Source organism: Anomaloglossus baeobatrachus, chromosome 1, assembly GCF_048569485.1.
Source record: "Anomaloglossus baeobatrachus isolate aAnoBae1 chromosome 1, aAnoBae1.hap1, whole genome shotgun sequence".
Lineage (NCBI taxonomy): Eukaryota > Metazoa > Chordata > Amphibia > Anura > Aromobatidae > Anomaloglossus > Anomaloglossus baeobatrachus.
The window spans coordinates 318,992,375-319,136,553 of record NC_134353.1 but is presented as its reverse complement, the minus strand read 5'-3'; the positions used below and the strand labels follow the sequence as shown (position 1 = coordinate 319,136,553).

General features: G+C 47.6%; 1 protein-coding gene across 1 annotated transcript; it reads right to left on the bottom strand.

Moving 5' to 3' along the window:
* Window positions 1-43,483: 43,483 nt before the first annotated feature.
* On the bottom strand, window positions 43,484-45,680 carry LOC142292142 (uncharacterized). Its single transcript, XM_075337295.1, has one exon. It carries the CDS (start codon window positions 45,606-45,608, stop codon window positions 44,016-44,018), a length of 1,593 nt encoding a protein of 530 aa, XP_075193410.1. The 5' UTR covers window positions 45,609-45,680; the 3' UTR covers window positions 43,484-44,015.
* Between the last annotated feature and the right edge of the window lie 98,499 nt (window positions 45,681-144,179).

Here is a 144,179-nt window from a genome sequence, read left to right as displayed (position 1 = left end):
TGGATGGATGAGACTGGATTAGAGTAGTATGGACCAGACTGTATTAGGGCTGGATTAGGCCAGTATGGACCAGGCTGCATTAGGTCTGGATGCACAAGGCTGGATTAGAACAGTAAGGACCAGGTTGTATTAGGGCTGGATGCACGAGGCTGTATTAGGCCTTTAGGCCTCTATAGACCAGGCTGTATTAGGGATGAATGCACAAGGCTGTTTTTGGCTTCTATTGACCAGGCTGAATTAGGATGGATGCACGAAGGTGGATTAGATCAGTATGGACCAGACTGTATTAGCGCTGCATGCATGAGGCTGTATTAGGCGTTTATGGACCAGGCTGTGTTAGAGCTGGATGGATTAGGCCTGTATATGCCAGGCTGAATTAGGCCTGTATGCACCAGGCTAGATTAGGGATGAATGCACGAGAGCAGTATTGACCAGAGTATATTTAGGCTGGATGCACAAGGCTATATAAGGCCTGCATGGACTAGACTGATTAGGGATGGATGCTCGAGAGCACTATGGAGGCTGCATTAGACCTGAATGCATTAGGCTGTATTAGGGCTGAATACATGAGGCTGGATTACAGCAGTATGAACCAGGCTGTTTTAGGGCTGGATGTATATACCTTTATTAGGTCTGTGTGGACTAGGATATATTAGGGCTGGTTGCACAAGGCTGGATTAGAGCAGTATGGACTGGGTTGTATTAGGACTGTATGGACCAGACTCTGTTAGGGCTGGATGCCAAGGCTGAATTACAGCAGTAAAGACCAGGCTGTATTAGGGCTAGATGCTTGATTCTGGTTTAGTGCAGTATGGACCAGGCTTTATTAGGGCTTGCTACACAAGGTTGGATTAGGTCTGTATGGACCAGGCTGTATTGGAGCTGTATAAACAAGACTGGATTAGAGCAGTATGCACCAGGCTGTTTTAGTGCTGGATGCACCAGGCTTATGTACAAGTCTGGATTACGCCTGTGTGGACCAGGCTGCATACCTCCCAACTTTTGAAAAAAGGAAAGAGGGACAAAGTAAGCGGCGCGCTTAGCGCGCCGCGGCAAAATTTGACCATCCCCTAGCCACACCCATTCGTCAGTAAGGGTCATTCAGCAGATGCCCCAGACTGTTTGTTAATAGTCATAGGAGCCAGAATTTTCTTATATTTCTATGTGTCACTATATGACATTGCCTATTTGCACCAAACATGTATCAAATAAGAGACAATGCATAAAAAATACCACAGACACGCAATAATCAGAGGAGATTGTTATTGCGCTCATGGCCTGGACACCTGCAGAAAAAATGCAGCATTTCTGATACGTGTGAACATGGCCTCAGTGATACATTTTTTATGGGTTTTAATAAAGAAAAATAATAAATTGCGCCATTTTTTCCCCGCCATTTACCGATCCCCATAAATAACCTGATCGCTGTGTTGTTCAGGTGATTACGATTACAGGGACACCAAATATGTCCATGTTATTTGCTGATTTGTGATGTTTATTATTTTAGAAAAAAGTGCAAAAAAATTACATTATTCTATTTTTTTGTTACTTTTAGTAATTTTATTAAAAGAAAAAAAAAATCTCTTTTCCTCTCCTCTAGAATAAAGGAGATAGAGACACTGCTGTGTACAATGGAGCTGTGTCCTGTGTAATCTGCTGTGTAAGAGGCTGCATTGTAGGTTTATTTATATAAAATCCTCTGTCTGATGTCATCAGTTCCTAGTGGCTCAACAGCTTGAGTAGCTAGGAGAGCTGGGAGGCTGCTGGAGACATGTTTGAAAGTTGTTGGTTCAAATCCAAGTTGATAAAAATAAAAATTTTATTTTGTAATTTTGTATTTTTTCCACATTTCTTTATAGTAGTTTTATGGGTAGAAATGAATCTGACTCCTTCACCTACAATGAGATGCAGTATCTATCTATCTATCTATCTATCTATCTATCTATCTATCTATCTATCCATGTATCTATCCATCTATCTATCTATCTATCTGTCTGTCTGTCTATCCATGTATCTATCTGTCTGTCTGTCTATCCAAGTATCTATCTATCTATCTATTATATATCTATCCTGTATCTATCCATATGTCTATCTATTATGTATGTATCTATTATCTGTCATGTATACATATATATATATATATCCCTCTATCATCCATCCATCAATCTTTGCAGCTAAATAATCTGCTTCTGCTTTGTCTACTGCACTATAGAGGTTAAGATTATCAAATCTTCCCATGGTTTTCAATACGGGCAGTGGCTCAGAGGTAGAGCTGCTGCTTATGGAGCAATGAGCATCACAGGTTCGAGTCCTGGTCAGAGCTGAAAATAATTTAATTTAATTTATTCACTCCACTGAGGGGAGGAGTCGGGAAATCAGCTGTGAGCCACGGGAGTGCGGGACAGACCTGAAAAATTGTGGCAGTCCCGCAGAATCCGGGACGGTTGGGAGGTATGAGGCTGTAGTAGGACTGGATGCAAAAGGCTGGATTAGGCCTGTATGCTCCATGCTGCACTAGGCGTGGAAGTTCTCCGAATGATGGTGCAACACTTGATCCGACCTTTGGTTCAGTCCAGGTCACATAGTGCGCCGGCCAATCACAGCCATGACAGTACTCGGCATGGCTGTTCTGGAAGTGCTCAGAACTGAAGAGCTTGTTGACTTGCTGCGCTGTAGCCTTTCAACAGCTTTATTTGGCTGCCAAACTTAACCAGTAAAATGGAATTCGGCTTAGTTTTTCTTATTCAGCGTTCGTCACTGGACTCTGGGAGTCCGGAACGAACCCTGAACTCAAAAACACATCCATACTTACAAACTATCTGATTATATTTTACTTCTCCAACTATGTCACGGGATGTGCGTGAGGTCAGACAACGTTGTTAGGTGAAGGGGACTGGCTTGTAAACTCTCCTAGGTTATTCCAAAGATGGAGTTTGTGGTGAAAGCTCTGTGTGTCAGGATTTCCCACACCAAACTCATCCAACCATGTCTTTATAGACCTTACTTTGTGCACAGGGTCACAGTCATGCTGAAAAAAAATACCTTCCTAAACAAATTGTTCAAATTGCCTTGGAAAACTGAAATATTAAGATTTCTCTTTACTTGAACTAACAGGAAGCCAGATACATCTGAAAAAAAAAACCTTTAGGCTCTAGCATTACCCCAGCTACTCCAAACTTTACATTTGACCCAGTGCAGACAGGTAGGTAAAAGTTTACCAGAATTTGCCAAACCCAGACTCCTAAATCAAACTGCTAGCTAGAGAAGTGTGATACTTCTCTTCACAGAATAGGCTTCTACTGCTCTAGAGCATACCTCCCAACCGTCCCGGATACAGTGGGACTATCATGATTTGCAGCGTTTGTCCCATTCCCCCGGGCGGGAGGTCTGTATCCCGTGGCTCCGCCCACCCACTCTCTCCCCGCCTCGCTGCTTTTCCCTCCTACCATCCTAACACGTGACGCGCGCTACCCAAAACTAGTCTCTGTCTGTACTGCTGAGGTATGAAAAATGAATCTCCCCAGCGCTGATTCCCCTCCCCCCGGCCCGGAGCCTGTGCTCCTCTGGCTGTTTCTCTGACTCCCCTGTGTTTGTGTCCTGATCTATTGTGTGTTTGCTTCTCAATGCTGCAGGCACACCACGGTAGATCAGGACACATTGGGGAGAGGACATAGTGGACATACCACTTGTTTCCTCTCCTGCAGGTGCACAGCACTGTCCGATAATATGCAAAGATAGAAGCATTTGCAATGCTTCTATCAGCTACCGACCACATGATCTCCTGCCTGGCAGAGCTGCTGCATCTTAGGCTAAGTTCACACAACAGTTTTTTCCAATCAGGTACAATCTGGTTTGTGCCTGATGCAACGGATCCGTCTCATTTTGTGAAAAAACTAATGCGACGGATCCGTTTTTTTTTTTTATGCTGAGAGAGAGACCCCACCATCACCGCACACCCCTGCACTACCGCACGCATTGTCACCGCACATGCCGGCACTACCCCGCATGCATCATCCCCGCATACCCCTGCACTACCGCACGCATTATCACCGCACACGCCAGCACTACCCTGCACGCATCATCACCGCACACATCCCGGCATTACCTCAGTGACGTCACCGCTGACAGCGCGACTCCCTTCAGTTGCTGCGTGGAGCTGATAGAGGGAGGCGGTGTTCTACTGCCGTTCCTGTCAGCTTCATGTAGCAGAGCTGAGAGCGTCGCGGGACCTCTGTGGATTATGTCGGACCTGGAGGGATATTTGGGGATTTTAATAAAATGGTGAAAGAGGGTGTTTTTTGTCTTTTATTCCAAATAAAGGATTTTTTTGAGTGTATGTGTTTATTTACTTTCCCTTACAGGTTAATCATTGGGGGTGTCTCATAGACGCCTGCCATGATTAACCCCTTATTACCACGATTGCCAACGCACCAGGGCAATTCGGGATGAGCCGAGTAGAGTCCCGGGACTGTCGGATCTAATGGATGCGGCAATTCTGGGCGGCTGCTGGCTGATATTTTTAGGCTGGAGGGCTCCACATAACGTGGAGCTCCCCATCCTGAGAATACCAGCCTTCAGCCGTGTGGCTTTATCTTGGCTGGTATCAAAATTGGGGCGGCACCGCACGCCGTTTTTTTTTAATTATTTATTTATTTATTTTACTGCACAATATAGACCCGCCCACCGGCGGCTGTGATTGGTTGCAGTGAGACAGCTGTCACTCAGCGTCGGGGTGTGTCTGACTGCAACCAATCATGGGAGCGGAAAGCAATGAATACGAGATTGATTAATGGGCGGCCGGCATTTTCAAATCAGGAGAAGCCGCTGGAGAAGTGTAACAGCTGTGCAGCCCCGTGCCGGTGATCGGTGAGTGGGTGAGAGTGAGTGAATGAGTCAGTGAGTCAGTCAGTGAGTGAGAAAGTTTGAGAGAGAGTGAGTGAGTGATTGATTGATTTTATGACAAGCAATGAATTTATATCACTTCTGGGCATGCTCAGAAGTAAAAACCAGATACGGTACATGCTTCCAGCGTTTGAAGCATGCCACCGTATCCGGCTCACATAGACTTTCATTATGCACCATGCCACACAGTGCCGCACCCGGCGCTATGCATTTTTTTGCCGCTGGCAAAAAACGTTCCTCTCTGCGTCCTGTGCGGCCGCCAGAGTGACGATTTTTGCCGCATCCGGCAAAAAACGGATCAAACGCAAGTACATGTGGCACAATCCGGCGCTAATAAAAGTCTATGATGAGAAACCTCCACCAGGCGGCAAAAAAAACGGATGCGTTTTTCCCGCAAAGCGCCGGATTGTGCCGCACAGCAAAAACCTGATGTGTGAACATACCCTTAACTGCACACCATTTTCAGCTCTCCTCCTGGGTCCTAGCTGCCTGCACACCCTGTTCAGCCCTCATCCTGGGTCCTAGCTGCCTGCATACCCTGTTCAGCTCTCCTCCTGGGTCCTAGCTGCCTGCACACCCTGTTCAGCTCTCCTCCTGGGTCCTTGCTGCCTGTGTGGCGCCCTAGACAAGCCAGGTCGTCACAGGTACTGCAACAACACACCCCACACCCCAGTCAGGCACATCAGTCACACACACAAATCCTTGTTGCCTCCCTCCAGGGGCTGATGTCCACACCAGGTGGGGTGGAGCCAGACGGTTGGCCCCACTCACCGAGGAGTTCACAGTCCTGGAGGCGGGAAAAGGAGAAGAGAACAGTTTGGAGAGTTGAGGGAAGTGGTAGTGGAGCAGACGGACCGTGTCCGGGTACGTGGCTCGGGCACATACAGCAAGGTTGGCAGACGGTGGTGACCGTCTGCAGGAGAGGCCGATTGACGCACAACCGTAAGGACCGGGGACGGGCGGTGGCCCGCCGGTACCGGACCGGGGAGTGAAGAGAAGCCAGCACCCTTCGCCAGGGCCTACGGACCCCGACCAGGCTTGGAGTCGCCGTTAAACCAGTGAAATACGTCAGCGACGGGAACCTCCGGGGTTTCCCAGCAGCAAAGACCCGACTGAAGGCAACCGCTCAACCGTGAAGGGAATTACAGCTACCGCCACAGCTAGAGTTCCCAGGGCCAGAGCCTGCGGGCAAAAAGGGGCTCCTCTGGCAAATACACCGCTGGGGAGCGGGTTACCGGTGGGAAGCCATCGGAGCCGACAACACAACACAGGTGCAGGGAGAGACAGTCACCACCAACCTACCGGGAGTGACCATCGCAGCCGGCTGTGGGACCCGTCCATCCAGCCATTTGTTTTATTGGAGACTCCGTTTGCATCATTGGCTGAGTGAGTACCATCGTGCCATTTGGCACCGCGCTGCCCCCACGACCCTGCACCTCGCCAAACCCCGCTATCCACCTTACAGTCACCATCATCGGGCCCCGGGACCACCAAATCCCCCTACCCACGGAGGGGAGAAAGAAACATCTCGGCTGCTCGCTGTCATCGCTCCCGGGATCCCCGTCCAGAGCAGCGGTGGTGCCCCAACCTCACCACAACCGTGGGTGGTGTCACGGACAACATCCCCAAACCCAAACCATCCCCTTTTCACTCACGGGCGAGGAGCGCCGCTCGAGTCCCCGGATCCGGCCTACCGCTCAAGCCACTGAGCAGCAGCGCCGGACCCAAGCGTGGTGAGCGCAGCGTCCCCTCCTCCACCCACGACAACTTGGCGTCACGAACAGGATCTTACCGTTCTACCGCCTGGTAGAAGTGCGCCTTGTGTCCCGCCGGAGGTGTCCGGCCGAAAATTTTCAGAAGCCGCCATCTTGGGCGCGAAAAGTTCCCCGCTCGAGCGTCTTCCCGAGCAGTGGAGGCGCAAAAGCCGAAGCTCCGCCCCTGAAGAGGAGGTGCCGGAAAGAAACCAAGGGGGGCACGGATGGCGTCTGGCCGCATGTGAGCCACGGCTATAAAAGCAGGGACGCCAGGACTCTGCAGCCATCTTTGGTTCCTGGAAGAGGCCGCTGCAACGATGCACCGTCCAGTCAGCAACACCGTAGTCACCGCGCCCGCACCTGGTACTGCGGCGTGGGTGGAAGCCCGGACCGTCCAGCTAAGCAGCCGTCTGCAGGTCCGTGTGCAGCTCCTCCTGGTGGAGTGGGAGGCCGACATGGCGGACGTGGTGGCGGCTATGCGGAGATGCAAAGTGGAGGAAGAGATAGAGAGGCGGGTAAGCGACCCATGCCCCTGTAGTCCGAAGGGATCGTTCGTAGCGGCTGAGGGGCCCGGCCTGCACCCGCTTCCCCTGCTGCCTCCCCCGCTACCCGTATTGATTGCTACCACCCCGCCACTAGGCCCGCTACCTGCCCAACCGGTAGCAGTACCCTGCCCGTCCGCCCAAGCGGACCGACCTGCAGCCGAGGCCTATAACCGTCTTGACCCGCTCCCCTGGAAGCTGCCAAAGACTGCACATGCAGTGACCGTGCCTGATCCCGTACCGACTTCGGCAGCCCGTCCCGTGCAGGAGGAGGCGGAGGTCGAGCGGGAGAGGAACCCTGTACCCACCCCCCATGCCTCGGCTGAGGCTGCGCCAGGTTATTGCTGTTAGGCAGCACCCCAGGCCACGACACCGCGGGATCTTCCACAGAGGGCGCCAGTGGTAGGCAGCGTGGTGGAAGTCTCGCAAGGCCCAACTCGCGCGCAGGGGCAAGTAGTAGCCCCTTACTAGGACAGGGAACCGACCCCGCTGGGCCGAGAAATCGCGGAGATGGAGAGGCTGAGAGCTGAGATGATAGCCCGCACCCTCAGAGAGAAGGAGAGCCTCCGCAGAGCCACCTTTCGGGTACGGGGCCCGATCCATGAGGGGCAGTCAGGAGGCCCAAGCACCGGCCCAGCCCCCTCCTCCGGCCGCTGTGGTGAACCAGCAGTGATGTCAGCGGTCCCTTCGCCGCAAGTTGTCTCCGTTGGGACCACCAGTACCGTTATGTTTTGACTGTATGAATAAGAGTTTGAATGATAAGAAAAGTAATCAACCGAAGTTTATCTGATTTGCAACCGTGATTGAACCGGCCGTTGCCAGCAACTAGTCCCCGTTGGGATTTTCTGCACCATTTGCGTAAGGAACTACTTACGGACACGCCCGAGAACTTGCAGGGCAACCACAAACTTGTGGCATGTAAATAATTGTTGGCATATATATCCGTTACCGCCTCCGGAGAGGCAGATTGGAGGAAGGGCCCGCAGTGGAGTAGGCTGGGGCCCGGCCACCACCTGGACCGGTGGCCATCCTCCGGGGGGTCAGGGGTCCCCCATGGACGTGGGTCCCCTGAAAGGGACCGTACCCGCTCGGGCAGCCTGGTGATGGACTGGGGCAAGGGGTGCTGCCCACTTCCTTGGGGCAGCATCAGGGCCAGGTTGTTTGGGCGGGGGGAGAGCGGAAGCCGTGACCGTTAATAACAATTGACTACCGTTTAGTAACATTTAAGAACTGTGACTCCCGTTAAGGGAAGCTTATAAAAAGTATGCTTATGTTTAAATGTGTTTTTATATGTTTTTCTACTTTTCTACAGTTTAAAAAAAAAAAAAAGGAAAAATAAAACCGGTGATGGACGGGCAGCCCGCGGACGGTCTGTGTTTAACCAAGGGGGAATGTGGCGCCCTGGACAAGCCAGGTCATCACAGGTACTGCAACAACACACCCCACACCCCGGTCAGGCACATCAGTCACACACACAAATCCTTGTTGCCTCCCTCCAGGGGCTGATGTCCACTCCAGGTGGGGTGGAGCCAGGCGGTTGACCCCACCCACCGAGGAGTTCACAGTCCTGGAGGTGGGAAAAGGAGAAGAGAACAGTTTGGAGAGTTGAGGGAAGTGGTCGATTGACGCACAACCGTAAGGACCGGGGACGGGCGGTGGCACGCCGGTACCGGACCGGGGAGCGAAGAGAAGCCAGAACCCTTCGGCAGGGCCTACGGACCCAGACTAGGCTTGGAGTCGCCGTTAAACCGGTCAAATCCGTCAGCGACGGGAACCTCCGGGGTTTCCCAGCAGCAAAGACCCGACTGAAGGCAACCGCTCAACCGTGAAGGGAAATACAGCTACCGCCACAGCTAGAGTTCCCAGGGCCAGAGCCTGCGGGCAAAAAGGGGCTCCTCTGGCAAATACACCGCTGGGGAGCGGGTTACCTGTGGGAAGCCATCGGAGCCGACAACACAACACAGGTGCAGGGAGAGACAGTCACCGCCAACCTACCGGGAGTGACCATCGCAGCCGGCTGTGGGACCTGTCCATCCAGCCATTTGTTTTATTGGAGACTCCGTTTGCATCATTGGCTGAGTGAGTACCATCGTGCCATCTGGCACCGCGCTGCCCCCGCGACCCTGCACCTCGCCAAACCCCGCTATCCACCTTACAGTTACCATCATCGGGCCCCGGGACTACCAAATCCCCCTACCCACGGAGGGGAGAGAGAAACATCTCGGCTGCTCCCTGTCATCGCTCCCGGGATCCCCGTCCAGAGCAGCGGTGGTGCCCCAACCTCACCACAACCGTGGGTGGCATCACGGACAACATCCCCAAACCCAAACCATCCCCTTTTCACTCACGGGCGAGGAGCGCCGCTCGATCCGGCCCACCGCTCGAGCCACCGAGCAGCAGCAGCAGCGCCAGACCCGAGCGTGGTGAGCGCAGCGTTCCCTCCTCCGCCCGCGACACCTGTACATCCTGTTCAGCTCTCCTCCTGCATCCTAGCTGTCTGCACACCCTGTTCAGCTCTCCTCCTGGGTCCTAGCTGCCTGCACACCCTGTTCAGCCCTCCTCCTGGGTCCTAGCTGCCTGCACACCCTGTTCAGCCCTCCTCCTGGGTTCTAGCTGCCTGCACATCCTGTTCAGCCCTCCTCCTGGGTCCTAACTGCCTGCACACCCTGTTCAGCTCTCCTCCTGGGTCCTAGCTGCCTGCACACCCTGTTCAGCTCTCCTCCTGGGTCCTAGCTGCCTGCACACCCTGTTCAGCTCTCCTCCTGGGTCCTAGCCGCCTGCACACCCTGTTCAGCTCTCCTCCTGGGTCCTAGCTGCCTGCACACCCTGTTCAGCTCTCCTCCTGGGTCCTAGCCGCCTGCACACCTTGTAGTTAACTCCCTGACTATTCTGCACATTGCTGATCTGTGGCGGCTCAGAGCGATCAAGGTTAGCTTCTGCAGTTTCAGTTTGCTGGATGGGTGTGGATGGGGAGTGGATATGAGTGTGGCTGTTGGTAAAATGGGTGTGGTTAGGGGGCGTGGCCTAAGAATTTTTCCCTTCTTTAAAAGTTGGGAGGTATGCTAGAGTCCAGTGACAGACAGCTTTACACCCCTCCATCCAATGCTTTGTGCTTGGTAATGTAAGGTTTTCATGCAGCAGATCAGTCAAAAAATCCCATGTCATGAAGTCCTGGAGTACAGTTTTTGTGCTTATAATAAAGCCAGAGGAGGTTTGAAACTGTAGTTATTGAGTCAGCAGAGCATTACCATTATACACTAGGTGTCTCAGCTCTGGGTGACTCAGGACTGTAATTTGGTGTGGTCTGCTATTTCTTGGTTGATTTACTGGGTTTCTTAAACACTCTCACTTCCTAGTAATACCATTCACAATTGATCATGGAATGTTTAGGAGGGAAGAAATGTCATGAACTGACTTTCAATAGTGGCACCCTATTACAGTACCATACTCAAATTCAGTGAAATCTTTACAACCCATTATTTTACATATGTTTGTAAAGGCAGACTGCATGTTTATATAATGAGACTAATGAAAAATCTGAAATCAGTGATGAAAACGTAGATTCCAATACTTTTGTATATAGTGTATCTTTCATTGTTACCCTGCCTGTGTTGATAATGATATGACTACTAAAAGCACAACCAGAAGTGTCAGCCTATTGTAAGGTTCAATGCAAAAAACTGCAAGAGTTCAGGAGATTTTGTAGATTGTATCATGAAAAATGTAAAAAAATTATTCAAACTTCATTTAAACAGTAGGTCATTTTTAATGGCACATTGATTGTAAACATTTGAAAGAAAATCAAACACGATCTACATACATAAAATGGTTCATAGTTGAGAAAAAGAATTATGAACTCCTATGTGTATGAGATGTAAACCATAAAGCGCTCAGCAGCAGACCCGCAAACAATATTGGATGTTTTTATAGAAATAGATATATTTTATGAATAGAGTGTATGTCATGTAATTCGTATAATGAATAGAAACTCACAGAATGATGATCTATCATCTACCGACTGGTGTACTGTGCTTCAATGCAACTAGGGTTGAAGCTTTGTTTTCTGAAACTCTCCCACTCATTAGTAACATTAAAGATACGTTAAGTGAACAAGTCAAGTATGAATCTCATTTGCTTCAATGTCATCTGTAATTACAATGTTTTCAATGTACCAACTATGGTGTTGTGTGCTGTTATCTAAGTGTATGGTGGACTCTGTGGATTCACTAGAGGTGTTAGAATTGGATGAATTACTGGATTCATTGGAAGTAGAATCAATAACACCACTTGAATTAACAGATTCATTATGCTCATTGGTTTGACTAGAGTTATCTTGACTCCATGACTCACTTGAAAGCCTAGATTCACTAAGTTCATTGCTGGTATCAGAGGCTGGGGTAGTGAAAATAGAGTTCTGAACATTCAGTTCAGAAGATTCTTGGGAATTACTAATGGATTCCTCTGACCTGACATTAATGACATCACTGGTGGATTCCTCTGATGTGACATCAATGACATCAATGACATCACTGATGGATCCCTCCGAATTGTAACTAGACTCATTTGAACTATTCGAATCATTTGGCTTCAGAAGGTTGTTAGTTTCGGCAGAACCTATGAGGTTGCTTGAGTCACTTGAACTAATAGGATTTGATTCACTTGTGTCAGTGGAGTCACTATTTTCATTTATAATATCTAAGGTTAAATCTTCTGTATTTTTAGTTAAGATAGAAGACGCATTCAATTCTTGTGGTTTATCAATGATATTTTCTTGCAAGTCCCAATCATAGGAAATGTCTGGTGAATGGTATGGGTCATGGATGATGTCTTCAAAGTCGATACTTCTTTTCTGTAATATTTTCACGATAGTTCCTTTTTCTAGTTTGCCTTTTAACATGTCATTTGCTTTACTCTTTCTCGATGTATTGTAAAGATTGTGATTTTGAATGATTTTATTGTTTTTCACTGGCCTGTGTTTCTTCCCATCGCTTCTCCTTTTTGGATGTTTTTGTATCAGTTGACTCAGGTCTCTTCTATGCCGGTACTTTAATCTGGAAGTCCTGTCTATCTCACCGCTTGATGTCTGTTTTTTAACCTTTGCCTCATTTATTTTTTCTTCCATACCAGTAATACCAGTGTAATTTAATGATGATTGCATTTTGGGAATCATTTTCAGTATCTCTGAAGAATGTGACTGTACATCTGTGTAAGCAGTTTCTTCTTGAAGAGCTCCATTATTGTCAGTATTGTCGATCTTCTTGAGATCTTCTTTACATTTTGAAAAGGTTGTGATCTTAAAAATAAATTTGTATATATATAATTTATCACAAAGAACATAAATTGGTGTCAAACAGAATAGCTATAGAATATCAGAATTTTTAATGTTCTAATGGTTTTTTTTTAGACAAATATTGAGGCACTGAATTAAGTGCATCTAGGGGAGAATATTCTATAATACAGCATACAATGGATCACACAGAGGTATGGACTCATAGTAGGCTATATTTGCCATATTACATATTTAGAAAACACAAATCTCTTTCACCATTCTTTAAAATATATTTGCCACTTTATTTATGTTACAATTAATATTAGCTATTGATATAATCTCTTGTGGATATATGTGTCCATCATATACTTCCGGTATTATGATTGAAAAAATGCATTTATGCTGATTAAAATAATATCTGCCTTGACTCAAGCGTCTACATCTTGAGAACACATCTTATAGGAGTTTCAGTGATAATATAAACATCCCTCAAGCTGATTCCATGATCTTGCAGGGAGAGTAACAGGAAGTCATGTATTTTGGTTAAACAGCATGGGTTTCCTATATAAAGGGGCCTAAGCAATATGGTGGTCCATCAACATCATCTTATCATGACACAAAGATTATATCAGCCTCCTGATGAACCAAAAGGGAAACTCATTAAAGCTGGGTTTACACACTGCAACATCTCAAACGACATCGCTGTAACGTCACCGGTTTTGTGACGCAATAGCGATGTTGTTTGCGATGTTGCAGTGTGTGAAACACATCAGCGACCTGGCCCCTGCTGTGAAGTTGTAATCGTTACAAATCGTTCAGGACCATTCCTAGGTCCTTTGTTTCCCGCTGTGCAGCATGCATTGCTACAAAGTTTCAGTGTGTGAAAGACTTTGCAGCGACTTTGTAAGCAACTTCCCTTTCAAAAAGCTGCTTATCAACGTCCCCAACAACCAGCTAGGTCGCTCTGCAGGTCCGGATCGCTGTTGAGTTGTTGGCCAGGTTTGCCTGTTTGACAGCTCACCAGCGACTTAGCAGAGACTTAGGGAGGTCGCTGTTACGTCACAAAACCGGTGACGTTACAGCGATGTCCTTTGCGATGTTGCAGTGTGTAAACCCAGCTTAAGGCTTGGCTTCTGCGCATCTAAATGATAAGTAGCCCCCCTGATTTGAATTATTTGCCCTGTCCCTTGAGCACTATTTGCACTTTTAATTAGGCACAAGCACATTTTTCAACTGTGGTAGGGTGAGCCAGGGGAGGCTACGGAGAGTCAACGAAGATTGGGGGCACCATATCGACATTACAGGGTACCGACCTCCGCTGCTAGGTAGTGTACAGGAGGGAGGATTTATCTTAGGTTGATACTAGCTCTCCTCCCTTACCTGTGCACTAGTTAGTCTGACTCTTTGTTGAATCTTTTGGTATTTGATCCTAGTCAAAAAATTGTTTTGTTTTGAGGTGCTTTAAATAAAAATTAATAAACTAATATTTTTAGGAAGGATTTTTGTTAGTTGGATATTCAGTTACATCATATTTTTTACTATTATTAATGTTACTTTTCACTTCATTAAAGGGGATGTTCACTTTCAGAAAGTCTTGGTTCCCAGATGCAGTTTGTTTTTCAAAAAAATCCTTTACTCGTCATTCCTGCGTCTAAGGCTGGAGTCACACTTATGAGAGACTCCCGCGAGTCTCGCATTGCATAAGCCTGCACTGCCGCTCTCCAGACACTTAGAAATAAATGCAGCTGACCTGCTCCTGTCCGGAGAGTGTGCTGCTGTGCCAGGTGATGCGATGCAAGACTCCCGCGAGCCTCTCGCAAGTGTGACACCAGCCTAACACTGAGTCTCTGCTGGTGTCCATCAACTGTGCAACAGCTAATAAGTGGGATCTGCTGTTTGGAGCGGGATGGTCCATCTACTATGGCAGACCCAATTAGCTCAGTGATTAGCTGCCACACAAGCGACATGACACCAGGAGCACTAACAGAGACTCATGAATGATTCTAAAGGCTTAACTTGTGCATGCTGAAAGAGAAGGCTGATAGAGGAGATAAGCATGCATTCAGCTATAATATTGAGGTGCCAGTGAACGGATTATAAATAACCCTTGTAGCAATATGGAGAAAATCACCGCACACTCTTATATGCAAAGTCTTTAATTGTAGACATGGTTCACAAAGTGAAATGACAAAATGACTGTTGATAAATCTTCCTGAGTTTTCTGTCCCTGTCCTGCCTTCTATTTCTGCAAAGTCTTTCATTATAGACGTGGTTTTGACAAAGTATTTGAAGGTGACAGGGAACAACATTTCGACCTAATCGGCCTTAATCACAATGTCTCTTTGACAAACTTGAGGCATACCTCCCAACTTTTAAAGAAGGAAAAGAGGGACAAAGTTTGCGGCGCGCGTAGCGCGCCGCGGCAAATTTTTAGGCCACGCCCCCTAACCACACCCATTTCACAGTCACGCCCATATCCACTCAACATCCACACCCATTCAGCACAAACACGCAGGCAGCCGGCGGGCCTCCAGCACGGACACGCAGGCAGCCAGCGGGCCTCCAGCACGGACACGCAGGCAGCCGGCGGGCCTCCAGCACGGACACGCAGGCAGCCGGCGGGCCTCCAGCACGGACACGCAGGCAGCCTGCGGGCCTCCAGCACGGACACGCAGGCAGCCGGCGGGCCTCCAGCACGGACACGCAGGCAGCCGGCGGGCCTCCAGCACGGACACGCAGGCAGCCGGCGGGCCTCCAGCACGGACACGCAGGCAGCCGGCGGGCCTCCAGCACGGACACGCAGGCAGCCGGCGGGCCTCCAGCACGGACACGCAGGCAGCCGGCGGGCCTCCAGCACGGACACGCAGGCAGCCGGCGGGCCTCCAGCACGGACACGCAGGCAGCCGGCGGGCCTCCAGCACGGACACGCAGGCAGCCGGCGGGCCTCCAGCACGGACACGCAGGCAGCCGGCGGGCCTCCAGCACGGACACGCAGGCAGCCGGCGGGCCTCCAGCACGGACACGCAGGCAGCCGGCGGGCCTCCAGCACGGACACGCAGGCAGCCGGCGGGCCTCCAGCACGGACACGCAGGCAGCCGGCGGGCCTCCAGCACGGACACGCAGGCAGCCGGCGGGCCTCCAGCACGGACACGCAGGCAGCCGGCGGGCCTCCAGCACGGACACGCAGGCAGCCACAGTGAGGCGGCCGGTCGCCTTCACAGACAGGCGGCCGGCCGCCTTCACAGACAGGCGGCGGGCCGCCCGCACAGAGAGGCGGCCAGCCGCCCGCAGAGAGAGGCGGCCGGCCGCCCGCACAATGAGGCGGCGGGCCGCCCGCACAGACAGGCGGCGGGGGGCGCCCGCACAGACAGGCGGCAGGGGGGCGCCCGCACAGACAGGCGGCAGGCGGGCGCCCGCACAGACAGGCGGCAGGGGGGCGCCCGCACAGACAGGCGGCAGGGGGGCGCCCGCACAGACAGGCGGCAGGGGGCGCCCGCACAGACAGGCGGCAGGGGGGCGCCCGCACAGACAGGCGGCAGGGGGGCGCCCGCACAGACAGGCGGCAGGGGGGCGCCCGCACAGACAGGCGGCAGGGGGGCGCCCGCACAGACAGGCGGCAGGGGGGCGCCCGCACAGACAGGCGGCGGGGGGCGCCCGCACAGACAGGCGGCGGGGGGCGCCCGCACAGACAGGTGGCAGGCCGACCGCACAGACAGGCTCCGGCCGGGGGTGAGGGGGGAGGGAGGGAAATCAGCGCTGGGGAGATTAGTTTACTGTACCAGCAGCAGCACAGGCAGCGCTCCTCTCTATGCCACGTCTACTAGGATGGTAGGAGGGAAAAGCAGGGAGGCGGAGAGTGGGTGGGCGGAGCCCGGGAGCCGGCCGTCCCGCCCGTGGCAACGGGACAAACAACGTAAAGCGTGAAAGTCCCGCTGTATCCGGGACGGTTGGGAGGTATGCAGCATGTTAGAATGTGTACATAAGATCCCGCTGGTGGTGGCCGCAGCTTATAGGCCCCAAATCTGGTGACAGGTTCCCTTTAAAGTGAACCTGTCAGGTGCAATATGCACTCAGAGCCAGGAGCAGTTCTGGGTGTATATTGCTAATCCCTGCCTAACCGTCCCTGTATACACTAGCATAGATAAAGAGATCAGGAACAAATATTTTTAAAGATCTTATATCTTATGCTAATGAGCGCGGGGACTAGTCACAAGGGCGTTACTTCACTTGGCTAGTCGGCTCGCATAGCATGTTAGCATGTTATTACGCCCCTGTGTGAGTACTAACACGCTATATGAGCCGACTAGCCAAGTGAAGTAACGCCCTTGGGACTAGTCCCCGCGCTAATTAGCATAAGATATAAGCTCTTTAAAAATACTTTTTCTATAGATGCCTTTATCTATGCTAGTGTATACAGGGACAGTTAGGGAGGGATTAGCAATATACACCCAGAACTGCTCCTGGCTCTGAGTGCAGATTGCACCTGACAGGTTCCCTTTAAAGGGAACCTGTCACCAGAAATTTAGCAAAAAAAATAAAAGATTCCCCTCTGCAGCTCCTGGGATGAATTCTGGAAAGGTTCCTGTTGCTATTGTGCCCCCTTTGAGACCTAAAATAATACTTTATGAAGTCTTACCTTTTTGTATGCAAATCTGTTTTTATGGTCACGGGGGCGGGCTGCCTGGCGTCCGTTATTCCCCCTCCTGCCGCTGTACGCCGTCCCCCATTGCTCATTTCCATACATGAGGACGCCTTCCTCATGTAACTGTCCTCCTGAAGTTTTGTGCATGCCCAGTGCCACTCTCGCGGGAGTAAGCACTGTGCAAAGTGTGAACGCTTTTGAGGTGATTGCGCAGGCGCGAGATTATGGGCGGCGCTGTGATTGTCATCAGCAGCGTCATCCAAGTACCCACCCATAATCTCGTGCCCGCGCTTCTCACTCTGCCTCCACCGTTATGTGCAAGCACTGGCCATATGAACCACGTTACCTATTACCATGGGCGCGAGATTATGGGCGGCGCTGTGATTGTCATCAGCAGCGTCATCCAAGTACCTGCCCATAATCTCGTGCCCGCGCTTCTCACTCTGCCTCCACCGTTATGCGCAAGCACTGGCCATATGAACCACGTTACCTATTACCATGGGCGCGAGATTATGGGCGGCGCTGTGATTGTCATCAGCAAAGTCATCCAAGTACCCGCCCATAATCTCGTGCAAGCAGTAATAGGTAACATGGTTCATATGGCCAGCACTTGCGCATAACGGTGGAGTCAGAGGGAAAAGTGCGGGCACGAGATTATGGGCGGGTACTTGGTTAACGCTGCTGATGACAATCACAGCGCCGCCCATAATCTCGTGCCTGCGCAATCACCTGAAAAAGCGTTCACATGCGCAAAACTTCGGGAGGACAGTTACATGAGGAAGGCGTCCTTGTGTATGTAAATGAGCAATGGGGGACTGCGTAAAGCGGCAGGAGGGGGAATAACGGACGCCAGACAGCCCGCCCCCGTGACCATAAAAACACATTTGCATACAAAAAGGTAAGACTTCATAAAGTATTTTTGTAGGTCTCAAAGGGGGCACAATAACAACAGGAACCTTTCCAGAATGCAGCCCAGGAGCTGCAGAGGGGAATCTTTTATTTTTATTGTGAAATTTCTGCTGACATGTTCCCTTTAACTGGTAGGGGAGCCAGGATAAAGCAGAGCTGAAGCTGTTGGGAAGCTAGGACCCAGCAGCTCTGCTCCACAGGCAGGAGACCACTGATCGGTAATAGAAGCCTGCAGATGTCACTCTGCATAGGTTATTGTCACTGCTATCTGCAGGAGATAAGTGCTGATTGCACGGTCTCCTCAGCTTCCTGACTCCCCGCGTGTCTGCAGCAGTGAGAAGCCGCACAGGGGGAGTCAGAGAACAGCTGCAGACAAACGCAGGCTCCGGGACTGGGGGGGGTCGGCTCTGGTGCAGGGGGGGGGGGGGCTCTGCTGCAGGGGGGGGTCGCTCTGCTGCAGGGGGGTCGCTCTGCTGCAGGGGGTGATTCATACCTCAGCAGCAGTCACAGGAGTAGGTGCGCGCTCGGCTCTGTAATGAATAGTAGAAGGGAGAAACAGCGAGGCGGGGCTACAGTGGGTGGGTGGAGCCGGGACAATCAGCCTCACGGGCGGGATCCGGGATCAAAGGCTCAGAAGAGGGACTGTCCCGCTGTATCCGGGACGGTTGGGAGGTATGCTTGAGGTACTGCTGGCACCCCCATGCAGGAGCCTGGTGCAGGCACGTGAGTGTCAGAAGTTCTTCACGTTCCTCAAAGTGACATTGTGATTAAGAACAAATAGGTCGAAATTATGTTCCCTGTCACCTTCACCTACTTTGTCTGAACCACGTCTATAATAAAAAGACTTTGCAGAAATAGAAGGTTGGACAGGGACAGAAAACTCAGGAAGATTTATCAACAGTCATTTTGTTAAGGTACATTGATGACAACAGCAGTATAAGATACTGAAAGAAAATTTTAGTCACACATAGAAAAGGAGAAATTTGATAACAGACGCTCTTTAAATGCTGGATGATTATCTGGGTATAGATTTGATTGTGCAAAATGCATTAATGCTTTCTATTGCCAATTTGTAAAAATGTGATCTTATAAAAAACATCAGTTTATTTATTGACGTTATATGTTTTTACTTACTGGTGATGCAAGAGTGAATCCCAAGATATATCCATAAATGATAAAGATTCTCATTCTTCAAACCAGAATCTAAAAAAATATATAATTGACATAAATCACATTAAATAACATTAAAACATACATATGTTTTATGTCCTTGTTAGAATCCTTTCTTCTAAGATATCTTGCAATTCCAGAACTTAAAAGAATTAGGAATAATAATAAATGTTGATTACTAGGGATGATCGAATACCTCAAATATTCGGCTTCGCGAATATTTGCCGAATAGGTCGCTATTCGATTATTTGCAAATATCCGATACGCAATGTAAGTCTATGGGAAACCCGAATAACAACTATTCGGAACTATTCGGGCTTCCCATGCATTGTGCATCGAATATTCGCATAGCGGCGACCTTTTCGTTGGGTTTTCGTGAAGCCGAATATTTGAGGTATTCGATCATCCCTAATGATTACCTCCTCTTTCACGCTTGTATTTTTACTGTATACAATATAGCCGCTGGCCGCTACCATTAGAGTGTCTAAATTCAAATATCTTTATACAATTCCAATGACTATGGTTGTGTAAAAGAAAAAAAAAAAGAATTTGGAACAAATAATACTTTATGAAGCAACTTGTACAGAATGTTGCTCCTCTTTAACTCCGCAGGACCGGAATATTCTGGAACATTGTTGAATTAAAAGAGTCGTATATTTATTCTTTTTTTTTTTGCACAAAGCTCTATTTTTCAATGGTAACAATTTAGGATGCCTATAACTCATTAATAAAAAATGTGGTTCAGTAGATATGATGTCCCCAGTCCTGCTGACCTCGTCATACAGAAGTGAGAAGAGCTGACATTTTTTGGGGGGGAGGTAAAATGGAAAATAATTGCAGCCTAACATTCAGAGAGTCATAAGAATTTTAGTTCTCCATTGATGTATAGTTGTATGAGGACTTGATTTGCAGGAAGAGTTATAATTTCAAGGATTCCATTATAGGGAACTCATAAGTCAATCGTTGACTTTTAGAATTTATTGGGATATTAAACAATAGTTCCTCCTTTCTTTTGGTGCATTTTTTTTCACAGCATTCAACAAACTATAAAAAAAATCATTACATTTACCACAATATTTAATATGTATAGTTTTTTGTTTTAACATTTGTGCACTTTATGGGGAATATTAATAGATTGCCCTTTTTATTTTACATTAACCCCTTCATGACCTATGACGTATATTGCGTCCCTTCCTTTGATGTGGGCTCCAACGCCAAGCCCACATCTGTCCCTGCACATGTCGACTATTCTGATCAGAGATCCACCCATGCTTGTTAACCAGTAAAATCCTCCTGTCAATCTCTGACAACAGGATTTCACATGCGCTGACAGGAAGTACGCCATTCCCTGCTCCCATCTCGGCAGCCCCATGATGTATTCAAGGGGCTGCTATGGGTTGTCAAGACAGCCAGAGGTCAGCTGATGACCCCTATCGCTGTCATAATGAACTTCCTGTGAATACCGACTGTGTGCAAGCATTCCTAAGAGATCGTAACTTTTGCTGTACTGAGCAGTGCAGATGTACTTCTCTGTACAGCACAAGCTATCAGACGATCGCAGCTCCATGTACTCTACGGGGACTAGTAAATACAATAAAAAGTGAAAACAAAGTTTTAAAAAATATGAAAAAAAATAAAAAACTCATAAGTTCAAATCATCTCCATTTTACCCCATTGAAAAGAAGACAATTAAAAAATACACATATTTGGTATCACTGTGTTCAGAAATGTTCTATGCATCAAAATATAAAAGTGAGGTGAGGTCACTCAGAAGTGAAGTGAGCTCACTCAGTTCAATAAGGTCATCTGAGGTCAGTTTACCTGTGATCACAGATGAAGGACCGTGGAAACCTCCATCTCTGACCCCAAAAAAACAGAATGACATCACTGCTCATTGCTGCAGCTCATTCTCTGCCTGAAGCTCACAGTGGGCGGTTATATTCTATGCCCACGCGCTGTCAGTTCAGATGTAGCAGAGCTGGAATCATTGTGGGACCTCATGTGGATTATATCAAAATTGAAGGGGACCGTACACTGTTATTTAAAAATGATTTATTTAAATAGTTTTAAAAAAGGCACATACGGTTCTTCTAATTTTGATACACAGCCAAAATTAGCACATGGCTGGGGCTGCAGCCTGTAAGCCATGTGCTTTGTCTATGCTGAGCATTTTAATATGGGGACACCCTATGACAATTTATGCGATTGAAAGTAGTCAGACATGCTTTCAGACAGACTAGGGGTGCTGTCTGACTGCAACCAATCAGAGATGCAGGGACTACTGGTGGTTGAGGGAAGCAGTGCCAGTGCATATGCATGAAGATAATGAATGGCCCCATGAGTAGAGTGACAAGAATATAGATCCGGCACTTTTAAGGAACCAGCTTGGAATAGTCCCCACTGACCATCTAGTCCTACAAGGGGTAATTATGACTGTCCTGTATTTTTATTTACTACTTTTCTAAATAAAGTTGGAGATTTTATATGCACTATTTCAAGCTGGTTCCTTACAAACGCTGGATCTAAATTCTTGCTTGTCTTCATACGGTTGCCCAAACGGAGTCCAGGCTGCTATTAGGACACCAGAGAATCAGAGGAGATGAGCTGACAACTTTTTGTGTTTTGTATGAGTACAGTGAGAGGTCCTGAGAAGCAGCGTATAGCTGAGCAGAAACCAGTAAGTATGAAGTGCTTGCTTCAATTTCCCTATCCCTTCTACCACCACTTGTAAGCACCTCATTCGGGTCCCCATAGACTTATATGGGGACCCATATCTGGCCAGATATCTGGGATCAATACTGGACCCGAACCAGGTTTTGTTTTTTTGTTTGTTTTTTTTTTAAATCTGGTTGGACCCACCGATCCTGGGTATCTGTGGGTCCACTCATCACTAGTAGAGATTACTCTGCTAACAATTTTCTTAAAGGGAGTCTGTCAGCAGGATTTTGCTATGTAAGCTGACAGAATGATATAGAGGTTAAAAACAAAAAGCAACTGTGCTTCTCTTATCAGTGTGTATGCAATTGTTTACTTAAACTAATGGCTAATTACCCTGTGGTTAACATTGCAGGACTAGAAACTCATGTGCACAGCAGTCAAACACACCCACCTGCTGTGATTGACACCTCACTGTCAATGCACAGTATATATTGAGAGCCTGGTGTGGGTGGGGGCAGATCTCTCAGCTCAGTTACATGCTTAAAACTCAATTATTTGATTATGTGAGAACGGCTGCACCCAGTAATCTATGTGATAAACCGTTGAATTCAGACTCTCCTTGCCTACATTATGTTGCTGTCGGACGAGGTAGCAAAAACCTGCTGACAGATTCCCTTTAATGGGAATACTTTTCTAGCTATCATAGTACTATTTAGTTAGTAACTAATGTCATCCTTTAACAAAATTCAAATTCACCTAGATTAATAAGTAACCAACTTTTTTTTATTCTATCTTCATGGAATTAAAGAGGATTTTGATAACTACACCTCTTATATATAACTGGTCAAGATTTGAGCGATGTGTACATAGTGAAGTTGAACTTTTCTCACTTTAAGAACTGGTACAGAGAGGTCTATAATTACTAGGGCTATCCTTGGAAGTACAAAACAACAACTATGTGTGTGGTACTGTCAAAACTGCTACAGAGAGATGCCACAAATTGCATAACCACTTGGCATAATCATAAAGCCTTTGAAATACATGTTGTACATTCTTAATATATCTGATCTTATTTTTACATCAGAAAGAAAATCACAAGTAAAATCTAGTTCTCCGCATATGTTCAAATGTTAATAGGTAAATATATTAAAATCTATTAAGAACTGGATAATTCAGAGCTACTGGATATCTATCATACTTGGGATACTGCTGAATCTGAGCTCGGAATTTCTAACATAGGTGAAGTTGTCCAACTATGACAGGGTCACCTTCCTTGGCTACGTTTTAAGCAGGACATTCACATATTACATCAAACCTAAAAGTAGAAGTTTAGGTAAGTAAACTATGAAGTATCATGAATGGATATTGATTTCTAAAAAGTTCAATAAAATAATTGCATCATATGGATTACAAAAATTAGCACAAACTACTGCACTTCCACAAATGGGTAATCACATAAAGGATTTTCAAACATAGCTTTACACTCTGCAATGTATCTTACAATGTGTCGGCGGGGTCACGTCGTAAGTGACGCACATCCGGCATCGTAAGGTACATTGTAGTGTGTGACAAGTACGTGCGATTGCAATTAAACGAAAATCCGTTTATCGCACGCACGTCGTCCATTCCTCATGAATTGAACGTGAGGTTGTTCAATGTTCCCGAGGCAGCACACATCGCAGTGTGTGACACCCCGGGAACATTGAACAGATCTTACCTGCGTCCTGCGGCTCCCAGCCGGTAATGCGGAAGGAAAGGTTGTAGATAGGGTTGTAGATAGTGATGAGCGAGCACCACCATACTCAGGTGCTCCGTACTCGTAATGAGCAGTTGGACAATTGGACTGGCATGAACTCGTGTACTGAGTATAATGGAAGTCAATGGGGAACTAGAGTATTTTTCTGGAAGATTTCCAAGAAAAATGCTCAAGTTCCCCAATGACTTCAATTATACTCGGTACACGAGTTGAACCAGTCCAAGCGTCCAACTACTCATTACAAGTAGACAATAAAAATAACAAATTGAGCTATAACTACTTTCCCCTGCTCCAGATTTGTCTCTCTGTAGCTGCTGTAGTCTACGATTACAAGCTGACGCAGTGACATCACGATACAGCATTGAAGAGAGGTGCAGCCAATCACTGGGCTCAGTGGTTCTGTTGATGTAGACTTAACTTATTGTTGTAAGTATTATTAACTCCTTAACGACCGCCGATACGCCTTTTAACGGCGACAAATTAGGGTACTTCTTCCGATCCGCTGCTTTTTAAAGGAAAAAAGGGTCTAGAGCCCCCCAGAGTGAGAAAATTTCCGGGGTCTCAGCTGCCGGGGTTAGCTGAGATCCTGGAGATCATGATTCTGGCCGGTTTTTCCGGTCCCCGCTCACCTGATGACTGGTATACACCATATACCGATGATCAGGTTACAGTAAATGACCGCGCCGGTAAAAAATCATTTATCTCCCATCTGGCATAAACAAACATGTCAGATGGGAGATAAATCTCATCCCCCGGTCCTCTCCGGTCCCCCGGTGTTGCCAAAGTGTCCCCCCACCCCCTCTTCCTCCCGAAAATCTAACATGGCGCCGCTCATACCGGCGAGCACAGCAGCGCGCCGGCTGCATTTCCCACTTTCCTATGGTTTCTGTCGCATGTGCTATGACACATACGACAGAAAACTGCTCCCCAGGCCCTGCCAGGTCACCCCCTATTCCCACCCGGTGTTCCCCGGTGTCCCCCGTACCTGTCAGCTCTGATCCCCCGCGGCCCCCTCCTCCTTCACAGTGCACGCCGGTCACACGTGCAGAGCGCGGCTGTCAACTCAGCTTCCTGTGTCTGACTCAGAGACGCTGCTGCTGCTGCTCAGCACTGTGCAGCTGTGACCCGGGGAGGGTGGGTGCAAATTCTTTGCACCCACTCTCCTCAAATGGAGGGTCTGTACTCCTAGAAAATGGGGGATACGTTCCCTGAACGTGATCCCCATATTCTAGAAGGTCCAGAATCGCCGCGGGACTTTCACAATGGATTACAGCAGGGACCCGATTTATTTTTCTTTTCAATAAATTGGTCAAAGAGGGAATGTTTTTGGGGAGTGTTTTTTCAAATACATTTTTTTTTTGTTGTCAATATTTTTTTTTTTATTACTGTCAATTAGTTATGTCTGGTATCAAATAGATGCCGTGACATAACTAATTGCTGGGCTTGATGCCAGGTGACATTACACATCTGGTATCAACCCCATTTATTACCCCGTTTGCCACCGCACCAGGGCAACGGGATGAGTTGGGGCGAAGCACCAGGATTGGCGCATCTAATGGATGCGCCGCTTCTGGGGCGGTTGCAGCCTGCTATTTTTAGGCTGGGAAGAGTCCAATAACCATGGCTCTTCCCACCCTGAGAATACCAGACCCTAGCTGTCAGCTTCACCTTGGCTGGTGATTTAATTTGGGGGGGACCCTATGTTTTTTTTTTTAATTATTTATTTATAAATAATTAAAAAAAAAACAAAACAGCTTGGGGAGCCCTCCAAATTGATCACCAACCAAGGTGAAGCTGTCAGCTGTGGTTTGCAGGCTACAGTTGTCTGCTTTACCCTAGCTGGCTATCAAAAATAGGGGGGGACCCCACGTCATTTATTTTAATTCTTTTTTTTCTTTTTGGGCTAAATACAAGGCTAGGCACCCTTTAGTGCCACATGAAATGCACTAAAGGGCGCCAGCTTAGAATATGCAGGGGGTGGGACGTTATATTTGTTTAACATCTATCCATTCATCCATTGTAGCATTTTAGGCTATGTGCCCACAATCAGGGTTTGCAGCGTTTTGGGCGCAGAGTGTTTTCCCTGCGTCCATAACGGTGCGTTGTGCAATACAAGCACAGTGGAAGGATTTTTAGAAATCCCATGCCCACTGAGCTTCTTTCTCCGCAGCATAAACCAACCTGTGGCGCAGCTTCCCGAGCCTAAGCATGTCAATTTATGCTGCGGAGATGAGTGTTCTCTGCAGGTAGAATAGAACTAAAGTCCACAGCAGCCTGAACCCAAATCGTGGGCATGGGCAGCTGCGTTCTCCCGTGGACAACACTCACATCTCTGCAGGAAGGCTGACACTGTGTACTAGACGCCGTGTCGCTGGATCATGGCCACATAGCCTAACAGTGAGAAATTTGTTGCTACAGCAACATTTTTGTGAAGTACCTGTGGATTCAAAATGCTTACTATACTCCTGAATAAAATCCTTGAGGGGTCCAGTTTCCAAAATGGAGTCACTTGTGGGGGGTTTCTAATGTATAGGTACCCAAGAGGCCCTCATAATGTGACATGGTGCGCGCAATTTATTTCAACTTTTCCAAAATTCAAATGGTGCTCCTTCCATTCCAAGCCCTCCCATTTATCCAAACAGGGTTTTTTTTGCTACATATGGGGTATCCCTGCGCTCACAAGAAATTGGATAACAACCTGTGGGGTCCACGTTTTGTTGTTGCCTCTTGAAAAAGTAAGAAATGTGATGCTAAAGAAACATTTTTGTGAAAAAAATTAAAATTTTCAATATGGCAACCTAAGCTTATCAAATTCTGTGAAGTATTCGTGGATTCAAAATGCTCAATATACACCTAGATAAAAGCCTTGAGGTGTCTTGTTTCCAGAATGGGGTCATTGTGGGGGACCTCCACTGTTTAGGCACCTTAGGGGCTTTCCAAATGCGACATAGCGTCCACTAATTATTCCAGCCAAATGTTCAGTCAAATGGCACTTTTTCCCTTCCGAGCCCTGCTGTGCACCCAAACAGTTGATTTCCACCACACATAAGGTATCTGCATACTCAGGAGAAATTGTACAATAAATTTTATGCTGCTTTTTTTCCTTTTACTCTTGTTAAAAAAAAAGCTACCTGGTTGAAGTAACAATTTTGTGGTAAAAATGTATTTTTTTTATTTTCACAGCTTAACATTATAAACTTCTGTGAAGCACCTGGGGGTTCAGGGTACTCACCAAACATCTAGATAAATTCCTTGAGAGGCCTAGTTTCCAATATGGGGTCACTTGTGGTGGTTTTTTGCTGTTTACGTACCTTAGGGGTCCTCCAAATGCGACATGGTGCCCGCAATCTTTTTCAGCCAAATTTCCTTTCCAAAATTCAAATATTGCTCCTTTCGTTCCAAGCCCTCCCATTTGTCTATACAAAGGTTTCAGACCACATGTGAGGTATCACCGCGCTCATAAAAAAGTGGGTAACAAACATTTGGGTCAAATTTTTGGAATTACCTCTTGAAAAAGTGAGAGAATTGATGCTAAAGCAACATTTTTGAGAAAAAAATGTCAATTTTCAATATGACAACGTAACGTTACCAAAATCTGGGAAGTACCTGTGGGTCCAAAATGCTCAGTATACCCCTCGATAGAAGCCTTAAGGGGTCTAGTTTCCAAAATGGGGTTACTTGAGGGGGGTTCCTGCTGTTTAGGTACCTTAGGGGATCTGTAAATGCAACATGGTGCCCGCAATCTGTTTCAGCCAACTTTGCTTTCCAAAATTCAAATATTGCTCCTTTTGTTCCAAGCCCTCCCATTTACCCAAACAAAGGTTTCTGACCACATGTGGGGTATCAGCGCGCTCATAAGAAAGTGAATAACAAAGTGTGAGGTCCAATTTTTGGTGTTACCTCTTGAAAAAGTAAGAAAATTAGTGCTAAAGTAACATTTTTAGGTAAAATGTTAATTTTTATTTTTTTTCATTCCACATTACTTTAGTTCCTGTGAAGCACCTGAAGGGTTAATAAACTTCTTGAATGTGGTTTTGAGTATCTTGAGGGGTGCAGGTTTTAGAATGGTGTCACTTTTGGGTATTTTCTGTCACCCAGGCCTCTCAAAGTCACATCAAATGGGATGTGGTCCCTAAAAAAATGGTTTTGTAAATTTTGTTGAAAAAATGGGAAATTGCTGATGAACTTTCAACCCTTCTAACTTCCTAACCCCAAAAAATTTTGTTTCAAAAATTGCGCTGATCTAAAGTAGACAAGTGGGAAATGTTATTTATTAACTATTTTGTGTGACATAACTCTCTGGTTTATGGGCATAAAAATTAAAAGTTTGAAAATTGCAACATTTTTAATTTTTTTGTCAAATTTCAGATTTTTTCACAAATAAAATAAAAAAATATCATCCTAAATTTACCTCATGAAGCCCAATATGTCACGAAAAAACAATCTCAGAATCACCGGGATCCATTGAAGCGTTCCAGAGTTATAACCTTATAAAGTGACACTGGTCAAAATTGCAAAAAATGGCCTGGGCATTAAGTACAAAACTGGCTTCGTCCTTAAGGGGTTAAGTAATTTAATTATGGCTCCTGATTTTGCTATTGTTTTCTAACATATTAAGTGCCCTGGGTAATAGCCAGTTCTAAATTAGGGCTGTGGCCCTTTTATCCTCAGGATGGATCCAGTTACCAGAACCCCCACTAAGAAAGAAGTGATATATGTAATAGATATAAATGCCATCACTTACTTTGATGGAGAAACCCCTTATAACATGTAGGGACTTACTTATAGAATGTATGTCATAACCTCCAACAAACTGTCACTACTACAGGTAGTTCCTCTTGAAAACTAACACAGATAATGAAGACAAATTTGCAGTTAATACATTCTACAATGAGAAACATAGCATGGTGGCTCAGTGGTTAGCAGTATTGCCATCTTGGGTTCAGCTCCCACCAAGGACAGCATCTGCAACTTCCCTAATTTTTGCTTGGGACTTCTCCGGTTTCCTTCCACATTCCAAAGACATACTGATAGGAATTATAGATTGTGAGCAATGGGGACAGACATGTTAGTATCTGTAGAGCGCTATATGATGATGCTATATAAGCAATGCATAACAAATAAATAAAATACATACAAATAAATAAAATACATACATTCCAAACATATGCTACCTGATCATCCAATGTTACAGGCAGTTCTCGCTCTGCTCACAGTGCTGGATATCTGCAGGTTTATTGCAGGTAAGAGTGCAAATTTAAACTCTGTGTAATCCTTTGAATAACCAATCCCACTCAGTTGTTGTAAGTATTGTTATAATTCACATTGTACATACTAATCATTCTAATTGTTTGCTTCCTGGCATGACATGACTCACTAGGCTACTTTCCAAAAAATTCTACAGCTTAATTAGGTTTTTTTGGCATATTCATCAAATCAAGCACTCAGTCATCCTGGCCTACAAAGAACAGTCAGGAGAACACATCAGTAGGGTTTCGAAAATTTAGCAGTAACAACATTTCTTGTACAAACAGAGCAGAGATGGGTAAATTTGGAGAATATTCAATAGCATAGCTACAGGGGGGGCAAATGGGGATCCAGTCTTAAATGTATTGGAGTACACCATGCTGATACAGTTAAAATTTGCAGTATGATAGGCAGCCATAGTCTCCCATACCATACTCTGTCCTGTAGTCCATGGGTTGCTTTAGGAGGCTTGCACTATTCATATATGACTCTAGGTCAGGGAAAAGTCTAATATTAAGGAAGAATTATTTTTCCCATACAAAAATATTTATTGAATAAAACACATAGGTGATTGTCACACCAAATAGTAGAACTAATAAACAATACAAGTACCAATTTGTCTCAGGATGCCATAAGACGCCCTGTACACCTTGGCCCTAGATACCAGGGGCAAGGTGAAGATGATAATATTAACAAATTGATACAATTTAGATGAAGCACTGTAGCACAGATAGGGACAGAGCGACACAATATAAACAGCCGGACTTATCTTTTAGATCGGAACAAGTATCCATACAAATATAGATATCACGGAAGATGCATAACTGTGTAATTAGTGTTGGAAGAGTTGCAGTCCATTAAGATACTTGTGTCGTTAACATGCAGATGTCCAAGTCCCTTTATGTAGTGACAGAGTAGCCATCTACAATGGATGAGGTCTGCCTCTGCCTCGACGCGTTTCCCCAGGTGAGTGGTTCATCAGGAGACCAAAAACCTTGATATCAGACATGCAAATCCATGACGCTAATCCTCATACAGATCAGCAGCAGTGCAGAGAATCCTGGACAATACAAGCCACAGCCGTCATAAGGAACGTTGTATCAATTTGTTAATATTATCATCTTCACCTTGCCCCTGTTATCTAGGGCTAAGGTGTACAGACGTCTTATGGCATCCTGAGACAAATTGGTATTTGTATTGTTTATTAGTTCCACTATTTGGTGTGACAATCACCTATGTGTTTTATTCAATAAATATTTTTGTATGGGAAAAATAATTTTTCGTTGCTTTAGGCTTGCAGCCTACAGAACCTATGAAGTACGCAGATGATGTTAGAGTCCAGGTGCAATGACGTCTTTGCATCACTTTACTTGTACTGAGATGCTGACCATACCTGTGGACTTGTCAGAATCAAGGGTTAGCTGAGTATATAGTGTTTATTATTTTATTTTATGAGTCAATATGTATGGGGGTATTTAGTAGGGACTGTTGGTGTATTATACTTTGTGGTGCAGACTATTGCAGGCCATCATACCATGTGGGTGGCGGTGAGGGAACATACTGTGTTTGAGAATACTGTGGGGCCATCGTACCATATGAGTGTTTGCGGGTCCATCATACTGTTGGGGCATTATGCTGTGTGTGATATGGTGGGGACATCATACTGTGTGTGGGTCTGTTGGGAAAACATACTATGTGGTGTGTGATTTTGGGGACATCATACTTTTTGTGGTGGTTGTGGGAGCATAATACTGTGTGAGGACTGTGGGGGAATCATACTGGATGTGGGATTAATTGTGCTGGTATTATACTGCGTGAGAGGCTGTGGGGACATCATAGTGTGTGGTGTACATGTGGGTATCATACTGTGCGTGGAGCTGTGGTCACTACATACTATGTATGAGGGTTTTGTGTGAGCATAATACTTTGTGGAAGGTTGTAGGGGCCATCAAACTGTGTGGTGAGGATTGTGGGAACCATCAAACTTTGTAAGTGGGGTTGTTGGAGAAATCATACCGTGCAGGAGGTTGTAAAGGCCATCATACTGTGTGGAGGGGCTGGGGGGGGCATAGTATTGTTTTGTGGGCTGTGGGGGCACTATATTAATACTGTGTAGGGAGCTTTGGGGGCTTTGAAAAGTGTGTGTGGGGCTGTGGGGAAATCATTTTGAGTTTGGGAGCTGTGTGGCATCAGGGGATATTTTTACTTGGGCAATTAGGCTATTTTAAGTTATTAAAGGGGCACACATAAGGAATTATTTCTTCTAGGGGGAAAAACGTGATAAATATTACTTTGCAGGGCACCCATTATTATGTGGGGTACTAAGATCAGCACAGTTACTATGCAACACAACAAGTTCAGTAATTGGAACAAATATAGAAGCAAAACGATCAGCATTAAGGTGACAGTAATATGGGGAGTTTGGTCAGGCTGGAAATAGGTGTGGCTGAGCAGTGGATGAAGGCCCTGGCTCAGTCCTCAGGAGGCTCCTCATGTGTTAACCATTTAGAGCTTATTAAAAAAAATACATCTAAGGCCTCTGCCACACTCACGTGAAATTCACGCACGTGCCGAGAGACACGTATTTTCCCTGCGTGTTGCGTGCAGGTAAGTACGTGTCTCTGGTACGTGCGTGACACGTGTGTTCTACGTGTGCTATCCGCGATAGCACATGTAGAATCGGTAATTATTATACTCACCTGGTCCTTCCTGATGTCCGCGCTGCTGTCCGTGGTGCTGATCCTCGGTCTCCAGCCCTCCCGTCTCCCCGCTGCTGCTGCTGCTGCCAGGCAGTGAAGTGAATATTCAATGAGAATAATGAGCGGCGGTCGGCAGCAAGAGGCAGCAGCGGCAGAGACAGGAGGGCTGGAGAAGGTGAGTTAATGTTTTGTTTTTTTTTCACTGACATGTGTGTTTTCTCCGGCGCGTGTCACACGGGACCGCATCCACACTACACCCGTGTGGTACGGGTGCGGGCCGTGTGACACCCGTGCTGCCGGAGAAAACACTGACATGTCAGCGCTTTGAAAATCGCACACACGTACAAACGCACACGGACACACGTTCCGTGTGGTTTTACGTGTGTGTGCCTGCTACCATAGGGTAGCATTGCTGTACATGTCTCCGTGCCGCCGGTACGTGTAAAAAATGCCAAACACGTACCGGAGGCACGGATGTGTGGCGCTAGCCTAAGGTGGTTTCATTCCCCTAAGGCCCATTTCACACGTCAGTAAAAACACAGACGTTCTTTACTGATGTGTAAAAAACGCCTATGTCGCTCCGTGTGCCGTGATTCACGGAACACGGTGGTTGTCCATGTGCAATCTGTGATCCACGATCCGTGATCCTTGATTGCACATGGACGTATGTTCACCTGTCACGTTCCTGCTCTCCATGGTGCTGAACTGCTCGGCTATTCAGCATTCGCACATCGCTCTCTACAGCTACTTCCGGGTCGGCTCTGGCTGCATTCATGAATATGTATACCATAATGAGCTGGGGAGGAAGCTGCAGAGAGCACAGGCTGCACAGAGCGTCGCTGGAAAGGTGAGTATAAAATGCTTTTTATTTTAAATGTACGTTTTTTTCTGGCACATGTTTCACGGATCACACCACAGTGTGGTCCATGGGACATCAGTGATGCCAGAAAAAAATGGACATGTCTCCGTGCGACAATCACGGACATGTTTACGCCGCACGGAGATGTGCCGCCCCGTGCTCGGCGGCAGCCGAGCCGCTCGGGTCCGGACCTTCAGCGGGTTGCTCGAGGGTCTCCGGACCCGGGGGTCCACGGTCACTCCGATCTAAAAGGGGTTGGCGGTTTAGGGGGACGTAGGTGTACGGCAGGAGCTGTGTTTAAGTTCGTGACGCCACCCACGGGTTGTGGTGAAGGTGGACACCACCGCTGCGGTTACGGGGCACCCGGGGGAGATGTGGCGCAGCAAGTTGTTAACCCCTCCGTGGGTAGGGATGGTGGCCCTGGGTTCCCATTGGGGGGCTAGTTGGGTGTTGCAGGAAGATGGGCAGCCGGAGGGTACTGGTGTCCTCACGATTAGTAACACACACAAGTCTCTGGTAAACCAAGGTGATGGTGGTCGGTGCCCACAGCCGGCTGCAGTCTGGTCCCCCACCCGATTAGTGGTCTCTGCCTTTCTCCTGCACCTGTTTTGTGATGATGGACTACCTGCGCCTGCAACGTCAGGAGTCCGCTCCCCGGCTTGTGGATGTCGGAAGAGCCCTTTGCCCGCAGACACTGGCCCGTGGGATCTCTCTGCTGTGGCAGTGGATTACTATCCCCCTCATTGGGCTGTTGTCTGCAGTCGGGACTTTGGGTGGGACAGGACCTATAGTCCTGGCTGCAATCAGTTAATTAGCTAGCCCCCAGTAGCTTCTGGACCTAGCTACAGGGTCTTCGTACCCCCCTTTGTGCTCCAGTTTCCGAGTTGGTTCCCCGGGTCGGTACCGGTGGGCCACTACCCTGACCTCGGTTCCACCGAGCCGTCTTCCCGCCTCCTGCAGGCAGAGGACTCCATATGCCTCCTAGCCAAAGGTGCCTGGGCTCCTACCCTGGCACCTGTCAGTCTGCTACAGGCCTGTCACACAGGCCAGGCCTCCTCCACTCAACTCTCAAATTAGACTGTTTTCTTTTTCCTGCCTCAGGCGCTCTGAACTCCTCGGTGGGCGTGCCAACCGCCTGGCTCCGCCCCCTGGTGTGTCTATCAAGCACTGAGGGAGGTGACTAGGGTTTTAAGTGTTTGGCTGATGTCACCTTGTTAGGGGACTGGTGTTGTGTGGGGCCCTATCTGTGACTACCTGGCTGGCCAGGGCGTCACAGAGACACGGTCAGTGAAAAATCCCTGATGTGTGCGCAGACCCATTGATTGGGTCTGCGTCTGTCAGTGATTCTGGTACGTCTAACAACTAGCACATATGTACCAGAATCCCTGACGTCTGAAACAGGCCTTAGAGACTATCTCACATCTACCCTTCGTATTCCCCTCTCTGTTGGAAAAAAAAGTGAGGATACTGGAATGCTCCTCCACGTGTGGTGGTCTCATCCAAAGGATGCCTCTTTCTGGAACCAGGTTTTTTCTCTAATAGCCAAATGCACGCATGTTGAATACCCTCCTGACACGGCTATTGCTCTGGTAAAGGCCCTGTGCGCACACTGTGTTTTTTGTTGCGGTTTTGTCGGGGTTTTTGCTGCAGAAAAGGTGCGGTTTTTGTTCATAACCTTCCTGCAGTCCTTCTCCAGCAAAATCTATGGGAAATCCAAAATGCTGTGCGCACACTGCATTTTTTTCCTATAGGTTTTGCTGCAGAATTTCTGCAGCAAAAAAGAAGTAATGTAGAGCCCCATGAATATATCAGGGTGCTAAAGAACTGAATCCTGTCAACCACGGTGCCGGGCCTACCCCCCGTGGTTCCAGGTTCCCAATAACGGTGTCACCAACATCCGCACTACAAATCCCAACCACACCTCACACCATGACCTGTACAGACACTCCAGTGGGTTGGTGAAGTTGGAGCACGGCCGCCCACCAAGGGGTCAGGCATACTGGTGGGAGTGGAGACAAGGAGTTGAGAGTTCGACCTCAAAGAGTGACGAGCTGGGGAGTTGGAGCTCCCAGGGAGGTGACAGGTTGGGTCGCAGACAGTGGTCCGGGACCACAGTAGTCGGGGACCGGTATCAGGAACACTTGACAGGAGTGTAACGGACGCAGTCTAGGAGGACTGTCAGCACCAGAAATCCCAATTACCTTACCGGTACCGAGCACGGCGTGGTACAGGACCCTAGATCAGGGAAGATCTTCAGGTGCCTTGATAATTAACCTGTGGAGGATAGTCTCTTTATGAACTTTCCCCAAGAGCTCAGAGATTGAAGGCATCAGCACAATGCAGGGGATAGGGTTCTCCAAAGCACACAACCCACTAAAATCCCAAGTGCCAGCCATCAAGAGCAAAGCTGCCATACACACGGGTAGCGGGGCCCCAAAAGCTTCAAGCCGAGGGACCACAATAGCCAATCAATTTGTGCATGGAGGCAGGGCTCTGGACTTACCAAATAACACCGGTGCGAGCGAGACCTAGACGAGCTCCCCCACAGAGTTTGCGGTACCTAGAGACTTTGGTTACCATCTGTGTGAGTGTCTGCTTATTCCACGAAATCCAGCACCAAGACTACCGCAGTGAGTAACCTGACCCCTGCATCCTGCTTTACCAAGGCCGAGCCACCCGATCACAAAACCTCCTTTCCCCCACCATCCGGGGCCTTCCCTACCTGCGGAAGGACTGACACCTTGCTGCCCCCACACCATCTGACCCGGTACTCCCTTCAACAGCACGGTACTCCCCTTACTGCAACCCGCAGGTGGCGTCATGAACATATATCCCCTGTAAATACTTCCTTTACATTTGAGTGGCCGCAAGCCCCCGGGTCCGGAGACCCTCGAGCCACAGCAACCCCGGATCCGAGCAGTTCGACTGCTTCAGGGGCAGCACAGTAGCATGTCACTTCTTTTCCGCAGGTACCTGTGGTTTTTGCCATAGATAATGGTAAAAAAAACCACAGGGACCAACCCGCAGAAAAACCGTGGCAAACCGCGGGTGCGTTATTACCGAAGTTTTTGCAGCAGGTGCGGTATTCTGCCAGAGGGTGAGGATTTTTCTGAAGAAAAAGTTATTTCCCAGTGCACACAGGGCCAAATATTGGAATCTCAGATCTTCCAAGGGAATTTAAATGGACTTTCTCATTTATTTCTATTGCTGCTTGACAAAGCATTACTGTCTTGCTGAACCAAACGGCAATTCCGTTTCTCCAGGAGGTGATTAATTGAGTTAATACCTGTAGGCTATATGAACTCACCCTCTCCCAGGACCTTCAACGCCACATTGCTCTGGAGGACTGATGACTTGGAAGGCTTCTAATAACGCCGTCCTTTTTGAAAAGTTCTCCTGACCATTATTTACTTTAAACCTACTATGAATCTTAGGACTGGCTCTATGTGGCAACACCATCCCCCTGTCTCACCCCCCCTTCTCACCCCCCCTTTTCAGGTGTTTGTATCTTGCCTCTTTGTTGTGTAAGAAATGTGTTATGATTTACCGTATTTTTCGCTTTATAAGACGCACTTTTGTTCCCCCAAATTTTGGGAGAAAGTAGGGGGTGCGTCTTATTAACCGAATATATGGGGGGGTGTACATATATATACACATATATATATATATATATATATATACACTGCAGGGTCTGCTCTGGAGCGGTGCTGGGGGCAGGTGACAGCTGCGAGTGGCAGCGTTTGATCTCCTGCTCCAGCTCATATAATATGCACAGCCGCTGTCCAGAAGTGTGGTGCTGAAACTGCATCACGCTGAGGGGCTGGGGCAGTGGGGCATATTATATCTGCCTGCGCCCTCCTTTGATCGCACATGATCCCCCCTGCGTTAGATATGGCCCCCGTGCTGCTGCCCATAGTAAAATAAAAAAAGCTTTACTTACCTCCAGCGCTGATCTCCAGTCTCCTGCTGCTGCTGTCTGTGATAAGGCACACAGAGATGATATCACCCTGCCGTGCCGATCACATGACCGGCAGCAAGAACCAGGAAGTAAAGAAGCTGGAGCTCAACTGCGAGGAGGGACAGCGCTGAGAAGGTAAGGAAAGAGTGTTTTATGTTATTATGGGCAGCAGCATGGGGGCATATCTAACACAGGGGAGGTGTGCCATCTATAGGGGCCATGGGCAGCTGTATGGGGGCCATATCTAACAGGGGAGATGTGCCATCTATAGGGGCCATGGGCAGCTGTATGGGGGCCAAATCAAACACAGGGGAGATGTGCCATCTATAGGGGCCATGGGCAGCACACATGGGGGCCATATCTAACACAGTGGAGGTGTGCCATCTATGGGGGCCATATTTAAACACAGGGGAGGTGTACCATCTATAGGGGCCATGAGCAGCACAGGGGGATGTGTCCCAGCACAAGGGGGCTATATTCAATATAAGGGGGCCATATCCAGATTAAGGGGGGCTAATTTTAGGATGGGGGGCTATGAGGGACATATACCCTATATGATTTGTTAGACGGACACTGTCATTATAAGATGGACCCCATTTAACATCACCAAATTTGGGGGTGCGTCTTATAATCAGGTGCGTCTTATAAAGCGAAAAATACGGTATCTTTGAACTGTGGTAAAAAACCTCAATAAAAAGTTTATTGTTTAAAAAAAAGGAAATAGGTGTGAACGGTGCTGAAAATGTGAAAAGTCAAATGTGTCACTATAAAGACACATATAAGTCACTATAAAGACACATGTCAGATAAAGAGTCAGTATGGTGGGATAGGCAGTACAGCTGAGCTTAGCTGTGTCACATTACATGATGTGTCCAGTTCAATGTGATAAATTGAGTAAAAGCTCCTCTGATTGCAGGATGGTTCTCAGCCGCATAGAAACATCTATGGCACAACCATGCCTTTATCAATCAGACTGCAGCTCCACCATTAGTGAGCTCTCCAGCATTGTGAACAATAATGAGAAAAACAGTGATCATAACAGAATACACAGTACTTTATATCCTTTTATTTTAGTATGCAATATAACAAACTTTGATACAACTCAGTTTCAACTAATAAATACAATAGAAAACAAATATAAGAAATACAATATTAATTTTACCAAACATTTCATATTTCAGTCAGTTTATGTTATTATTATGTTTAAGTAATAAAAAAAACTGATAATTTATGTACAGTAGAAATTGAACAAGTAATGAGCAATGATTGTTGCATCATAAATATATGAATTCTATTGGCAGGAACAAAGATTTGTTTTGGGAATGTTATTTTTATATTATATTATTATCATGGTTTACATCATAGATCCATTTACATTAGCATTATGCTCCTTCTGTTAGAGGTTGCCTGTATTTTTGCCAGTAAGAATAGTGTACTTCTATATCATTTTCCATTAAAAAAAATTTCAGAACCTCAAAATGTATTTTATAAAATAATATATCTCAAAGAGATTGGTTCAGATTTTATTGGATTCCATGAAAAGAATGGATCCATCGTAGTTTAAATGGCTTAATAATGAACATACAGTAAACTATGTTCCTAGTGTAAATAGACCACTATTAGTAGACATTGCATAATGATATAATAATGCATCACTATATAATACAGACAGCTTTATCTAGTTTGTAGTGTAGGAAGCTATAATCAGAAAATTACCTAATGTTAAATCAGATTTTTGTGTTACATGTATTTTTAAAACATTTTTGCCAATTTTTTTCATCTTACAATGCTTATTGAAAAAAAATGAGTAATCTTGCAATTTTCTCATTAACCACTGGGTCATTTTTAGATTCATATACCCTGTCCTTTCAGGATGAGTTTACATCATGATTCCATATTATCAGAGGTAGGATTATACGGACAGGTTAGGCTACTTTCACACTTGCGTTGAACGGCATCCGTTGCATTGCATTGTGTGACGGATGCGTTGCATATAATGGCACAACGGATGCAGCGGATCGTACAAAACAACGGAAAGCTTTTTTTTTTTCTTCTTTTTTCTTCTTTACAGTTTTACTGGCAGCAGACTATTGTGAATGATCAGCTGATCACCCGGAGACCGGGCGCTCAGCTGAGAGCTCTCACATGCCAGCGGCCTGACGCTCCGCTGAGCGCTCTCACATGCCGGTGGCTGGTCGCTCAGCTGAGTGCTCTCACATGCCGGCGGCCGGGCGCTCAGCTGAGCGCTCTCACATGCCGGCGGCTGGTCGCTCAGCTGAGCGCTCTCACATGCCAGCGGCTAAGCGCTCAGTTGAGCGCTCTCACATGCCGGCGGCTGGGCGCTCAGCTGAACGTTTGGCCACTGAGAAACAAAATAAAGTTTCTCTGATTTAAAAAAAAAATAAAAAAAAAATGAGCATGCGCAGTGAAAAATAAAGGTTTCCGCCACTCAAAAAAAGTTACATGTTGCGTTCCCTCCGCCCGACGCAGAGTCAAAATAACGACGCTGCGTCGTCCAGCGGATGCAACGCTGACACTTGCGTTACAGTGCGTCGTCCATACAAGTCTATGGAAAATAGTGCAGTGCGTTAACGGACTGCGCTATTCTCCATAGTGACGGACTGCTCTGAACGCAAGAGTGAAAGTACCCTGACACCTCTGTATACAGCAGATAAGACACTTCAGTATAATAGATAGGGATCTGACTATTGTGGCTATGTACATGTGTTGTTTCCTGAAACAATAGGAAGTTACAGTTAAAAAAATCCCCAAGGGGCAGTGTGAAAATTGTAAAATATCTATCTTTTATATTTAATACAGATTGTGATAACTAAAAAAAATATTGTCAAAATTAAAAAACTTTTTTTTTTATAAAAAGGTCAATCTTTGATGATAGCTTTCCTAAGACAACTATTTTTTAAGTAAAATGTGTGAACAAAAAAATGTGGTTCCATTTCTTTTTCTTGGTTTTAGAAAAGAGTTCCTTGATATGATCATTTTCGAGACTACTATGAGTAATTTCTTAAAAATATTTATTCAATGAGAAAAGTAATATCTAAAAGTAAAATAATAAATTGCCTTTATGCTTTAAAAAAACAAACCAAACAAAAGGTCAATTTTTTCATAAATTAAAGCTATTAGAGTAGTGTGAATTTAGAAAAAGGGTTTACTTTTTATCTAGAAACAGAGCATGCCATGTATTTGGTCTGGGTCTCGTATTGCTTTCACCTTCATTTAAGTATGTACAAAGGTGATGCTATTTCTGAAATATCAGACCTTTGCTTCTATTCATATAGAATACATAACTTATAAATATTCAGTATATTTAGTATATAACTGTTAGTGAAACCTTTTTACAAAGTCTTCATGTCTACATGTGAAAAAATACTCCTCAAAATAAATAGCACCTGATGCCACATTATACAAAAGTGATGGCTGCGTTGGATCTTTTTATGTATGCTGTCTGACCTGTCTTCTCTTTCCAGTTTTTATTCTCTCAGTTGTGTTAAGGTAGCCACATACTTTCGATAGCTGTTGGCCAAACACTTGACTTTCTGGCAGTTTTCTTTCCAACTCTTGCATGTACATGCATGCTTGGTTAGACCACGTGTCAATATGGCTAAATGGGGGAAATATGTGTCAAACATAAGTTACTTAATTAGTGATGAATGAGCACTACCATGTTTGGGTTCTTAGTACTCATAATGAGCAGTCAGATGCTTGAAGGGGCTCAACTAGTGTGCTAAGTATAATGGAAGTCAATGGGTGACTCAAACATTTTTCCAGAAAATTTTCCAGCTGAAGGCAAGTGATTCTGAAACGCATTGTACAGTATTTTATGGAATATGGAATAGTTTTAAAGGTTTTTAGATTTCTACAATTAAAAAAGAAAGTTACCATTTTCATTGAATTGTTTGACCGACACCAACCAACCAGCCATGATAGGCGCGTACCGACCATTCTCTGCATTTTTCTGCCGTTCGAAGTCTACTGGAGGACTCCCTGTCATGATTTACTCTTTGCTCAGCTGCAGCTGAGCCTTTTTTTTAGTTTCACTTCTGATACAGGTCCCGTTAGGGGTTAATCCTTCCTGCCTCGTTCTGGAGGTCAGGCTACTTTATTAGGGCACTGTTTCTCTGGGACTACGCCAGTGATATTTCTGGCTCTGCTGTGTTCTGCTCGTGAGTGACCTGTTGTCTGCCCTGCCCGCCCTCCTGACCTCTGTGTTCACCTGACCTGTTATTAACCTCCTTTATTCTCTATTTCCGTCTTGTCAGTGTCTCTCCCGCTGTCTCCCTTCAGCTCCCTGCTCGTCTGTCTTCCTGTTTGTTCCTTATCTGTTTAGCTTGATTTTGTCTTGTCTTCCCATTCTCCCTCGCTTCTAGGCTCTGATTTCCCGGCTACTGACTATTTGCTTCCCTCTGACTACGTTTAGATTTTGCCCCTGTGTATTTACAAGACCTCATGTTGTGACACGGCTTTCTGAAGATTCCACTGCCATCTGGTGGGCTTGACTAGTATTACCTCTGCTAGGGAATTCTCTGCTCATACGTTTTCTCCACTCTAACGCCCCCTAGTGGTTTACCAGCTAACTACCTTCTCAGGTAGTTTCAGGAATCCTCTCTGTCCCACATTACTGCGCTCTACTGCTATTGTACATCTTAGAGTACAGCATGACACTCCCATTCAGCAGGCCGGTTCAGCAGCCTCTGGTTAGGTTGGTTTCTATAACCATTATATGCCTTTTATCAGCTCCACAAAGTAAGTGCATACAATCCAAGCACTCCAAATTGAATATGCATTAATACAACCAAAAAGCGTGATCTCTTCCCTTCCATTTAGAGGAATCAATCCAGTCTATGTGTTAATTTCTGGTCAGATCACAACATTAATTTATCAAGTTTTCATGTAGCCTTGCTATTAATATCTAAAGATTTCTAAACGGCAACAGTGTTGAAAATTATGGTAATATCAGACCAGTGCATATGAAAGAGTGGCTAATTCTGGACCTGATTCTGCAATCAGCCACCTAAGTTTTTATCCTTTTTTTTCCTGTATCCTTTTATGTAGTAGAAGGACATCAGGGCAAGGTTGCGACTGCTATGTGGGAACCCACTATAGCTATTCCCCTCAACACTACTAATAAAGAGAACTATCTTTAGCCTCTAAAGCCTTATTACTAACTCTACAAGAATTAGAGGCCTATGGACAGCTCATGTTTTTCACATATATGACCCTGTACATGTATTTAAGAATAAAATATTTGCTACAATAATGTTTAAATAAAAAAGGCATACCCTGTCTGGACAATTATTAGTCAAGTGAGTGTTTTGACCACATCGTCATTTGTATGCAGATTCACCAACTACAAGCTCTATAAACCTTAATGCTTATTGGATGAAGCAGATCAGGTGATGTGCGTTTGTGTAATGAGGGGTGGTGTGGCCTACGGAAACTATATCCTTTTTGTCAAGGTGTGCATAATTATTAGTCAGCTTGGTTTCCTCAGGCAAAATGGGCCATAAAAATAGGATTTAACTGACTCTGAAAAGTCAAAATGTGTTAAAAATCCTAAAGAGGTATGTAGCACTCTTGAAATTGCTAAGATATTGGGGCCTGGTTAGTTTTGATGCAAATAGTCTATGGTGTCACAAAAAGAATTGTTATTGTAAAAATGTTATACCTTGTGTTGTTTTATTATTTAAGCAATTTATATATTTAATAATTTAGATATTTTTGTATTAGCTTTACAAGTGTTATTCATAAAAGCAACAGCACTGTGTTGTCTCTGTTATAGATGTCTTTGTCTAAAGTTTTTTTGTTACTGAAGGTCCAGAAAACTGGATAGATCAGCAGGATTCATAATTTAGAATTTTATAACTCACAACTTTCATTCCATAGTTGGTCATGTACTAAGCTGTCCCCTTTTCTTTTGTGGTTTTAATAAACTGGTGTTTGGGCATCTGAGATTCAAAGCCCGGTACACGGACATTGGCTGTGTGTTCTTGCATTCTTGTCTCCGATGCATCGCTATTAATTAGACCAACATTGGCAGATCTGGAGATCTATTGCATCTCACCCTAAATTAGCTCTCCTAGGAAAAGGGTTTCCACTACAGCATGTTGAGATAAAATATGTATATGAACTGCAAAAGATTTGAGAAGAATCAAATATGAAGGGACCAGGAGCCCATTATCCTTCAGTGCTATCATATTCAAGAATAACAACCTCCCTGGAGAGCCCAGAAGTACAGGGTTTTCAGTGGTCAGGGATATGGTCAAGGGAAGGAGGGCTGAAATCTGCCCACCACTGAACAAGACACAGAAGCTGAAACATCAAGATTGGACCAAGAAATATCTGAAGACAGATTCTTCAAAGGTTCTATGAACTGATAAGATGGAGAATCACTCTTGACGAATCAGATGGATGGACCTGTGGCTGGTTCAGTAATGGGCACAGATCTCCACTTCACCTCAGACGCCAACTAGGTGGAGATGAGGTATTGCTATGGGCTGGTATTATTAAATATGAGGTAATTGATCTTTTTTGGGTCGGAGATTGATTGAAAATCAACTCCTATACCTACTGCCAATTTTTAGAAGACACTTTCGGCGATTAGTGATGCAGGAAAAAGTTGGCATTTTTCAACAAAACTATGACATTTAAGCAGAACAATTCTCCATCGCATGCATCAAAGTACTCCACTGCTTTGCTAGTGATTTCTTGGTCCAGTCTTCACGTATTAATATATGTGTCTTGTTCAGTGGTGATCAGTTTCACCCTTCTTTACCTTGATCATATTTCTGAGCACTGAACACCTTGTACTTCTGGGTTCTCCAAGGAGATTGCAGTTCTGGAATATGGCAGCACTGGAGGATAATGAGTTCCCGGTTGCTTCACATTTGATTCTTTTCAAATCTTTGTCACTTGATATGCTTGTTTTTTCTCAACATATTTTTTGTGACCCTATTTATAATTTGCTAAACTTTTGCTGGTTCTGTGATCCAGCCCCAATATCTTAGCAATTCAAAGAGTGCTGCATCTCTCTGTAGGACTTGTAACAATTTTCTACTTTTTAGAGTCAGTCAATCCTCTTTTTTAGCCATTTTACCTGGGGAAAACAAGCTGCCTAATAATTCTGCACAGCTTGACAAAGAGTGTTGATATCCTTTGGCCACACTTTGCTTCATTTACCAAATACACAAACCAAATAAGCATTCAAGTTTATACAGTTTGAAACTCTAAAATATGCATCAAAATGAGGATTTGGTCAAAATACTCACTTACCTCATAATACTTCACACAGTGTAAGGTACAGTAATTGACTATTCATGGTAAGAAAGATCTTCCAGTGCTTTGTGGGTTCTTTCTACTAGTAACTTGACTGTTTTGAGGTATCATTTTGGATACACCAATACATACCTAGCTTACGTGTCACCCTTTGAAGGGAAGATTTATAAATGTAATTAGACAGTATTATAATCAACACTATTTTGATGTACAGTAACATTACGTCTAGAAATTGAAAACAACTTATACATTCATGTCAGATGTCAGTGGGTGGCATGTGGTCTTCCAGCTCTAGGTTAAACACATCCTTTCCGGTTAAATGTTATATAAGCTAGGTTTAAACTGGTATAACCCTTGAGCTTAATATCCATCTTGGCAGTCATTATCATTTCCTATGGCTTTACGTTGATAAATACCAAACATGAATCTTCTTCTATCAAATTCGGAACTTTTAGACTCTTTACTGACATTTTCAGACTCACTGGACTCACTGTTCCGCCTCACCTCAATGGATTCAGCACTCTCTCTAGATTTGCTTTCATTATCCTCTGCTGATCTGCTTTCCTTGTCTTCACTGTCTGATGAGTCATGATCTTCTACAGTGTTCTCTTTCGAAACAGTATCGACCTCTGCTGATTTACTGGAAGATTTGCTGTCTTCCAAAGAACTATTTCCTAACACAATGGACATCAATTTAAAAGAATTACTGACTTCTGCTGAATCACTAATTTTGCTAGCCGAGCCATGTGATTTTTTGTCACTTTCTGACGAATCTGTGTCTTCAGAGTTTTCTTTAGAGGTTTCTTCACTTTCACTGTCTTCTATGGATTCACTTTTATCTTGCGTAGACTTGGACTCATCCTTATCTTCCACAGATGTACTTTTGCTAATTTTCCTCATAGCGTTTTCTTTTTCTTTCAATTGCAGTAATTGTTTGGACTCGTCATGACTAACATTTTCTCCAGACTTATTTTTATCTTCTTCTGATTGACTGATATCTTCTTGTGACTGAGTAACATCTTCTATAGACTCTTTAGACTTGGTAACGTCCTCATTTGGAGTGTTGTAATGTGTTCTGCTAGTTAATTGTGTATCTCCATGTGAATGAGTATTTTCCCTTGAGGGTTTGTCTTTTGATTGAGATCCTTCGGTTGAAGGTGCGTCTTCTGATGAGAGTTCATGTGAGTCAATGTCTTCTGGAGAATGAATGTCTTCCGGGGAGTTAACATCCTCTTTTGAGTGACTGTCTTCCTTTGAATGACTATCTTCTTTGGAGTGAGGTTCTTCTTTTGAACTTTCATCTGATCGACTATCAAATAGTTTTGATTCATCTTGTTTGCTATGTAATACATTTTCTGCACTATCCAATACTTCAGAATTGTGGTCTTCTGGATTTTTATAAGCGTTTAACATTTGATTTGGCTCCTCAGGCTGGCTGTTCTGCTTTTCAACGTGTCCTTTTCGTTGGTTGGTAGCAATCTTCTTTTCTTTCTTTTTTATAATCTTTTTGCTTTTTTCTGAAGATGTGCTTATAGTAACATCTCTGTTTGTACTGGAGTCACTGTTGTGATTTAATGATACGTTTGAATCATCATTTTGCATTTCTTCCACGTCCTTTTCAATGCTGTTCTGGTGACTTTTCTTAATCTTGCTGTTGATATCATCATTATTATTCTCTTTACTTTCGGTTCTACAATCCTCACTATCCTCCTTACTGTCTCCAGGTTTAACAGTTACATTGTCTTCATAGTCATCATTCTCATCTTCATCTTCATAATTATCATCAGTATCATTATCATCATCATCATCATCATCATCATTATCATCATTATCATCAGCAGTGTTTACATCCTCATCATTGTCATCATTTCCTACATTTCTATCTTCATGTGATAAATTCTCTTGAATCGCTTCTTCTTGGTCACTTTTGACATCCACTTTGCCTTTTTTCATTGCCTCATTTGATTGCGTCAAAGGACCTCCTTTCCGTTTCTCAATGGCAGTATGTGAATAATCTCCACTTTTTTGAATATCCTGTATGATATAATGGAATATGGTTATCCAATGTTATACACAGAATGCACATTTATTTGTTTATAAATCAAATAATTGCCATGTATCTCCTAAATTAATTAATTATACTTAATTTCCCCTGAGCATACTACTAAGACAGGTAAAATACCCCCTAGAGCTATTCTGTACATTCCCTAGTGTACATGTCGAGCTTAAGTTCTAGATCATTGTTAATTAAAGATTTTAATCCAAGAGCCTATTTTTCATGGTGGCTCAGTGGTTAGCACTGTAGCCTTGCAGCGCTGGGGTCCTGAGTTCAAATCCCATCTACAACATTGGACAACGTTATTTCAAGTTCATATGTTCTCCCATTGTTTGCATGGGTTTCCTCTGAGTACTCTGGTTTTCTCTCACACTAAAGAGACATACTGATAGGGAATATAGTTTGCGAGTGCCAATTAGGACAGTGATGAGCGCTTATAGATTGTTATACTGCTGGAGTTATCTTTGCAAACATATCCTTATCACAAGTGCCGAAGGGAAGTAACGCCATTGCAACTAGTCGCTGGCCTCATTAGCATACGATAAAAGATCTTTAGAAATACTTTTTCTAAAGATCTCTTTATGTATGCTACTAGTCAGGGATAGTTAGGCAGGGAATAGCAATGTGTACCCAGAACTGCTCGTGGTTCTGGATGCATATTGCACCTGATAGTTTACTTTAAAAGAAGAGTCCAGAGGCATTCAGATCATACGTATTGCACAGATGATGCCCAAACTAGTACACAGTGCATAACCTGTCTCTTGACTCTTCTTTAGAATCCTCATTGAAGGCATTGTAGTTCACCTCTACGAAAGAAGATACATAATTATGATTATAATCTGTATCTGTAACTACACTTTAGCAACAGTGCCAGCACCGTGTCTGTGGCAGTCTGAAACTTACCAGCTACACCATGATTGGTTCACTCTGCTTTCCCCTAAAGCTCTGCCCCTTCCGATTGGCTGTTATATATGAATACAAATCTATATGGGAAAACCAAGAAGTTTGGCTACAGAAAGGGAGGAAGAATCCTAAACTACAGACAACAAAGTCGTCAATGTGAAAAAGATTATAAAGTGCTTTAGTCTATCTAAGTCTTAATAAATGAGGATTCTGAAGAAGATTCATTTAAAATTCACTTACAAGAGACTTGTGAAACTTATTCTCTTGGCTTTTAGATTCATTTTCATCATCATCATCATCATCATCATCTTCTTCGCTACCCCTAGGATGTTTTGGCTCTTCCAGGACAACAGGTGCAGTGCTGTAACCTTCATGCGTATCTCTATTATCCACATCTGTGAGTTGCTCCTCAATATCTATGCTATCAATAGCAGCTGGGGTGAGATCTTGATTATCATTGTCCTCATGTTGTCCTCCACTGACCTCCTCATTCTCAGGGTGAGCAGCTTCTTCACTTGAATCATACTGGGAAATAAATCAAAACATATCAGAAATGCAAAAATAACCTAAACGGGTATTTAAACTTTAATTGAGACAGCACCATACAGCTCTTTGTAATGGAAATGGAAGGCTGGAAAAACAACTGGCCACGCTACCTGCTTGGAACTCCAATAGACTTTAATTGAAAAGAAGCAACATGCATGCGCAACTTAAAGTCCTATACAGATTAGACCAATCTAATGTATATGGGAGCACTGGAAACTGATGGTCGGTAAAGAATTCAGAAATCATACTGCTGATCCCATTGTTCTAAAACAAAATAGGAATACGACACTCCTGGGGTTGTGACCGATGCTCAGATTCCATTGTTCTAACAGAGATAAGCCACCGGTCAATGCATCAGCTGGCAGATTTCTCATAGACAAAACGTATAAGAGAGACTGTCAAGATGAATGTCAGATGAACAACCAGCATTCGCATCATTCGCCAACAGCCTTCTAATGTGTATAGGGGTCTTTATTCTTTCCTTTTTCTGTGCCATCCTTTGAATCTTATGAATTTATCAATGAGGCGTAAAGGAACAACAGTTCTCCTAGTACATAAGGTCCCAGAGGTGAGACATTCACTTATTGGAATTTATTGTTTGAAATATATATATATATATAAATATATATATATATATATATATATATATATATATATATATATATATATATATATATATATATATATATACAGTGCCTGCAAGTAGTATTCAACCCCCTGCAGATTTAGCAGGTTTACACATTCGGAATTAACTTGGCATTGTGACATTTGGACTGTAGATCAGCCTGGATGTGTGAAATGCACTGCAGCAAAAAAGAATGTTATTTCTTTTTTTATTTTTTTTTTTTAAATTGTGAAAAGTTTATTCAGAGGGTCATTTATTATTCAACCCCTCAAACCACCAGAATTCTGTTTGGTTCCCCTAAAGTATTAAGAAGTATTTCAGGCACAAAGAACAATGAGCTTCACATGTTTGGATTAATTATCTCTTTTTCCAGCCTTTTCTGACTAATTAAGACCCTCCCCAAACTTGTGAACAGCACTCATACTTGGTCAACATGGGAAAGACAAAGGAGCATTCCAAGGCCATCAGAGACAAGATCGTGGAGGGTCACAAGGCTGGCAAGGGGTACAAAACCCTTTCCAAGGAGTTGGACCTACCTGTCTCCACTGTTGGGAGCATCATCCGGAAGTGGAAGGCTTATGGAACTACTGTTAGCCTTCCACGGCCTGGACAGCCTTTGAAAGTTTCCACCCGTGCCGAGGCCAGGCTTGTCCGAAGAGTCAAGGCTAACCCAAGGACAACAAGGAAGGAGTTCCGGGAAGATCTCATGGCAGTGGGGACATTGGTTTCAGTCAATACCATAAGTAACGTACTCCACTGCAATGGTCTCCATTCCAGACGAGCCCGTAAGGTACCTTTACTTTCAAAGCGTCATGTCAAGGCTCGTCTACAGTTTGCTCATGATCACTTGGAGGACTCTGAGACAGACTGGTTCAAGGTTCTCTGGTCTGATGAGACCAAGATCGAGATCTTTGGTGCCAACCACACACGTGACGTTTGGAGACTGGATGGCACTGCATACGACCCCAAGAATACCATCCCTACAGTCAAGCATGGTGGTGGCAGCATCGTGCTGTGGGGCTGTTTCTCAGCCAAGGGGCCTGGCCATCTGGTCCGCATCCATGGGAAGATGGATAGCACGGCCTACCTGGAGATTTTGGCCAAGAACCTCCACTCCTCCATCAAGGATCTTAAGATGGGTCGTCATTTCATCTTCCAACAAGACAACGACCCAAAGCACACAGCCAAGAAAACCAAGGCCTGGTTCAAGAGGGAAAAAATCAAGGTGTTGCAGTGGCCTAGTCAGTCTCCTGACCTTAACCCAATTGAAAACTTGTGGAAGGAGCTCAAGATTAAAGTCCACATGAGACACCCAAAGAACCTAGATAACTTGGAGAAGATCTGCATGGAGGAGTGGGCCAAGATAACTCCAGAGACCTGTGCCGGCCTGATCAGGTCTTATAAAAGACGATTATTAGCTGTAATTGCAAACAAGGGTTATTCCACAAAATATTAAACCTAGGGGTTGAATAATAATTGACCCACACTTTTATGTTGAAAATGTATTAAAATTTAACAGAGCAACATAACTTGTTGGTTTGTAAGATTTATTCATCTGTTAATAAATCCTGCTCTTGTTTGAAGTTTGCAGGCTCTAACTTATTTGCATCTTATCAAACCTGCTAAATCTGCAGGGGGTTGAATACTACTTGTAGGCACTGTGTATATATATATATATATATATATATATATATACATATATATATATATATATATATATACTCAGCTGTGATGCATTTTTTAGTTTCTGACTATACACTCTAGTCCAGTCTGTATACTCCATGCTAAATTGCTGTTTGCTTACATTTTCTAACCTTTATTTCTTGTTCGACAGCACTTAATGGATTAGTTGTTATGCATGATGCCATGTTTTCTACCTGCTCAGTTATACATTATGCAGAAAACCCATCCCATTATCTGTATATAAGTTAGGATCCAGGGAATATAAGACACTGAGGCTAGGAATACAGGCTTGTAGTTCTGTAACATAAGAATTCAGTGTTGCACTACTACATCTCAACTAATGAATGTGAATGTGGTCGTGATGCGACCAGCAAGTTTCTGTGACCCCAAATCAACAGTCTTAACTTAAGCATCAGACATTTAATGCACAGCTTTGAGATATAAAATAAACGAGTGCCCTTGCAATATATCTTTTAAATGTCCGTTATTAATATTCAATCAATTGTATATGGCAAAAATGTTTTTAGAACATATTGGAGCTGAATTACTATTTATTTTTTTGTGGATTTTAAAATTAACCTGGTAAGTGTAAAAAAAGCTATTAACCTGCAAATAAGGGTTTAATCTGCAGGTTAGTAGCATTCTGAAGCCATGTTGCTGCCACCCTGAAAGCCAAGCTGCTGAGAGGAAATTAACCTAGTGACACCCTCGAGTTTTCAGTCATGGCTGGCATCAGTCATGGCTTAGTACTTTGAGAGTGATGGCTGCAACCAAACCCCTTCATTGACTGGTAGTCAGCTCTGTATTGATTTACTGCTGAACCGGCTGTTAGTGCGGTGGTGTAGTTGCAGCCGTCACTCACCATGCACTGAGCGGTGACTGAAACAGCTCTGGCTGCACTTTTATGACTGAAAGCCCGAGGCTGCCGGGAGGTATAAATTTCATTTCCTCCTTGTAGCTGGGCTTCTAGTGCTTCAAAACACAATTAACCTGTAGATTGACCCCACATCTGAAGTTAATAGCATTATTTCAGATGACAAGTTCCCTTTAAAAGTCTAATATTTAGCCTATATCAGCTACAGTCATATGAAAATGTTTGGGCACCCCTATTAATGTTAACCTTTTTTCTTTATAACAATTTGGGTTTTTGCAACAGCTATTTCAGTTTCATATATCTAATAACACTAATGGACTGAGTAATATTTCTGGATTGAAATGAGGTTTATTGTACTAACAGAAAATGTGCAATCCGCATTTAAACAAAATTTGACTGGAGCAAAAGTATGGGCACCCTTATCAATTTCTTGATTTGAACACTCCTAACTACTTTTTACTGACTTACTAAAGCACTAAATTGGTTTTGTAACCTCATTGAGCTTTGAACTTCATAGGCAGGTGTATCCAATCATGAGAAAAGGTATTTAAGGTGCCACTTGCAAGATGTTCTCCTATTTGAATCTCCTATGAAGAGTGGCATCATGGGCTCCTCAAAACAACTCTCAAATGATCTGAAAACAAAGATTATTCAACATCGTTGTTCAGGGGAAGGATACCAAAAGTTGTCTCAGAGATTTAAACTGTCAGTTTCCACTGTGAGGAACATAATAAGGAAATGGAAGAGCACAGGTACAGTTCTTGTTAAGCCCAGAAGTAGCAGGCCAAGAAAAATATCAGAAAGGTAGAGAAGAAGAATGGTGAGAACAGTCAAGGACAATCCACAGACCACCTCCAAAGACCTGCATCATCATCTTGCTGCAGATGGTGTCAATGTGCATCAGTCAACAATACAGCGCACGTTGCACAAGGAGAAGCGTTATGGGAGAGTGATGCAAAAGAAGCCGTTTCTGCAAGCACGCCACAAACAGAGTCGCCTGAGGTATGCAAAAGCACATTTGGACAAGCCAGTTACATTTTGGAAGAAGGTCCTGTGGACTGATGTAACAAAGATTGAGTTGTTTGGTCATACAAAAAGGCATTATGCATGGAGTCAAAAAAACACGGCATTCCAAGAAAAGCACTTGCTACCCACAGTAAAATTTGGTGGAGGTTCCATCATGCTTTGGGGCTGTGTGGCCAATGCCGGCACCGGGAATCTTGTTAAAGTTGAGGGTCGCATGGATTCAACTCAGTATCAGCAGATTCTTGACAATAATGTGCAAGAATCAGTGACGAAGATGACGTTACGCAGGGGATGGATATTTCAGCAAGACAATGATCCAAAACACCGCTCCAAATCTACTCAGTGTAATACTACTGTATGTTCTGAGGATTTCGATTGCGTTAGGGCAATGACAACAGAGACGAGTTCTTGGTACAAGATGTTATATAATATGTCACCACGGTAGATACACAACGGGAATAAACACAGTAAAACAACACACAAAACGGAGCGAAGGGGATTCCCGGGGCCACGCACCGGACTCCCCCAGGGAGACCACCAGAGCGAACCCCTGTACAGGGACTGTCCGGCAATCAACCCTGGAAGGCCTAAATGTGCGGCAGCCGGTACACAAGGGGCAAGTGGTATAGTCCAGGAGTGTCCGTACGGGATGATTGTCCAGAGTGGTTACGAACCGGGCAGAGTGCTGATCAAAGACGGCAGACGGAGTCCGGGCACAGCTTGAAGAAAACCGGGTATGGTCCAGAGTCGGTCGGTAGAGTTTCAGGAGAATCCAAGGCAATCAGGAAGTAGAAACAGCAAAGCAGGAGCACACAGCAAGCAGTATACTCAGGCACTGGACTGGGCTGAGAGGCGGCCTTTTAAGCAGCTGGACAGGAAGTAGGGCAACAGAACCTTAAACTCCATGTTAACTGAGGGCAAGCTCATTCAAAAGAGAACTGGAAAACCTGGAAACCTGACACTCAGTCATTCATGCAGAGGAACAATTACAATGTTCTGGAATGGCCATCCCAGTCCCCAGACCTGAATATCATTGAAAATCTGTGGGAGGATTTGAAGCGTGCTGTTCATGCTCGACGACCATCAAACTTAACTGAACTGGAATTGTTTTGTAAACAGGAATGGTCAAATATACCTTCATCCAGGATCCAAGAACTCATTAAAAGCTACAGGAAGCGACTAGAGGCTGTTATTTTTGCAAAAGGAGGATCTACAAAATAATAATGTCACTTTTATGTTGAGGTGCCCATACTTTTTCACCGGTCAAATTTTGTTTAAATGCGGATTGCACATTTTCTGTTAGTACAATAAACCTCATTTCAATCCAGAAATATTACTCAGTCCATCAGTTATTAAATATATGAAACTGAAATAGCTGTGGCAAAAACCCAAATTGTTATAAAGAAAAAAGGTTAACATTAATAGGGGTGCCCAAACTTTTTCATATGACTGTATGACCAGGCAGTCTGAAGATGTGTCAAATTAATTATGCACTCGTTGTCATTCACTGTATGAATTTAGTGCATCTTGCTAGACATGTGCTGGCTCAGACTTGCCCACAGCAGAATTGAGAAACTTGGTAGAACCCCCCCTAATTTGCCCCTATACAGGAGAGGGCCCCTCCCATGCAATATGAGCAGTAGGTGGCACAATCCAATGATTCACTATGGACACTCATGGGCAGTACAGACTGAATCATCTCACCATTCATTTCACACACTACGCAATGTATATAGAAGCAGCGGTAAATTTGTGAATGAAGGCCAAGTAATATTTTGCAAGTAGCTGAACAATGGGCCCCCAGAGTCAATGTTACTGATGGGTTTGCACTATACCAGTCCAATACTAGACATGTAGACACTTTTGTCTAACTTTATACCATCTATTATTTTGCAAGACTATTTTTGCACCAATAATTTCACAAATTTTGATGTAAGTACTAATATTCACTAGTTCCATGGGGTAATTTTATCATTATTTGACACTTCAGATAAGAGTCTATTAGTAAGGCTTTTTTCAGACCTCTGTTTTTATGAACACGTTCTACCCATGATTTTGACGGATAGAGCACATACCCATTATAGTTTATTGGCTCTGCTCACATGTCCACATTTATTTGTGGTGTCTGCAACAAATCACAACATTTTTTGCTCTCAATTACGGATCAAAACCATCCTTGCAAGTCTATGAGTCCGTAAAAGTCATTGACAGCACACGCATTGCATCCATGTGCTATCTCTGTGCTGTTCGATCTTAGCATTATAATAGGTAGAAGCTTTGCAATTTATTTTTTTTTTATACGAGAAAATCATTGATGAAACATTGATGGTAAAAACGAGCTGATTGACTAAATACTAATGAAAATCTAATCCAAAACAGGTTCATTTTTCTCACATTCGAGAAAAAAAATGTTGTCCAAATGAAGCTTCGGATTTGGTCACCGTCTATATATGTATCAGTTTATGGAGTGCTGATTTGGGGCAAACTGGGCCAGAATTCTGTCTCATATCGCTCAGTAAATCTCCCCAGTGTTTTATTTACTTTCATATGATTAAAATTTGTTTTTACATACCCGCTGTTCCGAGCTTTGCAAACTAGATTCTGATGACTTGCTCTTTACCTGAAATAAATGCATGAACATGATAAATTAAATTACTGCATTCCAGTTCAGTTATATTGGAGATTTAAAACAGGAGAAAAAAACAACTAAAATTAAATTCTGCAAAAAAATCAAATCATTACTGAAAATTTGTGCTTAAAGTTTAACCTTCGTTTTAATTTTTATTTCTTAAATGAATAGTACACATGAAAATTAGCAACCTTGCAATATATCTTATCAGATAAATTTGCTTTTCTTTGCCAGAATTGATCAGTTATTATTAGTAATGGGCAGACCCGGACTGTAAAAGTTTGGATCCGCGCGGGTACAAAAATACCCAAGCACAGACCCCAGGCCTGGAGTTCTCAGGGAACTCTGGGTAATGATACTGGACCTTCAACTAAAGTAATTAAAAAAAATATAAAGAATGAAAGAAAAAAAGAGGAAAGCAAGCGCATTATACTTGCTCAGTCCTGTCATGTGGCTGTACACTGCTTCCGGGTCCGCTCAGACTACTTCTGCTCATTCTAATCCACTCATACGTGTCCACTCATACTACTGCCTGAAGCCCACAGATGGCGGTCATGTTCTATTGGATGCGACAATCCTGGGTGGCTTCAGGCTGCTATTTTTAGGCTGGGGGGCCCAATAAGCATGGCATCAGAAACCAGCCCCCAGTTGTTGACTTTATCATGGCTGTGTATCAAAATTGGGGGTAGAGTGGAACACACACCATTTTTTAAATTATGTATTTAAATAATTTAAATAAGCTGAATGTTGTCCTTCTTATTTTGATACACAGCTAAGATAAGCACATGGCTGGGGGCTTCAGCCTGTAGCCATATGCTTATCAGTGCTGGGTATAATAATATGGGGAGACCCTATGCCATTTTTTTTTTAATTTAATTATTTTTACACCATAGGTAAACACACAGTGAATTTGATTGAATGCAGTCAGACACTCTGTCACCCAGGGTGGGGACGCATCTGACTGCAATTAATCAGAGACATGGGAACTGCTGGTAGGCAGGGGAAGCAGTGCATATGCATGAGTGTTAATGAGTGGCCTCAGAAGTAGAGTAACAGCTGTGCTGGAGAGTCAGTAAGGATAACGCACTTACTCCAATCCCCCTATCCCTTCTACAACCATTTTAAAGCACCGTATTCTAGTTCCCATAGACTTATATGGGTACTGGTTTTCGGCCAGATGCGGGATCAATTCCGGACCCAAACCGGGGAGGGGGGATTTTAAACCCGGTTGGACCCGACGATCCTGGGTATGTGCGAGTTTGCCCATCACTAGTTATTATCAAAATTCTCAATTCTGAGATAAAACCTGTATTTAGTAAAGACTTTCCTATTACTGAGATAGTAGATGGCAGCTGTTACTGATGATATTCTATGATAGGAGGGAGGAGCTAGAGGCAGAGCTCCGCCCCTCCTCACTCTTCTATCTACATAGCATATCATCAGTAACAGCTGCCATCTCCTATCTCAGTAATGGAAAATCTTTACTAAATACAGAATTCACCTGAGAATTGAGAATGTTGATAATGACTGATCAATTCTGGAGAAAGCAGTAAATTTGTCTGATAGGATCTATTACAAAGTTACTTATTTTCATGTGTAATATTGATATAAGAAATAAAAATTAAAACAAGTTACACTTTAAAAGAGCCCTCCAATAATATTTTTTCTACTAAATCTGTGTATATGTAAGTCTAGTGTACTGTCAGTGTATTAATATACTCAACTACCACTGTCTTCTCCGGTATTCAGAACCTTTCTGCTCCTATTCTCAGTGATGTCATTGCTCCCCAGACTCTCCGGGTCACACTGCTCTGTGTGTGTATTTTACTATGTGAGTCTATGGAGCGTCAGAATCACTCTCCATAGACTTACATTGTGAAAGAGACTTCTGTCTCACGCAGAGCGCAGGGTGACCCGGAGAGTCTGAACAATGGGGACATCACTGAGAAGATGAGCAGAACAGTGCTGGATACTGAAGACCATGGCATTAAGAGGGCATATTAACATGCACTTACATTACATACACAAATACCCGTCTTTAGTAAAAAAAAAAACTTTATAGCATGGCTTCTTTAATTGTAAGGGGTAGTACTGATTAGAAAAATGTAACCGGTAGGCTGCATTCGCACATCTTTTGTATACATTAATGTGGTGTCCGATTTTTCTCTGACTGCACATGGAAGCGTAGAGCTTTGGAAACGGATCCTTGTTTCCTGTTAAGGAGAACATGTTTGATCCATTTTGTGGATCTCAGTCCGCCATTAAAGTCCATAGGGATCTGTCAATATAGATGAAAAACAGGTCTTCCATTTTATTTCAGTATTCTATCCATGTTTCATCCACTATTATTCACTATTGTTAAGATACAATAGATAAAAACGTTCAGATAGTTTACGTGATTCAGTATGAACAAAAGGAATGATGAAAAAGGATGGAATACAGATGCAAAATGGAGGCAATACGGATGAGAGAAAAACAGCCTGCTTTACATGGATGTAAAAATAATCACAGATGTGTGAAGGTAGCCTTATTTCCAGAATCTACTACACCAGATTAATTGAGATTAATGGGATTTAGAAGCAATGCAACATGCAAACTATGTACAGGTGTGATGCTGAACCACAAGATGCCGGAATCAGATGCTAGACCATGTATCTTAGATGGGACCAACAGGTTCCAGGTTCGGAAATCTCCTTTCCCCCAGCTGCAGTTTGTTTTAAAGAAACCGTGCTGTACTCACTACTCTTGGGTCTATTATTGTCTGCAGTGCTGACGTAACATCGATAGCGCTGCAGACAATCACTGAGCTCAGCAGCACTGGGCAGCCCATGCCATGAACTGCTGTTTCTGGACAGCGAAAATCCTTTTTAAGTACTGATTATAATATTGTAACTTTTTCTAGATAGAGACTTACCTCCACATTTTCAGAGGTATTTGAATCTGAATCTGGAACCTGTTAGGAAAATAAGTATTCTAATGTTATATAATTTCTTTCTCTTTTTTATCACTATGTATACTGTATATATATGTTTCTACATACCGGAAATCCTATGGCGAGACTGACGAGACAAACACATACAAGGATATTCTTCATTGATGCTGATTATGATGTTTAAACCTGCAAAATGTTGTACTGTATTAATTTAATGTATAAAAAGATGAACAACTAGATAAATATATAAAGCAGATAATAACCACTGCGCCCTTACATTAGCAGAATGCTTTCCTTTGTTTATTACCTTCAGAACTATTAAAGTACTGCATCAGTAATGTCTTTTTTTTTACTTTACAATGTTATCATTAACTAATATATTGTACTGAGAAACTAAAAGTTGAGGGACTGATTTTCTAACATTACCCCAATGACAATTTAAAAATTAGAAAGTGTTGCATTTTTTGCATTTAGACTCTGACCCAATAGATACTGTTGAGAAAAAACACAGTATTATTAATATTTTATTGACTATAGAACAGTCATAGCAAAATATGTATGTATATTTATATTTAAGTACACAGTGTGTCCACCCATATCCTGTCCACCGCCATTAACTTGAGAACGGCGGCAGCTATAGGAATAGAAGTAGTGTCTAGATATAGTAAAGTAGACATGTGCTACGCAATTAAAACACCTATAGCGCCACCTGGTGGAAAACAACGGAGTTGGCATTTTTATCTCAAAAACGGAACGAGAGAGAGAAAAAAAGTAAATTACAAAATTGCAGGGCATCATCAATTCAATACGACTCCACACCTTGTATATAGGGCAGAGGTCTCCAATCTTTCTGACCTAGACAGTCACATCCAGCTTTGAGAGGTTCACGAGCCTCATTCAGCTCTCGCCCCCTCAAAGTGGTGACACCCAGAGCCCTCATTATCGGTATAGTGACAGCAAAAGCTTTTTCACAGAAATCACATTGGAACGGTATACCAAAATCCAGTATACCAAGATCTACCGTAACCCCCATTCAGATCTGCTCTTCTGTGTGGGGCTACTCACAAAAGTAACTATCTGGAGACCTGTTCTACATAGCTGATGCTTATCCACCAAGCCACGAGCCACACATCAAGGGCGCACAAGGCACATGTGGCATGAGCCACAGGTTGGGGACCCCTGATATAGGGCATGGATCTGCAACTAAATATACATACACTGCAACTCTTCCATAGCACGACTTATAAAAGCTCCAACCTTGGAGTCCCAAGTATTGGATTTCTCTTTAACATCAATTGATTGATGTGATGTTACTGTATAATTAACCTCGTACAGAATTCCCAAACCCCAACTGGAACATTTTTGTGAATTGTTATAACCTACAGTACAGTGATAATTTAATTAAGTGCAAAAGATCAATGTACAAAGAAAAGGAGAAAAATATTACAAAACTCTGCAAAGAAATCTCTTAAGATTTGTAATCTGAGGACAGCAAGAGATAGAGGTTAAAGGCCCAGTCACACACAACGACTTACCAGCGATCCCGAAAACGATGCGACCTGATAGGGATCACTGGTAAGTCGCTGGGAGGTCGCTGGTGAGATGTCACACAGTCAGACCTTACCAACAGGAACGATACAGGTCACAGTAGCGACCTGTATAACGATCTCAGCAGTCACTGTGACCCTGTCACACAGTGTCAAACACAGCGATGTGTCCTGCCCAGCAGGACATCGCCTTTGAAGAAAATGGCCTGGACCATTCTGCAATGACTAGCGATCTCACAGCAGGGGCCTGATCGCTGGTAGATGTCAAACATAACGAGATCGCTAACGGGATCGCTACTGCGTCACAGAAACCGCTAGCGATCTCGTTATGTGTGACAGTACCTTAAAACACAGAATTCAGTTTCGGCTCTTATCACACTGTGTGCTGTTGTTTACTATAATGAAGGTTTTATCAGAAGTTGATTATCACTGCTAGAACTACCAGACACACAAGTCTGTGTCCGACCACACCCCTTCCTGTGATAAGCAGCTCACTGTCAATAAGCAATGTACATAGAAAGATGTTGTGTGGGTGGGGCTAGCCTTCTGAGCTCTGCTATATCCTACAGCTAAAACCTTTGATTATGTCACAACTGCTGCACCCAGTAAACTAAGTGATACATTGTTGGAATCAGGGTTTCTTTTCTTCATTATGCTGCTCTCAGATGAGGTAGCAAATCCTGGTGACAGAGTCCCTTTAATAATTGTCACCGGTTCTAGAGATATTGACCTGCTCTGCTCTGGAGGAGCATGTCATTTGATTTTTCTCTGAGGATGCGCCCTTCTAGTATTTGGTGCTGTGACTTCTAAGCTGAGCAAATACTGTCCACCCCCAGCCCTGACCCCCAGAGCTTTTTGTGCTAGATGGTAGAAGATGAGAATTTTATCCATTTGTTATTTTCAAACAATCCATGACTAGAAAAAAAATATTTTACCGTGACACAAACCCTTTAGTTTAAAATTACTGAACTTTTCCACATTCCATTTCCCCCAAATATTATTATAAAAGGGCCTATTAAAAAGGAAAAATACCTCAACATGAAGGAAGGTATTGACTTTTGGAACAACCACCTAGTTCTCACCGAGCGAACTGTGACTCCCCCAATAAAAGCAGTGAATCATAAGACAATCCCTTTCAATACAGATAATTTTTGATTATTAATTTTCCATTGACACAGATAATAATTTGTGAACAATTTAAAGCAGATCTGTCATTGGATTTTACTGTATAGATTGCATACATTATTATATAGATTTCTTGAGGCCTGGTGAGGTGGGTGTACTTACTTTGAAAATCCATGTTAGTAAGGATAAATAATTATTTTAATTCTCCATTTAAAATGAGTATTTAAGACTACAGTTAATTCAATATTAGACATGAAACTTTCACAAAGGACTATTTAGTCTTTTTTACATGGATTTTAAAATTAACCATGACTCGCCCACCCCAGGGCTATGGGACACCCGGTGCCGGGCTGGACTAGTCCGGTGGTAGTAAGTGGTGGCTGGGCCCGGCTCCGTGGCCCTGGTGGGTGTCAGTAGAATAAGTGGCTTAAGTTAAAGTTTGTGTTCGTGACGCCACCTGTGGTATGCGGCTAATAAGCCGCCGCTGCTGTGTGAGGCCTCCGGGATGATATTATGGCAGCAATGGTAGTACTGCTCCCCACAGGTGGAGCAATGCCCGGGGCACAGTTGGTGCTTGTAAATGTCTATGCAGATGAAATAACTGAGGCAACTTCAGAGGTGCAGTTCAAGTTCTTTTACTCACAGTTCTTGTCAGGGCAGGCAGAACCCTTGGACTGCTGGGACCGCTGTCAGGGACCTCCGTCCTCTGGGTGATTCAGAGTGTGAAATCCGGTACCCTCTCTCTTAGTGTCTCTTTCTCTGCTGTCTTCACTAGCCTTGCCTTTGTTAAGATGGACTTGGCTTGGCCTCCATTACAGCCTCCAGGCTGGGGGGTCACCTGTCGGCTGATTACCCCTTTTCTGAAGGTCTGCTCTGGGTTCTGGCCCTGGGAGCTTGCAATTCCCTGGGCCTCGGTTTTTACTGTCTGGAGACTGTCTTTTCACTCCTCCAGTTTCTAGGGACCGTCCCCCTGTCGCAGCTAGTCGCTCCACCGATGTCACTGTGGAACGGGCCACCGCAGCCTGCAGCTACCCGTAGCGCCTCTGGGCCCTCGGCAGCGGTACCCAACAAGGACTGCTCGTGGCACCTTACAGGACTACCCGTGGCCCTGCGACTCCTTCTTCTCTTCTCGTCCTACATGCTCACTCCTCATTCTCCCACTCCCTGAGCGAACTGAAACTAACTTCACTTTCCTTTCTCTATCTGCTCTCAGTGGCTCCTCCCACCTCCCCAGTTGCTAAGCTACCACCCTATGGGAGCAGGGATAGGTCTTACAGCCCCTCTCAGCATGCAGCATGGGAGGGTTGCCTGCCACTTTCCCTGGTCCTGTGTGTCCCTAGCAATGGGTGTAGTGTGAATTTACCATGGGACCGGAGTTCACTCTCTTCCTCTCCCAGAATGGGGCATCACACCGCAGATGGGGTGCAATGACCTGTGGCGACGGAAGCCTCAGGGGCGCCACACTCCCCCACAGCAAATCCCAGCACGTCCTCGGGCTGAAAAACAACAAAAACATATGGAGAACTGCAAAACATTTTTGGTATGCAATAACATAAACTGTAAAACACTTCTTCCCTTTATGGGAGGCACATATCATGAACGTTGCAAACTTCTTATAAAGAAACTATGTGTGCACTTCCAGTCCATTGCACGGTTCAGGCACATCCCCCATAATTCTGGTAGGGGGCACAACGGGTGCAACTAATTACATTTTTGGCTACTACAAGTCCAGTAGCCCGTCAGTTCGTTTCAAACAAACAAAGTAACATCTTCGACCAGCCATTAAGTCCAATGGCCTGGTTGCATCAGACAGATCAACAACATACCAGCCATTAAGTCCAATGGCCTGGTAGGACATAAAACACATACACCACACACCAGCCACTAAGTCCAGTGGCCTGGTATGACATGACACCTAAACATTCACCGGGGCCCACATTCCAGTTCAGTGGCCCGGTAGCACATAACATGGGGGGTGACGTCTTCAAAAAGAATCAGGGGCAGTACAGCAGGAAAGGGTGTTATCTTCGAAAAGAATAAAAGGCATACAGGGGCTATATACAGTTCAGCATCTCTTCATCTTTACTCTTCATTGCGGGGGTCCTTCTTTGGCCGTGCACCTTGCATCAAACAAGCCATGGAGATCCGGGTCTGTGTCTCCTGCGTGGCTGTTGCAGGCCCGCGGCTCAGTTCTGCGGCTTGGGCCTGCGTTGGGGTAGTGCTGCGGCTGCTGCTGACAGGGGAGACGCTACACGCTGGCATAGTGCGGCGCCACTCCGGTTCCCCCGAGGCCGTCTCCTCCCGGGCCTCCCGCTCCTGCTGGTACTCCTGCACCAATCTCCGGCAGGTCAGCTCGTTTGGCAGTGCGGTTTCCTTGGGGCGCAGGGGCTTTTGCAGTCCTCTACTCTCTATGGGCGCTGCGTCCCAGTGCACTCCCGGGGATGTCGCTCCCAGGAGACTCACAGGGGGACTCGGTAGGGGGCCCACTAGCTGGTCGGGGTCCACCCCTCCCCAGGCTCCGTCTGCGGGGGTTTCGGGCAGGCCTCCGGTGCCCCACCGGGCATCAGCGGGGCTGGCGGAGAAGGCCTGCGGGACAGTAGAGGGACAGGGCGGTGGCGCTTGGTAGGTCAGTGGGTCCGGACGGGTCGGGGCTTCACATTGCTCACCCAGTCGCTGCTCCGCGGCCTCCATCCTGTGGCCCACACTCTCCGGCACCATCAGTGTTTCACTCCGCCGGTCCACCTCTGCTTGCAGGTTACGCAGTCTCCGAGCCAGGATTCGCATTTCCTCCCGGAGCAGGTCCAGCTCGGGATCCATCTTCCCGATCTCAGGTGTACACTCCTGCAGCCTCTCTGCCATGCTGCCGACCTGGGAAACGCTTGCTGGATCACTGCTCGGGTGCTCGACCACGCCACTCGGCTTCTCCCTTTTCCTTCTCGGCGGCGGGGCCGGAGGCTGCACTTGCATCTGGCGCCAGACTGGCGCCCAGCCCATCACGGCCGGCACCGCTCCACTTAGTATCAGGTACATTTTCTTTTTCTTTATCTGTTGGTCGGGCGTTTAAGCTTTTTCTGCCAGCCGGCCAGCTTATTTGGTCGCCGCTTCCTTTTCTTCCGCTTTCTATGGCGGGCACCGCTTCGCGCGCTTTTCTTGGACAAGGGGGCGGGGCTTCTCTTCGCGCCCTTTCTTCTTGCACGCCCCCCTTCTTCCCGCTTTCAGCAGCGCTAATGGCGGCGGTTTCTCAGTAAAGTACACAGTCTGTCACACGGTTCTTCAGGCGCACAGTACCCGGTTAGACCGAGCACGAAATCCTGTTCGTGACGCCAAAAGTTGACTCGCCCACCCCAGGGCTATGGGACACCCGGTGCCGGGCTGGACTAGTCCGGTGGTAGTAAGTGGTGGCTGGGCCCGGCTCCGTGGCCCTGGTGGGTGTCAGTAGAATAAGTGGCTTAAGTTAAAGTTTGTGTTCGTGACGCCACCTGTGGTATGCGGCTAATAAGCCGCCGCTGCTGTGTGAGGCCTCCGGGATGATATTATGGCAGCAATGGTAGTACTGCTCCCCACAGGTGGAGCAATGCCCGGGGCACAGTTGGTGCTTGTAAATGTCTATGCAGATGAAATAACTGAGGCAACTTCAGAGGTGCAGTTCAAGTTCTTTTACTCACAGTTCTTGTCAGGGCAGGCAGAACCCTTGGACTGCTGGGACCGCTGTCAGGGACCTCCGTCCTCTGGGTGATTCAGAGTGTGAAATCCGGTACCCTCTCTCTTAGTGTCTCTTTCTCTGCTGTCTTCACTAGCCTTGCCTTTGTTAAGATGGACTTGGCTTGGCCTCCATTACAGCCTCCAGGCTGGGGGGTCACCTGTCGGCTGATTACCCCTTTTCTGAAGGTCTGCTCTGGGTTCTGGCCCTGGGAGCTTGCAATTCCCTGGGCCTCGGTTTTTACTGTCTGGAGACTGTCTTTTCACTCCTCCAGTTTCTAGGGACCGTCCCCCTGTCGCAGCTAGTCGCTCCACCGATGTCACTGTGGAACGGGCCACCGCAGCCTGCAGCTACCCGTAGCGCCTCTGGGCCCTCGGCAGCGGTACCCAACAAGGACTGCTCGTGGCACCTTACAGGACTACCCGTGGCCCTGCGACTCCTTCTTCTCTTCTCGTCCTACATGCTCACTCCTCATTCTCCCACTCCCTGAGCGAACTGAAACTAACTTCACTTTCCTTTCTCTATCTGCTCTCAGTGGCTCCTCCCACCTCCCCAGTTGCTAAGCTACCACCCTATGGGAGCAGGGATAGGTCTTACAGCCCCTCTCAGCATGCAGCATGGGAGGGTTGCCTGCCACTTTCCCTGGTCCTGTGTGTCCCTAGCAATGGGTGTAGTGTGAATTTACCATGGGACCGGAGTTCACTCTCTTCCTCTCCCAGAATGGGGCATCACACCGCAGATGGGGTGCAATGACCTGTGGCGACGGAAGCCTCAGGGGCGCCACAACCACATCACTGTTATCAATTAGAAGGGATCGATTTAATTACGGTAAGTATGCTGTTGGCATTGTGAAAGCTGGGGATAGTTCTGGTGTAAGGTTGCTTGTAGAGCGTTTCTCATGTGTTATGATCAGTAAATAATTTACACTGTTCTTTTTTCATGTCTCCTACAAAATACAGTGCATACCAGGTTTGAGAGCCAGGAGACACAATTTAGGGCACCATTTAACAACTAACGTGCATTTAAAGTAAGAACCTAGTTGTTATGATTTTAGAGAAATTGTCTTTCATCGTCTCTTTGTGGCACCCACCTAATTACTCTAACGCTATGATTTGTGGTTTAAACTCAATCCTTTTTTTAGGACTTTTTCCGTATCCTTATTTATGCAAAACAAAAAGGCCTTTAAAGTCTATTATAGAAAATAATGTTTTTTTTTATATGAGAGTATAGCGTTAATATTAGATACAAACAGACAGTGCTTCCGATTTGTAAAAAAGCATAACACCCAATTTTATATAACCTGGAAGGGAATTTTGAGCTGTTGCACAACCCACTGATGTTAATTCATAGTTTTGATGCCTTCAATGTGAATCTACAATTTTCAGAGTCATGAAAATAAAGAATACTCTTTGAATGAGAAAGTGTATCCAAACTTTTGGTCTGTACTATATATATATATATATATATACAGTATACAGCTCTGGTAAAAATTAAGAGACCACTTCCAAATTTGCAGTTTTTCTGTTTTTTCTCTTTATAGGAATATTTTTGAGTAAAATGTAAATTATTTTATTCTATAAACTACTGACAACATGTCTCCGTATTTCCAAGCAAAATATTTTGTATTTATTTTCTGAAAATGAGAAATGGTCAAAATAACAAAGCAATGCATTGCTTTCAGACCTCAAATAATGCAAATAAAGCAACAATACTAATAATGTTTCACTCAGGAAGAGTTCAGAAATCAGTATTTTGTGGAATAACCATGATTTTGTATCACAGCTTTCATGCGTCTTGGCATGCTTTCCAACAGTATTTCACGCTGCTTTTAGGGGACTTTATGCCACTCCTGGCACAATAATGTAAGAAGTTCTTCTTTGTTTGATGGCTTGTGAGTATCCATCTTCCTATTGATTACATTCCAGAGGTTTTCAATGGGGTTCATGTCTGGAGATTGGGCTGGCCATGACAGGGTTTGATGTGGTGGTCCTTCATTCACACCTTGATTGGCCTAGCTGTGTGGCATGCCGCATTGTCCTGCTGGAAAAATCAGTCCTCAGAGTTGTGGACCATTGCCTGAGCAGAAGAAGACAACTGTTTTTCCAGGATAACCTTGTATGTGGCTTGATTCATACGTCCTAAGCAAAGATGTTTGTTTTATTTATTTACCTAATTTTCAGCTTTGCCCAACACCTTGTCGTCTAATGGTTAGACGGAGACCTGGAGATGCGTACAAGCCACAGTGTTTTGCAGCCACTGTGAAATTTGGTGGAGGATTGGTGATGATCTGGGGATGCTTCAGCAAGGCTGGAATTGGGAATTTTAATCTTTGCGTAGGATCTAAATTGATTTTGGAAATCCGGTCTTAGTTCTTATTAATTATACTATAAGGAACTCATCTGGGATCTGAATTAATTTGAAAGTTTTGGCAATGATCTGAACTTGTTGAGAGCTGAAAACCTTTAGGCATCTATTTTAGGGTTTAGGCCCCTTTCACACGTCAGTGATTTCGGTATGTATGTGCTTTTTTTTTATACGTACCAGAATCACTGACATACGCAGACCCATTATAATCAATGGGTCTGCTCACACATCAGTGATTTCTCACTGAACTTGTCTCCGTGCAGCGTACACCTGTGGCTGTGATTCTGCACGGAGACAAGTCAGTTTTTTTCTGGCATCACTGATGACCCACGGACTACACTATGGTGTGATCCGTGTGTGATCCGTGAAACACGTACCAGAAAATCACGGACATATTAAATATTAAATATTTTCAACCTACCTTGCCTGCGATTCGCTCTGCAGCCTCTGCTCTCTGCAGTTCCTGCCTGGCTCATGAATATTCATGAGAGCAGGAACAGCCGACCAGGAAGTAGGTGCTGAGAGCGGTGGGTGGACGCTGCAGAGCTGGAGACTTCAGCACCATGGACAGCAGGAGCGGGGGCAGGTGAGCAATGTCCATATGCAATCACGGATCACGGATTGCACATGGACAACCCACGTGTGCCGTGAATCACGGAACACGGAGGGACATGTGCGTGTTTTACACGTCAGTGAAGATCGTCAGTGTTTTTCACTGACGTGTGAAACGGGCCTTAAATTCATTTTAGTGACTGTTTTAGGGTTATTTTTATGTGTAAATTCTGGGATCCAATAAATTATAACATTTTAAGGGTTCTGAGGTATGCATTAATATTAATGATCTGACTTGGAGCTTGAATTACTTTAGGAATCTGAAATCTTTATTTTGTGGTGCTGCCTGGTTTTCCCACTAACTTACTGCAGATCAGGCTGTCATAGAAGCCCATCACCACCCAACAATCGCATCATAGGGTGGATGATGAGAACATTTGTCCTCAAACCAGCTGTGACATCATTTAAATGCCACTGTCAGCAGCATTTAAAATGGTTACTAGCCATGGACAGAACTCAGCTTCAGCTGTGGCTGTTAGAGACAAATGCCAGCTATTTAATATACAACATGCAAAACAAATGACCAGTACCTCAGAGCACAATAAAGCTAGTGTGAATAGGTACAAGCTGCCATGACTACACAATATAGCAACAGACAAATACAGCTGCACTCTGTAAGCGCTAAGATGTGAAAATAAATAAGTTATGAAATTTGCATTGCGTTACTGCATGATCGTTTTTCTATTTATATATTGTGTAGTCATGGCAGATTGCACTTATTCACACTTGCTTTATTCTGTTTGGATGAGCCGGTCAGTTGTATAGTTTTTTTGTACTATACTATTTTAGGTTTTGACTGCCTCCTTTTCAGACTGAGCACTCCTTCAACCAGCCAAATTCTGTTTTTAATTAGCTTTAGATCCTACCTGCCCTTTATAGAGAACCAACCAACAGGATTTTGCAATATGAAAGGCAGTGCCATTCTGGCACTAAGATGCTGAATACAGGTTTAACTATTGAAGAAAGAACAGATGCTTGGTTGCAGAAATATGTTTAATCAAAGTTGTAGAAATGCACTGCAGTTTGATTGACGTGTGCAACGGGGGCGGGCCGTTGTAGGTCTGGTCTTCGCTGTAAAGTCCTCCTCCAGTGTCCTGTATGATGTGCCACCTTTTCTTTATTTGAATTTTGCACTGCGCTGCCATTACTGTTGGTGGCGGCGTGTGCGCATTGACACAGTACTTCTGTCTTCATTAAAATGGAGTCGGAGTCCATGCATGCGCGAACTGTGATCTCCAGTGCCATTTTATTGAAGACAATGCATTGAATACTATGAGAATCATTGGCGCGCGTGCAGATTTTTTTTTACATCTGCGCATGCGCCCCTGCCTCTCATAGTCTTCAACGCCATGTCTTCAATCAAATGGCGCTGGAGATTGCAGTTTGTGCATGTGTGGACTCCGGCACCATTTTAATGAAGACAGATTTACTGGGTCATTGCACACGCGCCACCACCAACAGCAGCAATGGCAGTGCGATATTTAAATAAAGAAAATGGTGTACGTCATAGAGGACGCTGGAGGAGGAATAAACGCCGAGGATCCGACCTACAAAGACCCGCCTCCGTTGCACACGTCAATCAAAGTGCAGTGCATTTTTGCAATTTTGATTAAAAATATTTCTGCAACCAAGCTTCCGATCTTTCTACAAAAGGTATAGCTAAACTCAGCATCTTTGTGCCAGTATGGCACTGCCTTTAGTTCATATTGCAAAATCCTGGTGGTTGAGCCTCTTTAAATTGTAAGTTTTTAGCCTGGCAGAGACATCTATTAGGTTTTGGGTCCCATCAAAGAAACGTACGCCTTGACTTGACTAATGATCTCTCATATATTGGCCAAGTACCTTTATTTTTTAAATATATTCTATGTAGTAGTAATGCAAAGCAAATTTCATATATTAACCCCTTAATGACTGCAATCTGTAAAATTACATCATAGCCGTCATAGTGTTAATCTCCCCCGGCTGCTGCTGGCAGCTGGGGGAGATCGGCGCACATCTCAGCTGCTTTATACAACTGACATGTGTGCCTGCTAGGCAAGAGAGGAATCGCTATCCGACTGTGCGTTTCAACACCTTAATTGTCGCTTTCAATATGTGACAGCGCAATTATAATAGCAATTGCGCTATAACTTTACTCACAGGCCTCCACCGGAAGTCACGTGACATGATCACGTGGATCCAGTGGTTTTCATGGTAGCACAGGGTTACATGACTAAGGTCCTGTAAAAAACAGCTGAGTACTGGCTGTTACAAGAGATGATAATTTCTCCCAGTCTGAGCGGTGCTGCTCTGATTGGGAGAAATGAATGGGTGATCAGACAGCTGATCGTTATAGCCCCCTAGGGGGACTAGTAAAATAAAAAATAAAAAAGTTTTAAAAAAAGGTTTAAAAAATTAAAAAAAATAAAAGTTCAAATAACCCTCTATCCGCCCAATTGAAAACTAAAGGGTTAAAAAAATAAAACATATACACACATTTGGTATCGCCGCGTTCAGAAACGCCCGATGTATCAAAATATAAAATCAATGAATCTGATCGATAAACAGCATAGCGAAAAAAAAATTCCAAACATCAAAATTACGTTTTTTGGTTGGCACAAATTTTGCGCAAAATGCAATAACAGGCAATCAAAAAGTAGCATCTGCGCAATAATGGTAAGGTTAAAAACGTCAGCTCGAGATGCAAAAAAAATAAGCCATCACTGAACCCTAAATCCTGAAAAATTAGAACGGTACGGGTCATGGAAAATGGTGCAAAACGTACACCACTTTTTTTGGACAAACTTCTGATTTTTTTAACTTCTTAGATAAAAGTAAACCTATTCATGTTTGGTGTCTATGAACTCGCACCGACCTCAGGCATCACAATAATACATCAGTTTTACCATATAATGAACACTGTGCATAAAATACCTCAAAAACAATAGAGCAATCGCACTTTTGCAATTTTTCCGTATTTGGAATTTTTTTTCCATTTTCCAGTACACTATATGGTAAAAATCATGGTTCCATTTAAAAGTACAACTGATTCCGTAAAAAACGAGCCCTCATATTACCATATTGACTGAAAAGTAAAATAGTTACGTCTTTCGGAAGAAGAATGGTGAAAAACAAAGGTAAGAGCAAAATCAGCCGGTCGTGAAGGGGTTAAATGTTTGCACATATCTTACTGCTCACAGTGCAGACATACAGTTACACCCATATGAGTTAATCTTGTCTGTGACCATAAATTGGCTGAGAGGAGCTGAGAAAAGACAGGTAAAAGAATTGCAAACTCCTGTCAGACTATTACAGTGGGCTGACTGACAGATTCTCAGTTATCTCATTCTGCAGACACCAATGTACAGTTCAATACAAAAACTATAGAAGGCAAATGGTGCAAAATATTAATTGTAGATCAATAACAAATGTCATTTCTTTGTCCAAAATACATGCATTTTAGTAACAAAAATTGTCTTAAAATGTGGACAAACTATTTAAACATCAAAGCAATATGGCTGGCTACTTTTAATGGTTATAATACACTGAATACATTGAGTAAATGTTAAGTGGAATTGATGATACAATATAATCTGTGAAGCCACTTTAAACATGAAGACTGCCTAGCTTAAGTAAACTCTGATCCAATATAAAAGGCAATATTTAGGATTTAAAAAAATGGTCTACTATTTTTAAGAAATAATGCCATGGTTGTCCATGAACTGGGATTGATAGCATAGTGTCAGTCTTTGCTGATGACACCAAACTATGTAGGATATTAAAAACTGACCTTGATAGTACAATATTACAAAAAGATCTGGATAAGATGTCAGAATAGGCAGATGGAAAATGAGATTTAATGTTGATAAATGTAAAGTAATGCACCTAGGACGGAGTAATCCTATAGCTGCGTATACATTAAATGGAAGTAAACTCGGGACTACAGAACAGGAGAAGGACTTGGGTATTCTCATTACAAATAAGCTGAGCAGCAGCACTCAATGTCAAGCAGCAGCTGCTAAAGCAAACAAGATTTTAGGGTGTATAAAAAGAGAGATTAGATCCCGTGGTCCCAACGTATTGTTACCCCTCTATAAATCACTTGTAAGGCCACATCAGGAATATGGGATCCAGTTTTGGGCTCCACATTTTAAAAAGGACATACAGAAGTTAGAGTCAATTCAAAGGCGGCTAACTAGACTACTACAAGGAATGGAAGGCCTCCCATATGATGACAGGTTGAAAAAGTTAGATATGTTTAGCTTAGAAAAGAGACGTCTCAGAGGAGATATTATATATATGTATAAATACATGTGTGGTCCATATAAAGGACTGGCACATGACTTATTCCTTCCAAAGACAGTACTAAGGACCAGGGGGCATACACTGTGAAAGGAAGAAAAGCGATTCCAGCAGCTAAATAGGAAAGGGTTCTTTACAGTTAGAGCAGTCAGACTGTGGAATGCCCTACCACAAGAGGTAGTAATGTGAGATACTATAACAGCTTTTAAAAAAGGGCCGGATGATTTCCGCAGTACACAGATTGTTGGTTATAAGTGACTTAAGGCCACTTTACACGCTACGACATCGCTAAAGCGATCTCGTTAGGGTCACGGATTTTGTGACGCACATCCGGCCGCGTTAGCGATGTCGTTGCGTGTGACACCTTTTAGCGATTTTGAATCGTTGCAAAAACGTTCAAAATCTCTAATCGGTGACACCCCCCCTAATTTCAATTATCATTGCTGCTGCAGTAACAATGTAGTTCATCGTTCCTGCAGCAGCACACATCGCTATGTGTGACACTGCAGGAACGAGGAACCTCTCCTTACCTGCGTCCCGTCAGCAATGAGGAAGGAGGTGGGCAGGATGTTTGTCCCGCTCATTTCCGCCCCTCCGCTTTGATTGGGCGGCCGCTTAGTGACGATGCTGTGACGCCGAACGAACCACCCCCTTAGAAAGGAGGTGGTTCGCCGGTCACAGCGACGTCGCTAGGCAGGTAAGTAGTGTGATGGGTCCGCGCGATGTTGTGCGCGACGGGCAGCGATTTGCTCGTGTCGCACAACCGATGGGGGCAGGTACGCACGCTAGCGATATCGGTAACGATATCGCAGCGTGTAAAGTGGCCTTTTGGGACAAAATGTAGAATTGGTGGAGGAAGGTTGAACCAGATGGACCTAGGTCTTTTTTCAACCTATGTAACTGTGTCTCATACTGCAGCCGATAAGCAAAGAAGAGCATAGAGCTTAGCTGCAGCACCAGCCAAAGCACATAAAAAGGAGTAGTACATATCCTAATCCTTAACAACCCCTTTAAGGCCATTTTGTACACAGATTTAATTACTAAAATTAAAATCGTTCTGATTGTATATAAAGATTGTGATCAGATTTTGGTTATGCTAAAATTACATACTGAAAGCTACCTTTATTTGATGAAGGGCAAGAACCCCAAAACCAAGTGGACCATTGCCTGCTAAAAGAGCCAGTACGCCCAATTACCCACCTAACATGGGGCAAGAGCAGTGAAACAGCTGCCTACAGATGGGTATTACTCATTTGGCTTAAATGAGCTAATTTACATATTCTGAATTTACAAAAAGGAAGAAAATTAATCTGTCAGAAAGTCTGCTAGAGATAAAGTATAATAATAATTTACCTGATCTGTAGACAGCAGTGACAATAGCTGGTGCAGTGATCCCAGTTATGTATATTTCTTTGTTATTGAGATTTCAAACATTTCTGAGGGATTTAAACAGTGTTTGAAAAATTCCTTAACCAATCATGTGTTAGAAAACTGTGATCTCACAAGGTGTTTCCAACCTTCCACCTACACTTCCACCATTCTAAGAGTGAATTTCCGCTATGACACTTGTGGTTACAAAATAACTGTCCTAACTTCCTCCTAATTAGATGACCATGACCAGCTTTAGCCTTATTTTGAGAATCTCAATCCTCTGCCCATATTCTCTACGTGAGGAAAAACATCATAACCCCACACACAAACTTACTGGGACACAAAATACAGCAGCTACGTAATATATACTGTGGGGGAAGTCAAAGATTCACTTACAAGTCATACCATACACAAAATATAGGTCTAGAAAAATGACTGTTAATTTACTGCAAATCACCAAAGGCAAAATCGTACACTATATTTTAAAATGACAGTTATGTTTAATCCCTTCACTCCCCTCGCCCAGCCTGTTTTCACCTTCATGATGAGGCCAAATTCGTCAATTCTCACCAGTGTCACTTTATGAGGTAATAACTCTTGAATGCTTCAACAGATCCCAGTGATTATGAGAATGTATATTTCATCACATAGTGTACCTTAAGATAGAGGTAAATTTAGGATCATACTTTTGCGTTTGTAAAAATATCGGAAATTTGGCGAAAAGTTTGAAAACTTCACAATTTGAAAACTTTGAATTTTATGTCCCAAAACCAGAGTTATGTCACACAAAATAGTTAACAAATAACATTTCCCACATGTCTACTTTACATCAGCGCAATTTTGAAACATCATTTTTTGTTACAAAGTTTATCAGCAATTTCTCATTTTATCCCCCAAAAATGTAACATCATTTTTTTTAGGGACCACATGACATTTGAAGTGGCTTTGAGTGGCCTAGGTGACAAAAAATACCCAAAAGTGACACCATTTTATCTGCACCCCTCAAAGTGCTCAAAACCACATTCAATAAGTTTATTAACCCTTCAGGTGCTTCACAGGAATGCACAAAGCAATGTGGAAGGAAAAAGTAAAATTTGTACTTTTTCCAACAAAAATGGTAATTTAACCCCAAATTTTGCATTTTCAAAAGGGTAAGAAGAGAAAATGCACCATACAATTTCTTGTTCAATTTTTCCTGAGTATTCTGATACCTCACATGTGGTGGAAATCTACTGTTTAGGTGCACAGCAGGGCTTGGAAGAGAAGGAATGCCATTTGAATTTTAGGGTATGTGCGCATTAGGCGATTTTATGTGCGTTTTTGTCTCAAAAAACGCACCCGCGGCTAAAAAACGCGACAAAACGCATGCGTTTTTACCGCGATTTGGTGCGTTTTTTGCTGCGTTTTTGCTCACTGCGTTTTTAATAAGTGCACAATGCCATTAAAGATTGTTGATAAAAAAAAAAAAGGTCTGATGTCATTTCCTTCTTCAAAATGTTCATTGTATGCAGGAGAGCAGACAGCTGCAGAACTAGTGTATGCAGGAGAGCAGACAGCAGCTGCAGAACTACAAGGCTCAGCATCCTCCATCCAGGACTGTATGCAGGAGTTTTTTGCCCAAAAAGAAAAAAAAAATGACATGGGCTTCGCTATATTTTTGTATGCTAGCCAGGTACAGCAGGCAGGTACAGGCTGCCCCCAATCCCCACCTGCCTATTTGTACCCGGCTGGGAATCAAAAATATAGGGAAGCCCCTTTTTTTTTTTTATTCATGAATTTCAAGAAATAATTAAAAAAAAAATGACATAGGCTTCGCCCAATTTTTGAGTCCAGCCAGGTACAACTAGGCAGCTGGGGATTGGAATCCGCAGTGCAGAGTGCCCATGCTTTCTGGGCACCCCCACTGCAAATTGCAGTCCGCAGCCACCCCAGAAAATGGCGCTTTCATAGAAGTGCCATCTTCTGGCGCTGTATCCAACTCTACCAGCTGCCCTGATGTCGGGTGGCTTGCTGGGTAATAATGGAGTTAGGGCTAGCTGTATATTATCAGCTGGCCCTAAGCCCGAAATTCATGGTGTCACGCCAATATTAGACATGGCCACCATTAATTTCTAGTAATGATAAAAAAAAAAACACAACACAGAAAAGGTGACTGCATCAGGTGATCGACCGCCAGGTTCTGCAAGCTTCGTACTTGCCCCGGGGAGACTGCACACAGCCAGAGCGGCGGTACCGGGAGGAGATGGGAGCGGGCATGGCACCGGGACCCTGCAGACAGGTGAGTATATATGACATTTTTTTTTCTACTGTTCACTTTTGTTTTCGCCGCTGCCTCCACCTCCCGCCCAGGCATGGCGCCGCACGGAGCTGACATGGCACCGGGCGGGTTGTGGACACAGCGGTGACGGTACCGGGAGGATTCATACTTCTGTGTTTACCAACAGAAGGAATCCTCTTCCTGCACACGTCACTTTACTGCCCACCCCTTGCGTTTATAGCTGCGTTTTTAGTCATAGAAACGCAGCTATATGCGTTTTTCATTGCGCTGTTGAACATCTCATTGAACTCAATGGGTGAAAAACGCAGTGAAAAACGCAGAAATAATTGACATGCTGCATTTTTGTGGTCACCACAAAAACGCAGCTATAAAAAAACGCTGTGTGCGGACAGCACTTCTGAAAACCCATAGACATTGCTGGGGAAGCAATGTCACTGCGTTTTCAGCATTAGAGCACAAAATTGTCTGGAATAAATAGTGAACGTTATATGGGGTATATGAGTATGCCTATATTGAGTATGCATTTATGGTGTAAATCTACTGCTTTGGTGTACGGCAGGACTCGGAAGGGAAGGAGTGTCATTTGAATTTTTGAATGCAAAATTGGCTGTATTCGTTAGCTGATGCCATGTCGCATTTGGAGAGACCTTGATGTGTCTAATCACTGGAGCTCCCCCACAATTGACCCTATTTTATATCTGCTTCACAGAATTTTATAACATTGAGCCATAAAAATGAAAAAAAAAATAAAAAATTAACCACAAAAATGTAGTTTAACCCAAATGTTTTCATTTTCATTCGGGTAACAGGAGATAACGGACCAAAGAATTTGGTGTGCAATTTCTCCTCAGTACACCAAAACCCCATATGTGGTCAAAAACTACTTTTGAGGCACAGTACAAAATGAAGCGAAGGAGCGCCATATATGAGTTCAGATTTAGTTGGAATGATTTGTGGGTGCCATGTCAGTTTGGCAGAGCTCCTGAGGTGCCAGAATAGCAAGCAGGAAGCCCCCACAAGTGACCCTTTTTTACAAACTGCACCCCTCAATGAACTCATCTAGGAGTCCAGTGAGCATATTGACACCGCAAGTGTGTCACAAAATGTTATACTATTGGGCAGTGAAGAAGAAATAATTACATTTTACCACTAACATGTTGTTTTAACCCCAGATTTCCAAATTTCACAAGGGTAATAGGAAAAAAGGTCCCATAATATGTTATACAATTTCTCAAAGGGTTCGGGAGAGAAACAGAGCCATTTGATTTTTGGAGCACAGATATTCTTAGATTTGTTTGTGGACTCTATTTGCAAAGGCCCTAAGTGTCAAAATAAAAGGACCATGATGAAGTTTACTTAACAAAAAGCGTAGTCCCCTCCCCCTGTTGTCTCATATTTTTATGCTGGTTTTTCTATAACTTTTTTAATCTAATTAATAAAGACATTTTTTAATAATTTTTTTGGACACTTTTCCTCAGTGGAAAACCCTCCTCTCTCCTTGCTTGGGTTACATATGTGGTGGGCTGCTCCCCCATCTGCATGCGGGGAATATGTGATCCAAAACTGGGACTGCAACCTGGGCAACTTTCTGAACGGTAAGCTGGCACTTTTTCATTTTTCTTAAGTGCCAAAATACACCCCTCTGTGAGTTTATCTACTGGTGTAGTGATGATATAGTCTATGGATAAAGGTATCATCACACTTTAGCGACGCAGCAGCGATCCCACCAGCGATCTGACCTGGTCAGGATCACTGCTGCGTCGCTACATGGTCGCTGGTGAGCTGTCAAACAGGCAGATCTCACCAGCGACCAGTGACCAGCCCCCAGCCAGCAGCGACGTGCAAGTGACGCTGCGCTTGCACGGAGCCGGCGTCTGGAAGCTGCGGACACTGGTAACTAAGGTAAACATCGGGTATGGTTACCCGATATTTACCGTAGTTACCAGCGCACACCGCTTAGCTTAGCATGTACAGGGAGCAGGAGCCGGCACTGGCAGCGTGAGAGCTGCGTAGGCTGGTAACGAAGGTAAATATCGGGTAACCTCCTTGGTTACCCGATGTTTACCTTGGTTACAGCTTACCGCAGGCTGTCAGACGCCGCCTCCTGCTCCCTGCACATTCAGGATTGTTGCTCTTTCGCTGTCACACACAGCGATGTGTGCTTATCAGCGGGAGAGCAACAATAAAAAAACGAACCGGGGCTGTGTGTAACGAGCAGCGATCTCACAGCAGGGGCCAGATCGCTGCTCAGTGTCACACACAGCGAGATCGCTAAGGAGGTCACTGCTGCGTCACAAAAAACGTGACTCAGCAGCGATCTCAGTAGCGATCTCGCTGTGTGTGAAGTACCCCTAACACCCATGAGTCAAACACAATGAATTGCAAACAAGCCCTTCTCATGCCTAGTACATTGTAGTTCCCGTATATTGTGCCCAGCTTCTGCTTCTGGAACCTCATAAATTTAGCGGGCTCTCTTCACTACAATAATGCCAAGCATGTGGACATTATCTGTGGTTTAGACACATTGTGGGGCTCAGAAGGGTGGGAGGCATTTGGATTTGGGAGTGTAGATTTGCAGGTTTTATTTTTAGTGAGGGGAAGGCATAGAGCCTTTGTGCTATCAGTATATTTCCGTTAACAGATGACATATCTGAGTGGGGATTTGTGTTTTTGTAGGTTGAGATAAATGCTATTTGGTAGCAATTTGGGGTATAGAACATTTTGGATCAGTTCACATTTATACTGTGCTCTATGCTGAGCACTTACATTGGGGTTTCCATCTACATCTAAGAATTACGTGATTCAGGTGAAACCACCGACAGATCCATACACTATAATGAGACAGCAGAGTAACTCTGGACTCCATTATACCTCTGTTTCACGGTGTCCTTGTTTTCAAAGGTAAACAAAAATGTTGATGACCACACTTTTGTACATGCTTAACAAGACGTGTAAAAAGATGCACACCACCAGAACACAGGCCCCGAAGATTAAAGTTTCTCCCTCAGTCTTATTTCAATGAATTTTCATTTTAGAATTTTACCTGAACTGCAATTTTTAGAGATTTACATGTAGTCTCCAGTCTAAGTGTACCGCCCTGAGAGGGGCTTGGCCGCTCTCTGGCCGGGCCGAGCTGCTCGAGGTCCGGGCTCGGGTTGTTGGTGGCTCGAGCACCTCCGGACCAGGGGCCACGTTGCTCTGTTAAGGGGAGGCAGTGGGGTGGGGTGGTGGTGTGGGACGAGGTTCGCAGCCGGGGGCCGCGTTGTCGTTGTACGGGTCATGACGCCACCCAAGGGTCGTGGTGACGGGATGCACCACCGCTGCGGCTAGAGTGAAGGGGGCTCCCGGGATCGGTGTTGAAGGCGCAGCCTGGATGTTAACCCCTCCGTGGGTAGGGGCGGTGTGTCCCGGGGCCCGGCGGGATGGGCGATGATGTTGTCGGGGTGCAGGGCGCCGTGCTGTGGTGCGATGTTGTGCCCGGATGGCACTGGTGTACTCACTATTAATTCACACTCGGAGTCACTGGTAAACCAAAGTTCGGGTATGGTCGGGTCCCGCAGCCGGCTACTTGTGTCCCTTGTCAGGCTGATGGGGGCCCCTTTCCCTTGCACCTCTTGTTTTGACTTTTGGCTCACCTGCCTGCGCAGTGGTAGCCTGCTTCCCGGCGTTTAGCTGCCGGAAGAGCCTTCGGTTGCCTGCAGGCGCTGGCCCGTCGGATGTTTGGCCCTTGGCAGTGGCTCTCACCCGGTATCGGTGGGCTGCTGCCTTCTTTCGGGACTTTGGGTGAGGATGAACCTGTGAGGTCCAGACTGCAATCAGTGAATTTGCCTACACTCAGTGGCTTCTAAGCTAGGATGGGGTCTGAGTACCTGGTTTCTGGTGCTCTGGTAAACGATTGACTCCCCGGGTTCAGGGCCGGCGGGCTCCAACCCTGGCTCGGTCCCTACGGTTCCGCCGTTTGCTATACCAGTACTCCTGCAGGCGGCCACCACCGTCTGCCTGCCTGACGTTACGGGGATCCCAGGCTCCAACCCAGGTCCCTAACAGCTTTTCTTCTCTACACCTCCTGTCACTGTCACTCTACAACTCCCACTCCAAACTTCAACTGTTTGTATTTTCTGCCTCAGGACAGTAGTCTCCTCGGTGGGCATGCCTTTCCGCCTGACTCCACCCACCTGGTGTGCCCTACTTGCCCTGAGGGAGGCATCAGGTCTCCCTTTCGGGTTACTGTTGTGTCCTCACAAGGGATGGGGGTGTGTGTGTAATGTGGTAGGTGTTGTTACCTGTGACCCCTGGGGTCCAAGGCGTCACATTAGCACTCAGCATAGAGTGCAGGATAAATGTGAGCCGCGATGTTCTCTGACCTTTGGAAGGCAAATCAACAGCAGTTAAAGAATTAGCTTTTTTTTTTTATGCTGTACACCATGCTGTACAAGTGATTAGGTGGTTTTATTACTCTGGTTAGTATGATTACAGAGATGGCAAGTTTATATTAAACAATGCTTTTTTAAAAAGTAAAGGTCATCTGAGGGCTTGATATTTGCGAGATGAGTTGGAGTTTTTATTGGTACCATTTTGGGCCACATAATTTTTTTATAGCTTCATAGCTTTCTACTCCACTTTTTGTGAGGCAGAATCAAGAAGAAACCACAATTTAGAAATTGGTCGTTTTATTTTTTTTTTTTTTACGCCGTTCACCGTGTCATAAAAGTGATAATACAGCTTTATTCTTCAGGTTAGTATGGTTACAGCATTACCATATTTATATAGGGTTTTTTTTGTTTTGCCACTTTTACACCACATAAAAGTATTTATAGAAAGAATAGTTTTTACATTACTGGTTTTTGAGAGCTATAGCTTTTTATTTTTCGCTCATGGAGCTATATGGTTTTGTTCCACTTTTTTATCAGCTGTATGGTGAAAAGACATAGTTTCTGCTACGTTATTTTTTTTTTCGGTGTTCACTGAAGGGGTTAACTACAGTGACACTTTTATAGTTAATGTTTTTATGGAGTCAGAGATATCTATTATGTGTACTTTTTTTAGATAAATATACATATTCATTGAAGTATGTTATTTTTATTTTTTTTTGTTCTTTATTTTCTGATTTTTTAAAAATATTTTTACATTTTTTACTTTCTTATTTAGTCCCTATATGGGAAATTACTTTTTATTGTTCTGATCACTCATATATTGTATTGCAATGTTCCAGCATTGCAATACATTACTGTGTTAGTGCAGCACTTAAGGCCGCTTTACACGCTGCGATATCGTGACCGATATCGCTAGCGTGCGTACCCGCCCCCATCGGTTGTGCGACACGGGCAAATCGCTGCCCATGGCGCACAACATCGCGCGGACCCGTCACACTACTTACCTGTCTAGCGACGTCGCTGTGACCGGCGAACCGCCTCCTTTCTAAGGGGGCGGTTCGTTCAGCGTCACAGCGACGTGACAGCAGGGCCACTGAACCGCCGCCCAATAGAAGCTGAGGGGTGGAGATGAGCGGACGTAACATCCCGCCCACCTGCTTCCTTCCTCATTGCGGGTGGACGCAGGTAAGGTGAGGTTCCTCGTTCCTGCGGTGTCACACATAGCGATGTGTGCTGCCGCAGCAAAGAGGAGCTACATTGCTAGCTGCAGCAGCGATAATCGAGAATAGGGGGGCATATCACCAATGATTGATTTTGAATGTTTTTGCGACGATTCAAAATCGCTCATAGGTGTCACACGCAACGACATCGCTAAAGCAACCAGATGTGCGTCACAAATTTCGTGACCCCAACGAGATCGCTTTAGCGATGTCGCAGCGTGTAAAGCGGCCTATACATAAGAATCAAGAATCATGCTCTTGACATGATCCTAGATGCTTTCCGTAATTTGATGACAAGGAGGTCGTCATGATGACCTCGAGTCACTATGGGAATGATCAGGTCCCCATGATCACATTGCGGGGGCACTGATTGGAGGGGAGTGGGAACACAATCTAACAAAGCCCTAGATGCTGCAACTGACAATACAGCATTTAGGGGAATAAACAGCAAGGGATAGTGAAGGTAAGCTGAGTCCCTGAAGGTGATTGTGACCCCGCAATCGCCAGGACATACTGGGTACTTCACTAGGATCAACCCTCCTAAGCTGTCTATATGGGTATGTGTCACGCTCCCCGGGTCCCCTGCTCCGCTCCCCGGCTCACCTGCCACGCTCCCCGCTCTCCAGCCTCCATTGCCCGCGCTTCCCAGGCCTCCTGGTCCCCACTCCCGGCGCCCGTCGGCTTCCCAGCCCCAGCCCGGCTCTGCTGCTTCCTCCTCACAGCTTCCTGCTCTGGCTTCTGGCACCCGGGCCGCGCGCATGCGCATTAGGGCGCGCGCGCGGTCACTGACCCTTTCTTAAAGGGCCAGCGTCCACTGACAGGAAATGAAGCACACAGGTACAGGGTATAAAGGGGTTTAATGTCCAAGTGGGCGGGGCCTGTTCTTCGTGTTTCCCAAGCTAGGAGTCAGGTCTCCTTGTGTTCCTGTGAGATACTTACCTCTCTCTCTTCTAGAGCCGATCCTGCCTTGCCATCCGGTCCTGCCGAATCCCGAACCCCGAACGCTGCCTATCTGCCATCCTGACAGTCCGTACCATCTCTGTTCCCTGCGGTGACCCGTCATCTCGCTCCAACGGTTCCGGACCCCGCCTGACATCATCCCGGCTTCCAAACCTGAGCTCCGTCACCCGGACTACCATCAGTGACTCCGTGGTCCCAGGGACTTCTCCATTGTGCTCTTGTGCACGGACTGTCCTGCTACCTATAGTGCTCCGGCTACCGGACCCCTTGCCATCATCGGGGAGTTCGGCCCAGTGGATCCACCTCCTGGGTCTGCCCGTCCACCTGGCCCTAACAGTAAGAACAGGCCATGGATCCCGCCGAAGCACTAGCGGCCTTGCATGAGGAACTCCAACGCCAGCGTGAGACCCAGACCCGCATGCTGAACTTTATGACTTCCGTGGACGCCCGCTTGAACACGCTACAAGCATCGGTCACATCTTCAGCGTCTCGGGCCTCCACTAGACAATCCACTGTCCCAACTCCCGTGGCAGCCTCCTCGGATGCTTCCAGGCTTCGTTTGGCCTCACCACCCCGATACGCCGGAGATCCCAAGACCTGCAGGGGATTTATAAACCAATGCTCCCTCCATTTCACGCAGCTGCCGCATTTGTTTGCCTCCGACCAAGCCAAGCTCGCCTTCATAATGTCTCATCTAGAGGGCGAGGCACTGGCGTGGATGAACCCCTTGTGGGAGAAGGAGGACCCTATGACCAAGAACCTCCAGGAGTTCCTGCAGGCATTTCGTGGCACCTTTGACGAGCCCGGACGCGCCTCCGCGTCTGCCTCATCTCTTCTCCGGTTACGTCAGGGAACTCTGACGGTGGGTCAATACGCCATCCGTTTTCGCACCTTGGCTTCGGAACTCGGGTGGAACAACGAGGCCCTAACCGCCGCCTTCTGGGAAGGACTCTCGGGTCGAATCAAAGATGATCTGGCTGGTCGTGACGTACCGTCCACCCTGGATGCCCTGATTACCCTAGCGACTCGAGTGGACATTCGCTTTCAGGAGCGATCCAAAGAGGTGTCCCGTGAGAGACGTCCGGTACGGCATTCCTCTCCTCCGCAGAAGCCCGCCGTACTCCAGTCAACGGCATCTGGTGTCTCCGTCCATGAGTCCATGCAGATCGACCGTGTGCGGCAGTCCGAACAACGTCGAGCAGAGCGGCTCGCCAAGTTTCTCTGCTTCTACTGCGGAGAGGGCACACACCTGCTACGCTCCTGTCCAGAGAGGCCGGGAAACTCCAAAGCCTAGGGTTGGTAGGAGAGGCCACCCTAGGTGCTGGGACTCTCTCAGACCCGGTTACATGGACTGTGCAAGTGACAACGGGAGAGACGCGGTTCACGACTGAGGCGTACCTCGATTCTGGGGCAGCAGGCAATTTCATCCAGCAGGCCACGGTGGACAAGTACCAGGTGCCTGTTACTCCACTCGACAAACCCCTCGTGATAGCCTCTGTGGATGGGAGACCCCTCTCTGACACCATCTCCTGGATCACCAGGCCGGTCGAACTGCGTATCGGTGCTCTGCACACCGAGAACATCGCTCTCTACGTCCTCCCACACATGTCACATCAAATCCTGCTGGGACTTCCCTGGTTACGGACACACGAACCATCAGTCAGCTGGGGCACTGGTGAAATCACCCGATGGGGCTCTTCTTGCCATGAGAACTGTCTGAAGACCATACAACCCATCCGGCGACCTCCGGTTCCAGAGTCCCTACCGGGACTGCCCTCGGCCTATTGGTCCTTCGCGGACATCTTTGATAAAAAGGAGTCAGAGGTGCTTCCGCCACATCGTCCTTACGATTGTGCCATCGACCTGCTCCCGGGAACTACACCACCTCGAGGACGGATATATCCACTGTCTCCAGCCGAAACAAGGGCCATGTCTACTTACATCACAGAGAGCCTGGCAAGGGGATTCATTCGGAGATCCTCCTCTCCTGCTGAAGCAGGCTTCTTCTTCGTTAAGAAGAAAGAGGGCGACTTACGCCCATGCATAGACTACCGGGGATTGAACCAAATCACCGTGAAAAACAAGTACCCCCTGCCGCTCATCCCCGAATTGTTTGATCGGCTTAGAGGAGCTCGTGTGTTCACCAAGTTGGATCTTCGGGGTGCCTACAACCTGGTCCGTATCCGCTCGGGGGACGAATGGAAGACCGCGTTCAATACTCGCGATGGGCACTATGAATACTGCGTGATGCCCTTCGGCCTGTGTAACGCACCAGCAGTCTTCCAAGAATTAGTGAACAACGTTTTCCGGGACCTTCTCTACGTCTGTGTGGTGGTATATCTGGATGATATCCTTGTCTTCTCTCCGGACCTCCAGACCCACAGAGAGAACGTGCAACTGGTTCTACAAAGACTGAGAGAGAATCGTCTGTACGCCAAGTACGAGAAGTGTGTCTTTGAGCAGTCTTCTCTCCCCTTCCTGGGTTACCTCATCACCGATACCGGACTGCAGATGGATCCAAAGAAGGTCTCTTCCATTCTCAACTGGCCTGCTCCTTCTGGACTGAAGGCAATCCAACGCTTTCTGGGATTCGCCAACTATTACCGCCAGTTCATCTCTCACTTCTCTGCTCTGACTGCTCCTCTCTCCGCCTTGACCAAGAAAGGGGCTAATCCAAAGGACTGGTCACCTGCGGCCGACGCCGCGTTTGGCTCTCTGAAGCGGGCATTTGCCTCCTCTCCTGTACTCCACCGTCCGGAGTTAAACCGACAGTTCACCTTGGAGGTGGATGCCTCCTCCTCGGGAGCCGGAGCAGTGCTCATGCAGAAGTCCTCCTCCGGGAAGATGGTGACTTGCGGTTTCTTCTCCAAGAGCTTCTCAGCGCCTGAACGCAACTACACCATCGGTGACCGAGAGCTATTGGCAGTCAAACTGGCTCTGGAGGAATGGCGCTATCTTCTGGAAGGAGCAGTGTACCCCGTTATTATTTACACGGACCACAAGAACCTGGAATACCTGCGGTCTGCTCAGCGACTGAACCCACGGCAAGCCAGGTGGTCCTTGTTCTTTGCCAGATTCGATTTCCAGCTCCATTTCCGACCCGCGGATAAGAATGTACGCGCTGATGCCTTGTCCAGGTCTTTCATGCCCAAGGAGCAGGAGGAGGAGACATCCCAACCCATCATCTGTCCTAGTAAAATCATTCCGGTGGCTCCTGTCACCCTGGCCCAGATACCGCCCGGGAAGACCTATGTCTCTGAGACTGACAGGCAAAAAGTGTTACACTGGGGCCATGCCTCGAAAACAGCCGGTCATGCTGGTCAGAAGAGAACTTGGAGTGCGATTGTACGTCATTACTGGTGGCCATCCCTTCGCACGGACGTCGCCTCTTTTGTCTCTGCCTGCTCCTCTTGTGCCAGGAACAAGACGCCCAAACACCTGCCATATGGCCGTCTTCTGCCTCTGCCTATACCCTCAGTTCCGTGGCAACACATTGCGATGGACTTTATTACGGACTTGCCATTGTCCTCCGGACACACAGTCATATGGGTCGTGGTGGATCGGTTCTCCAAAATGGCTCATTTCGTCCCTATGGCTGGACTGCCCTCTGCCCAGGAACTCGCGGACGCCTATATACATCACATCTTCCGCTTGCATGGCTTTCCATCACACATTGTGTCCGACAGAGGAACTCAGTTCACCTCTCGCTTCTGGAGGGCTCTCTGCAAACATCTGGGAGTGACTCTGGACTTTTCTTCAGCCTACCATCCTCAGTCGAACAGCCAAGTGGAACGGGTCAATCAGATATTGACCTCCTTCTTACGTCACTACGTCAACGCCCATCATGACGATTGGTCCATGCTTCTTCCTTGGGCTGAATTCTCCCATAATCACCACGTCAGTGAGTCCTCCTCCAGCTCTCCCTTCCATGTCGTTTACGGACTTCAGCCTACCGTCCCATTGCCTGTATCCTCTTCCTCGGATATCCCTGCTGCTGATGCTGTAGCCCGTGACTTCACAACCATTTGGGACTCAGTTAAGGCGTCCCTTGCACGTGCCTCCCTGCGGATGAAGAGACACGCAGACAAGAGACGTCTGGACCCTCCGTGTTTCTCTCCAGGAGATCTCGTCTGGCTTGCTTCCAAGTACGTCCGATTGAAGCTACCATCCTACAAGCTGGGACCTCGCTACATCGGGCCGTTTAAAGTCCTCAGCAAGATCAATGAGGTCTCCTACAAACTGCAGCTCCTGGCCACGATGAGGATACCCAACTCCTTCCACGTCTCTCTGCTCAAGCCGGTTGTCCTTGGTCCCTTCTCCGCTGCTGCCAGTTCGGCTCCTCCTCCTATTGCCGATGACGACATCTATGCGGTAAGGGATATCGTGGCCATGAAGACCGTACGGGTTCGACAGTTCTTCCTGGTGGACTGGGCAGTGTATGGTCCTGAGGATAGGTCCTGGGAGCCCCGGGAGAATGTGGGCACTCCTCTGATCCGTGCCTTCCTGTCCCGGTTGCGGGGAGGAGGGCGTGGGGGGGGGTACTGTCACGCTCCCCGGGTCCCCTGCTCCGCTCCCCGGCTCACCTGCCACGCTCCCCGCTCTCCAGCCTCCATTGCCCGCGCTTCCCAGGCCTCCTGGTCCCCACTCCCGGCGCCCGTCGGCTTCCCAGCCCCAGCCCGGCTCTGCTGCTTCCTCCTCACAGCTTCCTGCTCTGGCTTCTGGCACCCGGGCCGCGCGCATGCGCATTAGGGCGCGCGCGCGGTCACTGACCCTTTCTTAAAGGGCCAGCGTCCACTGACAGGAAATGAAGCACACAGGTACAGGGTATAAAGGGGTTTAATGTCCAAGTGGGCGGGGCCTGTTCTTCGTGTTTCCCAAGCTAGGAGTCAGGTCTCCTTGTGTTCCTGTGAGATACTTACCTCTCTCTCTTCTAGAGCCGATCCTGCCTTGCCATCCGGTCCTGCCGAATCCCGAACCCCGAACGCTGCCTATCTGCCATCCTGACAGTCCGTACCATCTCTGTTCCCTGCGGTGACCTGTCATCTCGCTCCAACGGTTCCGGACCCCGCCTGACATCATCCTGGCTTCCGAACCTGAGCTCCGTCACCCGGACTACCATCAGTGACTCCGTGGTCCCAGGGACTTCTCCATTGTGCTCTTGTGCACGGACTGTCCTGCTACCTATAGTGCTCCGGCTACCGGACCCCTTGCCATCATCGGGGAGTTCGGCCCAGTGGATCCACCTCCTGGGTCTGCCCGTCCACCTGGCCCTAACAGTATGTAGGTCATAAGAAGCTAAAGAAAATGACTGATAACTTGCTATCTTTGATTCAATGTCTTATTGTCACAATGACTTAGGGGCACTTTGCACACTGCGACATCGCAGGTGCGATGTCGGTGGGGTCAAATTGAAAATGACGCACTTCCGGCATCGCATGCGACATCGCAGTGTGTAAAGCCAAGATGATACGATTAACGAGCGCAAAAGCGTCGTAATCGTATCATCGGTACAGCGTCGGCGTAATTCATAATTACGCTGACGCAATGGTCCGATGTTGTTCCTCGCTCCTGCGGCAGCACACATCGCTGTGTGTGAAGCCGCAGGAGCGAGGAACATCTCCTACCGGCCTCACTGCGGCTTCCGTAGGATATGCGGAAGGAAGGAGGTGGGCAGGATGTTTACATCCTGCTCATCTCCGCCCCTCCGCTCCGATTGGCCGCCTGCCGTGTGACGTCACAATGACGCCGCACGACCCGCCCCCTTAACAAGGAGGCGGGTCACCGGCCACAGGGACGTCGCACGGCAGGTGAGTGTGTGTGTGAAGCTGGCGTAGCGATAATTTTCGCTACGCCAGCTATCACCACATATCGCTGCTGCGACGGGGGCGGGGACTATCGCACTCGGCATCGCAGCATCGGCCTGCGATGTCGTAGTGTGCAAACCCCGCCTAAGGGGTGCTTCACACATAGCGACAGCGACAACGACGTCGCTGTTACGTCACCATTTTCTGTGACATAACAGCGACCTGGTAAGTCGCTGTTATGATCGCTGCTTAGCTGTCAACCACAGCGACGCAGCAGCGATCATAACATCGCTACATGTGCAGAGAGCAGGGAGCCGCGCACACTGCTTAGCGCTGGCTCCTTGCTCTCCTAGCTACAGTACACATCGGGTTAATTAACCCGATGTGTACTGCAGCTACATGTGCAGAGAGCAGGGAGCCGCGCACACTGCTTAGCGCTGGCTCCTTGCTCTCCTAGCTACAGTACACATCGGGTTAATTAACCCGATGTGTACTGCAGCTACATGTGCAGAGAGCCGGAGCCGGCAGCACAGGCAGCGTGAGAGCTGCGGAGGCTGGTAACTAAGGTAAATATTGGGTAACCACCTTGGTTACCCGATGTTTACCCTGGTTACAGCTTACCGCAGCTGCCAGACGCCGGCTCTTGCTCTCTGCTCGCTTCATTTCGTCGCTCTCTCGCTGTCACACACAGCGATCTGTTTGTCACAGTGGGAGAGCGCCTTTGAAGAAAACGAACCAGGGCTGTGTGTGACGAGCAGCGATCTCGCAGCAGGGGCCAGATTGCTGCTCAGTGTCACACACAGCGAGATCGCTAATGAGGTCACTGTTGCGTCACCAAAACCGTGCCGTAGCAGCGCTTTCGGTAGCGATCTCGCTATGTGTGAAGCACCCCTAAGGTATAGAGAGGAAAACGGGCTCTTAAGCTGTCTCTCAAGCTAGATGGCCCTATGCTACGCCTAACCATAGGGATACTTCTGAAGGTGTAGATACTCCTTCCAGGCCCTACTCTTTACCAGTCCTGATTGATTTCCCCCTCCCTTAGCACCCAGGAAGGAATGGGACTGGAGTGTGATGAAACCCAAAGATAAAGTCAGACAAGGGAAAACCAAAACTCTGTCACACTGCATGCGCACACAAAGGTTAAGACAATAAGAGATTCAGGAGCAAACACAAGAGCAGAAGGGAAGCTACAAAACAACAAGGGTAAACTCCACAATCAAAGCTAGTAATAAGCACAACCATTACCAGAAAGTCTAGGACACCAAAATGAACATTGAGACACCACAGTAGAGGAAATATGTAGACCAAGGTTGGAATTCCACAACCAACCTACCTGGGTCTAAACATTTTCTGACTGCCATTTTTCCTTGAGCAAGCATTGTTGACCTTAGGGAGATCAACATATCCACTGCGGAGACACCATCACCAGTGATATTGAATAGTAACAAAATCCCAGCAGGAAACTTATCTGCTAGGATCACTGTAGCAAATCCTAATTCCACTGTAGCAAATCCTAATCCCGACGCGTTTCCCCCCTAATTTTTTCTTTTAGGGGTTCATCAGGGGAAGAACCAAGGATTTCATCATATCCAGATGGTAATAATGTCAATTTTCTTTCTTAATTGGTTTGGCTTCCCTAGTGATAAAGGCCGACATCAATAGTCTTCGGTAGTGGGCAAAACGTCCGGTGTGTATTGCCCACTAGTGCTAAGGTATAATAACCCCAATGCACTGGATGGATAAGATAAGTTTCCTGCTGGGATTTTGTTACTATTCAATATCACTGGTATATCATTACCAAGTTTCATCTGCATAACTGTGCAGGAATATACCTATGTACAGTTAATGATTTGGCTATCATATTTATGATGACCAATTTTCGGTCAATTTATGGATTTCCAAATCTGATGCAAACACACTAACAAGCATCACCATTCTTTTTTTCTCCTTTTCATTATAAAGGATAAGCTGCATCAGCGTTGCCTAGTTGCCTAGGTAACCAGATTATTATAATGACCTTTTGACTATTTTTGCACCTTTTATTCTTGGTGGTGGGTGCTCCTGCGACTTGCGGGCTAAAGGGACAGAATAGGGAGAGCCGACGAGGAGCGGGGGGTACCCAATACCTTATGGTGCACGTCCGCTGGTAGGTAGGCAAAAGAGAGGGTTAGACTATCCTCCTCTCTACATCTCCTAGAATTATAGGGTATTTAATCTAGTAAAAACCAAATCATCTGATTTTTGCTACCTAGAACCCTACCCTGAGGGTTGAGACAACAGTTTCCCTCTTCACTCTGGCTCGAATCTCTTTTGTCCTGTTATTCACCTCACTTGACCAGTGTTTTTCTGACAATATAAGAGTTATTACGCTCTGTACTTTAGAGCATTTTAAAATTTGATATAATAAAGATTGCTCCCCCCATGGGACATCCCAAGCTGCATGGGCTTGGTTGAGGCCTTCGGAGATAATGTCAGTACAGAAACCCCCTCTGAGAGAGTCTAAAATATCACACCTTACAGACCAACAGAGACAAACTATGGCTTGCATGGGTGGAAGGATTCAACAAGCAAAAATAGGAGGGGAGCAGATGTGATAGTGTGCCGCCCCCACGCCAGCAGCCGGGCTGTTTGGATCCGGATCCGCGATGTGGCTCGAGGGATCTCCGGATCAGGGGGTCTCGCGGACACTTCAAATGAAAAGGGGTATTGGTTGTATGTGGGATTTTCTATATAGTCCGTGACGCCACTCACGGTGTGTGGTAAGATGGGGTACCACCGCTGCTATTAGGGAGCACCCGAGGACGTTGGAATAGCAGCTAGTTGTTTTTAACCCTCCGTGGGTAGGGGTGGATGCCCCGGGGCCCAGTGTCACTGTGCTGAGGATGGTGGCTGCAGGGGCTGGCACGCCCGGTCGGACCGGGGGATGTTAGTATACTCACAGGCGAAGAAATCACACAAGTCCAGCGGTAAACCAAGGTGCCAGTGGCCAGCCACCGCGGCGGGGTGTATTCTGGTCCCTCACCTGGGGTGATGGTCTGTGTCACTTTCCTCTGCACGGTTTTAGTTCTCTTTGGACTTCCCGGTGTGGAACACGGGAGTCCGCTCCCAGAACTACAGGTGGGATCCTTGCCCTTAGATGCTGACCCGTGGGATCTAAAGGGGCCCTGGCGGATGCCCTATCCCCCGCGGTGGGCTGCTGGTCTGCTCTTTTGGGACTTTGGGTGGGACAGGAACTATAATCCTGTCCTCAATTGGTGAATTAACAAAGCCAGTGGTTCCGGTCATTGCTTCAGGGTCCAGGTACCCTCTCTGTGCACGGTTTCCGGGTCGGTTCTCCGGTGTCGGTACCGGCGGGCTCCTACCCTGTCCCAGTCCATTTCAGATCTCCGGCAGCCGTCTTCCCATCTTCTGACAGGCATGGACCACCGTCTGTCACCTAGCCAGCACACCGGGACTCCAACCCCGACGCCTTTTCCTCTCTGGCTTCCACTTCAACTTCACTTTCTCCTCTCCTCTCTTCTCTCTGCACTCTGCGCTCTCCACTCTCTATTCAACTCAACTCAGAACTTCACTCCACTCTTTTTCCTGCTCAAGGTTCTCTAGACCCCTAGGTGAGTGTTTTCCTTCTGCCTGGTCCCGCCCACTGGTGTACCTCTCCTACCCTGGGGGGTGACTAGGGTTTTGTTGGCTCGGTGTAACCCTTTGAGGGAAGGTGTTGTGCGGGGGTCTACTCTGTGCGTGACCACCTGGCGGTGCCAGGGCGTCACAATAGGCCTCACCAAAATATGTGATCAAAGGAGCAAGCAGACCAGCAGAGATTAACCCTTGCTAACCTGCCTATGAATCAGCACACAGCAGGTTGTTACCTGAGTCTGCCCGTGTTGATCCCAAACACCAGAGAATCCATTGGGCGAAGTGTCAAAATCTGTAATCTGAACAGAGCCAGACGGTGCCATGACAGTAGGCGAAGTTTGTATAAAACTCAATGTGACTAGTGATGGGCGATCCGGATCTGTAAAGATCGGGGATCGTACCGATCACATAGTAATCGTGTACATGATCCCGATCACAAGATTTCCTGGGAAGCTCGTGTTACAGATCGGGTACAGATCGGGTCCAAGGGCTGTAAAAAAAAAAAAAAAAAAAAGCACATTATTAAAAAACATTATGATCATACTTACAGGTCCCGCGACGCTTCCTGCAGACTCTGTCCCCCAGCCACTTCTGCGTCTGTCCAATCATTGCTGTGCCCCCCGGTAACCAGCACTGACTACAGGACCTTCCATGACATCATAACCGTGTGACCAGTCAGGTGTGAATGTTGTATTACTTCATTGGCTACAGACTGGTCATGTGACTATGACGTCATCAAAGGTCCTGGTAACTAAACTTTCATTGTCACTGTGCAAGTGTTGCATGCATCAGGGCGCACAATCTCCCGATAGGAGCAGTCGGCTGCATGTATTTCCATGCAGCTGAAGCACTCCTGTCCTGAGAGTGTCAGGTGCAGGGTGATGCAATGCGAGACTGCACGAGTCAAACCCTCACTGTCAGCTCTGCTACATCGCTCTGTACAGAGAGATGTAGCAGAGCTGACAATGCTCTCTGCTTCTTACTTTGTATAGACTGTGTCTGTGCACAGTGGTGAAACAAAGTTGACATTGGTCCACCGGTGGATTACATCGGACTAAGGATTGTTTTTATAATAAAGATGGAGTATCTCAATTTTTTTTCTAATAAAAAAAAAATTGTCTGTCTTGTGTTTTTTTTTTACTGTTTGCTAGAAATTCATGGTAGCCATTTCTAATTTGGCGTGACACCATGAATTTTGGGCTTAGTACCATCTGAGAATACAAAGCTGGTATTACCCCTTTATTACCCAGGGCCACTGGACGAGCCGGGTAAAGCGTCTGGAAATGGTGCTAAGAAACAATGTGCCAGTTCCAGGGCGGACTGCTGGCTGCCGAGAATTCCAGCCCCCAGCTGCCTGGTTTTACCTGACTGGCGATGTAAGAGCCCACGAATTTCTTATTTTAATTATTTTTTTAAATAATTAAAAAAAATGTATGGGCTTCACTATATTTTGATCTCCAGCCAAGGTAAAGGCAGGCAGATGGGGGTGGCAGCCTGTAGCCTTCTGCTTTATCTACGCTGAGTATCGAAAACACTGAGGATGTCATCTTTTTAAATTACTTATTTATCCTTAGACAACTATATATATATATATATATATTATCTATCTATCTATCTATATATACAGCTCTGGCAAAAATTAAGAGACCACTGCAAAATTTTCAGTTTTTCTGATTTTTCTCTTTATAGGTATGTTTTTGAGTAAAATGTAAATTGCTCTTTTATTCTATAAACTAGTATTTTCAGAAAATAAATACAAAATTTTTTGCTTGGAAGTATATATACATTTATATATATCTACATATATATATATATATATATAGATACTGTATATATATATATATATATATATATATATATATATATATATATCAATATATGTGTAGACCAGCTCACCCGTCCAAGCTCAGGATGTAATAACTGTTCCTGTTTCCTCTTCTGCATTGATCTAGACTGGAAGCAAGTCCTGGGTATGCAGATAATAGAAGAGATCCAGCAAAGAATCGGGAAATCCAGGTGGTATAACACTTGTACATTTTTGGGCTTCTATATGCCCAAGCACACCAGAAGATCAGTTTCAGTTTTGGCTTTGACCGTGAAGAAGGCGGCTTTCACTGCCGAAACACGTTGTCCGTGATACATTTGTCCTGCATTTACTTTGTGTCCTCAGCTCTGTCATATTTTTATTTTTTTTCTGCGAATAAATTTACAAGTTTTATGTCACCTGGATTTCCCGATACTTTGCTAGATCTCTTCTACTGTATATATATATATATATATATATATATATATATATATATAGATATATATATAAATATATATATATATATATATATATATATATACACAGTATATATATACACTATATATATATATATATACACTATATATATATATATATATATATATATATATATACACAGTACAGACCAAAAGTTTGGACACACCTTCTTATCTCTAGAACAACTATTAAGAGGAGACTTTGTGCAGCAGGCCTTCATGGTAAAATAGCTGCTAGGAAACCACTGCTAAGGCCAGGCAACAAGCAGAAGAGACTTGTTTGGGCTAAAGAACACATGGAATGGACATTAGACCAGTGGAAATCTGTGCGTGGGCTCCCGCTGCATTTTCTATTGCTAGTTAAGGGTAATCCAAGCAGCTACTGGCTGCTAACCCTCACTGCTTGGTGTTACCTTCACTGGCAATGGAAAATCCAGGGAAGCCCTTTTTTTTGTTTTTTGGCAAAAAACTAAAAAAAAAATGAAGTGGGCTTCGCCATATTTTTGTATGCTAGCCAGGTGCAGCAGGCAGGTACAGGCTGCCCCCAACCCCCAGCTGCCTATTTGTACCTGGCTAGGAACCAAAAATATAGGGAAGCCCTTTTTTCAATTACTTCATGAATTTCATGAAATAATTTAAAAAAAAACGACATGGACTTTGCCCAATTTTTGTGTCTAGTACAACTAGGTACCTGGGGATTGGAATCTTCAGCGCAGGGTGGCCCAAGCTTTATGCCCCCCCTGCTGTGAAGTGCAGATAGCAGCCACCCCAGAAAATGGCACTTTGATAGAATCGCATCTTCTGGCGCTGTATCCAACTCTACCAACGACCCTGGTGCCGGGTGGCACGCTTGGTAATAAGGGGTTAATACCAGCTTTGTTTTACCAGCTGGCATTAAACCTGAGATTCTTAATGTCAGGCCAAGTTTGACCCGACCATTAAGAATCTCCTATAAAGGCTTAAAAAAAAGACACCATACAGAGTAAAAATACTTTATTAGAAATAAATACAAAGACACACTTAGGTACTCAATCTTTATTACTCCCTCTCACCCCTCAACGATCCTGGTCTTCTGTCACCGATGCAGCTCTGCTATATCAGAAAGCACTGGGGGAGGAAGAACCTTCTGCTCCCCGTGCTGTCTAATCACTCAATGAGTGAGCATAGACTGCGGTATGGTAAGCGGTGATGTCACCACTGCCACTGTTGCCATAGCAACCTAATGAGCGGGTTACTTTAGCAATGGTGATCTCCTATCACCTGATTCCCCACGCCGCTATTCACCGGCTAGGGCATTACAATGTGTGGCAGCCCTTCATGTGGGCTGACTCAGTAAAGAGCGCCAACATGCAGGGAGCGGGAGCCGAGCATGTGCCCAAGCATCTCGCCGGTACATGGCACTCGCCAAGTATACCAAGTACTGAGATGCTCGGGTGAGCACCGAGTACCGGCGATCATGCTCGCCCATCCCTATCCACTGACACTACAGGACCATTCATGACATCATAGCAATGTGACCACTCTGTAGCCAATGAGGTAATACAACATTCACACCTGACTGGTCACATGGTTATGACGTCACGGAAGGTCTGCAGGACGTGTCGCGGGACCTGTAAGTATAATGACAATGTTTATTATTAACTATTGTCTTTATTTTACAGCCCCCTCCCGCCTCATTCCATAACTGTAAAGTCCAAGATCAGTGATCGGACACAAGATCGTGTTATCTTGATCCTGATCTTTACAAAATGATCGGGCGAGGCTCCCCGATCCCAACCAACAGGGGGATCACCCATCACTACATGTGACACTTATTCACAAACAATCCATATTTATATATGTAAATGACTGTGGGAAAGGCATAGATCTCCCTGAGATTGATCATGTGCTTTTGTTACCAATATATAAGTCCAGAAATATTAGGACAGAAATATAATTAGGACAATAACCAAATATTTGCGATTTGGGCTATACATGCCCCTATTTATTATTTAAAATGAAACAACTTGGATACAAAGGAGGTGTGGACTTTCAGGTTAATTATAGGGCTTGGACAAAAATATCCTGTGAAATGTTTAGGAATTGCAACCATTTTTCTACAAATTCTCCTTATTTCAGGGGCTTAAAAGTAATTGGACAAAGTAACTTTACCATGAATAAAATGTTAATTTTTAATAATTTGTATAGAATATACTTTGCAATGACTACCTGAAGACTGGAAGCCATGATGTCACCAAGAACAGGGGTTCCTCTTTTATGATACTTTGCCAGGCATTTTCTGCAGCTGACTTCAGTTGTTGCTTCTTTGTGATCTAAGAAAAAGACTGATGGCACATCCTATCTTGTGAACAGGTGCAAACTGAACATGAAATATAGTAACAAAAAGGAGACAGTTGCACACTACAGTGCTAAGATATGTGGAACAATGAATACAATGAATATAGGAATATAGACATACAATACTGCTATGAAAAAAAAAATGTAAAAATTGAGATACTTACCACACAAAAATGGCCGGTTTTATGTGAGCCCAAAAGTCAATGGCAAAGTGACCTGTTTTTTTTGGGTCCCTATGAAATGAATGCCTCTGTCTGAGTTAAAAAAACAAAAACCCACAAATTATGGGCAGACAGGAACCTGCAAATGGAGAGTTAATATTGCCTGAGGCTGAAGAGCAGGAGTGCATATGTAATCTAAGAAAAACACTGATGGCACATCCTACCTTTCTAATGTGAACAGGTGAAAACTGAACATGAAACATAGTAACAAAAAAGAGACAGATGTCGGCGGTAATGTCGGGATATGTGCGGGGATGACGGCGGTAATGTCAGGATGTGTGCGGGAATGTCGGGTTGTGTGCGGGGATGTCGGCGGTAATGTCGGGATGTGGGTGGTAATGTCGGGACGTGTGCGGGGATGTCGGCGGTAATGTCGTGTTGGTTGCGGGAATGTCGGGATGTGTGCGGGGATGTCAGCGGTAATGTCAGGATGTGTGCGGGGATGTCGGGATGTGTGTGGGGATGTCGGCGGTAATGTCGGGATGTCGGCGGTAATGTCGGGATGTGTGCAGTGAAGATGATCATCAGGACGCCACACACAGACAGAGCTGCGGTATGACAATGAAGTCGGGTGCAGTTCACCCGAGTTCATTCTCATCGCGCGATTCTGTCTGTGTCGGCTGTCAGCCGACATGTAGCAGAGATGAATTGCCGGGGGAACGCACTGTCAAAAATGCATCCAAAACGCATGCAAAACGCATGGAAAAAGCATCCAAAATGCATGCGTTGTGGATGCATTTTATTTTATAAACGCAGTGTCCAGTCTGCCAGAGGGTGCGTTCTTTTCCGCACTGCAGAGAACGCAACGTGCACACATAGCCAATTTAGAGAGAAAAAGAATACAAACACAGCCAATAGTCGAGCTTTTTTACACATTTATAGTTTTTTTAATACGTCATCTGTACGGATTTTAGGACAACTGGAAGGATGTCCTTATTTGGTATACAATGTGTCAATCCTCCACGTAAGAAATTCCATGAGTAGAGCTGTTATTTCTGCATGTTTTGTAACACAGAAACCACAGCACCCAAGTATCAATTATCTCTGGATTCAAGGCAGACAGTCGTTCTTGTATAGACAGTATACATATGAAGGAAGTCCATGTTTCTGAGAAATCCGATTATAACATAGCGGTATTGCTTCTGTAGATTAATGTTTTTATGTTCAGTGAGGAGTACAAGTGTTTATTTGAGGTTCCTGGTGGAGGAGCTGTGTGTATGTGCAGGCTGATAATTGCTGTACTTTTCCCTGCATCGTGTAATTGAGAATGCCAAAAATGGTAATAGGTGTTTACCACTGGTGGGGCAATGGGACATAGGAAATGGAACATTATAAGACAGATGTTACTTTATAAACACTTGAGTCAGTCATTGGTATACAATATACACACAATGAAGCTGCAAGTCTCTCACTCGAAAATATTATGTGAAATTGTGTTATAGGTTGGCTAGAAAACGATAAAGGAATTGTAAAGTAGTATAACACTAACTGTACTTTAAAGTCATTTTTTAAAATACGCCATCCTGTGAGTGTACATGAGGAATAAGGGCCGCTTTACACGCTGCGACATCACTAGCAATTGCTAGCGATGTTGAGCACGATAACACCCGCCCCCGTCGTACATGCGATATGTGGTGATCGCTGCCGTAGCGAAAATTATCGCTATGGCAGCGTCACATGCACATACCTGTTCAGCGACAACACTGTGACTGCTGAACAATCCCTCCTTCAACGGGGAGGTCCGTTCGGCGTCATCACGACGTCACCGCGATGTCACTAAGCGGCCGGCCAATAGAAGCGGAGGGGCGGTGGTGAGCGGGATGTAACATCCCGCCCACCTCCTTCCTTCCTCATTGCCGGGGGACACAGGTAAGGTGAGGTTCCTCGTTCCTGCGGTGTCACACATAGCGATGTGTGCTGCCGCAGGAACAACAAAAAACATCGTACCTGCAGCTGCAACGATAAATGGGAATGGACCCCCATGTAACCGATTAGTGATTTTGAATGTTTTTGCAACGATTCAGAATCGCTCACAGGTGTCACACGCAACGACATCACTAATGCGGCCGGATGTGCGTCACAAACTCCGTGACCCCAACGGCATCACTTTAGCGCTGCCGTAGCGTGTATAGCGGCCCTAACATTATGCCTGAACATCATATGACTTATATTCAACATTTTCACCTGTTTTCTCCTCTGCAGTCTACTAATTCATTTGCAATTCACTCTGAGTTGGTAGGAGGACACTAGCTGCTATTATGTCTCCTATATACAGAGATTACTTCTTTTTTTTTCCCAAGGGTGGGTTAAAAGTAGCTGAGTGTTGCAGTTAAATAACCAACAATAGCTATATGTTTTCTAGTCAGAGTTCATTTATTATCCTATTTAGTGAGGCCTACTGCACTTCCCATGCACACAAAATGATTAGGTATAGTTTGTACACTGTGCATAGACTCTTCTTGTTCTTAGAAGCACGTGTCCTCTCTGCAATGTAAGCTTCAAGATCATCTCACCTAACAAATGAGGTTTTTTTTTATTTCTCAGGTGATCTGTTTACCATGGGTCATTATTGGGAACTGAGTGCTCTTAGAGCAAATGCACTCTGAGGCTTCTGCCACACTCACGTGAAATTCACGCACGTGCCGAGAGACACGTATTTTCCCTGCGTGTTGCGTGCAGGTAAGTACGTGTCTCTGGTACGTGCGTGACACGTATGTTCTACGTGTGCTATCCGCGATAGCACACGTAGAACCGGTAATTATTATACTCACCTGGTCCTTCCTGATGTCCGCGCTGCTGTCCGTGGTGCTGATCCTCGGTCTCCAGCCCTCCCGTCTCCCCGCTGCTGCTGCTGCCAGGCAGTGAAGTGAATATTCAATGAGAATAATGAGCGGCGGTCGGCAGCAAGAGGCAGCAGCGGCAGAGACAGGAGGGCTGGAGAAGGTGAGTTAATGTTTTGTTTTTTTTTCACTGACATGTGTGTTTTCTCCGGCGCGTGTCACACGGGACCGCATCCACACTACACCCGTGTGGTACGGGTGCGGGCCGTGTGACACCCGTGCTGCCGGTGAAAAAACGGACATGTCAGCGCTTTGAAAATCGCACACACGTACAAACGCACACGGACACACGTTCCGTGTGGTTTTACGTGTGTGTGCCTGCTACCATAGGGTGGCATTGCTGTACGTGTCTCTGTGTCTCCGGTACGTGTAAAAAATGCCAAACACGTACCGGAGGCACGGATGTGTGGCGCTAGCCTTAGGGGTACTTTGCACACTACGACATCGCAGTTTCGACTAAGACATCGATGTTTACGTCCCACTCATCTCCGCCCCTCTGCTTCTATTGGCCGCCTGCCGTGTGACATTGCTGTGACGCCGCACGACCCGCCCCCTTAGGAAGGAGGCGGGTCGCCGGCCAGAGCGACGTCGCAGGGCAGGTAAGTGCATGTGAATCTGCCGTAGCGATAATGTTCGCTATGGCAGCTATCACAAGATATCGCAGCTGCGACGGGGGCGGGGACTATCGCACTCGGCATCGCAGCAATCGGCTTGCGATGTCGCAGCGTGCAAAGTACCCCTTAGTTAGCACAGAGATGGGAGCAGCAACACAAAATAAATTGTAGAGCAGTCCAAAGCTATCTAGATGTGAATCCAGCTCTGCGTTATGCAAAAAGACTTGTTAAAAAGCTCATCACAATAAGTTTGTTTTTCCCTCTGCCTGTTTTCTCACTATGCTTCTCTTTCCCCTCTTCATAGAATATAAAGGGAGATCTGACGTGAAAACCCACTGTGCTGGCAGTCCGCCTTGTCATGAGCAAGATTGATACAGTTGAGCTGTTTATTCAGAGTACACCAGGAGAGATGGAGGGTAAGAAGCTTCTCATAAGTGGAGATTGAAAACAGAGTTCTCTAAAAAGATAAATTACAAATAGAGATGATTAATCTGATCTACGGAGGATCGAATTCAAGTAAAATTTCTTAAAATCCACAGTTCCACACAAAGTCGAACAATTTGCAATTCAATTAGCAAGGATAAGCAAAAATGAAATGCCTGACATCATTTCAAACATGCTGTGTGACGCCCTGGGCAAGCCAGGGGTCACAGGTAATGACATCACCACACCCTACACCCCGGTTAGGTACACCTAAGCTAGACCAGAAATCCTTGTTGCCTTCCTCCAGGGGCTGATGTCCACACCAGGGGGTGGGCCAGGCGGTTGGCTCCGCCCACCAAGGAGTTCACAGTCCTGGAGGCGGGAAAACCAGGCAGATGAGTTTAGGAGTTGAGTGGTAAAGGAGCAAGTGTGAGGAGGAAAGTGACAGAAGTAGAGCCTGAAGTTGGTCCGGGTGTGTGCCCCGGACTGAGACAGCAAGGTTAGCAGACGGCGGTGACCGTCTGCAGTGGAGGCTGATCGGAGGTTGCTGAAAGGACCGTGGACGGGTGGTGGCCCGGCGGTACCGGACCGGTATACAAAGAGAAGCCAGCACCATTGGCAGGGGCCTTTCGGATCCCGGCAAGGCTAGGAGTCGCCGTGAATTTGCCAAATCCGTCAGTGAAGGGGACCTCTGGGTCTCCAAACAACTAAGTCCCGATTGAAGGCAACAGTCCAACCGTATGAGAGAGACACCACCACCGCCAAGGCACCAGTTTCTCAGGGCCAGCGCCTGCGGGCAAAGAGGGGCTCCTCCGGCCCATATCCAAGTCGGGGAGCGGGTTACCGGTGGGAACCCATCGCTACCAACATTTCACAAGGTGCAGGGAAAGAGACAGTCACCGTTAACTACCGGGGAAAAGCAACAGCAGCCGTCCGTGGGAACCGTCTTTCCAGCCGTGTGTTTTACCGAGAACTGTGTCAACGTCTCAGGCTGAGTGAGTACCACCGTGCCATGCGGCACAGCTCTTCCCCCGCGACCCTGCACCTCACCAGGCCCCGCACCCGGCCTGCCATCCATCCCTACCCCATCACCGGGCCCCGGGACAACCAACCCTCTACCCACGGAGGGGAGAAATAACAACAAAGCTGCTCCCTGTCACCGCTCCCGGGATCCCCATACAGAGCAGCGGTGGTGTCCACACAATCACCACAAACGTGGGTGGCGTCACGGACAATACATCCCCAAAACCAAACCCCTTTTCACTCACGGGCGAGGCTAAGGGGGACGAAATGGCAACTGGTCGCATGTAGCCGCGGCTCTAAAGGCAGGGATGCCAGGACTCTGCAGCCATCTTGTTCCTGGGAGAGGCCGCCAGCAACATGTGGATGCCGTCCCGAAGCACCGTAGCCCCCGCGCCTGGAACCGCGGGGTGGGTGGAGATCCGGACCGCGCAGCTCTACCGGAGGCTGCAGGTCAAACTGCAGCTCCTCATGGAGGAGTGGGAGACCGACATGGCGGAGGTCATAGTGGCCGTGCGGAGACGCGAGGAGGAAGCTGTGGAAGGGAGGGTGAGTGACCCATGCCCCGATGCCCTTGAAGGGCTGGTCATCGCGGCTGCGGGACCCGGTCTAAACCCTCTCACCCTGCTGCCTCCCTCGCCACCCGTCCCGGAAGCCGTGACCCCGCCACTAGGCCCGCTACCACCGCAACCAGTAGCGATACCCAGCATGCCCGCCCCGGCGGGCCGACCTGTAGCCGGAGCCCGTAGCCAACCGGAGGTGCTGCCGTGGAAAGCCCCGAAGCCTGAACTGGAGGCGTCCCCCGAGAAGCTCCCCGAGCCGGAGCCGATAGCCCGCTCCGTGCCGAAGGCCCAGCAGAGGAAAGCCCCTGTGCCCATTCCCCACACCTCGGCTGAGGTTGCGCCGGGTTGCCGCTGCAAGGCGGCGTCCAAGGCCAAGTCACCGTGGGACCTGCCGCCCAGATAACCAGCAGTGGGCAGTGTCCAGCAGGTCTCGCGGGGCCCGACCCATGCGCCGGAGCTCGCAGTAGCGCCATACTGGGACAGGGAGCCGGTACCGTTGGGCCTGGAAATCGAGGAGAGGGAAAGAAGGAAGGCGGAGATGGTGGCCCGTACGATACGGGAGAAGGAGAGCCTGAGACAAGCGACCTTCCGTGTCCGGGGCCCGCTGTATGAGGGGCAGGTGAGGCGGTTTGATGTCCGCCGGGGCTATGGATTCATCTATGAACCGGGCCTGGAGGCCGAAGTGTTTATAGCCCGGCGGGATGTTAATGCTCACCTGCCAGAAGAGCACCCCGGTCGTAACCTGATGCCGGGCGACTTGGTTCAGTACACCCGACACTGTGGGGAGAGGGGGTGGTTTGCGCTGGATGCGAAGTTAAGGGGCAGCCAGGAGGCCCGAGTGAGCACCGCACCCCCTCCCTCAGGTGATGCCGAGGTCTCTGAGTGATGGCAGCGGAGCACCATTGCACCGTCCCCGTTGGGACCACCATGTGTTTTAAAAAGTTTAGAAAAGTTTTGAAAAATTATGACAATGAGTAATTGATGAGCCAGTAACCTGATTGTCTGCTACAGTGATTGAACCGGCCGTTGCCGGCATCGTTGTCCCCGTGGGGACCGTTTAAAGTTGCGTAAGGGACTCCTTACGGACAAGCCCGTGAACTTGCAGGGCAACCACCAACGTTAGTGGCTTGTAAATAATGTTATTGTTATGGCTTCACCATTACAGGCAGATTGGAGGGAGGGCCCGCAGTGGAGCAGGCTGGGGCCCAGCCACCACCGGAACCGGTGGCTACCCTCTGGGGGTTCCAGGGGCTCCCCATGGACGTGGGTCCCCTGGAAAGGACAGATCCCACTCGGGTAACTTGGTGCTGGACTGGGGTCAAGGGGTGCTGCCTGTTTCTTAGGGGCAGCATCAGGGCCAGGTTACTTGGGTGGGTGAGAGCGGAAGCCGAAACCGTTTAAAAACCGTTTGCAACGTTTAAGAAAAGTGCCTCCCGTTGTGGGATGATGTTACTATACTTGTATTGTGTGTTTTATCTTTTTCAGAAAAATAAAACCGGTATTGGTCTGCATTTTGCTAAGGGGGAATGTGACGCCCTGGGCAAGCCAGGGGTCACAGGTAATGACATCACCACACCCTACACCCCGGTTAGGTACACCTAAGCTAGACTAGAAATCCTTGTTGCCTTCCTCCAGGGGCTGATGTCCACACCAGGGGGTGGGCCAGGCGGTTGGCTCCACCCACCGAGGAGTTCACAGTCCTGGAGGCGGGAAAACCAGGCAGATGAGTTTAGGAGTTGAGTGGTAAAGGAGCAAGTGTGAGGAGGAAAGTGACAGAAGTAGAGGCTGAAGTTGGTCCGGGTGTGTGCCCCGGACTGAGACAGCAAGGTTAGCAGACGGCGGTGACCATCTGCAGTGGAGGCTGATCGGAGGTTGCTGAAAGGACCGTGGACGGGTGGTGGCCCGGCGGTACCGGACCGGTATACAAAGAGAAGCCAGCACCATTGGCAGGGGCCTTTCGGATCCCGGCAAGGCTAGGAGTCGCCCCCGGCCTGCCATCCATCCCTACCCCATCACCGGGCCCCGGGACAACCAACCCTCTACCCACGGAGGGGAGAAATAACAACAAAGCTGCTCCCTGTCACCGCTCCCGGGATCCCCATACAGAGCAGCGGTGGTGTCCACACAATCACCACAACCGTGGGTGGCGTCACAGACAATACATCCCCAAAACCAAACCCCTGTACACTCAAAAAGTGGAGCAATGATGCCAGGCTTGGCAAATAAATTAAACTTGATTTCATCACTAATATGAACTGTGGACCACTTCTCCTCTGTCCACACAACATGCTTCTCACCAAAAGGGAATCTAGCCTTTTGATTCTTTCTGCTAATGAGAGGTTTGGTCACTGCAGAGTGGGCTTTCAGTCCAAATGCACTTAAACATCGTGACACTGTATGACAAGACAGATCCTTACCCTGTTCAGTGCTGAACTGCAGAGCAATTCCAGCTGCAGTGTTGATACCCATGGAGAGTCTCTGCATTATCCTGTACTCTCGCATTTGTTTTTCGAGGGCGACCAGCCTTCTTGGGGTACTTGAAAGAGTTTATGATGTAAAGATGCAATATTCTTGAAACCACAGACGTGGAACAACTAACTTCTCTTGCTATGGCTGATAGGGTCACCCCTTTGGCCTTCATCTGGACAGCCTGCTGCCGGAGTGTTTCAGTTACTTTGGAATCGCACACTATTTTTGAAAAGTCAGTGCAAACTGGAAAGTTAGGCTGCCAGTTAAAGAGGGTTTGTCAGATAATTAAGGAAAGCTGAGAGGACACAAAGGTACAGAGGAGAGAGCGGGGTTGGGTCATAAAACAGGTCAAGGGTCAGGTAGACAGGGAGTACAGTAAGGCTATGTGCGCACGTTGCGTAAAAACATGCAGTTACGCTGCGCTTTGCAGCGCAGCGTAACTGCATGCGTCCTGCGGCCCCTGCACAGTCTATGGAGATTGTGCAGGGGCCGTGCGCACGTGGCGTTTAAGAGCGCAGCGCTTCGGCTACTGCCGAAGCGCTGCGCAAAAAGAAGTGACATGTCACTTCTTTCCTGCGCTTTGCCGGCAGCTCCTGCTCTGTCTATGGCAGGAGCTGCAGGCAGAGCGCATGGAATCGGCGCTCACTACGGACATTTCTGCAGCGATCTAAAGCGCACATGTGCTCTTCAGATCGCTGCAGAAATTTCTGCAGGGCTTGTACGCAACGTGCGCACATAGCCTCAATACGGGAGGGATTAAGGTCAGGGAATGGAATGCAAGTGTGACGCCCTGGACTACCCAGGTAGTCACAGATAGCGCCCCGCACAACACCAGTCCCACACAAGGTAACACCAGCCAAACCAAAAACCCTAGTCACCTCCCTCAGCGCTTAATGGACACACCAGGGGAGCGGAGCCAGGCGGTTGGCCACGCCCACTGAGGAGTTCAGAGGGCCTGAAGCAGGAAACAGACAGTTCAAGTTAGATCAGTTTGAGTGTTGAGCAGTGAGGAGGTCAGGCCTGTGGTACAGGCTTGTGACAGACTGACAGGTGCCGGGATCGGAGCCCTGGTACCTTGGCTAGGAAGCATACGGTGGCCTAGCCTGCAGGAGCCGGGAAGACGGCTCGGTGGAACCGTGGTGGACCAAGACAGGGTAGTGGCCCGCTGGTACCGACACGGGGAACCGACTTGGAAACCGGAGCACACAGGGGGGTACTCAGACCCTGAAATGAGGTCCAGAACCAACTGGACTGAGTTAATTCACTGATTGCGGTCTGGACTATAGGTCCTTTCCCACCCAAGTCCCAACTGAAGACAACAGCCCACCGAGGGGGATAGAAAGCCACCGCACAGGAAGAGAGATCCCACAGGCCAGCATCTGGGGCAAACAGGCTCCTCCGACATACACAATGCCGGGAGCGGACTCCCGTCGCTGAAGCGCAGGCAGTCTACACATACACTACATGGGGCAGGAGAAAGGCAAAGACCGCCGAACCGGATGGGGGACCAGATGCAGCCGGCTGCGGGCACCGACCACCATCAACTTTGTTCATCAGAGACTTATGTGTGTCAATAACAGTGAGTACAACAGTGCCATCTGGCCGCGCACCGCCCTGCACCGCCCAGCTACTTCTCCCCAACGGGTCCTGGGGCCATCATCCCTGCCCACGGAGGGGTTAACATCTTGCTGCATCACCATCTCCCCCGGGTGCCCTGTAACCGCTGCGGTGGTGTCTACACCTTCACCATATCCTGTGGGTGGCGTCACGAACTCAAACACGTCTCCGGCCGTACACCTACCTAACAACCCCCCTAAGTAGCGCCAGCACCCTTTCAGAGTGAAGTGACCCCGGGTCCGGAGGCGCTCGAGCCACCCACCAACAAGCCTGGATCCGAATGGCTCAGCTGCTAGCAGCGATGTCGTTGGGGTCACGAAATTTGTGACGCACATCCGGCCGCATTAGTGATGTCGTTGCATGTGACACCTATGAGCAATTTGAATCTGGTGCCACCAGTTACCATCTCAAAAAAGTGAGAAAACCAGTTGCACTGAATACCTGTGTGGACTACCTTCTTCTGACGCCCACTGCACCATACACCTGCTGGGGCAAAACCCTACTTGCGGAGGGACTACCATACTAGCTGCCAAAACCACCTGCCCCAGTAGAGACATTCAGCAGTGGCGGCTACCTACACTTAGACGCAACACCGCAAGTGGCGTCACGTATAAACTTTATTCGACAATCCCTTGTAAATATCCCCATTACAAAAAGGGCCCAGGGCACGAAACCGGGTAACGGCCACCACCGTGACATTCCCAAGACGTACACTGTCCGGAACCGAGAACCCCATATCCCTGGGCACGACATATGCACTTTGTGACTAGCGTCATCCACACTCATCTAAATACGGGTTCATGCATGTGCTGTGACACTTTATTATATATTTTTCAAAATGAACTATATTGTTACTGTGTACGCACACGCATTTGCGCAGCCACAATTTGCCCTATAATGCAACTTTATTTGTATGGCATGGAAACAGACACTTTATTGTTTCTTTTGCATTTGTACCATACAACTTTATTTGCACACCATTCAAATGCACAATACTTTATTGATAACTAGTGTTTGCAATCAGTGATCAACGTGCTCGGTACTTCTGGATACTTGACTGAGGATCGGGGTGCTCAGGCACATTTAGTCATTGTTTGAATATCACTAGTGCTCGAACGCCATGCTTGAGTCCCCCCTCCATGTTTTGCAGCATTTTTTAGTCACTAAACATGCAAGGATTACCTGATAACCACAGTAATGCCGTAGCCATGTTGGCTACTGGCATTACTGTGATTGGCCAGTTGCATTGAATAATTGGGTCATATGAGACCTGGGGGTGCGATGCTTGCAACACTGCAGGTCAGGGAGAATTGAGGTAGGAGGCAGCGATGAGATTAGAGCAGGCATATAGGCACTAGCACCCTTTAGTCCCCATTTTTGAGAACCAGCCAAGGCAAAACAGACAGCTGTGGGCTGATACAGCAGGCTGATATTATCAGGCTGGAAAGGTCCATATTTATTTAGCTGTTTCCATCTATTTCAGTGATTTTTCGGCCTCCCCATCCCTCCTTGGGGGTTCTGCCATAAAGATAAGCACACGGCAGGGAGCTGCAGCCAATAGCTATATCCTTTATCTGCGCTGGGTATCACAATATGGGGGGACCCTATGTGAATTTATTTATTTATTTTTACACCACTATAGGGATGTAGACAGTGTGTGTGATTTCTACCAATCACAGACACTGTCAAACTGTGGGGGCGCTGTCTGACTGCAGCCAATTTAAGTCACCAGGATTGACAGTGTGCGGGGCAAGCAGTGAATCTGTATGAGAGTTAATGAGCGGACCATTCGGGAGACTCAGTAAGTATAACGCTCCTGCTTTCTCCGTTATTGTCTTTATTTTTGCTTTAATTATCCGGGTGGCAAGAACAGTTACATTGAGTTCCCTGAGAACTTCATGTGCAGGGTCCGTGCACAGACACGGGGTATCCGGTACGAACCCCGAACTTTACAGTTCGGGTTCACCCATCACTACTGATGATACATAACCTTTGTCATTGTGTCAGTAGTATAATACTCTGTTTTGCTGTATTTATTCTACATTCTCTTTGTGTTATTGGTACTTAAGTGGAATATTATCTATCATGCATTAGAAACTCTAATATGGGCGTGGTGTGTTCACATAGCCTTGTGGCTTTTGTAATTGTTTTAATTGTTGCATGTGGTCCTTTTTTGTTTAGCAATATAAATAATAAAATAGTAAATATTTTTACATGATCCCTTGTTTTGCATGTGTCGCGGGCGGAGGAGGGGCGCCGCGCTCTCCCACTGCTCAGGTCCGGCTGCCGCTGCTGCTGAGGCCTGCTGCTGCTCGGTGGCTCGAGCGATGGGCCGGATCCCGGGGACTCTAGCGGCGCTCCTCGCCCGTGAGTGAAAGGGGGTTTTTGGGTGTGGGGATTGTTTATTGTCCGTGACGCCACCCACGGTTGTGGTGATTGAGTGTACACCACCGCTGCTCTGGCTGGGGATCCCGGGAGTGATGGTGTGGAGCAGCCAGTTGTTGTGTTGCCCCTCCGTGGGTAGGGGTTGGTGATCCCGGGGCCCAGTGATGGGGTTGGAATGGTGGACAGGCGGGCTATGGGCCTGTGGAGGTACAGGGGTGCAGGGGCAGCGCTGTGCCGCACCGGTACCGCCGGGTCACCACCCGTCCACGGTCATTTCGGCAACCTCCAATCAGTCTCACCTGCAGACGGTCACCGCCGTCTACCAACCTTGCTGTCTCAGTCCGGGGCACACACCCGGACTAACTTCAGGCTTCTTGCTGTCACTTCCTCTTGCTCCTTTACCACTTCACTTCACTTCCTTTCAACTCTAACACTCATCTGCTTGTTTACTCCTTCACTTCCCTAGCTTAACTCTTCACTCAAGCTCTGCCTGAGCTAAACTGCCTGGTTTTCCCGCCTCCAGAGCTGTGAACTCCTCGGTGGGTGGAGCCAACCGCCTGGCCCACCCCCTGGTGTGGACACCAGCTCCTGGAGGAAGGCAACAAGGATTTTTGTTTGACTTAGGTGTACCTGCAGGGAATGTGGGGTGCATGTGGTGTTGTGACCTGTGACCCCTGGCTTGCCCAGGGCGTCACATTCCCCCTTAGCAAAATGCAGACCGTCCTCGGGCTGCCCGTCCAACACTGGTTTTATTTTCCTTTTGTTTTCTGTAAAAATATGAAAAACGGTAACATATTTACAACTTATGGCATCATCCCACATCGGGAGGTTCAATTCTTAAACCTTGCAAACGGTTTACGGTTACGGTCTCCGCTCTCTCCCACCCAAGTAACCTGGCCCTGATGCTGCCCCTAAAGCCCAGGCAGCACCCCTTGACCCCAGTCCAGCACACGTTACCCGAGCGGGATCTGTCCCTTCCCTCCAGAGGGTAGCCACCGGTTCCTGTGGTGGCTGGGCCCCAGCCTGCTCTGCTGTGGGCCCTCCCTCCAACCTGCCTCTCCGGAGGCGGCAATTGCGGAAGCGGTAACGGTAAAACAACTTATTTACATGCCACTTAACGTTTGTGGTTGCCCTGCAAGTTCACGGGCTTGTCCATAAGGAGTCCCTTATGCAACTTTTTAAACGGTGCCGGCAACGGCCGGTTTTCCAAATCACGGTGAATCAGGTGACTGTTCGGTTATCATCTTATCATCATCTTTAAAAACTTGCAACAAAACTCAGACAAACACCTTCCCCCCCCCCCCTTTTAAAGGACGGTCTCCCTGTACCTAAGTGGGGGTCTACCTAGGTTGGGACGGGTGGACCTCCGGGGTCCGGTGTAAGTAGGGCTAAGCGGTGGGGTAGAGGAAACAATCAGTTCCTCCTCCCTGCTATCGTGTAGGGCAGGCGGAGGCATAGGGGAGTTGGGTACAGGTTCATCCCTGGGCACTGGTACTGACTCACGGCTGACCGCTTCCATCACTTCTTCATCCACGGGTTGTGGGAACAGTATCACCGGAAGAATCACCGCGCCGTTCTGTGTAGGCCAGTCTGCTGGGAAATCTCCCATCGCAGTGTGGATCACCTCTTTCGCCTTATCCGCTGGTAGGGGAACTTGTACTTCTGCCGCCGCTCTTGAGGTTGGTGGGCACCTTTTCAGATGGTCCCGGGAAACTGTGGCCAAAGTGCCTCCTTGGTCACGACTGATTTGGTAGGCCTTCCCATCTTCCCATCCTGTGGGCTGTATGACGTACGGGTTCTGTTCCCATTGATCATCCAGCTTGTGGGTTCTCCTCTTCCGCTTCAGTACGACATCTCCGGGCTGAAAAGGGCCAGCAGACGCCTTTTGATTAAAGCGCTGCTCCTGCAGTTCCCGACTCCGACTTAAGTTCTTCTCGACATATTCTTGAATCTGCCGGTATTGTGCTCTCCGCCGAGTTTCCCATTCAGCTGTCGAAGGGAGTTCTTCTGGGGCCTCCAACCCCATTTCCAGGTCCACCGGCAGGCGGCCGGGCCGAGCCCTCATCAGATATGCTGGGGTGCACTTTGTTGAGCTGGACGGGATATTGTTGTACATATCGACCAAGTCGGGTAGCTTTTCCGGCCACAGGTTCCGCTCTTCCAGCGGTAACGTCTTGAGGAGTCCCAGGACCAAGTGATTCATCTTCTCACACATGCCATTGGTCTGGGCATGGTAAGGGGTGGTCCGGATCTTCTTACAGCCGTACAACTGGCAGAACTCGTGGAACACCTCCGCTTCAAAAGCCGGGCCTTGGTCAGTAAGCACCTTTTCTGGATATCCATGTGGTCGGCAGAAATAAGCCTGGAACGCTCGAGCGGCAGTTCGACCAGTTAGGTCCTTGATGGGGACAACCACCATGAATCTTGAATAGTGGTCTATGATGGTCAACGCGTAGGCGTACCCACTTCGGCTGGAGGTGAGCTTGACATGGTCTAGGGCGACCAGTTCCAGCGGCTGATGTGTGATGATCGGGTGTAGGGGCGCCCTCTGGCTGGCCTCATCCTTCCTCCTCAGCGTGCAAGGACCACACTCTCGGCACCAGGCTTCTACCGACTCCCGCATCCCACTCCAGTAGAACCGCTCTCTCAACAGCATCTCCAGCTTCTTCCACCCGAAGTGTCCGGCACCATCATGGTATGCCCGCAAAACAGTAGCCGCATCAGCTTGGGGAATAACCAACTGGCAGATTTTCTCATGAGTCTTCGGGTTGATCAGCTCACGGTACAGCTTCCCTTGATGTAGATACAGCCGTTTCCGTTCCTTCCACAAGCGCTGGGCTTTAGCTGGGGCGGCAGGGTCCATCCCAACGGCACCTTGTTCCACCAGGGTCTTGACTAGGCGGACAGCCGGCTCCTGGTTTTGAGCTTCGTGCCACTCTTGACTGGGCCGGGGGTCCAGGTCCACCCGTTGTTGGTGTACATGTACCTTGTCAGTTGGTGGCTGGTGAAATGCAGGCAACTCGATCTCCTCGAGGTCGTCATCCTCGCACCCTTCTTCTGACAAATGGGGCATTCGGGAGAGTGCATCAGTATTAATGTTGACACGACCAGCTCAGTACTTGATGGTGAAGTCATAGTTGGCTAGCCGGGCCACCCACCGCTGCTCCAACGCGCCCAACTTTGCCGTGTCCAGGTGGGTCAACGGATTGTTGTCCGTGAAAGCGGTGAATTTTGCTGCAGCCAAGTAGTGGCGGAACCGCTCTGTGATAGCCCATACCAATGCCAGGAGCTCGAGCTTGAAGGAGCTGTAGTTCTCAGGGTTCCTTTCAGTTGGCCGAAGCTTCCGGCTAGCATAAGCAATCACTTTCTCCTTCCCATCCTGGACCTGGGACAGGACTGCTCCTAATCCCACATTGCTGGCGTCTGTGTAGAGGATGAACGGGCAGCCATAGTCAGGATACGCTAGGACCTCTTCTCCGGTCAAGGCCGCTTTCAGCTGGCAGAAGGATTCCTCATGCTTTTCTTCCCACACCAGTGGGGCTCCGATGGGTCTACCACCTTTGGTCTGTCCCACGAGGAGATCTTGCATGGGGGCAGCCATCTTCGTGTACCCTTTGATAAAGCGCCGGTAGTACCCCACCAGACCCAGAAACTGCCTTACTTCCCTCACTGTGGTTGGTCTCGGCCAGCCTTGGATGGCAGTGATCTTCTCAGGGTCGGGGGCGACACCTTCTGCACTTACCACGTGCCCCAGGTACTGCACTCTGGGTTTCAGCAGGTGACACTTAGAGGGCTTCAATTTCATCCCGTATTTGGCAAGGGACGCGAACACCTCGGCCAGGTGCTCCAGATGGGCTTCATACGTCTGGGAGTACACAATCACATCATCCAAGTACAATAGGACGGTCTCGAAGTTTAGGTGTCCCAGACAGCACTCCATCAGCCGTTGGAAGGTTCCTGGGGCATTGCACAGCCCGAACGGCATACTATTGAATTCACAGAGCCCCATCGGGGTGGTGAAGGCGGTTTTCTCCCGGTCCTCCGGTGCCACTTGACAGTATCCACTGGTAAGGTCAAGGGTAGAGAAGTAATTTGCAGTCCTCAGTGCGGCCAAAGACTCTTCAATACAGGGCAGCGGATAAGCATCTTTATGCGTTATCTGGTTAATCTTCCGGTAGTCCACACACATCCGCATGGTGCCATCCTTCTTCTTGACCAGCACCAACGGGGCAGCCCAGGGACTACAGCTGTCCTGAATAACCCCTGCCTCTTTCATGTTCCTCAACATATCTTTGGCGCACTGATAATGCGCAGAGGGAATAGGCCTGTACCTCTCTTTGATAGGGGGGTGCTCACCGGTGGGGATGTGGTGTTGGACCCCTTTAATCTGCCCAAAGTCTAAGGGATGTTTGCTGAAAACTTGCTCATACTCCCGCACCACCCTGTACACCCCCTCTTTGTGATGTGTAGGGGTATCATCAGTGCCCACATGTAGCTGTTGGTGCCATTCATTTAACTCCCCTTGAGGCGGGTGAGGGCTGGCAGTAGGTGGAGAGACCGGGGGAGCTGCCTCGTGAATCGTGTGGGGATCTAGGGTGAGCAGTTTGGCAAGGGTGGCATACCGGGGAAGCCTAACTTCTTCCTCCCCACAATTCAGCACCCTCACAGGCACTCTCCCCTTCTTTACATCTACCACCCCTCGGGCGGCCATTACAGTGGGCCAGTGTTCAGAGGGCATGGGCTCTATCATGGCAGGGTAGTCATGCCCCTGAGGCCCTACCGCCGCTCTACACCAAATCATCATTTCACTCCTAGGGGGTACAATCAATGGGGCAGCATCCATCACTCTCACTCCACCAATCTTTCCTCCTGTTGAGTTCACATGTTGGCGGTACATCAGGGCTCGGATCTCACGCTGCACAGCTCTCTGCCGGCTTCCCGCCGCCGTGGCGGCCAACTGTTGCAGTAGGGCCAACACATCACCCATGCAGTGCTCCATCACATTGGTTCCTAGCACTATCTTCGGGTTATGGTCACTGGGTTCGTTCATAATCACAATCATACCCTGGTGTTGCAGTTCAGCTCGCCCCACAGTCATAGCCACTTGTTTATACCCCACTTGGGTCAATGGGAGTCCATCAGCGGCAATCAGTGTTATACTAGTATCTGGGGGTGCCAGCTCGTCTGTCCCCCAATACCACTGGTATAAGGTGTATGGTATGGTGGTTACCTGTGATCCAGTGTCCAAGAGAGCCATCACCGGGATGCCGTCCACAGCCACGGGAATGATGGGATGGGCACCTATATACCGGTCCCGCCAGTCTGGAGGGCCACGGGGTTCTACTCCTGAGGATTGGCCCGTGGCCCCAGGGGTTGCTCGTTTAACGGGCACTGTCAGAAGTAATGGCCAGGCTTGTTGCACTTGTAGCAGGTTGAAGGCCTGTTCCGTGAGTTGTTAGCACTCCTCCGCTGCATCCAGGGAACATCCTCAGGGCTGTCAGCTAGCTGTATCCTGGGTGGAGGCTGGGATCTGGTCAAAGGTTGGAGTGCAGCGAGAATCTTGGCGAGGTCTCCGTCCATGCGGCGGACCTGGGCTGCTAGATCCTCCATTGTGCTGCTGGAAGCTGCAGGTCTTGAAGAGGCTGGTGGAGCAGGGGCCACCACGACGGGGACTGTCTCAATGGGCCACGAGGCTGGCTCCGAGATTTCCGAAGCTGGGGGTTGCAGTGCTTTAATGGCCCGTTCCTTTAATACAGCAAAGTCAACATCAGGGTGTTCCAGGGCCCACAGCCGGAGCTGCTTGCGATCCTCAGAGGACTTCATCCCCTGCACGAATTGCTCTACCAGCATCTTGTTGCTGTCCGCCTCATTGATGGTATCTACCCGCTTTAGGGTGCGAAGAGCGGTTTGCAGGCATAAAGCGTAGTCCCGAATGCTATCCACAGGCCGTTGCCGGCACTGGTAAAACTGCATCCTCAGCTCAGCTTCGGTACGGGTCTCAAAGGCAGTCTGTAGCTTCTCAAATATGGTGGCTACAGAGAGCCGATCCCCCTCGGCCCAGGTCTCCACTTCCTGCTCAGCCGCGCCGGTTAGCTGGCCCAGCACTACCGCTGCACGTTGCTTATCAGTTAGGGGGTACAATTCTAAAAGCGGATTAAGCTTTTTCCGGAAGACCTGTAAAGCATCAGGTTTCCCGTCATACTGCGGTAGCCAGGTAGCTCCGGGCGCATAGGGCAAGGAGAACGGCATCACCTGGGCGAGAGCGGGGGCCGCGGCACCTCCCGCCAGCGCGGCCGGGACCTGGGCAGGCCCATTCCCATCCACGGGTGCCCCTGCGGCTGCGATCGCCGCTCCTCCCGCGGCTCCGTCAGGCGCAGACATCTTGTTTCTGTCCCCCTTAGCTTCTTTCCGGCCCCTCCTCTATCGGGGCGGGGATTCGGCCTTCGCGCCTCTGCTACTCGAGAAGACGCTCGAGCGGGAACTCTTCGCGCCAAAGATGGTGGCTTCTGAAATTTTTCGGCCGGACACCTCCGGCGGTAACAAGGCGCACCTCTACCAGACGGCAGAGCAGTAATATCCTGTTCGTGACGCCAAGTTGTCGCGGGTGGAGGAGGGGACGCCGCGCTCTCCCACTGCTCGGGTCCAGCTATCGCTGCTGCTGCGGCCTGCTGCTGCTCGGTGGCTCGAGCGATGGGCCGGATCCCGGGGACTCTAGCGGCGCTCCTCGCCCGTGAGTGAAAGGGGGTTTTTGGGTGTGGGGATTGTTTATTGTCCGTGACGCCACCCACGGTTGTGGTGATTGAGTGTACACCACCGCTGCTCTGGCTGGGGATCCCGGGAGTGATGGTGTGGAGCAGCCAGTTGTTGTGTTGCCCCTCCGTGGGTAGGGGTTGGTGATCCCGGGGCCCAGTGATGGGGTTGGGATGGTGGACAGGCGGGCTATGGGCCTGTGGAGGTACAGGGGCGCAGGGGCAGCGCTGTGCCGCACGGCACGGAAGTACTCACTCAGCCAGTCAACACGACACAGTTCTCGGTAAACAAACGGCTGGTTGGACGGGTCCCTCAGACGGTTGCACTGTTGATATCCCCTGCAGGCGACGGTGACGGTCTCTTTCCTGCACCTATGTGTTGTTGTTTGGTTGCGATGGGTTCCCACCGGTAACCCGCTCCCCAGCTTGGATATGAGCCGGAGGAGCTCCACTCTTGCCCGCAGGCGCTGGCCCTGGAAAACTGGTGCCTTGGCGGTGGCGGTGTCTCCCCTCTACGGTCGGACTGTTGCCTTCAATCGGGACTTAGTTGTTGAGAGACAGTCGTCCCCTTAACTGACGGATTTGGCAAATTATGGCGACTCCTAGCCTTGCCGGGATTTGAAAGACCCCTGCCCTGGTGCTGACTAATCTTCGTATACCGCTCCGGTACCGCCGGGTCACCACCCGTCCACGGTCATTTCGGCAACCTCCAATCAGTCTCGCCTGCAGACGGTCACCGCCGTCTGCCAACCTTGCTGTCTCAGTCCGGGGCACACACCCGGACTAACTTTAGGCTTCTTGCTGTCACTTCCTCTTGCTCCTTTACCACTTCACTTCACTTCCTTTCAACTCTAACACTCATCTGCTTGTTTACTCCTTCACTTCCCTAGCTTAACTCTTCACTCAAGCTCTGCCTGAGCTAAACTGCCTGGTTTTCCCACCTCCAGAGCTGTGAACTCCTCGGTGGGTGGAGCCAACCGCCTGGCCCACCCCCTGGTGTGGACACCAGCTCCTGGAGGAAGGCAACAAGGATTTTTGTTTGACTTCGGTGTACCTGCAGGGAATGTGGGGTGCATGTGGTGTTGTGACCTGTGACCCCTGGCTTGCCCAGGGCGTCACACATGCTTATGTGACGCCCTGGACTAGCCAGGCAGTCACATACATACCAACATACACACCCCCCACCCTAGACAGTAACAACAGTCAATCAAAAACCCTTGTTGCCTCCCTCCAGGGGCTGATGTCCACACCAGGTGGGGCGGAGCCAGGTGGTTGGCCCCACCCACTGAGGAGTTCACAGGCCTGGAGGCGGGAAAAGTGGGAGATCAGTTTAGGAGGTGAAACTGAGAGGAGTAAAAGGTCTGCGTGTGCCTGGGTAGGAGCCCAGGCACTGACAGCAAGGTTGGCAGACGGTGGTGGCCGTCTGCAGGAGTTGGTGGAACTTTGCAGAGCCATAGGACCGGGGTCGGGCGTTGGCCTGCCGGTACCGAACCGGGGAGCGGAGTGAAGCTAAGCACACAGGCAGGGCCATCAGACCCGACCAGACTTGGAGCCACCGTCAATAGTCAAATCCGAGTGTGACAGGAACCCCAGGGGTTTCCCAACAACCAAGTCCCGACAGAAGGCAACCGCTCATACCGTGGGGATATACAGCCACCACCACAGGCTAGAGATCCAAGGGCCAGCGCCTGCGGGCAAAACGGGCTCCTACGGCACCTATACGCCGGGGAGCGGACTACCGGTGGGCAACCACAGGAGTCAGAACATTCTAAAAGGTGCAGGGAAAGACAGCCACCATCAGCCATCCGGGAAGAGCACAACAACACTGCAGCCCGATGTGGGACCCGCCCATCCGGCCGTTTTGGTTTACCAGAGACTCTGTCAGTGATTGTCTGAGTGAGTACATCAGTGCCGTCCGGCACCGCGCCGCGCTGTCCCTGCAACCCTGCACCCCAGCCGTCCAGCCTCCCTGTTACACCACCGGGCCCCGGGATCACCAACCCCCTACCCACGGAGGGGACAACCTCCTCGGTGCTCCCTACCATCTCTCCCGGGATCCCCGTTATTAGCAGCGGTGGTGCCATCATCACGGGTGGCATCACGAACAATCTCCCCCACCCAAACTATCCCTTTTCACTCACGGGTGAGGAGCGCTGCTCGAGTCCCCGGGTCCGGCCCACTGCTCGAGCCACCGAGCAGCAGCAGCAGAAGCCCCGGACCCGAGCGTGGCGAGCGTGTCCCCTCCGCCCGCGACACTTATTTTTTTTACTATATAGCTACACAGCTCTCGTATGCTTTGGTCTGATCCTTATTAATGTGGAGGTGCCCTCTTTTTATCGTTTTCACATTGTTATGTTATGCGATTCCTGAGACCAATCTATGCTGGCTTCACTTTCCACTCCTTCGGACAAATCTGACATCCTGAGGATGTGAGCAAGCAGCCACAGCTCACATTTTGTCTGGATGTGAATTCTGTCCGAAGTAGAGGACAGTGAAGTGTTTTCTGAATGACCACAGGGATTACATGACATAATAATGTCAAGAAATCCTTGGGAGAGACATTTTCAACACCCCTAGAATGACGTCGTCCCCAGAGGTAAGTGTAGATGTTACTGTTTTACAAGTACAAAACATAGAAAGGAGGTTGTCTGAGTAGTCAACAAGCCCTTTAAGGCTCAAAATGTACTCTAACAAGGAGGTTGTGATTACTGAATTATTAGCACTTTCTTTGTCAGCACTGGAATCCTGGATTCAAAACCAATCTAGAACAATATCTCCATATTTTCTGTAGGTTCCCATTGTGCTTGCATGGGATACATTGCATACTCCTAAAATCTTATTAATATGTTCATTTTTTCTGCCACTATTGAGAAATCTCCAATGCTTGCTTATAGAGTTTATAAAAAAAAAAGGAAACAATATTTGTTTATTACTCGTGCATCTCTGCCAGGAAATGTCTGATGTGTTTGAAGATTGGTTTCTTTTATACCTGGCTGCACAAGGAATGGTTTCTCTAAGGGTTAAGCTGCTTCCTTCCCAATATTGACAAATATAGAGTAAAGCAGAGGTGGAAAAAAATTTGAAGATCAAGTAAAACCCTGCACTAAGCCAAACCATATCCCAAAAATAAAGTTGCGGAGTCTGTCTAGTACAGGTTTAAATATAGGCCAGTAGGACAGCCTCAGTCTGCCGTTAAATATAGCTCCTTCTCATGTACTTAGCATTGCTCTGTTTATCCATTTTATGTAGTTTTCTCCATATAATGCCTGTCAATACCTTAGGGCCCATGCACACAACCCCGTGAACAGAGCCTGCCCATCGGACTCTCTGTGCATGTACCATGTATATATATATATATATATATATATATATACTTTTCAAAAATAAACTGTGGCTGTGATTGATAATTTTTATTTCTAAGTCACTTTCCTTTTTGTCTTGTGATAAAGGTTGCCAATTTTGGCACCAAATTCTTCACGCCCAAGGACGTACCGGTACATCCTAAATCATGAGGGGGTAATCACTGAAACCTGCTGTGGTGAGCCAGAGGTGAACCCTGGACATGTCTGCTAATTTGAAAGTAGACATGTGTGGCTAACAGGCTCGGGTGGATCCGCAATCCACCCACGCCTGTTAACCCCTTAGATTGTGCTGTCAAAGTATGATGGCAAAATTTAAACAGCCACGGCGGGATAATCACCTTTCCCTGCTGTCATCGGACGCTATCACGAGGAGCCGATGGTTGTCATGATAGTGATGGGGCATGTGATGACTCCTGTCGCTATCATGATGTAGTTCCTGTTTCAGCCGACAGAGCAGCGGCTCTAACAGGAATGCTGCATTTCTGCTGATCAGAGCTGTGTAACTCTGAACAACAGAAATGAACCAGCGATCAGACTTCTGATCCTTATAGTCTCCTAGGAGGACTAGTAAAAAATAAAAAAGTAAAAATAAAAGTTTTTTAAAAAGAAATAAATAAACCTAAAAGTTCAAATCACCCCCCATTCGCCCCATTGAAAATTAAACGGTTAAAAAAATGAAAAAAATACACATATTTGGTATTGCTGCGTTCAAAAATGCCTGATCTATCAAAATATAAAATCAGTTAACATGATTGGTAAACGACGTAGCGGCAAAAAAAAATCCAAATGCCAAAATTACATTTTTTTGTCTTCGCAAATTTTTCGCAATATGCAATAACAGGAGATCAAACCATAGCATCTGTGCAATGCTACCATTAAAAACATCAGCTCGAGATGCAAAAAATAAGCCATAATGGAGCCCCATATCCCAAAAAATGAGAACGCTACTGGTCACAGAAAATAGCGCGGAAAGTGCTCTACTTTTTTTGGACAAATTTCTGAATTTTGTTTAACCTTTTAGATAAAGGTAAACCTATACATGTTTGATGTCTACTACGAACTCAAACCAACCTGAGGCATCACACCAACACATGAGTTTTACCATATATTGAACACTGTGATAAAATACCCCCAAAACAATCATGCAATCACACTTTTTTTTGCAAGTTTTCCACACTTGGATTTTATTTGCCGTTTTCCGGTACACTATATGGTAAAAATTGTGGTCTAATTTAAAATTACAATTCATCTCACAAAAAACAAGCCCTCATATGGCAAGATTGATTAATATAAAAAAAGTTACGGCTGGCGCTCTGTCATGGAAGGTTTAGTGTATAATGGTGGAAGGTGCCAAGCTCCCTGGTTTGGGCAGAGTTGGGGGTATGTACGAAGGGCTGCTGATAAGTCTTTGGCTTTACTCAGAAAGAAATGAGATAGGATAATGAAACTTTACATTTATCCCAACTTATTCTCCACTGATGTCAACACACTTCTTAAGTCGATATTCCAAGTTCTGCAAGCCTACGAAAAAGAAGGATTTCGGGCTGTGCCTCAAACCAGGCATACATAGCAGCCATGGCATCAGAAATGGTGTGAAATTTGGTACCCTTGAGGTGTTTCTTCAGGTTTAGAAACAGATGATAGTCGGAGGGAGCTAGATCTTGTGAATAAGGTGGGTGGCCAACCTGGAAGCCCAGCTCTACCAGTTTTGCCGTGGTCGTCTATGCCGTGTGAGCGGAGGCATTGTCTTTCAGGAACAAGAATCCTTAAGATAGCTTGCCGTGCCTTTTGGCCTTCAGTGCTGCCTTCAATTGGTCCAAAAGTTCAATGTAATACCTTGTATTGATGGTGGAACCCTTTTGAAGGTAGACCATTAGCACCATGCTCTCCTTATCCCTGAACGCAGACGCCATCACCTTAGTGGCTGATTTTTGCACCCCCAGCTTCTATGGATGAGGAGAACTACTGTGCCTCCACTCTTTTGACTGCTCCCTGTTTTCAGGGTCATCCAAATAAATCCATCCATAGTGACCAGTCAATCCAGGAAGTTCTTAGCAGTCCAGAACCGCTGACAAATGGATCGGGAAGATTTCACTCGCATGCTTCTCTGATCTGTTGTCAAATATTTGGGGACCCACTTTGCAGATAGCTTCCTCATGTCCAAATGTTCATGGATAATGACACAAACACATTCACGGAAAATCCCCATGATGTCTGCTATTGCTGTAGCTGAAATTCGTCAATTCTCCAGTATGAGGTTGTGTGCAGCATCGATGATTTCCGCAACAACAACCACTCTTGGTCGTCCAGGACGTTCCTCGTCATTGGTGCTGAAGTGGCCCGTTTTAAATTTGGCAACCCAGTAATTAACTCTGGAATATGAAGAGTATTGATTCCCCAATGTCTACGACTCACCATATCCTTCGAAGACTTTCCTTGCAAAAACAAGAATTCTATCACTCATCTGCTCTCAGTTACTGTGAATATCACATTAAACTCCGTAATTTTGTTTTCCCGCGTGCATAGAACACTGTTACAACAAACACAAAATTTTGAAAACACATATTAGACACATAAGGCTTTCATGTGATATAACATTCGTTACCATAGAAACAAAAAAGATCACAAAGCCAAAGACTTATCAGCAGCTCCTCATAATATGGCCCCCGGACACATCTTGAATGGGAGATATGTATCACAGAGGTGGTTATCCTCAGTGATGTAAGCCCAGAAGTAAGCCCCAGCATGTAGAGTGCTGAGAGTGTTAAGCCTGCTTTACACCAGGCAATCTATCGGGCGATAGATTGTCGGGGTCACGGTTTTTGTGACGCACATCCGGCATCGCTGGCGATGCCGGCCTGTGTGACACCTCCTAGCGACGCAGTATCGCTCACAAATCGTGAGTCGGGTACTGCTCGTTAGGTTCCATAATATCGGTTACTTTAGTCGCCCATCGTTTCCGTGGTAGCACACGTCGCTCCATGTGACACCACGGGAACGATGAGCAGCTCACCTGCCTCCCGCGGCCGCCGCCGGCTCTATGTGGAAGGAAGGAGGTGGGCGGGATGTTTACATCCTGCTCATCTCCGCCCCTCCGCTCTGATTGGCCGGCGGCCGTGTGACGTCACTGTGACGCCGAACGTCCCTCCCACTCCAGGAAGTGGACTTTCGCCGCCCACAGCGAGGTCGCACGAGAGGTAAGTATGTGTGACGGGGTTTAGTAACTTTGAGCGACACGGGCAGCGATTTGCCCGTGACGCAAAAAGGACGGGGGCGGGTACGATCGATTGTGAAATCGCACAATCGATCGTACCGTGTAAAGCAGGCTTAAATCAGGCGTGTCAAGGGTCGAGTTTATCAGAAGTCAGATGGGTAGCACTGGCTGCTCACATATCCCCACCCCGGGGCATGATTTGGTGGATATAAAATGTCCAGGTGTATCATTGGGTGCATGTGTATGGAGGTAAGAAGGCCTCCTGTGTGATGTCTCAATACTGGGACTTTTGGACTGGATTATCACTTAAGGGCAGCATGGTGGCTCAGTGGTTAGCATAGCAGTCTTGCACTGCTGGGGATCCTTGGTTCAAATGCCACAAAGGACAACATCTTGAAGGAGTTTGTATGTTCTCCCTGTGTTTGTGTGGGTTTACTCCAGTTTCCTCCCACACTCTAAAGACATACTGATAGGGAATTTAGATTGTGACCTCCAATGGGCCCAGTGTTGCTTATATATGTAAAGTGCTGTGTAATGAATGGCGCTATATAAATAATAAATTACTATTAAGTGCTATTGTGTGCGCACCCTTGATATTGTTCCAGAAAAAAAAGTGTTTCTACCAAAAAATATTGCAATTACACATGTTTTGTTGTACAAGTTTATTTCCTTTGTGTGTATTGGATAACACAAGCAAATGGAGTATAAAATGGGAAACTAGACATAATTTCACACAAAATTCAAAAAAATGGGCAGGACAAAAGTGTTTGCACCTTCAACTTAATATTTAGTTGCACACCCTTTGGAATAAATAACTGCAATCAATCGCTTTCTATAACAATCAATAAGCTTCTTACACCTCAACTGGAATTTTGCACCACTCTTAATTTGCAGACTGCTCCAGGTCACTCATAGTTTAAGGGGGTCTTCCCCACCAGCAATTTTAAGATCTCTCCACAGGTGTTCAATGGGATTTAGATCCGGACTCATTGCTGGTCACTTCAGAACTCTCCAGAGGTTTGTTTCCATACGTTTCTTGGTGCTAAACTGCAGCGTCAAAAACTCAGCTGATCCTGATAGTGGGAATGTAGACTAAATCTGTGGACGTATATGTGTATAAACTGCAGAGTCAGTGTGTTAATATACTCACTTATCACCATCTTCTCCAGTATACAGCTCTGTTTCAGTCCTCTTTTGAGTTGTGTGATAGCAATTCAGACTATCTGGATCACACTGTGCTCTTCATGTGAGCCAGAAGTCTCTTTTAGGGCTTATTTCTACTTGTGTTTTGCACGGATGAGTCCAATCTGATAAAACATCAGATTGCTCTCACGCTAGTGCAATCTGAGATTAATTTCTCATGCTTTATCGGCATGGGAAATGAATAGCAGTATGCTGCGTTTTGCAGCGAGTCTCGTCTCACACACACACCCATACAAGTCTATGAGTGTGTGCGAAACATCAGACTGCACTAGCATGTGTGCCGCCCCTGCAGCGGTCGAACCGCTCGGACCCAGGGGCTTGCAGCCACTTCAAATGAATAGGGGGTATTTACAGGGGATAAGAGTTTGTGACGCCACCCGTGGTTCACGCTAAGTGGAGTACCGCCGCTGCTGATGGGAGTACCCGGGGGAGATGGAGAGGGGCAGATAGATGACTCTCCCTCCACGAGTAGGGGAGGGCCCGGGACTCGGGATGGTGAGGTGTAGGGAAGCGTGGTGCAGATTGGAAGCAAGGGAGTACAGCATACTCACTCAGGCAGTGTTGGTCTGTACCTTGCCTCCATGCACTGTATTTTAGATGTTCTTTGTGACCCCTCGGCTTGGAGCTGTCGGGGTCCCGCTCCTCACTGTTAAGTAGTGAAGCTGTGCTCTCGATGGCTGACACTTGGGATTTCAGTGGGCCGCATAAGCTGGAAAGCCCTATCCCCCTCTTTGTGTTGATGCCTTCGATGTCTGAGCTCTTGGGGGAAGTTCATAAAGAGACTATCTTCCTCAGGGTAATTATCAGGTCCAGTACCCTGCCGTGTTTGGTACCGGTTCGGTTACTAGGTACTCCGATGCTGGCTGTTCTCCAAAACTAAACCAGGCACCCTTCTCCAATACCCTGCGACCGGGTCTCCGACTCCATCGGTTCCAGACCACCGCCTGCGACCTAGCCAAAGGTCGCCAGGGAGCTCCAACTCCCAGCTCCTCACTCTTTGGGAGCTACTTCTGAACTGACTAAGCTTTGCTCTCCACTTCCTCTCTCTGACTTCCTCCTTCCCACCAGTCTCCCTGACCCCTTGGCGAGTAGCCCTTTTCCAGCTGGACTACCCACTGGTGTACCTGACAGGGTGTGGTGTGAGGTGTGACTGGGATTTGGATGCTGATGGAGCAATACCAACGTTTGGGATCCCAGAACCATGGCGGGTTTAGTCCTGCACGAGAAGGAAAGAGGGTGCAGTACCCTGTGACACCCTGACTAGTTCAGGGGTGTCACACATGTCATCCGAGACAAAACAATCAGTGATTTTGGGGAGACCAGCCAGAGAAAACACTGCCGCCAGCCAACGAGGGCGCTCAATAGAGTGAAATCCTAGGTGCATTGCCCCCTGGGAAATATGCAAATCAAAAAAGTCTGTGGAGCCTCTGTTAGGAGTCTCAACACAGAAACTAGCCAGATATCCCTCTGGGAAGGACCTAGCCAAGTGGCTCTTTTTAGGAGACCACCATAACCACCATATTAAGTGCCCTTTTAGTCAATATCCAACTCTTTGACAAGTTTTAAAGGGAACCTGTCAGCAGAAATTTCCCCTAAAACCTCACAGATTCCCCCTCTGCAGCTCGTGGGCTGCATTCTAGAAAGGTCCCTGTTATTATTGGGCCCCCTTTCTGACCAAAAAAAAGAGTTTATAAAGAGGTACCTTTTTGGCTTCGGATTCTATAAATCTGACACGGGGGCGGGCAGCCTGATGGCCGTTATTCTGCCCCCTGGTCCTGTATGCCGCCCCCATCGCTGATTTCCATACTTTTGGACGCCGCCCACTGCTCCAGCCATCCCCGCGCATGCCCAGTGCCAGTCTCACTGTTATCAGCAAGTACCCGCCCATAATCTCGTGAGCGCACAAACCTCTCCAGCGTCACACTGTGCTCAGTGTAGATGCTAGACTGTATGGGCTGCTTCCAGGGATGACATCCCTTTGTCACGTGATAGTATTTTGAACACGCCCCTATCACGTGACAAAGGGACGTCATCCCTGGAAGCAGCCCATACAGTCTAGCATCTACACTGAGCACAGTGTGACGCTGGAGAGGTTTGCGCGCTCACGAGATTATGGGCGGGTACTTGCTGATAACAGTCACAGTCCCGCCCATAATCACTTGCCTGCGCACACGTCACCAGCAGTCACAGTGCTCAGTCCCGTGAGACTGGCACTGGGCATGCGCGGGGATGGCTGGAGCAGTGGGCGGCGTCCAAAAGTATGGAAATCAGCGATGGGGGCGGCATACAGGACCAGGGGGCAGAATAACGGCCATCAGGCTGCCCGCCCCCGTGTCAGATTTATAGAATCCGAAGCCAAAAAGGTACCTCTTTATAAACTCTTTTTTTTGGTCAGAAAGGGGCCACAATACTAACAGGGACCTTTCTAGAATGCAGCCCACGAGCTGCAGAGGGGGAATCTGTGAGGTTTTAGGGGAAATTTCTGCTGACAGGTTCCCTTTAAGATATGACAAGGGAAATACCAAGGCCAGGTATCCATCCACAGACAGCTGTTTCGGGGTATTGCCCCTCATCAGTGTGGAGTAGGATTCTGGCCAGGTGGGAGCAATGCCTAATAGACCAACAAGACAAAACAATCTCTGATCTCGGGGAGACCAGCCAGAGAAAACACTGCCGGCAGCCAACGAGGGCGCTCAATACAGTGAAATCCTAGGTGCATTGCCCCCTGGGAAATATGCAAATCAAAAAAGTCTGTGGAGCCTCTGTTAGGAGTCTCAACACAGAAACTAGCCAGATATCCCTCTGGGAAGGACCTAGCCAAGGAGTGGCTCTCTTTAGGAGACCACCATAACCACCATATTAAGTGGCCCTTTTAGTCAATATCCAACTCTTGGACAAGTTTAAAGATATGACAAGGGAAATACCAAGGCCAGGTATCCATCCACAGACAGCTGTTTCGGGGTATTGCCCCTCATCAGTGTGGAGTAGGATTCTGGCCAGGTCCTTCCCGGATGGATATCTGGCTAGTTTCTGTGTTGAGACTCCTAACAGAGGCTCCACGGACTTTTTTGATTTACATGTCATCCGAGTGCAGTGCAATATACGCAGACACAAGCCGGGGAAAAAGTATTCCCTCCCTCTTCTCCACAGCTGTGACCCAATTGCAAGATAGGATCACAGTTGCATGACCCTCGGTTCACAATTGCAGCAGAGGGTCATTAGCGTATCGCTTCCGATGCATCGGAAGCTATATGCAAGTGGAACCATACCCTTACAATGTAGACCTTTGGAGCTTCACTTTGCTTTATAAACGACACTTTCAGGTCACACAGTGGGCAGCGTGACCTGGGGAGTTTGTGGATTTCGCTAAGAGAACTAGAATGGTGCTGGACACCAAAGAAGATAGTGATAGATAACTATACTACCACACTAACACTACAGTACATAAATATATACACAGGTTAGAGGGGGGAGTTCATGGGAAGCCTTCATTAATGTCTGAAAAGCTTTATTTACAATACTTTAATAACTTTCATTTTCTTAACCTCTTTGACTTTAATGCAAAATAAGGGTGTTACTTCTGCCTTTGCTCTCCTTGATGCAAATGTTTTGAAGGAACTTTAATGCCAATCAAGGACGGGGCTTAGATCAGGGGCATAACTACCGCAGTTGCAGGGGTCGCCATAGCGACTGGGCCCGGCCGGTTAGGGGCCCACGGCTGCCCTGCAGATCAGCAGCCAGCTCCTTTCTGTGAGAGAGGAGTTGTGCTATTTTGTCGCAGACCACACGGCCGCTATATGTCCCAGTGTCGCTGCCACTGATACCGGGCCCTTCTGCCCAGTGTCAGCAGTAGTGGCACCAGGCCCTCCCTCCCCCGTCATCGCACACAGCAATGATAAAGCATCGAGCGGCCCGCGCCGCTCCCTGCTTCATCATTCTATCCCCGGTGATATCACTCCTGTGCGACTGCTGTACTGAGAGCACATAGCACAGGATGGGAGGATGCTGACCTGAGCAGCGGGGTAACAAGGAGAGAGGTGAATACTTGTTTTTTTTTTATAAATCAGTGAGTATACGGAGGCCTGGGGGGCTGGCTGCGTGATACATAGAGGCCTGCGGGGCTGGCTGCAAGATACACGGAGACCTGGGGGCTGGCTGTATGATACATGGAGTCCTGGGGGGGCTGGCTGCATGATACATGGAGACCTGGGGGGCTGGCTGCAGGATACATGAAGGCCTGGGGGGCTGGCTGCATGATACATGGAGGCTTGGGGTGCTGGCTGCAAGATACATTAAGGCCTTGGGTGCTGGATGCATGGAGGCCTGGGGGGGCCTGGCTGCATGATACATGGAGGCCTGGGGGGCTGGCTGCATGATAGATAGAGGCCTGGGGGGCTGGCTGCATGATAGATGAAGGCCTAAGGGGAGCTGGCTGTACGATAGATGGAGGGCTGGGGGGGGCTGGCTGCATGATAGATGGAGGCCTGGGGGGCCTGGCTGTATGATACATGGAGGCCTGGGGGGCTGGCTGCATGATAGATAGAGGCCTGGGGGGCTGGCTGCATGATAGATAGAGGCCTGGGGGGCTTGCTGCATGATAGATGAAGGCCTAGGGGGAGCTGGCTGTACGATAGATGGAGGGCTGGGGGGGCTGGCTGCATGATAGATGGAGGTCTGGGGTGCTGGCTGCATGATAGATGAAGGCCTGGGGGGCTGGCTGCACGATTGATGGAGGCCTGGGGGGCTGGCTGCATGATAGATAGAGGCCTGGGGGGCTTGCTGCATGATAGATGAAGGCCTAGGGGGAGCTGGCTGTACGATAGATGGAGGGCTGGGGGGGCTGGCTGCATGATAGATGGAGGTCTGGGGTGCTGGCTGCATGATAGATGAAGGCCTGGGGGGCTGGCTGCACGATAGATGGAGGCCTGGGGGGCTGGCTGCATGATAGAGAGAGGCCTGGGGGGCTGGCTGCATTATAGATGGAGGGCTGGAGAGGCTGGCTGCATGATAGATAGAGGCCTGGGGGGGCTGGCTGCATGATAGATGGAGGCTGGGGGTCTGCATAATACACATGCTGGACACCTTATACATGGACTATAGGGGTGCATTATACATAGAGGTCTATGGGGCTGCATTATACATGCATAGAGGTCTATGGGCCTGCATTATAAATGCATGGAGGTCTATGGGGCTGCATTATACATGCATGGAGGTCTATGGGGCTGCATTATACATGGAGGTCTATGGGGATGCATTATACATGGAGGTCTATGGGGATGCATATACAACGAGAAGGACACCTTATACATGGACTATAGGGGTGCATTATACTGTACATGGAAGAGTATGGGGCTGCATAATTCAAACTGAAGGTTTATGGGGCTGCACTATAATACATATAGGACTATGGGGGCTACATTATAATATATGGAGGACTATGGAGGTTACTTTGTATATGGAGGACTATGGGGGTGCATTATAAAACATGGAGCACTATGTGGTGCAGTATAATATATGGAGAACTATGGGATGAATTATAATACATGGAGAATTATAGGAAATTCATTATAATAATTGAAGGGCTATGAGGGCTACTTTATACATAGGGGACTATGGGGTGCATTATAATATATGGAGGACTATGTGGTGCGTTATAATACATGGAGGACTGTGGTGCAGTATAATATATGGAGGACTGTGGAGTGAGTTATAATACATGGAGAACTATGTTAAATGCATTATAATACATGGAGGACTATGGAGGTGCATTCTAATATATGAAGGGTTATGTGGGACCCTTTATACTATATGGAAGGCTATGTGGGGGCCATTATAGTATTTGGAGAACTATATACGAGGGGGGACAAAGATACAAGCATGGGATGGGAACATTTTGTGCTGAGGGAAAAAGGCTCTTTCCCTCAGCACCCAGCTTTCCCATTCTCTGATATGCACTGTAGATATTTAGGATGGGGCAGGCAAAGGAGATATGAGGCAGTTTAGGGCACGCAACAGCAGCCCTGGCAGCAATCAGCCAACAGCAGCTAGAAGCCCGGCTGAGTGTGGTTCATCAGCAATGGTAGCAGAAGAACGGTGTAGGAGACAGACAATGGACAAGAAGGCAAACATATGGTATGGCTGGTATAGTCATTGGCATTGGCCGTTGGTGTATGAAAATCTACACGTATCAATGCCTGAATAATTTTGACAAATGTTAGGTTTTCCCTGCCTGTGGTAGATAACTTAGTCTGCTTTTTTTTGACAAATCCACCGGCCTCTCTTTATATCCACACTGGCATGATATTAGAGGTAGGACATGAGAGAACGCCCATAGCACTCTAGGACATTGCTTGCAACTGGTCCAATTTGCTTTCTTAAAACTCCATGGCAACTGCCTGAGAAAGTACATAGTTTATGTACCATGCATCTGTAATGAGGTGCCAGGGGGGCCTCCGGCTCTGTAGTCGTGGCCTTTGTAGATTCAAGGCTCTCCCCTGGCGCCATCACTACTTCAAGGTCGGGAACTAACTTGGTGGGGCAGAGTGTGGTGATGTCCTCGTCGGCCGTTGTGCAAACAGTCTTCAGGCAGGAGGTGGTGAAAACAAAAGACATCTTTATTTGCACACTAAGTCACAATCCGGCTGTTGCAGAAACAAACACTTTGTGGGGCTGGGGGACAACCTGCCCTGACGTACCCTCACGTGGGGATGTGCCCTGGTTATTCCACTTCGCCGGGCTCCCACTGGCGGTTACACACTCACCGGACCCACACCGGTAGCTTCACTCTCCGAGGTTCCGTACACTCCCGTTCTCTCCAGCGTCCCCTCTTAATTCAGCCCCTCACACTCTGCCCCTTGATCTTCACACTCTCACGTCCCGGATCCAACTGCCTTTTTTCCACACACACATACACTTCTACTTTCCTCCCCCCTGATTTCTGCCGGCTCCTCCTCCCCACTGTGGTGACAGCCGTCCCACCCGGCCACTAGGGGTGCCGTAACACAATATACATGTATATATAAATAAAACATTTTTATTAATAACATATCCGGTCACTAGCTTCCTTTGTAGGGGTATGCTCACCCACTACACACCTCCCCTCTTAAAACCCGAGCCTCCCGGCACGTCTCCAACATAAAATAACACACATATTTAAAACTACGAACCAGTCCAGCGCCCGGAGTTCCAACTGGGAGCTCCCGGTCTTTGGTGGTGCCCGGAGGCTGAGCAGCGCTCCCGGTCTTTGATGGTGCCCGGAGGCTAAGCAGCGCTCCCGGTCTTTGGTGGAGCATAACAGGAACACAAAACTTCTCATGCTTCAGGACGCGGAGGAGCCCCTGGCCTAGTCCGGCAGCAGACTCTCTCCGGGCTCAGTCACTTAAACGTTGCTGAACTTCAACTTTTAAACGAAAACCCGGTCTTCCAATCAACCGGTCAAAATGTTCTATTCGGGGTGCAACACCCGCTTCCACTCGGCTATCTGAGCCCTGATGTAGTCGGACAGAGATTGCCCGGGCTGTCGGCGCAGCCGCTGAAAAGGCTCATAGGCAACGGCAGGCTTCGGTGTCATGGCCTCCTCAGTCCCCGATGGAGGCGATGGGGTCGCTACCCTAGGCGGTGGTGGTATGTCTAAGACGATGACCGGATTGCTGTTAAGACTCTGGCTGATAGCCAGCACCGCCGGGGTTCCCCTCTCCGAGTCGGTAGGTGGGCCGGGTTTTACTTCTGGAGCGACGGCTAGGGTGCGTCTTGCCTGAGAGGATTCACCCAGCACCGGTCTTGCCTGTGCTCGCCGCCGGCATTGGTGTTCCTCCCACTCTAGCTCCTGCTGCCACTGAATAGCTTCTTGGGAGGTAGGCATACCGGAGACGCTGACCGCAAAGAGGCCGCGACACCCCACTTCAGGTATAAACCGGACTTTCTCTCCTGGGTAGAGCGTGTGTAAACGCTGGGGTAGGCCCTCAACATCCAAATGTACCCGGTTGTAAAAATAATCGTCACCGGTCGTCTCTTCCTGGATAAAGCCGTAACCCCCTTGCTGGTCAAATTTTACCACTATACCCGTGGTAAACTGTAGCTCCAGCTCTTCACCTTGGGGACCGGCCATCATCTCCCGGGCGACAGTTTCCGCGAGCAGTCTCTCTTGTACGGGGTCCGGCTCTGGGGACGGTGACTTCCTGTAAGGTATGGAGGACGGCTCCACCGGGTCCCAGAAAAAACCCCAACTATCCTGCTCCAGTTTCCGGGTAGGTGAGTCCTCCGGAGCTGACACAGGAGCAGGGGTCGGCAGCTCCACTGCGACGGGCGGAGGTGTTTCTGAGTCTGGGAGGATTCCCGGAGGCCGATTCCCCACCGGCAGCGGATTATCATAGGTCGCCCGGACCTCCGTTGTGGTTCCCCCGGTCTTGGCGTCCCACGTGGTGATCCATGAAATCTTAGACGGGCGTCCTGGTCCCACAGGAGCAGCCGGTAGCGCAAGTGATGGCACATTCGCAGCTGCAGCCGCAGACTGCTTGGGGCGTCCTCTGTCCAGATGGGTAAGTGCCATTGCGGTTTCTATCTCCTGCTGCTGCCTGGAAGTCTCCATTGTGCAAACGCTTGGTAGCTCTGGCAATGGCGGCGAGGTCAGTGGAGATACTGGAGGAAGTGGAGGCGGGTCTATTTTTCCCGCTCTTGAGCATACTCCACCCCCAGCCTCACACATCATATTGACCCCTTCGCGGCGGTTCTTCTTTTTCTTCAAAACACCGCCCACTTCACATGTCTTGCTGTGTGCCCTGGGACTGGCGCCTCCCCTCTTTGGGTGGAGTACTCCGAACTTCTTCTTCGGCACCGGCCAGCCCCAGGCTCTTCTTTTGGCGCCAACTTTTCGCGCGCTTTCTTTATCTTCACAGACGACGGCCATCTTGCCGCCATCTTGTGCCCGGTCCAACGCTGCGGGCACCGTATCTTCTTCCCACCATGGAACTGGAAATCTTCTCGCATAGTCCGGATCCTGTGCCTTAGGCACCACTTGATCTCCGGCTTCTTGGGTTCCTGGCAGGGGATTCGCATCCTGCCGACTACGCCACATGTAATGAGGTGCCAGGGGGGCCTACGGCTCTGTAGTCGTGGCCTTTGTAAATTCAAGGCTCTCCCCTGGCGCCATCACTACTTCAAGGTCGGGAACTAACTTGGTGGGGCAGAGTGTGGTGATGTCCTCGTCGGCCGTTGTACAAACAGTCTTCAGGCAGGAGGTGGTGAAAACAAAAGACATCTTTATTTGCACACTAAGTCACAATCCGGCTGTTGCAGAAACAAACACTTTCTGGGGCTGGGGGACAACCTGCCCTGACGTACCCTCACGTGGGGATGTGCCCTGGTTATTCCACTTCGCCGGGCTCCCACTGGCGGTTACACACTCACCGGACCCACACCGGTAGCTTCACTCTCCGAGGTTTCGTACACTCCCGTTCTCTCCGGCGTCCCCTCTTAATTCAGCCCCTCACACTCTGCCCCTTGATCTTCACACTCTCACGTCCCGGATCCAACTGCCTTTTTTCCACACACACATACACTTCTACTTTCCTCCCCCCTGATTTCTGCCGGCTCCTCCTCCCCACTGTGGTGACAGCCGTCCCACCCGGCCACTAGGTGTGCCCTAACACAATATACATGTATATATAAATAAAACATTTTTATTAATAACATATCCGGTCACTAGCTTCCTTTGTAGGGGTATGCTCACCCACTACACATCTATGCTTGCTAATGTGCACTAGGTATTTACAATGGTAGATAAAATATCTTGTCCATCATGTCAAATATACGCTATGTGCTGCTGCCTCATCTACTTGTTGAAGACCAACTATGGCACAGGCAGCAGGCGGCAGATGTTATGTCACAGAGAAGTCTGCTGGTCTGTCATTCAGGTAGATGAAACTTTGAAAAGAAGGTTTCAGAGTTTATCTTAGTGAAGAGCCCATTGGACTCCCTTTCAGAAGCTGTGAAATAGTTCCTTCTGTTTGCTTTTATAGCGAGGATCTAAAACTGTGTCAGTCCAATAGCCATTCCTTTGCTTGATGTTAACAATGTCTTCCCACAAGCATTCCAGCATACAGCTTGCAATGCTCGACAGCACGAAGGACAACCCCATTGGCTCATTTTCACCATCTAGCTGGGAAGGTTGATTGTCATAGCCCGCGTCATTGACAGCATTTTCACTTTGATGGTCAACCTCGTCCCTTGTCTGCACCAAGTTTGTGTCCCCTTCACATCCACCGGCTGATGATTGTGCTCCTCCTTCTTCTCCTCCTTAAATCCTGCAACATATAACATGGACCTTGAGTGTCCCCAACAGACACAGGGCCGGCATTGAATAGGTGTGGATTGGTGTTCTTTATCTATCTTCTCTTGCATTCTGGTGGGTGTATAGAATAAATATAATTTCAGACAGCAGGAGAGAAGCAGGTTTGAATACCGCGCCAAACCACAGGAGTCCAGATGATGTAAGTAAATCTCTTTTCTTTATTTACACAGGTCTACGCGTTTCAAGGGCATATCCGTCATTTTCCTCAGGACAATGTACAGAGAATATTATCTCCATATCTACATGTCCTGAGGAAGAGGATGGATATGTCCTTGAAACGCATAGACCTGTCTAAATAAAGAAAAGAGATTTACTTACATCATCTGGACTCCTGTGGTTTGGCGCGGTATTCAAACCTGCTTCTCTCCTGCTGTCTGAAATTACTCCTTGCCGCGGGACCGCTGCCTTCCACGTTACTTATATGCTGTTAAAGGGGTTGTGGCTGGCACAACCACACCAGGTGAGTGTTCCTGTTAACATTCACCCCCCATTGTGATGCCGGGTAAGACCCTATTGCGCCTTATCTTCCCACAGCATTTTTGCCTTCTAGAATAAATATAAGCAGGCTTACATCATTGATTCCACAGATGTCCTTACTGACAAATTTTGATGCTTCTTCGAAGGGCTTCAGTAGGCAACATGCATGCCTCATTAGCTGCAATGTTGGATATTAACCTCTTAACCTCCGGGCGATGTTACATTTTTCTGGTATTTTTTTTGCTCCCCTTCTTCCAAGAGCTGTAACTTTTTATTTTTCCGTCAATCTTGCCATATGAGAGCTTATTTTTGGTGGGCCAAGTTGTACTTTTAAATGAAACTATGAGTTTTACCATATAGTTTACTGGAAAACAATACAACAATTCAAAGTGCAAAAAAATTGCAAACAAAAGTGCGATTGCACGATTGTTTTGGATGTATTTTATTCACTGTGTTCAATATATGGTAAAACTGATGTGTCGATGTGATGCCTTGGGTCGGTGCGAGTTCGTAGACACCAAACATGTATTAGTTTATGTGACGCCCCTGGACTATCAGGTCGTCACAGGGTATTGCACAATCTACCCTCCCATGCATTATCCACCTCCCTCTTGGCTATGGGTCCCTAACCAAATGGTGTTGCCTCCATCAGCTAATCAAATCCTAGATACACCCTGCACCACACTCACCAGACACACCAGTGGATGGCTTGAGTGGAATAGGATTAGGGAGGAGAGGTGAGGAGTGTAGTCAGTTGAGTCAAGTTGAATTGAGTTGAGGAGAAGAGGAGTTGAGATTAGCCCTCGAGCAGTAAGGAGCTCTGAGAAGGTTGGGAGTGGGGACTCCTGTAAGAAACAGTCTAGGTTCCAGATGGTGGTCTGGGCCTAGAGGAGTCAGACCCCCGGTCGCAGGGAATCGTGGCAAGGGGATCGGATCTGTCGAGCAGGACAGCTGGCGGCCTTGCACCATCACCAGTCCATGACCGAGGCCCGACGGGGTACGTTGACCCTAGGTCGAGGAGTAGCTTCAGGCAACCCGATAATTTACCCATGGAGAATGGAGCCTTCAAGATTCGTTCCCAACTGCTCCAAAATCGGGGCACTAGCGCAACGAGGGGGATAGGAATTTCCATCGAAAATGGTCCAGAAAATCCCAAGCATGAGCCCTGAGAGCAAGCTCCCACACTTAGCCATAATGGGGGGCGGGACTCGGTAAGTTTCACACTACCGGGACCACCACAGAAGTAAACTTAGTGCCAGGAGGCAGGTCACGGATCACCAGGTAGCACCATTGGGGACGGGACCCGAACTAGCTCCCCTCAGCGGCATCGGTGTCCAGAGACTTGGTTTACCCAGTTGTCGGTGTCTGCTTAATGGACTGAGTGAGTACAAGCATGATCCCTGCACCCCATGGCACCCCTATCATCGAGTCCCGAGGTATTCCCCCCTACCCGTGGGGGGTTACAACACCTGGCTGCCCCACTTCATCACCCCGGGTACTCCCAGCGGCAGCGGCGGTACTCCCCAAATTAACGTACACCACTGGTGGCGTTATGAACTCTTGAATCCCTTGTAAATACCCCCCTTCATTTGAGTGGCCGCACGACCCCCGGGTCCGGAGACCCTCGAGCCACTGAGAACCCGGATCCGAGCAGCTCGGTTGCTTCCATGGGGGCGGCACATTTACTTTTATCTAAGAGGTTAAAAAAATTCAGAAACTTGTTAAAACAAGTGGCGCACTTTTTGCACCATTTTCCAAAACCCATAGCGTTCTCATATTTCGAGATATTGAGCTCAGTGACAGCTTTTTTTTTGCATCTCGAGCTGACATTTTTAACAGTACCATTTTTGTTCAGATGCTACATTTTGATTACCTGTTATTGCATTTTGCGCAAAATTTGTGGCGACCAAGAAATGTAATTTTGTTGTTTGGAATTTTTTTTCTCCTACGCCGTTGACCGATCAGGTTAATTGATTTTATATTTTGATAGATTGGGCATTTCAGAACTCGGCGATACCAAATGTGTGTATTTTTTTATGTTTTTACCCTTTAATTTTCAATTGAGCGATTTGAACTTTTAGGTTTTTTATATTTTTTTTAAAAAATTTTTAAAACTTTTTTTTAATTTTTTTTTCCAATTTTACTAGTTCCCTAGGGGGCTATAAGGATCAGTAGTCTGGTTGTTTATTTCTCCTGATCATAGCTGCACAGCTCAGACCAGGAGAAATGCTGCTTTCCTCTTACAGTTAGCGCTCTCCCAGCTGTAAGAGGAAGTGAGTCATGATAGCAACAGGTATCATCATATGATCCTGTGCTACCATGGCAGCCATCGGTTCCCCATGATTACGTCACAGGGCCTACAATGGCGGAGGGTAAATGTGCGTTACCATTGCGGGCATTTACATCATGCTGTCACATTTTGACAGCGCGATCTAAGGGCTTAACAGGCATGAGTAGATCGCGGATCACCCGCAGCTGATAGCCACACATGTCAACTGTCCAAGTCAGCAGACATGTGTGGGACTCACCGCCGGCTCACCACAGCAGCCAGCTGTGATTACGCTGACATTATCTAGGATGTACCCAGTACATCCAATTTTGGTAAGAGGTTAAAGAAAACCATGTTCAAGTTTGATTCCTGCATGATGTAGTATGTCACCACTTTTTTCTGTTTATACAAATGCTGTAACATAAAGAACGTTGAATTCCAGCTGATTGCGACGTCGCAAACCAGATGGTGCTCTACCAGCAAATTTAAGAGGGTGTGCTTTGCCATATAAAACTTATTAAAATGGGCTGCCACTTCTCTGGCCATAGCCCCCCTATCCTTATTTATGTATATTTGTGAAAGAAATGTTGCACTATTAAATTCAGAATGGGAGCCATGCATGGAGAAAAAGTTAGAACTAAAATCACTGCATCGTCTTTATTGCTTAATAAAATTCACAAAAACCTCACTGTATGTGTAGCGTATATGATTGTCATGACATACTGATGCTTTTCTAGCCAAACAAACAATTACCTCCTTAATGATACTCTGGATCAACGAATCACAGAAATGCATATAAAACAATAATAGGGCAATCATATGTTAGCACACAATAGATACACGGTAATTGATTGAAGGTGTGAAATATAATGTACCTGCACAGACTCATAAGTTTTAAATCACCACTCCACGTTTGTTTTTTTTTATTGCAGTTCTGAAGTGGTGCTTTTAATCTCAGATCCTTGATTCTACTTATAAAGTCACCTGCCATCGTCTTCACCTTCTATTATCGTCGCTTATAGCGACTTGACTACTTGCTCTAGTGTGTGATGGATCAGGTTGAACGTTATTCTTTAATGTAAATCTATTAGAGCCTCATTCTTGTGCACCCAGACTTCCTACTAGGAAGAGCCACTTATTCCCTTTATTACATTAGGTCAATTAGGATTACCAAAATTATTTATATTTCCCAAATGCCAGAATAATGAGTTTCATTATTATTTGGTACAAATTGCCCTTAAACTGTATGACTGACTTGGGTCAAACGTTTTGGATATCCTTCCACAAGATTCTCACAATAGTTAGTAGGAATCTGGACCCATTCCTCCTGACAGAACTGTTGTAACTGAGCTATGTTTGTGGGTTGTCTTGCTTGCACCTGCCTTTTTAGCTTTGCCCATAAATTTTCAATAGGATTGAGATCAAGACTTTGTGATGGCCACTCCAAAACATTGACTTTGTTATTCTTAAGCACCTTTGTACCCAGTTTGACAGTATGCTTCAGGTCATTGTCCATTTTAAAGACCCATTTCCACCCAAGCTTTAAGTTCCTGGCTGATGTCTTGAGTTGTTGCTTCACTATTGTCACATAATCTTCTTTCCTCATGATGCCATCTGTTTTGTGAAGTGCACCAGTCCTTCCTGTAGCAAAATAACTACACAACATAATTCTGCCTCCCCCATGTTTCACAGGTTAGATGGTGTTTTTAGACTTCAAAGCTTCTCCCTTTTACCTCTAAACGTAACGATGGTCATTATGGCCAAACAGTTACATTTTAGTTTCGTCAGACCACAGGACATTTCTCCAAACTTGAGGTCTTTGTTCCATTTGCAAACATTAATCTGTTTTTTTTATGCTTAGTAATGGCTTTTTCCTGGCAGAGTGGCCTTTCAGCCCATATTGATACAGTACTTGTTTCACTGTGGATAATGACACAATCTTACCAGCTTCTGCCAGCATCTTCACAAGGTCTCTTGCTTTTCTTCTTGGGTTGCTATGCACATATCTGACCAAAGAACGTTCATCTCTGGTACACAGAACCCATCTCATTCCTGAGTGATATGATGGCTGGACATTCCCATCTTGTTTGTATTTGAGTATAATTGTTTGTACAGATGAATGAGGCACCTTCATGTATCTGGAAATTGTACCCAAGGATGAACTAGACTTGTGCAAGACCACAATTCTCTTCCTGAGATCTTGGCTGATTTCTTTTGACTTTCCCATGATGCTACACAAAGAAGCAGTGTGTTTCAGGTGTGCATTAAAATACATCCACAGACGTGTCTCTAATTAACTCAGATTTTGCCAATAAACCTATCAGAGGCTTCCAAGGACATGACATCATCATATGGTCTGTCACATATTGTTTAAGGGCATAGAACTCTTAGGGGTACTTTGCACGCTGCGACATCGCTAGCAAATGCTAGCGATGCCGAGCGCGATAGCCCCCGTCGCACATGCAATATGTAGTGCGAGCTGCTGTAGCGAACATTATCGCTACGGCAGCTTCACACGCACATACCTGGTCGGCGACATTGCTGTGACTGCTGAAGAATCCCTTCTTCAAGGAGGTGGTGCGTTCGGCGTCACATCGACGTCACTAAGCGGCCAATAGAAGCGGAGGGGCGGAGAAGAGCGGGATGTAAGCATCCCGCCCACCTTCTCCCTTCCGCATTGCCGGTGGACGGCGGGCGCAGGTAAGGAGATGTTTGTCAGTCCTGCGGCTTCACACACAGCGATGAGTGGAGCTGCAGGAACGACAAACAACATCGTACCTGCGGACGCACCGACATTATGAAAATGAACGACGTGACACAGAACAGCGATTTTTGACTGTTTCACGCGCGTTCATCTTCTCTCCTAGGCTTTACACGTTGCGACGTCGTTACCGGCTCCGGATGTACGTCACTTTCGATTTGACCCCGACGATATCGCAGTGGCGATGTCACAACGTGCAAAGTACCCCTTAGTGTATGTAAACTTTTGACTTTGCAGAAAGTAATTAAAATGCCTTAAAACATTCTCTCTCTCTCTGTCATTATTCAGGCATTTGGTAAATATAACTAATTTTGGTTCCTAATTGACCTAAAAAGGGGAAAGATGTATTCTGATTTCATGTCAGATAGTGAGAAAAACATGCAGATGTGTCTTTTTTGATACCCAGTAATTGTCAGTAGCAGAGGTATGTCCTGTAGTATAGATCTCACCAGCGGTAGCCAGAGCTCATCCAAGGCAGGTAAGTACTATTTCTACTTGTTTATTACAAATATCTGATCATTGGGGTCTAAATTTCTAAACATGAAAAAAACCTTTTAAGGGCACTGGCAGAGCAAGTCCTGACTTTTCCACCCTACCTGCTGCATAACGCCCCACCTGCTCTGCCTTTCCACAGTATTATGCTCCCATATGACTATATCAGGAGCAGTAGCGTAGCTAGCAGGGGGGCAGAGGGTGCCGCCGCCCCGGGCCCCGTGCTCAGAGGGGGCCCACCCGGAGCTGCAATACCATTACCTATATCAGCAAGCACAGCGCGCCGATATAGTAACCTCTGTGGCAGTGCGGAGGAGACATGGTCTCTCCCTGCACTGCTGCTGATGACAGCGCACACGCAGGACACAGCGTGGTGACGTCATCGCATAGCGCCGGGTAGGGGCGGGGAGGCAATTGCCCCCCAGGCTGCTCTCCCAGCTATTATAAGAGCGCCGGCCGCCTGCTGCATAATGTCATTATAACACACATGGCTGTGCACAGTGAATTGCGTGCGGCCGTGTCTCTTATACTATGACTAGAAGGTGGCCCGATTCTACGCATCGGGTATTCTAGAATTTACGTATTGTGTAGTTCATGTATGATTTTTGTTATATATATATATAGATGTTGTGTGTAGTTACCAAGTGTTTGTGTAGGGCGCTGTACATGTTCTGGGTGTTGTCTGGGTGTGACGGGGGGTGGGAGCGGTGTTGTATGTGTGTTGCGTTGTTTGTGGAGCGCTGTGTGTCTGTAGCGTTGTGTGTGTGTTGCGCAGTTTGTGTGTGTGTGGTGTGTTTTGGGGGAGGTATGTTTTGTGCAATGTGTGTGTTGTGCGGTATGTGCGTATATTTGTGTGTGCAGCGTTGTCTGTGTGTGTGGGTGTCTGTGTAGGGCAGTTGTTTGTGGTTCCCAGTGTGTGTGTGTGGTGTGTTGTGCAGTGCGCGCGCGTGTGTGTGTGTGTGTGTGTGTGTTGGGGGGAGGTGTGCACTTCCCATCGTGCTCCATCCCCCATGCAGCGCACTCCCCATCGTGCTCCATCCCCCATGCAGCGCACTCCCCATCGTGCTCCATCCCCTATGCTGCGCACCCCCCATTGTGCTCCATCTCCCATGCTGCGCACTCCCAAACGTGCTCCATCCGCCATGCTGCGCACTCCCAAAGGTGCTCCATCCGCCATGCTGCGCACTCCCAAACGTGCTCCATCCGCCATACTCCGCACTCCCCATCGTGCTCCATCCCCCATGCAGCACACTCCCCATCGTGCTCCATCCCCTATGCTGCGCACCCCCCATCGTGCTCCATCTCCCATGCTGCGCACTCCCAAACATGCTCCATTCGCCATGCTGCGCACTCCCAAATGTGGTCCATCCGCCATGCTGCGCACTCCCAAACGTGCTCCATCCGCCATACTCCGCACTCCCCATTGTGCTGCATCCCCCATGCTGCGCACTCCCAAACGTGCTCCATCCGCCATGCTGCGCACTCCCAAACGTGGTCCATCCGCCATGCTGCGCACTCCCAAACGTGCTCCATCCGCCATGCTGCGCACTCCCAAACGTGGTCCATCCGCCATGCTGCGCACTCCCAAACGTGCTCCATCCGCCATGCTGCGCACTCCCAAACGTGCTCCATCCGCCATGCTGCGCACTCCCAAACGTGCTCCATCCGCCATGCTGCGCACTCCCACACGTGCTCCATCCGCCATGCTGCGCACTCCCAAACGTGCTCCATCCGCCATGCTGCACACTCCCAAAGGTGCTCCATCCGCCATGCTGCGCACTCCCAAACGTGCTCCATCCGCCATACTCCGCACTCCCCATCGTGCTCCATCCCCCATGCAGCACACTCCCCATCGTGCTCCATCCCCTATGCTGCGCACCCCCCATCGTGCTCCATCTCCCATGCTGCGCACTCCCAAACATGCTCCATTCGCCATGCTGCGCACTCCCAAATGTGGTCCATCCGCCATGCTGCGCACTCCCAAACGTGCTCCATCCGCCATACTCCGCACTCCCCATTGTGCTGCATCCCCCATGCTGCGCACTCCCAAACGTGCTCCATCCGCCATGCTGCGCACTCCCAAACGTGGTCCATCCGCCATGCTGCGCACTCCCAAACGTGCTCCATCCGCCATGCTGCGCACTTCCAAACGTGGTCCATCCGCCATGCTGCGCACTCCCAAACGTGCTCCATCCGCCATGCTGCGCACTCCCAAACGTGCTCCATCCGCCATGCTGCGCACTCCCAAACGTGCTCCATCCGCCATGCTGCGCACTCCCACACGTGCTCCATCCGCCATGCTGCGCACTCCCAAACGTGCTCCATCCGCCATGCTGCGCACTCCCAAACGTGGTCCATCCGCCATGCTGCGCACTCCCAAACGTGCTCCATCCGCCATGCTGCGCACTCCCAAACGTGCTCCATCCGCCATGCTGCGCACTCCCAAACGTGCTCCATCCGCCATGCTGCGCACTCCCAAACGTGCTCCATCCGCCATGCTGCGCACTCCCAAACGTGGTCCATCCGCCATGCTGCGCACTCCCAAACGTGCTCCATGAGCCATGCTGCGCACTCCCAAACGTGCTCCATCCCCCATGCTGCGCACCCCCCATCGTGCTCCATCCCCCATGCTGCACCAGCATCAGCCTCTCTTCCCGCAGCCTCAGCCTCTCTGCCCGCAGCATCAGCCTCTCTCCTCCCAGCATCAGCCTCTCTACCCGCAGCATCAGCCTCTCTACCCGCTGCATCAGCCTCTCTCATCCCAGCATCAGCCTCTCTGTCCCCAGCATCAGCCTCTCTGTCCCCAGCATCAGCCTCTCTCATCCCAGCATCAGCCTCTCTCATCCCAGCATCAGCCATGCTGCGCACTCCCAAACGTGCTCCATCCGCCATACTCCGCACTCCCCATTGTGCTGCATCCCCCATGCTGCGCACTCCCAAACGTGCTCCATCCGCCATGCTGCGCACTCCCAAACGTGGTCCATCCGCCATGCTGCGCACTCCCAAACGTGCTCCATCCGCCATGCTGCGCACTTCCAAACGTGGTCCATCCGCCATGCTGCGCACTCCCAAACGTGCTCCATCCGCCATGCTGCGCACTCCCAAACGTGCTCCATCCGCCATGCTGCGCACTCCCAAACGTGCTCCATCCGCCATGCTGCGCACTCCCACACGTGCTCCATCCGCCATGCTGCGCACTCCCAAACGTGCTCCATCCGCCATGCTGCGCACTCCCAAACGTGGTCCATCCGCCATGCTGCGCACTCCCAAACGTGCTCCATCCGCCATGCTGCGCACTCCCAAACGTGCTCCATCCGCCATGCTGCGCACTCCCAAACGTGCTCCATCCGCCATGCTGCGCACTCCCAAACGTGCTCCATCCGCCATGCTGCGCACTCCCAAACGTGGTCCATCCGCCATGCTGCGCACTCCCAAACGTGCTCCATGAGCCATGCTGCGCACTCCCAAACGTGCTCCATCCCCCATGCTGCGCACCCCCCATCGTGCTCCATCCCCCATGCTGCACCAGCATCAGCCTCTCTTCCCGCAGCCTCAGCCTCTCTGCCCGCAGCATCAGCCTCTCTCCTCCCAGCATCAGCCTCTCTACCCGCAGCATCAGCCTCTCTACCCGCTGCATCAGCCTCTCTCATCCCAGCATCAGCCTCTCTGTCCCCAGCATCAGCCTCTCTGTCCCCAGCATCAGCCTCTCTCATCCCAGCATCAGCCTCTCTCATCCCAGCATCAGCCATGCTGCGCACTCCCAAACGTGCTCCATCCGCCATACTCCGCACTCCCCATTGTGCTGCATCCCCCATGCTGCGCACTCCCAAACGTGCTCCATCCGCCATGCTGCGCACTCCCAAACGTGGTCCATCCGCCATGCTGCGCACTCCCAAACGTGCTCCATCCGCCATGCTGCGCACTTCCAAACGTGGTCCATCCGCCATGCTGCGCACTCCCAAACGTGCTCCATCCGCCATGCTGCGCACTCCCAAACGTGCTCCATCCGCCATGCTGCGCACTCCCAAACGTGCTCCATCCGCCATGCTGCGCACTCCCACACGTGCTCCATCCGCCATGCTGCGCACTCCCAAACGTGCTCCATCCGCCATGCTGCGCACTCCCAAACGTGGTCCATCCGCCATGCTGCGCACTCCCAAACGTGCTCCATCCGCCATGCTGCGCACTCCCAAACGTGCTCCATGCGCCATGCTGCGCACTCCCAAACGTGCTCCATCCCCCATGCTGCGCACCCCCCATCGTGCTCCATCCCCCATGCTGCACCAGCATCAGCCTCTCTTCCCGCAGCATCAGCCTCTCTGCCCGCAGCATCAGCCTCTCTCCTCCCAGCATCAGCCTCTCTACCCGCAGCATCAGCCTCTCTACCCGCTGCATCAGCCTCTCTCATCCCAGCATCAGCCTCTCTGTCCCCAGCATCAGCCTCTCTGTCCCCAGCATCAGCCTCTCTCATCCCAGCATCAGCCTCTCTCATCCCAGCATCAGCCTCTCTCCTCCCAGCATCAGCCTCTCTGTCCCCAGCATCAGCCTCTCTCATCCCAGCATCAGCCTCTCTCCTCCCAGCATCAGCCTCTCTGTCCCCAGCATCAGCCTCTCTCATCCCAGCATCAGCCTCTCTCCTCCCAGCATCAGCCTTTTCTGTCCCCAGCTGATGCCTTTTCGGTCCCCAGCATCAGCCTCTCTCCTCCCAGCCTACCCCAGCCTCGGCCTTCCCCAGCATCAGCCTCTCTTCTCTCAGCCTCCCCATCCCAGCCTTCCCCAGGATCAGCCTCTCTCCTCCCAGCCTCCTCCAGCACGCCGTGCTCCTCTGCCGACACTCACAGATCTGATCGCATACACTCACACACACTCACACACACCCGATCGCATACACTCACACACACCCGATCGCATACACTCACACACACCCAATCGCATACACTCACACACATCCGATCACATACACTCACACACACACACATTGACGATATTGCACATACGCGCTCATACTCACAACATCCGGAGATACCACATGCTTCTGGCCATGTGATCCTCCGGCAGGTCCTGGAAGCTCACAGTACAATATCGCCGCCGAGAATCAAGCGATATCCCAGGATGTTGTGAGTATGTGGATGCAATGTGATGTGTGTGTGAGAGTGACTGTGATCTGATGTGTGTGTGTGTGCTGTTATGTGTGTATTTTCCACCGCTGCAGGACCTTGATGCGCTGGTAACTATGCTACCATGGTTACCAGCGCATCTCGTCCCCCGCTCGCACGGGAGCCCACACCAGCATACGCCGGCCAGCCCCAGCAATGCGAGGGTATGTGTCGGCTGGTTTGGCGGCGTACGCTGATGTGGGCTCCCAGGGGTACAGTACTCACCTGGTTGTCGGGGCCAGAGCTAGCGGGCATTGCGTGAGGGGGGCGGGGCGTGGCCGAGTTGCCAATGCCTGCAGGGTGCCGGGGCGAGAGGCCAATCTGTGGGGGGGCGGAGCCTGGGCGAGCGGCCGGCCAATCCGTGTGGGGGCGCAGCCTGGGCGAGCGGCCAATCCGTGCGGGGGGGCGGGGCCATGGCGAGCCCAGCGGCCAATCAGCTTTGTGTCACCGTAAGGACACAATTTTGGAGCAAGACAGACAGACAGACAGACAGAATAAGGCAATTATATATATAGATGTGGCCGGGCAGACTGACAGGCGCAGACAGTGCTGACCGCCGCATAGTAGAGGAGACTCGGCCGCTCACTGTGCGGCCATGTGTGTTATAATGACGTCATGCAGCGCGCGCTGCCTCCATCCAGCCGAGGAGCATCAGGCAAGATCCCAGTGGTTAGGAGCTGCCTGTGTAGTAGGCGTGACCAGCTTTGTTAGTGGGCGTGGCCATGTTTTTCCCATCCACTATAATCATGCAGGCTTCGCCCCCCACCTGCCCCCCTGCGCCCCCCTGCAGCACACATCTGGAGGTCTTACCTCGGTTCCCGCTTCTATCATAAAGAACTCCAGGACACCTGGATTCTTTCTGTTATCAGCCGCGTTGCTGAGGCCCCGCCCCTTCTGATCACATGGGCGTGACGTCACCACAGGTCCTTTAGCCTAGAGGGATTTACCATCAAAGTCTGTGGCCGCACAAGAGAGAAGAAGTGTCCTCCAATCATCAAAAGTAAAAAGCCCCCCAGCATGTGAGTGTGTGTCTGTGTGTATAGGATTGTGTCTGTGTGTATAGGATTGTGTCTGTGTGTATAGGATTGTGTCTGAGTGTATAGGATTGTGTCTGTGTGTATAGGATTGTGTCTGTGTGTATAGGATTGTGTCTGTGTGTGTATAGGATTGTGTCTGTGTGTG

Coding starts and splice junctions, on each gene's coding strand:
- LOC142292142 (XM_075337295.1), bottom strand. CDS start 45,608: ATGAAAAAAGGCAAAGTGGATGTCAAAAGTGACCAAGAAGAAGCGATT.